At 50.4% G+C, this 123,789-nt stretch overlaps 6 protein-coding genes and 1 long non-coding RNA gene across 21 annotated transcripts; 1 reads left to right on the forward strand and 6 right to left on the reverse strand.

The window, feature by feature from the left end:
• Positions 1–220: 220 nt before the first annotated feature.
• VPS33B (VPS33B late endosome and lysosome associated) lies at positions 221–18,225 on the reverse strand. Its single transcript, XM_017645208.3, has 23 exons — positions 17,777–18,225; positions 14,640–14,720; positions 14,220–14,281; positions 12,732–12,781; positions 12,488–12,555; positions 8,299–8,344; positions 7,173–7,267; positions 6,790–6,894; positions 6,242–6,338; positions 5,984–6,061; positions 5,654–5,727; positions 5,308–5,394; positions 5,031–5,121; positions 4,761–4,835; positions 4,457–4,521; positions 4,316–4,370; positions 3,308–3,354; positions 2,613–2,745; positions 1,982–2,055; positions 1,403–1,504; positions 1,142–1,217; positions 914–1,030; positions 221–606 (listed from the first exon to the last, which is right to left on the reverse strand). The coding sequence occupies exons 1-23, from the start codon at positions 17,870–17,872 to the stop codon at positions 527–529; spliced, it is 1,854 nt and encodes a 617-aa protein (XP_017500697.1). The 5' UTR covers positions 17,873–18,225; the 3' UTR covers positions 221–526.
• A 2,242-nt stretch (positions 18,226–20,467) lies between these two features.
• On the reverse strand, positions 20,468–25,021 carry NGRN (neugrin, neurite outgrowth associated). The gene is made up of 3 exons (XM_017645207.3): positions 24,804–25,021; positions 24,300–24,410; positions 20,468–21,547 (listed from the first exon to the last, which is right to left on the reverse strand). Exons 1-3 carry the CDS (start codon positions 24,965–24,967, stop codon positions 20,944–20,946), a joined length of 879 nt encoding a protein of 292 aa, XP_017500696.2. The 5' UTR covers positions 24,968–25,021; the 3' UTR covers positions 20,468–20,943.
• Positions 25,022–25,433: 412 nt separating this feature from the next.
• On the reverse strand, positions 25,434–36,140 carry TTLL13 (tubulin tyrosine ligase like 13). Its single transcript, XM_073226987.1, is given in 15 exon segments — positions 25,434–25,971; positions 26,325–26,448; positions 27,214–27,393; positions 27,680–27,860; positions 28,158–28,343; positions 29,505–29,698; positions 30,162–30,393; positions 30,706–30,791; positions 31,087–31,230; positions 31,578–31,734; positions 31,944–32,074; positions 33,388–33,506; positions 34,226–34,266; positions 34,599–34,869; positions 35,301–36,140. Coding segments are annotated over 14 exon segments (2,283 nt in total). The 5' UTR covers positions 34,859–34,869; positions 35,301–36,140; the 3' UTR covers positions 25,434–25,723.
• Positions 36,141–37,614: 1,474 nt separating this feature from the next.
• GDPGP1 (GDP-D-glucose phosphorylase 1) lies at positions 37,615–45,067 on the reverse strand. Of its 13 annotated transcripts, none has more exons than XM_073227213.1 (5): positions 44,662–45,022; positions 44,328–44,446; positions 43,856–43,913; positions 42,527–42,670; positions 37,615–38,968 (listed from the first exon to the last, which is right to left on the reverse strand). In XM_073227213.1, exons 4-5 carry the CDS (start codon positions 42,542–42,544, stop codon positions 37,802–37,804), a joined length of 1,185 nt encoding a protein of 394 aa, XP_073083314.1. In that variant the 5' UTR covers positions 42,545–42,670; positions 43,856–43,913; positions 44,328–44,446; positions 44,662–45,022; the 3' UTR covers positions 37,615–37,801. The 13 variants fall into 13 exon arrangements, with proteins under 13 accessions (XP_073083314.1, XP_073083311.1, XP_073083310.1 ...); XM_073227210.1 differs by having other exon boundaries at positions 43,803–43,913; XM_073227209.1 differs by having other exon boundaries at positions 42,805–43,913.
• Positions 45,068–45,111: 44 nt separating this feature from the next.
• Positions 45,112–48,374, forward strand: CIB1 (calcium and integrin binding 1). The gene is made up of 7 exons (XM_017645206.3): positions 45,112–45,411; positions 45,542–45,576; positions 46,619–46,727; positions 47,318–47,468; positions 47,581–47,699; positions 47,785–47,873; positions 48,119–48,374. The coding sequence occupies exons 1-7, from the start codon at positions 45,361–45,363 to the stop codon at positions 48,138–48,140; spliced, it is 576 nt and encodes a 191-aa protein (XP_017500695.1). The 5' UTR covers positions 45,112–45,360; the 3' UTR covers positions 48,141–48,374.
• A 493-nt stretch (positions 48,375–48,867) lies between these two features.
• Positions 48,868–82,703, reverse strand: SEMA4B (semaphorin 4B). 2 transcript variants are annotated; one of them, XM_073227205.1, is made up of 16 exons: positions 82,279–82,432; positions 71,275–71,841; positions 70,866–71,131; positions 57,162–57,325; positions 56,945–57,007; positions 55,293–55,391; positions 54,548–54,659; positions 54,183–54,296; positions 53,918–54,069; positions 53,573–53,754; positions 53,290–53,440; positions 52,560–52,770; positions 52,345–52,460; positions 52,000–52,166; positions 50,812–50,897; positions 48,868–50,570 (listed from the first exon to the last, which is right to left on the reverse strand). In XM_073227205.1, the coding sequence occupies exons 3-16, from the start codon at positions 70,996–70,998 to the stop codon at positions 49,834–49,836; spliced, it is 2,487 nt and encodes an 828-aa protein (XP_073083306.1). In that variant the 5' UTR covers positions 70,999–71,131; positions 71,275–71,841; positions 82,279–82,432; the 3' UTR covers positions 48,868–49,833. The 2 variants fall into 2 exon arrangements, with proteins under 2 accessions (XP_073083306.1, XP_036856357.1); XM_037000462.2 differs by lacking the exon at positions 71,275–71,841 and having other exon boundaries at positions 82,279–82,703.
• Positions 82,704–90,590: 7,887 nt separating this feature from the next.
• Positions 90,591–109,105, reverse strand: LOC108389102 (uncharacterized). 2 transcript variants are annotated; one of them, XR_012127173.1, is made up of 4 exons: positions 108,828–109,105; positions 103,565–103,891; positions 102,933–103,183; positions 90,591–91,257 (listed from the first exon to the last, which is right to left on the reverse strand). It is a non-coding gene; the product is annotated as an uncharacterized lncRNA (long non-coding RNA). The 2 variants fall into 2 exon arrangements; XR_001851195.3 differs by lacking the exon at positions 90,591–91,257 and having other exon boundaries at positions 101,309–103,183.
• Between the last annotated feature and the right edge of the window lie 14,684 nt (positions 109,106–123,789).

The raw sequence follows: 123,789 nt of genomic DNA on the forward strand, positions 1-123,789 counted from the left end.
TCTAAAGTGTAATCAATCACAGAATTTTCAAATTGGCAAGGTGCTTACTGATCATCTATCTAATCCATCCCCCTCCTTGTATGGTTGAGGAAACTCCAGTTCAGGACAAGTTTCAAGGAAGAACCAGACCAGGCCCAGAGCGACTAGCGTCCAGGCCAGGAGCACATGATGCCCCTGTGTAAAGCCCCTCTGTGCTTCACTAATAAAGAAGAGCTACATGTCCAGAATTAAACATACTGAGAGTATGGCTTTATTTATAATGATACACAGACAGGATTTAGCAAAACATACCTCTTCCTCGTTATCTTATCAACCTGGGCTGTACTTTGTAAACAAAAAAGAGAGTATCACCAGGGCAGAGGTGAACTCTTTCCTCAGATATGCTCTCTAAATCCCAGATAAGTTCTGTGCTCCGCAGCTCTTGGTAGAGAAGTTGGTGGACACTTTGTTAGCAGCTGGGAGTCAAAACTCCTGCATGCCCCTGGGGAACGTGTCCTGGAAAGACTCCACACTGGCAGGGAAGACATCAGGCTTTTACCTCACTCATGGCCTCCAAAAGGCGCGCACTGTTTGTGACGGCTGTTGTCAGAAAAATGAACCTGTACCCTAAGGATCAAAAGCACCAGCACACAGGAGTAAGAGCAGATCACAGGCCCCCAGTACTAGCCACATGGAGCCCTCCAGTTCCACAGCCCTGGCTGGACCAGAGCACAGTTTACAGACATAGATGCATCAGGGGCATGCTCATGGGCTTATACCTCTGTGACAGCTTGTCCCACTAAGCGGAACAGGGCTTCCTGCCATTCAGCCCACAGCAAGACTACAGCAAGTGGGACCCAGGGGCCTTCCTGAGTACTGCCCTTGTCCCCCAGATCCCATGGAGACCTATTCTCACCTTTCTGTTCTCTCTTACCTTTCTCTCTGCCCAGGAACCGGAGGGCTGAGATCTCAGAAAACGTGCAGCCACCCAAGAACACCACCAAGATGAGGCGCAGGGACTCACTGGAAGCCTTGTCATCCTTGGTCATATCTACAAAGATCAGACCGGACCCAGCTCCTCACTGGCCTGCTAGGTAGTACTGGGTGATGCATCCAGCCCTCCTCTTGTTCCACCGTGCCACCGCCTGCCCACACCACGCACCTGTGAATGCCAGCTCACTGCAGTTGAGCAGCCGCAGCACTTCATCCAGGCCCTGCCAGCTTCGCCGCTCCAGCACCTGGGAGGGCATAAGCGCTAGTCTCAAGTGTGAGACAGTATTAGGCTTGGAGACGGAAGGCTGCAAAAACCAGACTGTCACATTTCTTACGAGTTACTAGAGTAGTAAAAGCTGGGACAGGCCAGGGACCAAGAGAAAGCAGCGAGAGTGAAAGAAGAATGTGAGCAGGAGCCATGTGTCCGCACCTGCTCCATGATTCGGCAGCTCAGGGGCACGTAAGCACCACTGAAGACATACGCCATGTCCCGTGGCACTTTCAGATCATACTCGCCATCCACACGTGGGATCTAGAGGACAAAGGGGACACATGAGGCAAGTGACGACTCATCTCTCCAGTCCTTTAGAGGGTCAGAGAAAAGTGGCATAGTCCAAAGAAGAATTCTTATTTCAACGGAAGGAAAACCAACATTAGCCCTGGAAAGAATCTGTAACCAAAGGTTGAAGCTTCTCCTCAGTACCCACCGATTCTCTTCAGTTCCCCCGCGCTCCCCGTGAAGGGCTGCAGGGCAGGATGCCCCTTTGCTGACCCCTCAGTGACCCTGAGGTGGCACTTAGCCTATTCTCTGGCACTGGTAGGTGCTTATTACACGTTTATTAAACGAATCAATCTTTGTGTCTTGTCTCATTAAATTAAGCTCTTGCTATAAAACTAACAAATAATGGATCTCTATAAAAACAAAACAAAAAGGTTTTGTGGGTTCCAAGTGCCCCACAAAGGCATGAACCACCGACGCCCCGCCCCGAACCAGCCCGCTTCTACATACCAAATGCAGCTTCTTGCTGATGGCACGGAAATTGTTCCTCCTGGCCAGGGAACTAAAGGCATCCGTGATCTTTCCTGAGGAAGAAATCTGTGCTAGGATTTGTCTAAGGTCTTTGGGTTCACGGCACTGCCACAGGGATGCCATTCCGGAAGCGGCAGGCCCGCCTCTTCTCAAGTAGGGGCCTGTCACATCTGAAGGTCCCCCTCAAAGCAGTTTCCCTGCAACTCCCTGGAACTGATCAAGACATTCACACCCTTCTCCCCACCGTCTTCCTCTCCCTTCTCCTCCTCAGCTGCCCCAAGTGCCATCTACAGGGTGACCCAAGTTTACTGGTTAAGTGTGTGGGCTACCTGGGCTCAAATCTGATTTACTAACTGAGGGACACTGAACAAGTCACTTCACGTCTCTAAGCTTCAACTTCCTCATCTGTAAAATAGAGATAATAAACTTTGCTTTGTGATGAGTTAATGAGAAACCATATCTAAAGGGCTTAGCACATAGCAAGTGTTCAACTGGTAAGTGCTGCTACTGACTGAAGGCCAAGGAGCCACGCTGTCCCCGGCCGCCCACCGCACCCCCCGGGCGCTCTGCCCGTGGAGAGAAGGGGGAGCCAGCTGTGCTCCCTGCTCACCTGCAGCCTTGTCTGTCACCAGCTTGCTCACTTTGCTCTCCACGGCTGTGAGGGTGTCCCCCGGGGCCTGCTCTGTTAGGAGCCCAGCTCTCCGCAGATTGGAGAAGGTTAGCAGGTGCTCGGGGCCATAGCTCTGAAGAAAATGGGACTCTGCTGTTCACGGAGCGTCCCCCCGGCCCAGCACCGTGAGGCGATGAGGACATGAGGGAGTGGCTTATGCAGTCTGCGCCCGGAGGAGCTCACACTTGTTTTTGTGAAAGATTTTCCCATCAGAAACAGTCAAAGAAAAATGAAAGCAGCAGGACTCTATTAACAGAGAAAGCTATTGATACGAGTTAGGGAAGCCTTCACAGATGAGGTGAGACTTGAAAAGGAGCAGGCAGGAAAGCTCTGTCAATGCCTCACGCGGCGCGAGTGAGGGAGAGTCCCAGGTGAGAACTCGTCACCCGGCCCATGAGCTGAGCTGTCCAGGTCCCCTCAGCACTGGCCAACCCCCACGACAGTGAGACCAGGGCAGTGGGGAGGCCTGTGCTGAAGGGTGACTATCGCTACAGCCTCTACAAGGGAGGCCAGAATGGGAACAGGGTGGGGATGGGGACAGAGAAGGGGCCATTTCTCTTTCTGCCTCTTTCAAAAATGTGCAGTACCCTCCCTCTGCCAAGTACCCCCAAGAGCATACACTCTCCTGGCCTTACCTGCAGATACTGTGTTTTCAGAGATCGATAGTCCTTGGGAATCAAACCTGAGGGCAGGGAAGGCTCATGAGGAAGAGCCAGCTCAGATGTCCTGAGATGCACAACCAGACCGACCCGCCAACCCTTTTCCCCAAGAAAGACCTAACCAGGAGGAAGAATTCAGTAAATGTCAACCTTGCATCTAATACAGCTGATTCTAAACTAACTCCTGAATTTAAACTTGCTCACGGAAAGATAAAGCCTGGATCTCAGACTTCCAGGGAAGAACCCTGAGTGTAGGTGCTGAGGAGAGGACACAGAAACAAATGCTAACTGCCGTGCCCACGGCAGCGGGATGCGGCGAGAGGGACAAGGGGCTGCCCCTGCATTTCTCCCCAGCACAGGCCGCTTCTACAAGGAACCGCGTTATGGCTGCTGAAGAAAAGGTAAAGTGTGCAAACGAGTTCCAAAGGGCAGTCTTAGACGATTTCCTCTAATGAGATAAGAAGAAACAGACTTCCAAATACAATAAAGGAGATTTAGAATAAGCAAACTATTTCTCTGGGTAGAAGGCAACCTTAAAAAATATTCACCAACTGGAAGACTTCAAAGGTAAAAACAAGTTGCCATAAAAGGCTGTAGAATCTGGGCTTTAGGAAATGTTTATGAAGTAGGCTGTCCCTTTGTCCTGGACTGTATGTCTATTACAGAACCTTGTTGAAGGTACGAGGCCAGATGGAATGAAGAAAGAAATGCCACTCTGCCCTACGCCTGTGAAGTCTTAAGTCATGACAGGCCTTATTCTGGAGAGGCCTGGATGTGTTCCTACTTAGGGTCTTGACAATACATTGCCCTATGACCTGGAGATGTTTCACTTAAAAGAAAAATGGCTTTATTTTACCCGGGGAAGAATCCATAAAATTACAGGGAAACACTGGCTGCTAGGATGTTTGTTTCTCTTCCAAAATGCTTTCTTCTCTCCCTGAGTTATAGTTTTTCTATCTGGCATCCTTGGTCCCCAAGGCTCACCGTTCTCAGTGATGGACAAAAGGCACATGAGGCGAAGGCTTTCTATGGGTGACACCTGCACAGGAAGACAGAGCAGAGTTCAAGTTCATAGCACACGACCTCCTCTCCCCAAGAAACGGCACCCAGGCTCCACCTGCTCACCTGCCGGTCTATGTGCTCCTCAATGTAGCTGGTGCTCTCCCGGATGTTGAAGCCCTCTAGCAGCGCTGCGAGGAGCCAGAGGGGAGCCTGTTATTGGGGGGCAGCTCTGCTGCTGCCATCTATGCTAACAAGCATGTCTCCCCAACTCTTTCTCCACCCTTGGGGTGGGTTAAGGGGCCCCTAGGACTCCTAGCAGAAACCAGCACTGCACACAGCCGGCATCAGCTGAGAAGAGCCCGACAGCATCTTTTTGGGGTGGGATGGGGAGGCCGCCGCCGCCGCCGGGCCCAGCTGCTGCAGTTACCGTGCTCAGTCTTGATGAGTTCCTGGAAGTCCTGCTTGGTTTTCTTCTTCATGATGGATTCACAGGCCCCAATATCTGCAGACAGGATGAAAGTCAGCTGACACAGTCCTGCTTCTAGGATATCTCTTTACTGTCCAAAAGAATAAACACCTCTCAGGAAACACGCAGAAGCACCTCTTCCCATTGCGGACCAAACACGCTCACTATCTGCCAGATGAACAGCTACCCCCTCTAGCACTCCCAGCTCCCTCCCCTCAGGCTGAGACCTACGAAGACTTAGCAGGCGGTGCTCCTGTTTCAGTCCCTTGAGCTCCTGGGACACGAAGTTCTTCATCTGCTTGATGTCCATGCCTCTCCGGCGCTGGGGTGAAGTCCCATAAGGTCAGCCTCTCCCTGCCCTCAGAGAAAGGACACCACTACCTCCCTTATTTCCCCCTGAACCAAGAGCAAAGGCGGGCCTGTCATAGTGTCAGAAGGGGAGCCGAAGGGCAGCAGCCTTGGGAAGCCACTGAGGAAACAAAATAGGACCCCTGGGCTGGAGCCTCACGTCATACTGGGCCTGCAAGTTCCGGGCCTTCTGGCTCAAAAAGCCAAAGACGTTGGAGAAGTGCTCGTTCCGAATCTCATTAAACACCTTGAGGAGAACAAGATGGAAACAATTTACTGTATCAGAAGCACGACTTGTCCCTTCCTACGTCACTAGTGTGATGACAGTGCAGGAGGGGTTCCAGCCGCTGCGGCTGAAGTCCAGGGAAAGCTGAGCTGGTTTCAGCGACTACACGTCAAGTAACTGCCGGGTGCTGTGAGGGGGCAGGGAGTCCCTCCCTCCCGTGCCCACAGCCTTGTGGGAGCAGAGACCCGGGGAAATCCACGGTCAGCACCCCCGCCCTCACCTTGTCCCCAGCATTGAGCAGCACCTTCAGGCTCCTGTCAGAGGATGTGACTTCTGGGCCAAAGTCGACACTCCCTTTGAGACAGACAGGACAGCTCTGAGGAGCTGGTGTGAGGTGATATCTCACGTGGCTTTAATTCGCTCCCAGCTTCACATCGGGGGAGGCCCACCATCTTCCTTCTCCTACCCTTTCCTGAACTGCCATGAAAGGTCCTCTGAACTACTTGGAGGACAGCCGTTCGCTCAGAGTCGCAGTCCCTCCCACCAGCCTGCCCCCAGAGGGAGGCCCCAGAGGCTGAGGGGCACCTCCATCTCCCAAGACCCCGCTCACCACACTTGATGCGGAAAGTGTCGTCCACCAGGCCCTCGTAAACAACCTGAGAGCAAAGTGCTGTCACAAAGTCCACATCTGAAACCGAGATCCCGGGCCGTGAGGGTCCTCCCCAAGGCAGCCTCTAGCCAGCTTGTCAGTGTCGGCTCAAGAGCCTTCCACGGGCCCGTCAAAGCTGGCATTCACTGCCCCAAGTGGAGGATCCCATATTCCCGTGTCTTCTAGGGCCCAATGAGAGGAGCGCTGAGCATGACTTACCTCTGTCCAGGAGGAAGATATGTCCAATTTCTGGCCTTCGGCTCTTGGTTTCGCCATCCTCCTCATCCTCCAGTTTCCTCCACAATTCACGTGACATCTGCCAGGGTCAAAGACGCTCTTAATCCTGTGTCCGGGTCCCTGCCGCGGCCCCACACCTACAGAAACCAACCCCTTTCCATGTGACACTTCTCCCTGAATTATCATTAACAATAATAATTGTTATTGAATAATTAAGTAATTGGGAGCTAATCATTGACAATATTACCTATCCACTCCCATCTGTTCCTGTCCCTGCCCACCCCTCCCATGTCAATGAAGGAGTATCTCCCACCCCCACCCAAGGTAACGACACCCTGGAATGCTACCCTGGAGGCCCTGGCCCTTGCTTTTCTGTTAGCGACACAAGTTCTCCTCTCTGAGGAGCTCTTCTGGAGCAACAGAAGCAAGGTGACAAGTACGCATCCTGTCACAGATGCTCACAGGCGGCCCTGGGTGGGCGAGAGGAGGAGGAGAGGGGCTCTCAGGACACGGGTACTGGCCGCGCTCACCCTGGCGCATCTGCCGATCCCATAGCAGTTAGGGAAGGGCCCATAGAGAGCGCCCAGGAGGTGCAGGGCCTGGGCCACGGCATTGATCCAACGCTGGTCTCCTTCCTGCAGGGACGCCATGGGCCACAAAGATACGGGTCAATGCGACAGACCCTCCGGGAAGTGGTTCGCCCTAGAAGCCCAGGAGCAGGAAGGCAGGGTTTGGGCACTGTTTGGAGGAGTTGATGCTCATGGCCCCAAAAGAAGTCCCACTGACACACCAGTAGCAACCAAGTTCCAACTCACTGTATGTGTTGGATGAAGGTTATGTCAGTATTTCTGGCCAGCGGATTCCCTGTTTGTCCCCACCCATCAATGCCGAAACCCAAGGGCCCTGCGTTTACCAGGAAGTAGTCCCTGAAAAATTCTGGTAGTTCCATGCTCAGCAGATCCACATCAAGAGGCAGCAAAGAGAAGGCCCATTCATCACAGCTCACGTCTGTGGGTACAGAGAGAGCATCAGCCCCCCTGCAGAAGGCTCCCAGCTTCATACCAGGGGGAGGCCCACCACAGACAGGCAGAGCATCTGAGCACCTGCCACACGCCCAGGACTGCACTAAGCACAGGATACTCTGTGCCCTGAAGGAGGTGCAATGTAGGAACAAAGGGAAACAGGTACACAACGGCCTGTAATACAGTGCAATAGGGCATTTTCATCAGCATGCCAACCACAGTGCCGAGGAAACATTCATCCACTACTCAACAAAAAGCCGCAGGTGCGCAGGCTCGAGGCCAGGCACGGGGGATTCAGTCGGAAGCAGAATGGACGCACTCCCAATCTTCTGGGGCGTTTGATCTAGTGGGAAGGATAACACTCCAGACAAACGTCAATACAGTTGTGCTCCAAAGAAGTGGCGATTCTGAGCACAGACTTTCCAGGGACCCCACCTCAACTAGGGGTACAGGAAAGCCTTCTCTAGAGAAGCGGCTTGAGGCTTAGAATTTGAATAACATTTGGGCAGGCAAAATGTGGTCAATGTGGAGATTACTCTAGGCAACAGGAAAAGCAGGTGCGAAGTTCCCATGGCTAGAGGATAGAAAGTCAGAAGGAATGGGCGGCACATGGGAAGGCGAAGGGTCAGGAAGGGGCCAGACTGAAGACTGTGTAGGAGGCCTTGGCAAGGCTTCGGAGCCGGACGTGGACCAGCTGCAGGATTTTCCCCAGGGACTACTGTGATCGGATCGTGTTACATGCAGGACAGGGTGAGGAACACAGAGGCGGGAAGCAGTCTTCCTTGCGGGAGTCTTGGAAGGTAAGAGTAGAGCAGCTGTGGCTTCTGACTCCAAGCCCTGGCAGCCCCTCACCCTGGAGTTCCGATTTGGGGCCCACTCCCATCTCCACTCTCAGGAAAGCTCTCTTCCCGCTGGGCCAACAGGAATGCGACAGGAAAGGAGGAGATGGGGTGGGGTCCAGCAATGACTTCGCTTCCTTCTTCCCTATGTTCTCTCCCTTTCCACTCACATTCTCACCTCCATAGATTCCCTCTTCCTCAAGCACCATCTCACATGCATAAAACTGGAAGAGAAAAGGATGCTGATTAGTCAACCACCTTCTACCCTGTTCTTTCCGTTCTCTGGGGTTCCTCTATGGTCACTGATGAGGACACCACTTGTCGAACCCAGTGAAAAAGACAAGAGAACCCAGACTCTCAGATCTAGAAAGGCCCCCTGGGGTCATCTAGCCCAACACTTTGTTTCCCTGTCATCCACCTTATTTATTTAAGTCAACTGCTTCTGTTTCCCTGAGAGACTGGTAAAGCTCTAGAGAGGAGAAAGTATTTCAGAGGTCACTGAAGGGTGTGTCCTGTAGGCCAAGATGAGAGCAAGGGCGTCCCGGTACCATAGAAACGGTGCAGGTGGGGCCGGAGGAGGTAAAGAGCAGGGGTGCAGAGAGCTGGTTCTGCTAGGGCAGGTCCCTGGGAAAAGAAAGGAACACAAGGGGAGAGGAGAGCTTAGGAGAGGACTCCGAAACATCAAAAGTGCACAAAGTGCAAGACTCGGCAGAGAGAGAATACGTAGCGAGGTGGAATAGGGGAAAACAGCACCTCTCAAGCCAGGGAAGGTCAAAGTTTCAAGGAAGAATGAGCATCTGGGTCAAATGCCAGAGACATACGGTAGGATGAGCAGGACTGGACCGGACCACAGAGACCCCAGGGTATGGACTTAAAGACGAAGATGGAGGTGGGGGCAGGGGCAGCAGATAATCCTTACAAGTTTAGCCACAAAAGAAGACAGTGTCCCTGCCAAGGAGAAGAGATGAAGGGGGACAATGGTTCAGAAGGGACAGACACAGCTGAGCACACATCAGAGTCTATGTGACGAAGCGAGAGAGTAGGAAGGAGAGCTGGGACAGGCCAGGAACATGGTGGGCCCGCTGATCCCAGCTGGGAAAGGCCAGCCAGCGTCTCTTCCCTCCTGTGAGATAAGTAGGGAAAAGATGAAATATTTGGAGGTAACGAGGAGAAAGGTGAGGACACTCCCACCTGAGAATGGTGGTGACAGGAAGAACAGTGGCTGTGCATTAGGCATTGCACATGTACCAGGCATCACTGTTAGCGTCGTGTGAGGCTTGTCTCCTTATTCCTCCTAACAGCTCTGGGGGCAGGTGTGGAAGACGGATGCCCCGTGCTCCCCTCACTTACACAGGCGGTCCTATTCATCCCTCACGCATTTCTGTGGGTAAGCTGACATCTGTAGGCCTGCTTTTAAAGCGAACTAGTGGAATTCCAGAGCCCAGTTTCAACACTGCCAATCTTCATAATCAACAAAGGGAGCGTCAGGAAGAGAGAGACATGCCCTCTTCTCTACAGCTACTGAGGCGGAGATCCTCCTGTGATACAGAATTAGGACAAAGGCAAAACTGGACAGCTACATGTCAGAGAAAGAAACTGGATTACTGTCTAACTCCACACACAGAAGTAAACTCAAAATGGATCAAAGACATGAATGTAAGTCATGAAACCATAAAACTCTCAGAAGAAAACATAGGCAAAAATCTCTTAAATATAAACATGAATATAAACATTTTTCCTGAACACATCTCCTCAGGCAAGGAAAACAAAAGCAAAAATGAACAAATGGCACTACATCAAACTAAAAAGCTCTGTACAGCAAAGCACACCATCTGCAGAACAAAAAGGCATGTTACGGTATGGGAGAATATATTTGTAAATGACATATATGATAAGGGGTTAACATCCAAAATATATAAAGAATTTAGACACCTTAACACCCAAAAAGCAAATAACCCGATTAAAAAATGGGTGGAGGATCTGAACAGATACTTCTCCAAAGAAGAAATTCAGATGGCTAACAGGCACATGAAAAGATGCTCCACATTGCTAATTATCAGGGAAATGCACATTAAAACCACAATGAGATATCACCTCACACCAGTTAGTATGGCCAACATCCAAAAGACAAGGAACAACAAATGCTGGTGAGGATGCGGAGAAAGTAGGACCCTCCTGTACTGTTGGTGGGAATGTAAATTAGTTCAACCATTGTGAAAAGCAATATGGAGGTTCCTCAAAAAACTAAAAACAGAAATACCATTTGACCCAGTCATTCCACTCCTAAGAATTTACTGAAAGAAAACAAGATCCCAGATTCAAAAAGACATATGCACCCCTATGTTCATCGCAGCACTATTTCCAATAGCCAAGATATGGAAGCAACCTAAGTGTCCATCAGTAGATGAATGGACAAAGAAGATGTGGTACATATACACAATGGAATACTATTCAGCCATAAGAAGAAAACAAATCCTACCATTTGCAACAACACGGAGGGAGCTAGAGGGTATTATGCTCAGTGAAATAAGCCAGGCAGAGAAAGACAAGTACCGAACGATTTCACTCATTTGTGGAGTATAACGAGGCAAAACTGAAGGAATAAGACAGCAGCAGAATCACAGACTCCAAGAAGGGGCTAGTGGTTATGAAAGGGGAGGGGTTGGGAAGGGTGGGTGCGGAGGGAGGGAGAAAGGGATTAAGGAGCATTATGATCAGCACACATAATATAGGGGGGGCACGGGGAAGGCAGTACTGCGCAGAGAAGACAAGTAGTGACTCTACAGCATCTTACTACGCTGATGGACAGTGACTGCAGCGGGGTGTGTGTGCGTGAACTTGATAATAAGGGCAAATGTGGTAACCACAATGTTGCTCATGTAAAACTTTTGTAAGATTGTATATCAATGATGCCTTAATAAAAAAAAAATTAGGCCAAAGAATTTGACTGGATAGGAGTGTTAGATGGAGAAAATTCATTAAGATATTGTTTTTCTGTTATAAAGAGGATCATTTTGTAAGATTATTTGAAACTTATCAATTTGTTATATTCCATTTAAGCAAATCTACCCTTAGAAGTATCATTTTGTAAGACTCCAAAAACTAGAAATTATTGGCATAGTTCCTTTAGTAACATTCGAAAGTAGCCTATCATTCAGATTGGTTATCTTACTCAACATTTCTTGCCCTGGTAATAATGTTATCCTAGACATTTATATTCCAAACAGGATAAATAGTTGTAAGATTGTGCTATCAATGATCTTCAATGCAAAACCATTGGCTTTTTCTGCTTATTCCTTTTACATGATAAGAAAACAATATAAGCCTATGAGGCTTTCACAGATTTAACAGAAACTGAAAGTCATCTCATGTATATTAAAAGCTAGTAAGTACTACTGTCAACCTCATTTTAAAGATGAGAAAACTAGACACAGAGCAGTTAAGTAACTTACCCAAGATCACACAGATATTAAGTGGTAAAGCAAGAAGGATTCAACCCCCAAACAGGGGGCTTCAACATCTTTAAGCTTAGCTACTGCTTCTATCTTCTCTAGAATTTTTTTAGAAAAACTGAAAAGGAATAAACCACTGTCCTTTCAACTTTAATTTCTACCTGTCCCTCGTGTGGCATGCACTACTTGGTACAGCTTTACAGGCCTACGGCGGGCAGTGTTGAGGCTCGTTCCTTCCAGTCTGGATGGAATCTGGATGGATATCTGAGGATGCACCCACAATGCACCTTGCTGATGTGGGATGAGAAGGGAGCTTGATGGAATCAAGAGATGGAGAAACCACAAGAAATCACCAAACACTGACTGCTGTTACTGAGATAAAGGTGGAAGAGAACTAACCCGGCTATGTCACTCATGGTGTAACCATGGGCTTCAGTTCCCTCAGCTCTCAAAGCTGGGGCGGAGCAAAATAAGCTTCCTTTCCTGTATAAGAAAAGGCTTTCCCTAAGTACACTGGGATGGTTCTAGTAACCCCGGGCAACCCAGCACAAGCCTCGGATGAGCACGGGGAGTGATGACTAGTGAACTGATCATTAAAGGAAAATAATATAAAGGAGAAAGTCACTGAGAAGCCCTAACATTGTACACAATTACTCTGCAGGAATTCGTGCTAGAAGAGATATAGAGCAGGCTCTACTTCAAAAGCGTCAATCTTCTCTTTGAAGCGAGGCTACCTCTCACAATTTCACAATCTGCATTTGGTGCAGTATGATGACAGACCCCACCAGTGAAAGGGCAGTGTCTGGCTCAGTCACCTGTAATGCGCTTTGAGGGAAATACAGCGGTTGGCCTCTTACCCCACCCCAGCTGTCCGTGCTGTTCTACCTTATCCCATACGCACCAGGGGCCACTCACCTTCTGAGGACTGAAGATCACTTTGTATTTCCGAGTCCGGCCAGCCAGTTTGTCGGCATTGACAAGATCTGCAGACGGAAGGGAGGCAACAGAGAGCCACGGACCATTTGTTAGACCAGAAGCAAAGAAGCGGAGACTCTCTACAAGGGGTGGGGCCGACTCAAACGACGATCTTCTAAAGGGTCCTTGGATCTTGGCCACCCTTCCCCAGGTCTCAGCCATGAGCAGCATGCGGGAGACTCACTGGCTATGTAGCGCATGTTCCTGATGCGTGGTCTCACCAAGAAGCACAGCCTACGGGAGAGAAGGGAGGGAAAAGGCCTCAGTGAAAAAAGAGCATGAAGGTGGAAAGAGCAGCTCATAAGAAACTGAGACACCACCAACTCTTTCACCATCTGCTCTTCCTGACAGGCTTACAGTTCCCATCCTAGCCAGAGCCGTGCCGGTTCTCTTGGCCCATATGCCAACCACATCACACTCTCCTCAACAGAGCAGGTTTACTATGGTGAGCTGGGGGCCTTTATCGGCCCTACAGTGGCTCCAGGAGTTCCTACTCTCAAATAATTTGCAATCTGTTACACAGCAAGATAAGATGCCTATATGTTTGGAGTATATTAGCAATCAAGTGTTAGAAACAATACAAAGAAGTATATAAAATAATCTTTTTTGAACTGGGCTTCCTGTATGTATTCTCCATATATCCAAGATAGTTTTTTCCTCTAAGGGAGGGTATACATTATTTAAGATTGGAAAATAGTAAAAATAAATACGAAAACCAGACAACAGGCATATGTGACTGTGTGCGAAGCAAAGAGGACAAGTACTAAGCACCACGGAAATCAAGAGGGGGTGAAATCACCGCAGCCTGGAATGGCCACAGAGCCACACGGAGTGTGGGGCTGCGCTCTGACAGCAGGGTATTCACAGGAGCAGTGGGGACAGGAGAGCCTTTCAGGCAGGGAGGGAGTGGCCAGGAGGGAAAAGGCACCCGCACACAGGTAGGAAGCACGTGTAAGCGCGTGTCAGGTAGCGGCCTAAGGGGACAGGTGAGAGACCAGGCTGCAAGGCGGTGTGAGGCCTCCCTGGACACGGCCTTGGGGCATCCCGTACTTCAGTCAGTGAGAAAGGGAAGCTTTGAAGCTTCTTAAGAAGAGCACAATGAACATATTTTTAATGGACTAACAGTTGCCAAAGGGAGAGGGACTGGCAGGGGGTGGGTGGGAGGGAGGGAGAAGGGGAATAAGGGGCACTACGATCAGCACACATAATGTCGGGGGGGGGCACGGGGAAGGCAGCAGAGCACAGAGAAGACAAGTAGTGACTCTACAGCATCTTACTATGCTGATGGACAGTGACTGTAATGGGGTATGGGGGGGACTTCATAATGGGGGGAATCTAGTAACCACAATGTTGCTCATGTAATTGTATATTAACGATACCAAAATAAAAAAAGAAGAAAGAAAATATTTTTGAAAGATTAATCAATGTGGTTAGAGATGGTGGATTGGATTAGAGAGAAAAGAGGACACAGGAGGGAGAAACTACAGACGCAGAGACCCATTTAAGAGGCTACGGCACAATGCAGGCTTGAAGATGTAGAAGTGCAGGGAGGTGAAACACGTCGCAAGCATCACGGTGCCAGACCTCAGCCAAGGACAGATCACAGGCAAACGTACGGGACCTCCTCCAGCTTGGGGCCCAGACCCACTCTCACTGTTCAGCAGATACTCACTGTTCACTGGAGCTGAGGGCTGGCTTGTTCTCCACCTTGTATAACTTGTCTACTTCATGTTGCTACAGAGAGAACCCAACAAGACAATGAACGTAAGAGTGCCTGGAAACCCCAAGCGTGATACGAAGTCAGGGACTGCGGTCAGGGCTCCTATTTATGCTAATTATAGGAAACAAACTGCCACCCTGACCGCCATCCCACTGCATCACTCTCAAACTGTCAACAGAAAACCCAAAAGTGAAACATTTCAAATGCAATACAAACGACAGCATCAAATCCCCCTTTGCCTGCCCAATTCAACTACCCTATGTTTACCTGATAAGGGGAGTTGCTCTTTAGTAATTTGTACTGTTCATCAAAAGAAAAACTGCTTAATGAGGAAAGAGGGGCCTGAGTCCCCCTAGGAAAAGAGGCAGGTACCTTCAGGATGGAGACGTTGGCAATTCGATCCAAAGGGCTCATGAGATCCGCCTCAATGAACAAGTCCTTTTTCCCTGGAAGCTGAGGGAGACGTGGTATCTGGGTCACTCACAGGTCACACAAGCTCCCTTGAGCCACCCATTTAATAGAGGTAGGGTCTCTGATTTGGAAGGGCGCTAGACATCATCTACCCCGGCACCTCATTTGCTGTCTGTGTCCACAGCTGACATTTCTCTACTTATTCACCTGGTTTGGCTTGTTCTATTTTTCTTTACCAGTGGAAAGATGCTTAACCTTCTTTCTAAGGTTAAGTCCTTGTCACTCAACCCTGCTACTCACCGTGACCTTGTTCTATGTCACTGCTCCTCTTCGCTGGCTCCTCCACTCCGCCCCCCAATTACCCCAACCACTGGCTAAGCAACACCAAACAAAAGCAAACCCCACCTCATAACCCCCAACCCCCCCAACTAACTGCCAAGTAGCTCATTACATGGCATTTTTTCTCTAATTACAAAAATGACTTATGCTCAATGCAGAAACCTAGCCTCGGACAGTCCTCCCTGGATCTCCGCTCTCCCACCGCATGTCCCGCTCCCTGACTCCGGCTTCATCGCTCCTGATGCTCCTCCATCCGCCCAGAGGAAGGAGAGGTCACACTGGGTGGCGGTGGGGAGGGTGGCGGAATGTCGTGGAATGTTTCCTCTCAATGAGGCCTCAACAAATGGGGAGGTGTTGGCAGTGATACATTAGGATGCCAACCCAGCAAAGGCCAGGAAAAGAGAACAGGCTGAATGGTACAGAATGAGCGGCTCAGTGTGGCAGATGCACAAGGTACATGTAGGGCACTGGTTCTCAACCAGGGATGAGCGTGACCTACAGAGGACATTCGGCAATGTTGGGAGACACTTCTGGCTGTCCGACTTGGAGCAGTGGATGCTGCCAGCATCGAGCGGGTGGAAGTTGGGGATGCTGTTCAACATTGTACAGTGTAGGACAGTCCTACAACAAAGATTAACCAGCCCAAAATGTCAACAGCACCAAGGCCAGCCATCTTGAAGTAGGGTAATGGTGGGAAATAAGACTGAAATAGTTGGCTAGAATTGGAGCGTGAGGGACCCCAAATGCCTGGTTAGGGAGTCTGGAGTTGACCCTCTAGGAAGCAAGGAAAAACAGAAAGCTTTTATGCACTGAAGCATCCCATCAACTCGGAATTTAGTTAGGTAGATCTGGGAACTATAGGTAAGAAGGACTGGCTGCCTGACATACTGAAGGCAAGGAGTCTCCTTACGGTGTTAGTGCAACAATCCGAGCCACCCAAGCACATGGAGATGAATGAGGACCTGATGTGGGCTGGTGGTGGTACAGATAAATAGGTTATTTAAGAGATACATGGAATGTGTAACAGAATTTTTCAAGTACTTGAAAGAAATTAACAGTGTGTGTATGTGATGGTAGGATTAGAAGTGATTTTTTCCTTATTACGTCCCATTATCTTCTGCATTTTCTATAATGTGTAAGTTATTTCATAAAAACTATTTTTAAAAATCAGATGTAAGGAAATGGCCTTAAGACTCAGCACTAGTTCAGTTAAGTCTGAGAGGTAAAGAGTCAAAGATGACTCAAAGGTTTCAAGCCTGAATAGTGGTGCCCATCAACACGAATTAAGTCAGAAGTTGGCTTGGAGAGGATGTTTTTGCATAAAAATCCACTTTGGCCACATTGGGTCACCCCTGTTACCTTGTTCCTCACCTACACTCCATTTACAAGTTTCTGTCCTTGTCCTTATTTACTCTTTCATGTGGATACCACCTGAACTGGCTTTAACTAACATCTCTTTTCAATCCCTCAGACATTTGCTGAGTGTCTTTTATATGCCAATCATTGCACTACAACCACAGGGCAATGTGGTTAAGTTAAGTCCCAGGTCCCCTTAGGTTCTGAGGTTCTCCAAAGCACCTACTTTCAACCCAGCTGCAGCTCTACAATTGAATTCCCCATATATTACATGCGTTACTTCCTACCAACATCTTTACTTCATCCTACCCAAACCCAAATCAATCAATTCCTCCCACCAAACCCAATCCTCTTTGTACTTTTTTTCATTTCCATTCCTTTGTTCATGTATCAGTCATTAAGCACATGCTATGTGCTTGACTTTAAGCTAGGTACTCACTGGATACACAGTGTTGAACGAAACAGACATATTTCCCGTCCTCAAGGACCTTCCAATGTAGTGAGGAACGTGGACATCACACAAATAACCATACATGTAATCCATTACAATTACAGTAACAGCATTATTTTCCTATTAACCCAAGTCAAAAACTCAAGCTCAGCCTTGCTTCTCTCAACCTTTACAACCAATCAATAAGTCTTTGAGTCTTCTTTCACCATGACTTAAAAATCCATCACTTCCCTTCATTCCCATGGCCACGAGTTTTGTCTGATACACCGTCTCCTAACTGGCCTTTCATTGCCCATTTACCCCACTCCACACAAGGGTATTAGAATCCTCTTCAAGTATTGCTTCATGCTTCAAACGGGGAAAAAAAAGTATTCAGTGGCTTTTAATGCCTATTGTGTAACTTCTGATCACTCTTTTCCCTGTACACGCTCTGTCCTTCCCTGGTTCCTCCATTTTGCTCCTACTAGTCAATCGGCCTGGAACATGTTCTCCCATCTCCAAAGAAAACACGCTTGTTCTTCACACTCCAGCTCCTTGAACCTTCTAGATCATTCTCCTAGAAATGACTGCTTATTCTGAATGCTTCAGGCACCCTAGTTATCACCCATTTACCTCACGATATCCCGCGTGTGGTAATTTGCGGCTCTTACTGCTCCTACTGGGGCGTAAGATCCCTATCGACAAACATGTCTTAACCATCTTTCAATCCCCAGTGATTCCCGGCACTAGTGGTGTGTCCCTGACCTGCATTAAAAAAAAAAAAGTGATTTCCATTAATTCTCTGGCCACGACCCAAGCAGCTCTTACTGCCCTCTGGTTTTCCTCCGAGTGCTTCATTCTAACCTGCCACAGAAGCTCCAAGACAATACCAAGGGCCAAGAACAATAAATATGCATCCGGTGAGTGCTAAACTGTTGATGCGGTAAAGGCTGCAGGCGTGGCGGGCACTGACCTGCTCCAGCAGGTAGATGAGCTGGTCTCGGGCCAGCCTCTTGAGCATGGAGAAGTCAGGCAGCTCTGGGGCGTCCGGCCGAAGGGGAAAAGCCATGGCAGAAGCCACCTGGGCGGCCGGGTGGGAGCAGGGGGGTCACCCTCCGCTCTGAGACGGCGGCAGCAGCAGGGCAGCTCTCCTTCAGGCCTGGGCACGGGCTTCGAAAGAGCCCCTGAAGGGGCCCTCGCTTCTCAGCTGCACTTCAGGGATGAATGGCCACCTCCGGCCGGGCAGCCGCAGGCTCCAGGGACCCTCGCCTCAGGCCTGCACCAGAGTCCCGACCCGGCCGCCTGCTCCACTCCGCTCGTCGGCAGGACTCTGGTCTACACCCGCCTAGAGGACGGCGAACCAAGAATACCCTGCCTCTTGCAGAGAGAAAAGCGACTTCCCAGATCTCCCGGAAGTCGCGTTTGCGCGACCAGCGTTTGGCGTGCGAGAAGGGGACGGTGTCCTAGGAGGGACATTTGAAAAAGGGACGCAACGCGTCAACGCTCCAGTCGCGCTCCTGGCCAGAGGCGAGTGTTCTATGAGAAAAGACTTATTCCTTAAACTAATTTTAAGGGCTCATCCAATTTTCCTAGCTCAGTCAAGCGAGGGTTGTGGGAGCTCTCTGGCTTCCAAGCTGTGGAAGGCGAGACAAGTAGAGATGGGGCATGGAGAGTGAACTGGAACACGTTAGGATCCGATCTAAGTCCACCAGGTGTGACTTTTGGGTACCGGAATTCTAACTCAATGCACTTCGTGGGAAAGTGGATAAACTGTAGCAGTCACACAATAAAAATAACTGGAGTAAATAAAAGAAGCCATACACAAGAGTGGCATCTGTATCATGCCACTGTGAAGACATTTAAGAAAAGTGATTGACTTTGGAGATGAAAATTTACTAGGAAGAGAAATTAGGGAATTTTAAGAAGTAATGGTAATCATCTATATGTATCTGTTTAAAAGAAATAAAAAAGCTTATGAGACATTATAGTGGATGGATTTGGCTGACAATACCTGAACTCACTAGTCAACCAACATCATGGTCATCTCCTGGTGAGATGCCTAGGAAGTGCATAGCATCACCCAGGGCAAAAAATTCAAACTGATCAAGCCTCGTAAGTTCATAATATAGAAGGTAGTAGAAACATGATAGGAAACATCATTAGCACAAAATCAGCCATATCCAAATACAGAAATTATATGGGTCAAATAACCTGTCAATGGCAAGGGGAATAAAGCAGAAGGGGAACCACTTTAGTGTCAAAGAGACTTCTGGAATATGTCAACACAATGCAATGTTTCAGTATGTGGACTGTGTGTGGATCCTAATTCGAAGAGACCAACCATAAAAGTCACTTATGAAACAATCAGATTATCAAATTAGACACTAAGGAATTACTAAAGTTGTTGAGGTATAGTAGTTTATGTCTATGTTAAAAAGGAGACCTTATCTCTTTAAGATGTATACTTAAGTACTTAAGATGAAATAAAATGAGGTCTAGGATTTGCTTTAAAATAAGCCAGGCAGGAGATGTGAGACAAGTATGCAGAATGAAAAAGGATTGGCCATTTGTTAAATGTTTAAGCTGAGTAATGCATACACAGGGATTCACTGCGTAGTTTTTTCCCTTTCATGTTTGACAAATTTTTTAAGCAAACAAACCTTTGTGCTCACACTGGGCTTCAAGAGCTCACTAGTGTTTTATACTGAGCTTTTTTTCCCCACATTCCACTCCCCTTAAGATCAAATCCCAGCTCAGAGAGAGGTGGAGGCTGCCCTGAATGGATGAGTGACATGCATACCCTTCAGAGCACACAGACTTAACGCTCCTTCTGTTGTAGTTTGCCAGCCTTGAGCTTGGCCCCGAGGTTGCCTGTGGTGCCCATTCCACCTGCAGCCACTCCCTCTTCAGTCTGAGCACAGCCTTATCATGTTGCCTCCTCCCAGGTGATGCATTTGTGCCCCAAAGTGCAGCTCCCCTTCATCTGTGGCGTGTCAGTCCCTCATGTCATGCAACAGGAGAGCCGGTTGCCCAGAGCACAGGCTGGGTGAGTTCTCTATCCCCCTTTCCAGCTTCCGGGCTTGGGCTGGGTTTGCTAGGGGGAGCAGTTTCCAGAAACACCAAAATGTCAGTGGGTCAGGCAAGACACACTAACAGGATAAGCAGGAACAGGTCAACCTAAGGGAAGCATAGGCCTTGTTGACGGAGGTCTGGATGGATAGGCCGGCAAAGGTGAAAGGCAGGACAGAAAGCCACTTCTGCCACTGTGGACTGCCTGATTGGTAGGAGGGTCCCCAACCATTTCGTCATTTACTCAAACAGTACTGAAATCTATGCTGGGAGCTGGAACTACAGCAATGAACAGAGACAGTTCTCCTGCCTTCATGGGGTCTATATTCTATGGGGAAAAGGTGGGTGAATGTGAACAACATAGTATTTCAAATACTGGGGAAGTGAAACAGTATGTGGAACATGAAAGGAACTGCTTTAGGTGATTAGGGAAGAAGGCCTAACGTCATTTTTAGCTGTCAAAATCCATCACTGAGTGGGGGAGCTGCATCTGTCTCCCAATATTTAATGACAAAGGACCCTCTGCCCCTTCCCTTCCCACATTCTCCAGGTTCACAGGTAAACCCTCCCACCCCCAAGAACACCAATCAACACAGAAAGCTATATTTGCTTTATTTTGCACATAATGAAAACAAGCAATTGACTAAGCAGTTCCACAACTGTTAGTGTTCATTAACCAAGAGTAAATGAGGTCAGAAGGCAAACCATTCACTTACTCCCAAACATATACTGCAAACATCACAGAAACTCCTAATAGCACATGCAACACAGGCTGGTTTCAACATACAGAGAGCAAGCAAGAAGGGGGAGTGCTGAAGATAACACATGGCTCAGCCCAGGAGGCTGGAATCTACCGTGCCTGTCATTCACCCTGCCCCAATACACATTTGCCACGTGAAGTTCACTGCCCTTTTGTCAGATTCAGATCCAAGCAGCTCTTTCCTCCCATATTCCAGGCTTATCATTTCCTCCTGTTCGAAGGTGGATAATCTGTAGACAGAAATTCAGGCAGCTCCAAATGCACTTGCCCACCTGTGTTTCACGTGGCATTTCCAGAAGACAGGATCCAGCTCAAATTCTGTACAGGAAGTTCCCGTTGCTGTCAAAGAACTCTCGCCCCCTCTGCACTACTTTGCTGCTGAAGTTCTGGTCACCCAGATCCTCTGCCTTCAACTCCTCCAGCTTGTTGTTACGTGGCCGTCCATCACTGACAGCTCCCCTCGTGCCCTCACAATCGCCAGAGTGCAGCGCTCTCTGATGACCTTGGGCTGCAGCACCAGGCACAAAGCTTTCTTCCTCGCGGACCTGGGTTCCTCTATTCCTCCCCTTCTGTCTCATCGGTGTGTTTGCACTGAGAGTGTTTGATTCTGTCACTTTCAAAGCTGTGCCGTGACGCTGGCCTTTGGAGGAGGCTTCATCCTTAGGCATCTGCAAAGGGCCGGATACCAAGTGGCCTACAGAAAGTGGCTTTAAGGCATCCCCAGAGCCTGGGAGCTGCTGGAGTGAGTGGGCAAGCCCAGCTTTCTTAAGGACTTTCTGATCCTGCTTCAGTTTCTGCTTCAGTGTGGGTACAAACTTGCTTTTTAAAACTCTCCGGATGACATCAGTGCTGACATCAAAACCTTCAGCCAATCTGGGAACTGACCAGGACTCTGCAAATTCCTTATGTAAATACCTATAGGAAAAAGGAAGTTTTCAAGTTGTGAAGAAGTTCCCTATAAGAATAACTAACTAGTAGTACTAGTTATAAATACGTGAAATGAAAAGGGTTTGGAAAAACTACAAATGTAATCTTTACCCTGTGCCACTTAAATAAATGGCTGTGTTCCATTCTGCATGCTGACAACACCCAACCACTCTTAGGCCACTTTATTTCACACCAACTGAACTCCTCTCGTTGCATACCAGCCCCAGTTAGATCCCGGGAATGCAGGAAGACTGTCCTTCCCTTCAAAGAACATACACTCTGGTGGTAGAGGCAGATGCACTAACACTTGACCACATGTGGCAAGTGTCACTGCAGATGACACTCTGAGAGCACCCAGGAGGGAGACTCAGAGACAGGCTATCAACATGTGCAGCACGGCCCAGGAAATGCTTGGGCACATCCATGCCAGAGGTGGTTTAAAAGGATGAAAAGAAGTAATAGGCTCACAGAGGGAGGAGAGGAAGGAGAGAATCAAAGGTCCCTGATGGTAGAGTGAGCCCCACATACAATGCTCATCACCTATGTTGGGAGTAGCTCAACTTGCCTGACAGTGAGGACAGAAGCAAGTTCATATCATGCTTAGGAGTCTGGAGTTGACCCAAAGAAATAGTGAACCAAGGAAGGATTTTAAGCAATGGATGCCAAAAGCCAGTTTTCATTTTGAAGCTGAACAGCTTTTCAGTGTAGTTTTCAGTGGCAAGAGGTTATCACAGTAATCCAGACAGTCTGAACTTGAGGCTGTGACAATGACAGCAGGGGAAAAAGATGAGAAATATTTTAGGAAGGCCAAAAGCAGAACTCCATAAGGGACTAAATACTAGGGAAGAAGCTGAGATTCAGGATTTTAGCTAGGATGGATTGGTGGGACCAATCAGGGTTATTGTGGAAAAAGGAGTTACGACTACATTGTCAAAACCAGCGAAAAATTCTATGTTGGACGTGTTGCATATGAGGAATCTGTATGACATCCAAACAGATATCTAGTGCACAGTTAATTATACAAAGTTCAGAAGAAAAACACGGATTGCAGATGATCAATTTACAACTCCTAGCCCATCGCAAAGGTGGTTACAACCATGTGAGTGGATGGCATTAAGCAGGGAAATACTCAAGAGTGGTAAAATAACCAAGGACACAACACTAGAAAAAACAGCAGATTTTAAGATACAGGCGGAAGTAGCAAATCCCAGGAAAGAAACTGAAAAAAGCACCCTTAGGAACAGAACTGAGTGGTACCCTGGCTATCTAGGGAGAAGAATTCAAGAAAGCTGACAAGGGCAGATGCTCCAGAAATGTTAGGGAGGCTAAAGACGAGGGTGTCAGGTTTGCCAAGCACTGAAGAAGTCACCAACAGATCTGTGGAGAACAGTTTCACTGTAGTGATGAAACAAAATAAAGGGTAGGCAGCCAGGGAGCCAGTTGGGAACTAAAGGATGAGGGGGAACCCGAAGTGTACAGATGTAGGTCCCTGAGGAGAAGACAGGGACAAGACTAAAACACACAGAGGGTTCGTCACAGACAAGTGAGGGGTACCACGTCCCCTGAGATGTAAATAGAGGACAGGATTGAGACTGGAAAGTAAGGAGGAAGACCAAGAAGCTTTAAAGGGTTCTTACCTAATGGCCTGTTTGTACTTTGAAGTAAAAGGACATTTACTGACCACAAAAGTGGGGGTAATGGGCAGGAAGATTTGAAAAAGCTGCTGTTCAAAACAGGAGCAGCTGCCATGAGAGGTGCCAAGGCTACCAAAATCTGGATCGCTCTACAGAATCCCCTTTACTGTCAGTATCTACTCCAAAGTCATCCTGATGGAATGGAAAAAGGCACATAACTTCTGGAGGGCTATTCAGCAATATATATATCAAAATGCAAATCCATTTGCCATCGGATCCAGCTACTCTACTTCCAGGAATGTATACAACAAACACACCTGGCACATATGTGGCATGATGTGCATACAAAGTTACTGGCTAAAAGCACTATTTGTGACAGCAAGGGAGTGGAAACAACCCAAGCGCCCATCATAAAAGTCTGGTTAAACTACCATTTACAATGATTTCTATAAAAAAGAATGAAGAGCTTTCTCTTCTGAGGTGGGAAGATCTGTATCAAGACTACATTAGATGAAAATAGAAAAGTATACAACAGTACTTCTTGTGTTCTACTGTCTGTGATTAAGGAAGTGAAAATAAAAATCTATATTCATACTTGCTTGTATTTGCATAAGGAAATCTGGGAAAAGACACACAAAACTATTAAAAATAGTACCCATAGGAGACTGGGATTAAAACTTCCTCACGTGTATACCACAACATACTGTTCCAATTCTGAGCCACACAGAACACAGTGTATATTCAAAACAGAAGACATTAAATTTAAAAAAGGATCTTTTAAGATTTCTAAAATATGGATCCTCTCTTCAGAAAAACATGCGTAATCATGTTAAGTCCCCGATTCTGAATCTTAGGTTAAGAACGTCACGCTCTATTACTTAGGAATTAAATGTTAAATCTGCAATTCACTATTTTTAAATTTCGGTAAAAACGAACTGTCGTAATGTTAAAAACTATTCAATCCAGATGACGGGCTTAACGGAAATTCGTTGTATCATTCTGCTTCTTTTAAAAATCTTAAAATAATAAAAAGCGAAAAAAAAAAAAAAAAGAACAGTATTCTAGGCTTCACAATCCCTTACGTCCCGATCTGCTGTGAGTCTTACCGGATCTGCTCCATGGCTTCCCACGTCAAGGACCTGGGCGGGGCACCCGGCGCCTCCATTTGCCTCCGAATTTTCTGGAACCGGATGGCTTTTTTCTGTCGTTTCAGGGTGCTGGGGGAGAGAACCAATAGCAGAAGCCATGCGTGCAAACAAAATGGGTGGCTTAAGAGCCTCGGGTTAAGTTACGGAGCTCCCTGCCCTCTTCTCCGTTTGCAAGGGCGACCAAGCCGGGTCGGCGGGCTTAGACCCGCTGTGCCCCGGCCAGAAATCTACCACCAGAACAGCCCTTGCGCACGCCGAACTCAACGGGGGGCGAAACGTCACCGGTAATCGAACCCGCAGGTCCGAGGGAGCTGAACACCTTCCTCTGCGCCCCTGACAAGGGGAAGAAACAGCGGCCGCGGCAGATGCGGCGGCCGAACGCCCGGCGCCAAGGGGGCGCGGCCTGGAGCGCCGGGGAGCGAGGCCCTGCTTCAGGCTGAGGGCCCCGGGAGGAGCCGGTACCTCTCCACCTCCTGCAGCTCCCGCTCCTCCGGCTCCCAGTCGGAATCAGGGTCCGGCTCGCGACCGACAGAGCCGGGGCCCGCCACCCCTCGGGTCGCGAACCCACAGCGAGCGACGGCAGCACGAACACGCCCGCCCAACAAAAGGCTCAGGGTAGCCGCCATGACGGAAAAAATCAGCCTCAAGCGTTCGCAAGGAGGCAAGGCCGGAAGCCGGGGGCGGTCCCGGAAGTGGGTGGGGCGAGCGGGGCTCAGCGCAGCACCGCCTTCTCGCTTCCGGCTGTGGGCGTGTAACCGGGCTGCGGCCTCCGCGCGGTGCTCCCTTCCGACTGTGATTGTGGGGGGGCTGGGGGGGGGGTGCCCGTGCCCGTGCCCGTGCCCCGTGCGCCCCTGAAATGTGAGGCCCGCAGTGAGGTAGAGGATGCGCCTGCAAAATGGCATAAACTTTAATAAAAAGAGGATTCAGTCGCCCCGCCGCCCTCCGGCTGCGAGGCCGGCCTGTGTCCTCCCCGCGGCGGAATCGGGGTCCCCTTGGCGGAGCTCTGAGGGTGACTGCCCGGGCACTGGTTCCTCGGGAGAGGTTTCTCCTTGCCGGGAGGATCTCCAGCCTCGGCCCGCACCCAAGGTGCAGACCCATCACCCAGCGATGTGTTCAGACTGAGGTTTGAAGGGCGGAGATGAGGACATGGCTGGCCGTGGCTCTTCATTTTTAGTCTTTACCCATCTGAAAATAATCTTGAATATTGAGATATTCTTTGGTGTCTTTGCGTTTTGCCTTCTGCAAACAAGGTCCTTGGCCAGGGCTTTTCAAACTGAGGTTTTGTGGCAGTTTAATTTAGCAAAGATTGAAGGCCCTTTGCCCCTTTGGAAACTTGAGCGGGTTCTCCGAGGGAGGCCGAGAGCTGGGCCCCGTCCCCGCGTTCACCCGTGGCGGCTGGCATTGAGGGCCGCAGTGGGACACTGCAGCAGGGGTCCAGCGGAGGCAGGACGGAGGGTGAGATCCCGGACTCCGGCTGCTCGGTGTTCAGAGCCTACCACAGGCGGCAAGGTGCATTCAGTCCATGAGCCACTTGCCATTCTTTCCGGGTGCAGAAAATAGCGCTGCTTTGGAGTTAAACAGGGTGGCAGTGATCCTGCCGGGGCTCCGTTTATGGCTTCTGGCCTTCTGCAGTAGAAACATGAGTTCCCCTGAGTTGGTATTCACAGAAAGGTTTGCTCACCGCTTTCCCAACTGTTCACCGATCACCAACACACAGGAGTGGCATAGCATACCATGCCTCCCTCCAGCCTTTACCACACTATGTTGTAATTTATGTGTTTACTTGTCCATATCCCTGTTAGGTTTGTTGAGTGCCTGCCCTTTGTATCATCAGGGACTAGCACACAGGAGGAGGTAAATAAATGGGTCCACCACCTGCCCCACACCCACACTGCTGGAAGTGCCATATAATATTTTAGGAGTATCCCGACTGTTATATTTGCTAGTGGGAATTTATACAAATCAGAGTGACCAAAGCTAGTTTTGCATACTTATGGCTAGTGAGCCTGATTCTGGTGCTGGAAAAATGGCGCCTTCCAGATTTCTTCATTGACAATGAACAGGGGCTGAGAGCTGCTGAATCTCCTACCCAACTGAAGTTCTTGGGCTGTAGATGGCACGAGGAGTGATGTGGAATTGTAGTATTCATGCTTGGCAGTGGCCCTAAGATCCTGGGGCTCAATTTGTGGGGCCGAACTGGATGCAGGAAATGAGGTCCCTGCTCTTTGGCAGCTCCTCTCAGGAGGACCAGTGGGACCAGACTCACAGATTGCGGTTCTTGACTGCCCAGCCCATCTTTGTGAAATCTAGACTAGAGGAGAAAGCAGCCCTTTACCACATTTCCTGTGAGGCTGCATTGAGTGGTAGAAGAAAACAGGTAACTGAAAAGTCTCTTCTAGGCTGTAGCCACTATTTAACCAGTTACTCCTTTGAGGTTCAACAGAAACAGAGGACCCAACAGGTTTGCTGCTACTAGCCCGGGGAATAGTGAATGCGGCAGCTGCTTTGGTGGCCCAAGACTGTTTACTTAGCTCCCGTTAGAGCCATGGCACTGGCAGTGCTAGGGAGAGATTTACACAGAAGCCACTGAGGGTAGCAGCTTTGTTGTTTGTCGGTCATGAGTTTGGGGTTATTGCTGACAGAAATACAGAGAACAAGTCTCCTGTGAGACGGTTGGGAGCTGCACTTTGCTGGATGTCATTACTAAGAACAAGGGAGCTTGGGAATGGATGCAAAAGGAGCCGACAGACCCCAGCTTCCCAGGCTCCACTGCCAGATGGCATCACATTAGCTTTCTGTGCCGTGGCCACCACCATGTGCCACTACAGCCCTCGTGCCCTTGTTCTGTGAGAGGCTGTGTAGGGACCCTCACCCGATACTCATGAAGGTTTTCCTGGCCCTGGTGGCTGGGGCGCAGCATGCGGGTGAGCTGCTCTGCAACACCCAGGCTTCAGATGACATTCTCCCTCTGTAGCAGGGCCTTCATCCGCTCCCGCTCCTCCTCCTCCACAATTTCTTGAGGCTGCATGGTGTCCAGGGGAACTGGTAGCCGCTACAAAGTACATGAGAGCTGAATGCAGGCTCTCCAAGGATGAGTCCCCGGCCATCAATAAGGATGGATCAGACCTGCTGCCCACTCTCTCTCCACCTCTTCCCCGATCCTAGTGGCAGGTCCCCTTTGCTATCCAGTTTCTCTCCTGTTCCAAAAGGTCAGATTCCGTGTATTCATTAGGAACTCATTTCTCCTGTAGAGGAGGAGGAGACAGCAGAGAGTCCCTTCTCTAGCAGTACCAACCCATTTTCCTGCAGAAAGACGGGAGCAGCAAAACCCTGGACACCTCTCTCCCCCGGTTCCGGCTCCTGTGGGCCAAGTGGGTGGACAGGCCCCGGAGCCTGGCGCTGGGTCGGCTCTTCTCCCCAGCTGATTCGCCCTGGTTCTGGTCCCTGGTTTCTTTTCGCCTCTTATTGCCTGAGGTCTCCTGCTGTTCCTGCTTAAGACAGATCTTTTCCAGTTGCTGCCTGACAAGACACGGCAGCTTCAAACACTTGAGAAATTGCGTTGGGGTGAAGAGGGATGAGGAAAAACGGAGATGGGGAAAAAGTAGGAAATTGTGATCTGTTTGGGGGACTGGTGGGAGAAGAATAAGGGGGTAGATGGGAAACCTGCTAAGCTGAGTCATTAAGAGGCTGATAGAGTTCATCTCTCCGTGCCTCTGTGTTCAAGTGTCTGGCTTCCTTTCCACCCTGCTGGGGAGCAGTTCAGCTTCTGGATTTGCCCCCCGCCAAGTGGACAGAGGAGCATTCAAGGCAAAGTACCCAGCACAGTCCTCTCTGGCCTTGAAAGCAGCAGTCTTCTGGAAGAGTGAGCCGTCGTGCTTGAAGAAGGGTGCGTACTTCTCTGTGTCAGGCCCTGGGTAGATCCGCCGGTATCCCTCAAGATGGCAATCCTCGTAATGTTCCTGGTCCAGCATTGCTGCGTGTGACAACTCGATTTGTTCTCGCCTGTGGAAACCAAGCTCATGGGGAGTCGGAAGGACTGAGAATGTTCAGTAGGGAGAGGAAGGCTGGCTAAGGCTTTGAGAACCTCCTGATAGCTTCATGGCCGTTTGGTCCCCTGCCCATGTGGTGAAAGCTGCCAAGCCCATCTGTGGCCAGTCCCACCTGTATGTAGGCATAAAAACAGGCTTGACTTCTGGAAATCTGGTTTTCATCTTAATTGAAAAGGTGTCCACTCCTAAACTAGCACTCCAAGTTACCACAGTCTTTTAGGTTTCTGATTATAGAGTAATTGTTAATTATGTTATGTATATGTTAATTACAGAACGTTTAGAAAAGCAAAAAGAAGATTAAAAACCTCCCATAACCTTACTGTGCGGTTGGCTTATCGGTTATGAGCATGGACCGGGGCAGGATCTCCTGAATTTGGATCCTGATGTAGCCACTCACCACCTTGCTTTTTCTTTATCCCGTCCTTTTTTGTTGTAGAGAAATACGGGGTTGCACATTTTTAAATGGCTGCCTAGTATTCTACTGATTTTATTAAGTCCAGTGGTTTCCAACCTTCTCTCCACGTTGAAAGACTTGATTCCTAACAGGCACACACACAGCCTCATCGCATCAGAACACCCATGGCGTTCACAGTTAAACTTCACCTCCATTCACACAAACGTGTGAGGGCCTTCTGTGTGCCAGGCCCCCGGGATATCACACACACTGGCCCTGCATGTTATGATTCAAGTCAGGAAGAACAATGTTATATGAATAATCCTAAATCTACTCCAATTTATTTTTATGTATTAACTAAACAGGGTACAAAGAGTTTGAAAATTATGCTACTGTCTGGTTAGATAGAGGGAAAAAAACAAGGAGTAAAATACATGTACATAAGTGCATTAAATGTTGGTGAAAGTCTACACATGATTCTGGCAACATTGATTGGCTCCAGGGGGGAATCTGAGTAGCTGAAAAAGAAGGGCAGGAGAGGCTATTTACTATATCTTTTGAATTTTGAACGTGTATTCTATAAAATGTGGTATGTTATCTATGCAAAAAGATTTGATTTTTCATAGCTTTTCAGCCTCAGGCTGCCTTCTGCATCTAGAGAAGCACTTTTACCCTCAGGAAAGTAATAGCAAAGAAGCTACGTGAATGAGTACAGGACACCTGGAGCATCTGGCTTCTCGTGGCTGTTGGTGGCACTGGACAAGCCGCTCCTTGACTCGCCACTTGTCCTCCTCCATCACCTTCCTTTTGTCACAGCCCCGCAGGTTGACTAGGGTCATGGTGTCACAGAGAAGTGCATCCTTCACTTCCTGATCAAGGCGGGAGTCTGTGGTGAAGCTTGGAGAGTGGTTTACCTGCCAGGAGGAGCCATTATCCATCTGCTTCTAGAGTCCCTGAGCTTCACGCAGGCCCACCTGGGGGGTCTGGGAGAGTCACCCCTCTCCAGAGGCCCCAGCCCAGGAAGGTGGGTGTTCTGACTTCCAAGGCCACAGGACCCTGCCACAGAGACCCCTCCAGTACACAGGCTGGTGAAAGCAAATCAGACAGCCTGACTATGGGTATAGTGTCCTTAAAGACAAGGCTTACACGAGGAATACTGGGATCCAAAACCTGGATTCCGAGAGTGGGGGCCAGAGGCCACCAAGATCTTCACTCGGCAAGTGGAAAGCGTCAAGGCTGTATGTATGGCTGTACCCTCCCCTGTGCGGCCGTGCCCCCTGTTCTGTGTTCCACCACCTGAGTGGACGCCTATCCCCAGCGTCCTGTCAGGGAGGCCTCTGGACCTTGGTTTTACAAAGCCCAGGAGATAATCCTCACCTCCAGCAGCCAGGGCTTCAGCTTGTGGTCTAGCAAGATGTCAAAACCAAGGATCTCAAAACAGGCACATGTACCTCCACTCAGATACTGGGGAAAACAGGTTCGGTAGTTGTGGCGAAGAACGGAATGAGCCGAAATGACGGTTTTGATGATAATGTCCTCGATGTTCCGCCACAGCTCTCGGGGGTCATAGGTGTGTTCTTGCAGCCAGGCATTGAGCATCGACAGCTTCCTGTGAGGCCCAGTCCCCAGAGGAAGACCAGCTTCTATGCCAGTGGGGCTGGGCTGCAGGCAGGAGGCTCCCTAACACTAGCCCTGACTCATGCCTAGGTGCCTTGGGCTTACAGGGCTGCTTCCAGCTCAGAGCACAGCCTAGTAACCAGGTAGGGTTTGGGGCTGCACTTGGAGGTCAAACACAGGACAGGGCTCCATAAAGGTTGAGTTTTCCAAAAAGTCAGCCTGCCAAGAGCCAGCTCAGCTCCCAGGGCTGCCAAGACTGTGGGGCTCTGGGGACAGAGGAAGAGGAGGAAACAGCAGGGAGTACCTCTTACTGCCCATAGCATCGTCCTGGACAAAATTCTCATTGTGTTTGTTGATAGAGTAGTTGGTCAGGTGCATGCAGATGTCGTCCTGGGAAGAGAGCAGCTCTGGGGCTCAGACTGCCTCTGTGCAGCTCTCCTCTCCAGCCCTTCCTTGCTTTTCCTTACCCACCCCTTCCCAGGCTCCTCTGGTCCCTCTGCACCAAGCACTGTTGGGTGGGCTCTTAGGGAAAAGGGTGAGCAGGTTCCCACTGGCTACCTTCCTTGTTCATGGGCGGCCATGACAAGCCTCTCTACCCGGTCCCTCCATACCAGCTCAGCACTCAGGGCAGTGGAAGAGCAGAGGGCACCGCCCTGGCCCCCAGGGCTGCCAGCCTGTCCCTTACCAGGTTGCTATGGCTGGGCTCCGTGTAGGGCAGAGTGGCAAAGCGGGCCAGGCCCTCCTCATACATGAAGATCCGAACAGGGTCGCAGGATGTGATCAGGACGTAGATTCGCATATCAAACTTGAAGCCATCAATGAGGAAGGGCTGAGAGCACGCAAACCGCAAACCCATCAGGGACGCAGAAGACTACCTTTGACAGGCTTACCATGTACCACGCTGTGGTAAGTGCTTCAAATACATAGTAACTCGTTGTTATTCCCATTTAACAAATGAAACTGAGGCATAGAGAGGATAAGAAGTTTGCCCAAGGTCACATATCTCGGAAATGGAAAAGCGGAGACTCAAACCCAGGCAGGCAGGCTCTGAACCATGGCTCCATAGTGCCCCCAAGATAACAGCAGGAGGGCAGGGGCCTAAACGTGGCTTCCTCCCTGGCTCTGGGAGACATGGGAGCTGCTGGGGAGGGCCTGGCAGTCTGGAGGTACATTCACCTTGGAGATGTATCGCTGGCAGATCATATGTTCTCCTGGCTTGATCTCCCGGGGATTTCGGGTGATGACGATACCACGTCCCTGACAGCGGCTGTCTGGCTTGCAGATGTAGGTGCGGGTTTTTCGCTGATGGCCATAGGACTGGAAGTTCCCATAGCTACGTGTGGAGAGGGGCTGGTCAGAGGTTTCTGTGAATCGTGGCTGCCCCAGGGCCTAGGGAGCGCTTCGTGCTGTCCAGTCCACGCCCTTCCTGGAACACTCATCCCACTTCCATCCCCAAAAGGCCAGAGCCTGGAGGGAGCTGAGGTGGTGAACCCTTTCCTGCCCCGGTATCTCTGCCTGGGGAGCCGAGCCGGCCGCACTCACTCTGCCGGGAGGCACCAGGTGCGGGGGAAGATGTTGTACTCAGTAGGATAGAGTTTCTGCATGCGGTTGAGGTTCCGAGCTAGCAAGTCTTTGCGGCAGATTTCTGTCATGCCAGGAAAGTGGTTGATTTTCTGAAATAGGGCCAACTGGTTACACTAACCCTGAGAGTAAGTGGCCGTTCTGGGGCCAGGGCATCCCAGGAAGCAGTGGAGAAGGACTGGGAAGTTCAGGGTAGAAGTTGCGGTGGAGGTGAACTCTGTACTTAGTACCCCAAAGGAGAAAAGGGAGGTTCTCCAAGGCAAGTGAGAAACCCCTCCCTGGCCTCTCCCCAAAACACACACACAGCTGAGGTTAGGAAATGAGGAGCAGTGAAAGGGCAGGCAGGACCTTTGGGCCTCTGGCCACCTTAAAGGTGCCTCAGACCACGACAGACAAGTCCTGTAACAGTAACTGGTATGTGCCAGCACAGAGCCAATGAGGGAACGTCCCCCAAAGAGAAAACGAAGCTAAACCACCCCAGGTGATGCAGTGCCTGCATGTCCAGAGGGCACGGCATTGCCAAGGTGGCCTGCCAGACCCCCCATCCCCGCCAGTGCCTTCCCACGGTGCTGGGAGGCAGCATCTGCCCACACTCCCGCAGTGGCTTTCTGCTCGCCAGCTGCCTGAATTAAGTATTTCTGAGCCTGGGTGTCCTCTTCCTAACGAAAGGGAATCTGCCACGAAGAATGTACAAGCACTGAACAGTGTCTGATGCATGGTAAGGCCTCCACACATGCTCTCAGTTATTGTTCCTCTCACAACTGCTCCCCTGGGGCCCCTTCTCTGGGGCTTCTTGAGCGCTCAGAGCTCACTCGCTCGCCCGCTCTCTCAGGCTCTACTCCCACAACTTGCTGTAGGACAGGTTACAGTCTCCTCAACTCCCTTCCTGGATTCTGAAAATAAGCCTGCACACCCTTTTAAATTAGCTCATTGCTACCCATCACAAAGACCCAATTCATGGGTAACAAACATACCATGAAGTTCTATTCTTGTGTCTCATCTTTCCTACTTTCTTGCTGCCGCGCAGTCTGCCACACGGACTTGCAATGGGTGTGGGATGCTAGGCTAAGCAGCTCTGAAGGCTGGATCCTTCAGTGGCTCTGCTGATAGCTCTGAAGCAGTCTCCCAGGCTTCCCCCTAAGATGGACTCACCTGCGCTAGAGGGGGCTGGCTGGACATAGAAGCCTCCAGGCAAACAGTGGCCAGCAGACATTTCTGTCAGGTAATAAAAGTTCCAGAGACCCGAGAGGACAACATTTACATTGGAGCAGAAGCCCCGGCTCTGGCCTTCCCTGCACAGGGGTATAGCCACAGAGAGGAGCAGCCTTAGGTGCCTGGGCAGACGGGCAGGACTGGTCACTCTGGGGCCACAACCCCTTTAGAGTCTTGGGTCAGAAGACTGTACCTGAAACCTCTTCATGTCCATGACTCGTTCCAGTGAGACAGAGCAGTCCGTCCAGTACACGGTCCATTCTTTGTCATCCCCCACCTCCTTCAGGCCACACGTTTGTGCTGCCCGACGCACTGTGGTGAGACAGAGGTCAGCAGGGCCGGCCTGCCACTGGTAATGAGCCTTGGGACTAGGCTGGGTCTGGTAAGGAACAGACCTGCCCAGCGAGTGGCTTGAAGAGGGAGGCAGTTCTTAGCTCTGTGGGTTAGGTACCATGTGACAATTCCTAGGTCATGGGGTTGCCAAGGCCCTTCCAAAAATCTGTGACAGAGAAAACTAGCTCCTAGCTCTCTGCTTCTGTCAGTCTTCTCTCTCCCTGAGGATGGTTTCTGGCCTACAGAGCCGACCCTCGGGAAGGGTCACACTGGCACCTCACACTCTGGGTGGCCCCTTGCACAGGTGCCACTAGGGATAAGAGGTGGGGAAGAGATGGCAGGCCTAGCTGCTGATTTTTTTTTTTAATTGCTGAAACCCCTTAAAAGCATCCTTAAAAAATCTGTTACCTGGTCTCCTCTTGTTTATGGTAAAACCTGGAAAGGATGGGGCAATGGTGACTTGCAGCCTTTTTTTTTCATTAGCCAACTGTGGAGATTCCCGCCCTACCGCTGAGACTAACTGGGACAGTGGTGTCTCAGCTGCCAGCAGCTGAGCCAGGGGACTCAGTACAGTTTACAGGCCAACCTGACAAGATCCAGGGGCAGGGAGCCTGTAAGGGGGACCATCCCAGAGCAAAAGCGACAGCTGTAGGTGACCTCTTAGGCACAGTGATATGAGTGACAACCCCAGTGCTTACCACTCTCATACTTGCAGCTGGTCAGGTTGATGGCCAGGGGTCTGGAATGGAGGAACAGCATGAATCAGCCAGGGTGGAAAAGAAGGCTCTGGGCTGCCAGGCACCCATATGAAGGGACACTCAACAAATTCACAATGTAGTTCATATTCTCTAGAAGCTACTGAAAGGAAAAACTAGGGTATGTAAATGTGCCAGCCCATGTGGTGCTGAGTTTTGTTTGTTTTTGTTGTGCCCAAATTCTGGTACTCCCTGTCCTCTTTTACAGATCAAAGGGAAGGCCTTGGATCTCCGCACCCCCAGCTGCTGAAGGGAAGCGGGGAGGGGGGGGAGGGGTGTCTCTGGAGCTGGGCAGGTGAGTCCAGGGAACAGCTACCTGCGTTTCCGCCTTCTCTTTCTCCTCCCAAGTTCCAAGTCATCGGAATCAGCGGGGGCTATGATTTTCTTTGGAATTTTCTTGGCTACAATGGATAAGGGAACTCCAGTCCCCAAAGCCTTATAGTCGGACTTTGAGGGTGCCTGCTGAGAAGGGTTAGCAGGGATGGTAGCTTCCCCTTTAACACCCTCCTCCTGGGATTCCTTCTCCTCAGCATCGTCTTCCTCTGATTCCCTGGCCTTGCAGGTATTTGGCTCCATCCTCTTAGATCCTGCGGGGCGAGAGGTGGGAATGAAATATGTATCAGAGCACCCTCTTGGCCCAGGAAGGCCTGCAGGAGTCCACCCACAGAAAATCATGGTGTTACAAGGCAGTGTTGCTGCCCCTTCAGAACAAAACAATCCCACTGCAGAATGGATGTTTCCGAGAAGGTAACGGGAGCCCTGGGATGCCTATGAAGTGCTGGATTTGCTGACAAGCCCCAATCATCCAAGGTCACTTCATACAACATGCTGGGCTGGACAGACCTGGCAGGGACCACGACCAGGGCTTTTTGTTCGTGAATGGGAAGGGGGATGGCTGGCTCCTTCCCTGTTCCGTGACTCAGTTTCCCCACGTGTACACACTGGGGCCAGACACTGGATGGCTAAGACCGCTTGGGCTCTGATGTCGGAGAGGAAGCCCCAGGCGGACAGTGCGCACCAGAGGGTCGGGAGGGAGCGGAATGGCTCTGGGTCGGCCCCTAACGGCCCGGGGCGGGCCTCCTTTGGTCGCTCATGTCTGCCCTTTCCCCGGTTCCTGCTCCTTCCCGGGCGTTGCTGGGCCTCTGGGGCCGCCTCCTTGTCCTACAGGACTGGCTCTCCCCGCCGCCGCGAGGGGGAGCCAGCGCCCCAACCGGGTTCGCTCCCGGCGGCGGCGTTGGCACCTCGGGAAGCGAGCCGGAAGTCGCCGTCGCCATGGACACGAGGGCGGCCCCCTTTGGAGGAACGTTCTGGGGGCGCGGCCTCCTGAGAGCCACGCCCACTCGGGCACGGGCCGAGGCCGTCTTGGGCGGAGCCGGAATGTCGCGGGGGGCGCCGCGCCCGGGAGCCTGCCTCCTCCTCGGGTGGGTGAAGGCGGCAGCTCTGGGGCGCCGGGGATGGGTATCCTTCCGCCTTCACGCCAGTTCGCACAAGTCCGACCGCCACCCTTTCTTGAACGCACGGGCCACGCCCGGAGTTCGGCCAGCTCTGTGATCGGGACAAGTACCCGCCGGCCACTCCTCAGTCATTTCAGGAACCACGTCTGGTGCAGTGTCTGCCCTCGGGAGGGCCAGCGTTTCGCACCCGTGCCTTCGCGCTCGCCCTGCTGAGCTGAGCAGCTCCATTCGCTAAAGGCCTTCGGAATACGCCTTCACTGGCGCCTCCCCGTCGCCACATCCATCAAACTCAGCCCGAGCTGTCACTTCAAGATTACTCCGTGTGCCTAAATCTAGAGGGCACTTCAAAAAATGTCCCTCTTTTAAAAAGACATGGGCATTTTCTTATTCACAGACTTACTGACCTTTCTTCAGCATACTCTATTACCCGCCTCCTTGAAATGCTTGGCTTCTGGGGTGATGATTTTTTTCTCTTTCAACAAATATTGTTCCAGGCACTGTTCTAGGACATGACCTATACTTTTCTGCCTGAATTGCCACCATTGTGGAACCTCTTAATTAGACGGCCTGATTCTGTTCTTCCCTCCTTAATCCATTCATTGCAGTTCAAGTATTCTTCCTAAAATGCAAACTTGTTACTCTCTAATTAAAAACTCTTTTAAGGTTTCCTATTAGATCAAATCCAAAACCAAATAGTACATAAGGTCCTCCATCAAAAAGCAAGCAAAGAGGTGAAGCCCTGGGCTGAGCCATCCCTTCCCACCGTGCTCAAAGAGAGTCCCAACTCCTAAGTACCACCATAAAGAAAACCTATTTGACTTTTTTCCCTTTATGGAAAAACTTATTTGGGCCAGAGAAGGCTTTCCTCTGAACAGCAAGTCCTAGAGAAAAACTGGGAAAATCCTGCTATTTGGGCTCATCACCTCCAACACAAAAGTCATTTTGCTATAATGGTCATCTCCACTCTCCTCAGAGTGAGCAAAATGAAGTGAGGTTATTGAAACCTGTACATGCAAATGCTTCCAGAGAGAAGCATTAAATGAAAATTACTAATGTGCCAAAAACATGATGGTGACCAAAACTTTTTTATAGGAATTTGAATGTTCCCCATACAAATTGTTAAACCATTTTTCTTATGAAACAGATTGTAGTGCAAATTCTGCCTCATTGCAATCAGACCTCTAAAATTCTACAGAAAGGCTTCACAGAAGACCGAAGCAGAGAAACTCAACTGCCTGAGCAAATGAGCCTTAGCTCAGGGCCCGCCAACTAAGGACAGCACCACAGCCGCTGCCTGGAGAGGCTGTCACAAGGGCACAGTTTTTGGGGCTGCCTGTGCGGCAGCCCTGACTGCACTACACATAGGATTACTTGGACAAATTGTTCAGCACCATCAGCCTCCAACTCTTCATCTGCTAAATGGCAGTACTAAAAAGACCTGCACTTTTAAATTTGTGAGGACACCTCATTCTCACATGAGATGATGTTTGTGGAGAATACGCAGCTCAGCAAAGCCCCAGCTCCATTCGCTGCCTCCAGGCAGAGCAGAGGGCAGAGTCAAAGCGAGTGTTGGGGGGCTGGAGGAAAATTCAAGGTAGCAAGGTAGCAAATGTGTTGTAAGTAGGGCATGTGGAGGAAGCAGGGGAAGAATGTAAGGGAAGGAAGAAGAAATAAGAAATCTGTGGTGGGCAAAGAGAACAAGAAGGTGAGAACAGAAGAGATGGGGGCACAATGTCAGAGGCACACAAATGATCATCTTCCCCAGACTTCATATGAAAAGACAAGTCCACGTATAAAGTCAGGAGTAGGTAATCCTTGCACACACTCCCGTAACAACAGACCTGACAGGCTTGTCCAAGACAAAAAGCAGCAGATAAATTCACGAGGGCCATTCATTTGCTTTATTCTGCGGTTGCTCCTCTTTAAAGAGCTCACTCACTTCTCTATCCCTCCCCTTGGGCTGAGTCAGGTGAGAAGGCAGTCACGGAAGGGCCCAGACGGCCAGTATGGACGGCTCTCCGGGAAGGGACTTGGATCGGTCGGAAAGAAAATGCTTCCGGAGGGATTACTGCTGCTCCTGGGCTGTCAAGGCCACCAGTGCGGCCTGCACCTCTCCTGCCTCTGCTGGCGGCAGCAGACAGTCCTGAATGAGGGCCAGCGCGGCCGCCTCTGTCAGGCTGCTGAAGTCCTGGGATGTTTTGACGGGGAGGTGCCCAGCCAGCTCACACAGGGCAACATTAAAAGCCTCACCTTCCTTTATCCCAAAGCTGGACTTCCGGGCCCACAGAATTACTCGGACCCCCATGAGAGCTGCAGAAGGCGATGTCTTTCCAGGTGGGGCCCCCCGGGTCACAAACAAATTATGTGCAATCTCGTGATCACTCAGATAGTCAGTGGCCCGACATACCCTGCCTATCAAGGCTTCCAAGTCAGGTCCTGGCCTGCTAGCGTAGAAGAGGAAGCCGGGAGCTGGGAGGCCCTGGAGCAGATGCAAATGGCCTTCAGGGTCCAGGGCCTCGCTTGGTGCCCCCTCCACAGGCAGTCTGTGGGACAAGTAATATCCATGCAGGTGGAGGTGGTTCACGGAGGCCAAGCCTCCCAGGCTGTTGAAGCCGATGCGGAAGCCTGGGTGTGAGCTCAGCAGCACGGCCTCAACCCCAGCCCGCAGCGCACTTGGCAGCAGGCGCTGGGGGAGTCCTAGGGAGGGCTCAGGCACCAGCAGCATGTGGCCCCACTCCAGGGGGCTGACATTGATCATCACAAGGACGTCCTCTTGCGGGAGGGCACCTGGGAGATCAGGCTCCCGGCGCAAACGGAAGAGGACTTCTCCTGGCCGTATCTTGTTGAAGTTAAACTGTTTGGGGTCAAATGCCTGCTTCACGCTCCCGATGTTCTGCGGGAGCCTCCTCTGCACGCCTCGCTCCACATTCAGCTGAGCCACAAAGCCCACAGCACCTGGGAGGGTTTGGGTTTGCAGCTCCCCCAGGCGGTAGCGGAACAGCCCCAGCTCCATTCGCTGCCTCCAGGCAGAACGGAGGGCAGAGTCAAAGCGAGACAGTGGCAGCCCATCTGGGAGGCTGGGTGCAATCCTCGGCCACTGAATCCCCTGCAGCACAAGATCCTTCTGCCCATAGACAAAGTCAGGAATGCCATGCCCTTCCCAGTCCTCACTGTTCGAAGGTAGCAAATAGGAAGTTTCATTTGAATCATGCGGAATAGCCATGGGGTTGACCTGAAACAATCGTAAGAGATGATATGATTCATGCATGGTGCTATCCATTTCCAGAGATTTTATTTTAAAATAAGCTTTATGTTGTGTTCTGACTACAAAAGTAATATATGCCTTTGGTAAAATATTTTGAAAATGTAGAAATCACTCATAATTCCATTACCTGAAGATGAGCACACATTTTTAAATTAAAAATACATTATCAAATATTTTTCTTCCTAAAAATACATAAGTTGAGGAAACTTTCTTAATGGAGGGAAAAAACAAGATAAAATACAACTCTTATACCAATGACCAGGGAGAGTCACAATGTACATTTAGTCTCATTTTCACTTCTATCTTTAGCCCATTTTAACCAATCTTTAACTGCTGTATATATAGCTTGTTGCCAGTTTTATACTATTATCCACAATGTTGTCAACATCCTGCTTCCAGATGTTTTTATTTTCTTTTAAAATAAAATCCCACTGACCCAGTAGATCTCTAGGTCAGAGTAGGCTCATGGCTCAGGGTTTTGATTCACTCTATCAGACTGCCCTCCAGAAACTAGCGTTCCTGTGCATGAGAATGGCCAGGGTTTCAACGCTGGCCACTCCTTTTATGGGAACAGATTTCCCACTGGTCCACAGTGATTCTAAATGGCCCATGTGTCCGTAAGTGCTGCCGGGGCCGACCCTTCACGGGGGATGCTGGCGCCTGTCTTCATCTCCTCCTGGTCTGTGGACCCAGGAGTGCCCTGAAGAGGGCTTGCTGGAGGCGTACCTCAGTAAAGCCGCTCCAGGCTAAGTCTGGGTCGCTCAGCTGGGCTGCTCTACAAACTTCACATTAATAAAACAGAAGGGAAATGAAAAATCGTATGAAATGACACATCAAAAGTCAAGCTAAGTTTAATGGGTAGTAAGATGAAAAAGTTCTAGAGATTGATTGCACAATAATGTGAATGTATTTAATACTGTTGAACCATACACTTAGAAAGTTAAAATGGTAAATCCTAAGTGTTTTTTTACCATAAAAATTTTTTTCAAAAACCATGCTAAGTATAATTTTGACAATAAAATGTGAAGTCTTAAATCACTCTATGGAAACTGAGCCTCACACATTCTCTATACAGATATACAAATGGTCAATAAAAAAGAGGCTCAACATCACAAACCATCAGGTAAATCAAACCACAGTGAGATACACCTCACACCCATTAGAATGATTACTTTAAAAAAAAAGTGTTGGTGAGGACACAGAGAACCTGGAATCCTATGTGTTATTGGTTGGAATATAAAATGATGCAGCCCCTATGGAAAACAGTATGGCACTTCCTCAAAAAATTAAAAATAGAATTACTATATGACCCAGCAATTCCACTTTTGGGTATATACCCAAAAGAATTGAAAGTAGGTTCTCAAAGAGGTATTTGTACACCCATGTTCACAGCAGCATTAATCCCAATAGCCAAAAGGTGGAGGCAACCCAAGTGTCCATTGATAGATGAAGAGATAAACAAAATGTGGTATGTTCACACAATGGAGTATTACTCAGCCTTAAAAAGGAAATGCTGACACAGCGCAACACTGAGGACATTATACTAAGTAAAATAAGCCAGACACAAAAGGACAAACACCCTGTGACTCCACCTGTACGAGGCCCCTAGAGTCGTCAAATTCATAGAGACAAGAGTGGTGGTTTCCAGGGGCTGGGGGTAAGGGGAAGGAGAAGCTGTTTGCTGTTTAATGGGTGAAGAGTTTCTGTTTTGCAAGATGAAATTGTTCTGGAGACTGACAGCTCAACCCTGCTGAGCAGTACAACTACACAGTTAAGCTGGTACATTTTGTTATGTGTTTTTGACCAAAATAAAAAAGGTCAAGATGGTAAATTTTATATTATGTATTATTTGCCACAATTAAAAATTTTTTAAATGAGTCTCAATTTGCTATTTACTTGAGTTAAGTAAGACACTATTCACTTACCTTCATTCATTCATTCATTTATTCACTCATTCATTCATCCAGGTCAATGCCCAGCTCACACCCATTCCTGATGTCCGGGTACCTCTTCAGTGCATCCTGCTCCATGCTCAGCAGGGCCATAGAACCAAAGTGTTTATGAAGTAACTGCTGCGTGTGAGGCAATGAGGACACAGCAGCAAGAGAAGCGAACAAGGTACCTGTCCTTGTGGAACTTACAGACACTACGCAAAACGAACATGTTCACTACCCTGGAGTGATAGCATTTGGTAGGAAATAAGTGACAACAATAGAGGGTAACTAAGAGGGGGGATCAGCGCATCCTATTTCAGCAAGAGGACACGCAGGGTCCTCTGAGATGACAGCTAAGACATGAGGATGAGAAGCTTGCAGTGAAGAGCAGAGGACAGTGTGTTCCAGGCAAAGGAAATTCCAAGTCCAAGACTCTCCGTCAGGCAGGTGCTCGGGCTGTTGAAGGAACAGAAAGGAAGCCAGTGTTCCTAGAGCACAGCCAACATGGGGGCGAGGGCCCCAGATGAGGCTGGAGAGAAACGCAGGGCCCAGATCAGCAGCAGGACCTTAGGCATCACTGTCAGGAGCTTGGATTTTATTCTAAATGGAGTAAGAAACCATTAGCAAGTTCTAAGCAGGACCATCTAATATTTTATAAACCTTTTTCTAACTGCTGTGTGGAAAATGGACTGTAGAGGACCAAAGGGAAAGCAGAGAGACCATTTAGGAGGACGCAGTGAGGGCGACTGGACAGCCGGGATGGCAACAGAGAGGAGCGGGTGACTCCAGTCAGGTTCTGGAGGCCAAGCCAGCAGGGCCTTGGTGGCACAGTGGCCACGGGGACTGAAGCAAAGGGGAGAACTGGGAGTGACTCAGCTTTAGAAATTTTACACAACATGGTGGCATTTACAGAGATGGAGAAACTGGGTGCATGGGGTGGGGGTGGGAACAGGTTGACTAGAGGAAGGGGGGAATTAAGAGTTCAGTGTCCATTACTGACTTCAAGATGCAGCCTGGGCATCCAAGAACAGAAGTGGTGTAGGAGTTGGAAAGCCAAGCCTGGAGGTGCAGAGGAAGGTCTGGGCTACAAACAAAATTCAGAGTAATATTTAAAGCCAGGGACTAGGAGCAAGGACCTAAGACCAAGATGACACCCAAAGGCTAAAAATATGAGCAAAGACCTATCAATCAGCAGGATCAATAAAAATGGGTCCTGTTTACATGAGAGTGAACAGGCAAAGGCATGACCTAGGAACAAAAAGGAACGCTTCAGAGTGACAAATCAAGAGTGCACGTGACAGGACGGAACACTAGTTGCATGCCCGTCTTGTGCCAGGCATGGGCTGGGGCTTCCCGAGTCCACTCAGTGACCTCCAACAAGTAAGTCTGTGAGGTAGGTGTCATCCCAGGAGAAAGGTGGGGGAGGTGGTTTTGGGTGTCTGAATTCTGGCTCTGCCATTCAGTAGTGATGGGACCCTGAGCCCCTAGAATGGAGTCCACTTCCTCACCCTGGCCTCTGGGCTCTCAAGAGCTGCCCACCCCCCTCAACTCCTCTCATACCACTCTTTCCGTTGCCTACTCCGCTTCTTACCTTTCCAAAGTTGTTCATGCCCAGGGTCTTGGTGCTGTCTGCTCTCTGGGCCTAAATACCCTTTCCCCAGATTTTCTGCACACAGCTGGCTCCTTCAGGTCTCAGAGAAAATGTTATCACCTCAGAAAAACCTGTGTGGCCATCCTATCGGTTGGCCGAGGGAAACAGGAAGAAAGAAATAGTATTACAAGCAGGGAAACAATGTCAGGAGAAAAGAAAAGTAGAAGTCACAAACCTAAGAGTTGGCACTTTGACAAAAATATGATCAATGAACAAACCTTTGAAAGATCCAACAGACAGTTTTACAAGTACAGCACTAGAAGCTATTTTTAAACGTGTATCAGCAACTCAGTTTTATCACCATATGGGAGTTGATCAGGCACAGGAAGGGTAGTGTGCTGACCAGCCTCGCCACGAACTGTTGCATGACTCAGAATGCCTATTTAATAATTTATAACGAGAAACGTGCCAAACAGCACAAAATGTTCTTATTGGCTGATAGGTAGGATCCCGCCTCTGTACACAAATCTACCAGGAACCAAAATTATAATCAGCAGGCCATTCAATGAAGAAGGGTTGAGAGCCACATGAGGCGGCTGGGAGAGCCGGATCCCAGATGGCCACTGTGGCCCAGGGCTGATTCCCACACTGCCACCTGAAGGATACAGTCTCACCACAAAGGCCAAGGATTTGCCTTGGCTGACCAGTGCTCCCTCCCCTCAGTCTAGCCCAGGAGGCACTGGAGCAGCTTCTTGCTCTCTGCCTACCCTTTTACTAACTGAAGACCAACCCTTCCTTGGACAGAAAGAGCCCACCGTCAAGAGAAAAAATGATCAGGTTGGGACAGGATACTATTCTCCGGTGATGCTTGGACTGTGTGCTCCCATCGCTCTGAAGCCCCACTTCTTGGAGTGGAGTACTTTTTTTTTGGTGACACAAACAAACTATTTAACATTTCATGACATGGGCAGTCTCCATTCTCAAGAGTCCAGAGAACTGTGAGGAGGAGAGAAAGTGGCATGTTTTTATAGGAAATAGACAAAGAAGAGAAAATAAAAAATGAACAAGGGACAAGGAAAACATTTGTGTTACGTGGTGATCAAGGATTGGGCCCTGGATGGCAAGGGGCTTCTGGGAAGATGGAATTCTTACAAGAACATGAAACTTTAAACGTTAGGTTTGGGTTTGTGCTATAACTGGAGTGAAGAATTTCCACAGTGGTATGATTCACATGTTGATAGAGTGAGTCTTACTAAAGTCACTCTCAGATGATCACCTTATTAGTGGGTGCTGGGAAAACTATGGTCACTCAGCAAACATTTACTCAACTGCCACATATCAGGTCCTGGAAATCATGATTCTCATAGCTTCTCACGGGGCATTGAGTCTAGTAGGAGAAACAGACATTATTAACCCTACTGTCACCCAAGTAAATATAAGTTGCAAACATGATATATGCTGTCAAGGAGAAGCACTAGGTACTTTGCAGATGAAAGTCAGATTCCTAATCTAGTCTAGGGAATCAGGAAACACTTCCCTGAGGAAGAGATGGAGGAGGAACTGAGAACCGATAATGGCTGAAACACAGAAATCCAACAGGAGAGGCAGAGAGAAGCTGAAGTCAGAGGGCTGGTACTTGAGTTTTAACCATTCAATGTTTTGTTTTAAACTGAGACTGACATGCTCAGATTTAGACTTCACAGAGCTCAACAAGTAGAATAAATCAGAACCAAGAATGAATCCCTACAATCTCATTTGTCAATTATGCTTCAATAAAGCTGAAAACAAAAAGGAATCTCACCTTCAGCTCCTCCTCTCAGCAGCTTGGAATCCTCCCCTTTTGGAACAGTGCTAGTTTCATTCATTCACCCATGCATCCGATAAGTATTTACTGAGGGCCAACTACGTGCCAAGCATCGTCTTAGGGGTTGAGAGGGGACAAGAGCAAACAGGTCAGAGCCTCAGTCCTTGCCGCCTCGGGACACGTGGTCTGGGCGCGGGGTGGGCAGAGGAGGGCATGCCTGCCTGAATGAGGAGAGCGACGGGAAGCCTTGAGAAGAGGCTTGGACCGAAGTGACCTCTTTCTAAATGCCCGAGCCTGAACAAGTCCCTGAACCTTTCTGGACCTCACCTACCTTGCAGGACCGTTAAGAAACGAAGATAACATGCATACAACGCCTGGCACTCGGCAGGCCCTCAGTAGACAGCTTTCAGTGGGCAGCAAGGTTATGGTTATTTCTGCAGAGGCGGCGCGGGGGCTGCGTCACGTGCGACCAGTGCCCGGGGTACCGTCTGGATGAAGTCCCCGCTAGGCAGAGGGGCAGCCGACCGCCTCCAGCCACCCAGCAAGTCTCAAGGTCTCCCGTATGCCGTGGCTCCGGACACTTCTCCGAATCCCCTTACCTGACCTCGCCCGGAGCCACCACTGCTACCACCTACTACAGCTGAGGTCGAGGGACCGCGCGACTTCCTCGCGGCGACCAGCAGGACCATGGCGGGGCCTTGGCGGCTTTGACGCATGCGCAGCCCGCACGCGAGCACGCGGCTGGTCCGCCCCGCCCACCCGGAGGCGGGGCCGTGAGGCCTGGGCTCCTGGCCGGAGCGTCCGGCCCCGCCCCGGGCCCCGCCTCCAGCTCGCCCGGGACCTCTCGGAGCCCGGAGCCACCGGGCGGAACCGAGCCGGGATCTCCTGGGAGCTCGAAGCAGGGGACGGGCCCGGGGGCGGTGGCCCCAGGAGCGGTTGCCGCGGGGACGGGACGGTGACGCCGCTCGAGGGCGGAAGTGAGAAAGTTGCCGGCGTCCCGGGACGAGTTGGCGGAGCTGTGCTCACGGCGATGGGGGGCTCGGGCAGTCGCCTGTCCAAGGATCTGCTGGCCGAGTACCAGGTGCGCGGGACCCGGGTCCCAGAGAGCTTGCGTGCGGGCGGGCGCTCGGGAGCGGGGTCCCGCAGCAGGCGGCAGGGCGGGCGCGGCCTCCGGGAGGCCCCGCTGAACCCCTTCTCGTTTTGCCTTCCAGGACCTGACGTTCCTCACCAAGCAGGAGATCCTCCTGTGAGTGCCGTCCCGTCCCCCCTGGAGACGGCTTCGGGGGAGGGCTGTGTCTTGCAGAGGGCAAACTGAGGCCCCCCGGAGGGAGGGTCGGGGCCTGCCCGAGGTCAGCAGCCGAGCCGGAACTGGGTTCAGGGCCCCGAGCCGCGACTGCCTTTCTTGGGCACGTCTCCCGCCCGCGCCGGGGCCCCGCTGGTGCACAGCGGAGCCACCTAGCAGCCGCCGGCCAAAGCTGGGCGCCCTTTGACCCTGCGCTGCCCTGGCTTCTACACACCCGAACTTCCTGCCCCAACCCGGCAGGGGCTGATGGTGGCGCTAGGCTGACTTTGCCTATTAACAAAGCCAGAGGTCTGGGAGGGCCTGGTCCTTCTCCCAACTTTATCTTAAAAAAACTAACCGTTAACGCTTAGTGGGCACTCACCATGCGCCAGGATCTGTGCTAAGTGATCGCCTACATTACCTAATTTAATCCTCATGAAGGAGGTAAGGGGACAGTGAAACAGGTCAGAGTTTGGTAACTTGCCTAAGACTAAGCTTCAAATAAGAGTACTTGAACTGGGGCTGGAACCCCTTTCTAGCCGTGTGCCAGCTTTATGTGGCCAGGGCATTTAAGTGGAGATTCCTGTGCCTCCCTTGCAAAAATTAACCCCAGTGGGAAGGAAGTGGGGGCTGAGGAGGAGAGAGTTTAGGGCAGCTGCTAAACAGAAGGAGGCTTACAGGAGCAGGAGATCCCTGAGATTTCAATTTGACTCTTCCTGCTCGTCAACGCCAATGTCTGGCTGCTTTTCGAACCTCTCTGCCCCTCGTGGAGCTCTAGCATCAGTGCCCAACATAGTGCCTGCAACAATGGGCCCTTAGTAAACACCCACTGCAAGAGTGGACTCGCAGCTTGTACTGTCTTGTGACATATTCCCTTTGGCTTATCACGCCTTGATGCCTCAAAAGTTGTGTGTGTGTGTGTGGCTTAGCTCCTCTCCTGGCTCATAATGGGCAGCAAGGTAGGAGTGGGGATGTGAAACACACAGGTCTCCCCTCCTTCTGCCAGAGCCCACAGGCGGTTCTGTGAGCTGCTTCCCCAAGGTCACCGGAGTGTGGAGGAGTCACTGCAGGCACGAGTGTCTTTGGAGCAGATCCTCGGCCTTCCAGAACTCAAGGTGCCAGCCCCCACCCGCCCTCTGCTGTGTATCTTGATTGAGATCATGTGGTCACTGGTCACCATTCTGGTCTTTTCTGTTTAACCCTGGTTTCCCAGGGGAAACCAAAATCACCCAGTGAAATTATCTAGTATGGTGTTTTTCAAGCTGGGATTCCCAGACATATTCTCGGAGATTCAGAGTTTTGTCCTTTAAGAGGAGTTGAGTTACCTATTCCAGAGGCTACTGCCTCTCCCCTGGGCTGCGGTGAAAATTTCTGTGCCAAGGGCCTGGCCTAGTGCCTATTTACCCAGAAAGTGTTCAAGTACCTGTATTTTACAATAAGCAGCCCATCTTGTTCTCTTTGCTTAAGATGCCTTCCTCCTCCTTCTTTGCCCCCAGGCCCGCCCTTGGCTTAAACTGACTCCCAGGAAAGCATCCCTGTCCCTTCCCCAGCTGAGTTAGTTGGTTCTGCTACCCTACAGTGGCCCCCAAGCTCTGAGCTCATGGTGTGGGTGCTGTGACATGCTCCCTCCAGTCCCCAGTACGGGGTGATGAGCTTGCAGCTGGGGCTGCGTCCTGTGGCGCTCACGGAAAGCTCTCTTGCCTAGGCCAACCCCTTCAGGGAGAGAATCGGCAGGGTCTTCTCTACATCCCCAGCCAGAGACAGCCTGAGCTTCGAGGACTTCCTGGACCTCCTCAGTGTGTTCAGTGACACAGCAACCCCAGACGTCAAGTCCCACTACGCCTTCCGCATCTTCGGTAAGGACCACCACCCCCTCCCACAATGTCTGGAGAGCTGAGGTCATTGTGCACGGAGCCTTGGGGCTCATCCTGACCACATCTTTCTTGGCTTCCTGAACCTGCTCTCCAGATTTTGATGATGATGGGACCTTGAACAGAGAAGACCTGAGCCAGCTTGTGAACTGCCTCACGGGGGAGGGCGAGGACACGCGGCTCAGTGCTTCGGAGATGAAGCAGCTCATTGACAACGTGAGCAGCTGCGATGGGCCAGGCCAGGGAGAGGGAGGCAGGCTTGGGGCCTTGGCTGACGCTACTGACGCTTCCCCTTCTCTAGATCCTGGAGGAGTCCGACATTGATAGGGATGGGACCATCAACCTCTCAGAGTTCCAGCATGTCATCTCTCGCTCACCAGACTTTGCCAGGTATGGCGGTGGTCCCCCTGCATTCTGGCCCCCATCTGCTGCTGCTGGGTGTGGGATGTTATGGGAGGTGGTCCCCTGGGTGAGAGGAAGCCCCCTGCTTCCTGTGTCTCCGGGGAGCTCTTCCGAAGGAGACTGGCAGACGGGACACGACCTATCCACGGGGGCTCGGGGGAGAGGGCAAGTTCGGGTTCGGTCCCCACCCCTCTCCTCTAGCAGCAAACCCCACCTACTCTTCTCCTGCTCAGCTCCTTCAAGATTGTCCTGTGATGGGCCACAGCTGTCCCAGCAGCCTGTCGAAGAACCAAGCCACTGCTGAGCTGTGGCAAAGGTCACGCACACCTGTTGCCTGGGCCGAGCTGGCCCGCCTGGAGCTGGCACCGTGCAGTTCTGCCCCAGGCAGGAGAGGGCCCTGCACCTTCAGGGCCATCCCCTGCTCGCTGTCACTGTCATCGCTCAGTGTTTCTACCAACGAGTAATAAACGTTGAGAGGTTTTTACCCTATTTGTGATGCAAGGAACACTGGTATGAGGAAGGACTGGACCGTCAAGAGCTGTGGTCTCGCTGAGAATGGGGAGGACCTAGAGGCCAGCAGAGTCAAACTGCGGCCTGCATGAAGGGGCAGCATAGGGCCAGGCCTTGTTCTCTCCTGATGGTGCTGGTGGTAGTTACGTGAATTTATGTGTTAATATGTGTAGAACCATGTACTTGAAGAACAGTCAATTTTCCTGTATGATCATTTTAAAAATAAGACTTTCAGAAGTTATAAAAACCTTTCCTGCACCCCTGAACTGAACTGGGGGTGCAGAGTAAAGGGCCTGAGGCAGAGCAAATGAATCCCCGCCCGTCAGCGCATTAAACTCCCCACCTCAGGAGGCAAACGCATCTGGGAGAGGTCGTTGCCGGGACAGGCTGGGAAGAGGGGGCTCAGAGCCCCGGAACTTGGGAGGACTGGGCCATTCTCTAGAAGTCGGTCATTTAAGAGGAAGGACTGTGATTCATTTCTAATTCTTTAGATTTTATTTAAAAAAAAAAAAAGTAAAGTGCATCTTATTAAAAAAATATATAAAACCCATATAAACCCAGGGTCCCTGTGCTGGGCAGTGTCAACATCCCTTCGAGTGGAGGCAGGCAGGGGTGAGGGTGAATGGAGAGAGGGCTCCCAGATGAAGCTGCGGAGGATGTGGGGAAGGGGGCACCGGGCTCCTTCAGGCCACGATGGGGGCAGGTGGGCACAGCCTCCTCCGCGAACTCTGAGGGAAAGGCAGACATGGCCGAAACTAGCTCCTGGGCCCCACTGCCTGTCTTTACATGGCCACAGCCTGATACAGGCTGGACAGGTCCCAAAGGTGAGTCTGAGCTCAGGGTCTGTGAAGGCTGCACTGCCAGCACTGCCCTCCCGTCCCCAAGGTGACAGGATAGTGGCTGCAACAGCTTGGCCAGCTGGCAGGGCAGGACGCAGAGCGTGAGCGGGGCCCTGGCTCTGCAGTGAGGCAGGCGGCCTGCAGCAGCAGGGTGGGGCAGAAGGCCGACGAGGGCGGCCTGTGAGGGATCTCCGGCTCGGCCTCACCTACTCCAATGCGTCGTCGTTGCCCTGCCGAGGCCACGGCCACCTGAGTCCTCGTGTCCTGCCCTGGCCCTCGGGGGTGGCATTCTGGGTGTCTCACCCCTCACTCGTTTCACATTTTCAACAGTTTTTTAAACAAAGGGCTCAGTTTACATAAGGGGCACTGTTCTGCCCACCAAGGCAGGCCGCCCCGGGCGTGCAGGGCAGGCCCCCATCTTCTGCTGGGCCTCAGGCCACGGCTGCCCTGGTGGGCGTGGGCCTCGCTACTCATCCGAAGAGCAGCAGGCCAGCTGGCTCCGCGGCTCCCGAGGGCGGAGCCCCACAGCCGTGTCCCACGAGGAGCCAGGGTCCAGGCGACGCCCTCGGAGCCCTCCATCCCTAGGGCCAGAAGCCTGCTCACACCACAGAGTCCCGGATCTCGGAGCCCAGACGGACCCGGGGCCGGGGGCACACTGGGGACACCTCCACGAAGCTGTCCTGGACGCTGAGGGGCCTCTTCTCTGACTCCGTGAAGACCCGGGGTCCTGGGGAGCTATCTGACAGGGCCTGGTAGCCTCGGTGGTCAAGCGGGGTGCTAGGGGGGCCCACGCCATTGAGCGGCCGGGTCTCAGGTGGCAACGCAGGGCGGGTCTTGGGGTGCACACTGGCACACTCCCCCTGCTTCAGGAAGATTTTCATGCCACCCCGGTGCCGGTAGAGGAAGAATAAAATGAGGAGTACCACGGCAAACACAAACAGCGCACACATCACCAGGAACTCGGTCCAGTAGGACTTGTCTGCACCCCAGCCGGCCTTGCCACCAACAGGCGCGCTCACTCGTGAGGTGCTGACGACAGGCACACTGCCCCTCCGGTCGGACTGGTCTGCTGTTGCATCCTCTACCACCTTTGGGCAGTAACTGGCCACCAGCTGTCGAAAGCCCTCCTCCAGGGACCAGCACTCGATCACCCCCAGCTCCTGCTGGCTGCCCACCAGCAGCAGGTCCCCAGTGGGCAACACCCGGCAAGAGGCTGAGGCATTGAGAGGGGCCCCGTTGTGCAGCCAAAGCCGGGTTGCCAGGTTGGAGAGGAGGGGACAGGCCAAGGTATTCACTGTGTTGGGCTGGAACTGGACTTGCTCACATGGCTTCGCACCTACGGGCATTAAAGGCACAGGGTGAAACGGGGCTGGCATCTGCCCACCTCCCTCTGGGCTATGCTCTCAAACCATGACAGGCAACTCCAGGGATGTTGGGAACTGAGTCTCGCTTCCCAGAGCCCTGCTTGCAGGGCGGGAGGGATGAGGGTGTGAGGAAGGGCATTTATGCCCCCCAGTGCCTGCAGGAGCCTTCTAAGCGTGGCCCCACCTCTCCCTCACCCGGAAGGAGCCCCTTACCTGCTGGTACAGAAGACCGGGGCTTGGCCGAGGAAACGTTGCAGAGGTTCTTGGCATTAGCCCCTTCAATGTCCTGGAACCAGGGCCTGAGAGCCAGAGAGTCTGGGGTAGGCCAGGAACCCCCACCAGCATGCATCACCCCTCAAGGCAGCAAAGGCCTGGGCAAGGGCCCAAGGCAGGGGTAAAAGGTAGGTGGCTTCTCCAGGCCGATTCCCTACCCACAGAGGGTCTGACTCAGCACCTCCTGTGTCTACACAGGTTTTATTTCAAATAGAAGTTACTATACTACCCTGAATTACAAAAGCAGTATGAGCCTTTAGAAAAAGTCTAGAAGGACAGCTGGATCTATATGCATCTATCTGTCTCTTGAAGCACAGCACACGTATTGACTTATTTAATAAAACATAATAAAGAAAAAAAGTAATTTTTGATGCACTCAGAAAACCTGAAGAACTCACCTAAGCAAAAAGGCTAAAAACACTACAAAAATCCCACACAATCCACCATCCGGTGATCACGACAGCATTTTTAGTATATCCCTCTAGGTATACATGTGTGTATTCATATGTGGTTCTCTGGAATAAAACACTAGCACCAGTTACCCCTGTGTGAAACAAGGACATTCCAAGTGGGACAGATCCTATTTTGACTAAAAATACGAGTATTTTTATTTTACACATATGCAGAAAAATCTTAGAGGATACACATCAAAGTCTTACTGTGACTCCAGGTGGTGGCATTAGAGGCAGTTTTCATTTTATTTGCACTTCTCTCTATTTTCTAAGTTTTCCACAGGAACATTTTACAATCCAAATAAGTTATCTTGAAAATAATTTTTCGTGGCTTTGTTAATGGACTGTGCATAGCCTTTACTTGTTGTTACCTGAACACACCCACGTGCCGATCCTGACTCTCCATGGTGATGACATTTCATACGTTCCCATATCACACCCCCACTTTGCCAGTTACTGCCCAAAGGCAGTAGAGGACACTGCCTACTGTGGTTTATACAGAAGGCAAACACTACTGTGTAAACCACACACTTTGGAGAGTAGTAAGGGGAGCTAGTTAATAATCATACTGAGACACTGGATGCATATGAGGCTGTGCGGTGATACTACAGAGGCCTGGGGAGTTCTGAGGCCACGTGCACAGGGCCAAGGGTCAGGGCCCTTCGGGGGCTCTCACCTGGAGGCCACCTCGGCTTGGGAGAGGTGGATGCGCCTGCAGTGGGAGCCGCTCCACGCGCAGTAGGGGTCGCGGGCAAGGACGCAGTCCCCACAGCTCCGGTACACGCTGCAGTTGGCCACGGGCACCTGGACCACCCCCGAGTGCGAGGCAGCATACAGCAGTCCCTGCACAGACACGGAGTGAGAGCCAGGGCCACCACCCACAGGTACATTTGGCTCGCACGCCCACCACAGCCACTCCCCAAGGGCCTCCCCTCATGCTCCAGGGCACCCCACTTCCTGACAGCTCACGCCTGAGCTGAGTGCCAGAGGGGCACCCCAAGCACGCTGCCAACACACTCACTCTGTCCGTATCCAGGAGCAGGTTCTGCACAGGCTCTCCTGGTGAGAAGATCTGGAGCTCCTCAATGAGGTGCACCTGGGGGCCCACACCCACCGCCTTGTGCAGTCGGCCGTCACCTGCAACAGGGACAGCACTCAGGCCCTGGGCCAAGCCGCTGCCGCGTCCCAGGAGCCAAGCCCCCTTGACCCCGAGCCCGCCCTGCCGCAGGTGCTCACTGGTGCCCAGGAAGAGGACATCGTAGGTGTGGTGCAGGCCAGGCACCCGGTGGACGGCCACACGCTGGTAGCGGGCCTGGGGCTGTAGCAGCAGGAGGCTGCTGCGGACCTGGCCGTCCATCAGGAAGTGGTCCTTGAGAAAGTTGAGCACGCGGTCTGGGAGCTGCAGGGAAGAGGTGATCTTCCTCTCCCGGGCACTGCTGGTGATACACTGAAGGGGAAGGTGGCGATGAGGTGAGCACTGCTTCGGGCAGCAGGCAGGCCTGGCCCTACCTCCTCAGTGGACAGCAGGGGTGCCTGTGCCGCCCTCAGAAGCCACGCATATCTCATGCAGTTCTGCAGGGAGCCAATATCCTGACCTGGAAGTCTAGGGGCAAGGCCCAGGATGTGGGGCACCGCACGGCCTGGCTGCCAGGGTTTCCGACCCCACCCATGACCCCCCTCTTCACACAGGCTTCAGGAAGCCTGGCCACACGTCCTGCTCCTTTAGCATCCTTCCCACCATTCTCAGGGAGCCCTGGCTGACCAAGGGGCATGATGGTGCCTGCAGTTGGCTCCCACACTTGTCCGCGGACACCCTTTGCCTGCCAGTGTTCTCTGGGGAAACCCAGGGGCCCAAAGCTGCAGCGGCTCATGGACACCCCCTTTGTCGTCTCTGCCCCCTCCTCTCACTTCCGTAGTCCCTCAGGCTGCCTCCCAGCACCCATGCTCTACAGGAAGCAGCACCTACCGCTCCTGGCCGCGGCGTGGGCACCGGGTGCGTCACGGTGTACCACTGCTGTGTCTCACGGTTCACCTCCTTGTAGAGGCCGTTGAAGGCCTTCTGCACGTCCTTCATGGTGAAGACACAGATGGCAGAGCCCTCTGTGGTCCCCCCGTGCCTACAAAGGAAATGGTTGGATTAAGCTGGGAGCTTCACAGCTCAGGATAAGGCTGGCTGGACCCAAGGCTTGCTCCTGAGCCCCACTCCCGGCCCCAACCCCGCCATCCAAGCCAGGTCCGCAGGGCCCTACCACTGGGACGTGAAGACCCCATAGAAGAGGGTATCACGCCAGTCCTGGGGACTGGGGCTCAGTGTGAAGACGTCCTGCAGCACATTGAAAGGGAAGCCGTCATCAGGCCGCGAGCACAGCAGCTGGGCCTTCAGGAAAGACGTCCAGCGCTGCTGCAGGACCCGCTCGCCACCCTCGTCGCCCTGGTGCAGGGGGAGAGAGGCTGGGCTGAGGCAGGCAGGTGACCCTGCCAGCCCCTCCTGCGCAGCAGCTGAGCTGGACGCCAGAAGGACAGGCAAGCCTCCAGCCCCCTGGCGTGCTCCTGGCCTTGCCCCGCGGAGCCTCTGGGGCGGCCCAGCCCCTCACCTTGCAGATGCGGGCGATGCGGGACACAATGGTGTTCTCGAAGAACTCAAACTCCTGGCCAGTCTCGCTGAAGAAGAAGTAGATCTTGTCGTCATCCCCTTGCAAGCTCCCCAGGCTCTCGGGAATGTAGGCTGAGGCCACAAAGGCTGGGTCTGTGGGGCCGGCGGGGCACGCAGTCAGCTCAGGATCCCACAGGCCCTGCCGGGGAGAGCGCCCCGCCCCAGGGCTCTGGGCACTGCCCTCGGCGGTGGGGGGACGGCTTCACCTTGCAGCCAGTTGAGGGAGCTCTCGGTCTTGGTGGGGCGGGGGCTCTGGCTCCGGGAGATGGCCGGGTCATTCCCCTGGAAGCTGCTGACTGTTCCTGTGTAGAGCTCACCATCTGCCAAGAGACATTCCCATGGGGGCGGCCCCTTCTCACTCAGGGCCCAGAGGGACCCCACGCTGCACGTCGCTGGTGGAGAGAGAAGGGAGCAGGAACCGGGGAAAGCCCAACCCGAGGGCAGTCCAGGGTCGCTGTGCACCTCCGGGGAACAGCTCCGCGGAGACCCACGAGCTCAGGCCTGGGGCCTGCCTGCCGCCCCCACGTGGGGCCTCAGTGAACGCGTCCTGCCGCTCTGCCCCGACACTCACCAACCACCAGAGCTGTGGACTTGAAATTAGGGTCAAAGGGACAACGGCCTTTGCCATCTTCCAGGAGGATGTGCCCCGCCTTGTCCTGGGCCAGAGTGAAGTTCTCCACATTCTGCAACGAAGCAGATGGGTGAGCACAGGGAGGGGTGGGCTCAGTGGGCAAGGCGGCAGGTGCCCAAGAGGGCAACTCCAGGAGTGAGGCATCAGGCAGCCCTCCTCCTCACCATGGGACCCAGGGCACGCTGCCCTCACTGCCTGGCAGTGACCCTCTGGGATGGGCACTCCTAGTCCCTGCTGGCAGAGGGGAGACAAGGCTTTGAAAAGTGACCTGAGCCAGGAAGCGGTAGCAATGTGACTCAAAGCCAGGCATGTCTGACTCTAACGCTGGTGCTCCAACCCACAGCCTCAAGATGCCACCCTCTGCCAAGGTGTGTATAGGGTAGAAAAGCAAGGATGTGCATGCTGCAGAGGGGTGCACAAGGTGGGCTGCCAAGAATCCAGTGAGGGCTGGGGAGAGAGCTGGAGGAAGCAGGAGAGGTGTGAGTCAGGGCTGGGACAGGGCAGCGCAGCTGTCAGGCCTGGGGCTGGGCCTCAGGGCCCTTGGTGCCCATGGCTACCTAGAAGCATCCCCTGGGCCCTGCCCTTCACCAGGGGTTGGTGCAGGAGAACAGCTCTCTGGGGCAGAAAGAGGGGCACGTCCCAGGCCAGCTGCAGGCCAGCGAGTGGGGTCAGAAGGGGCACTCACAATGTAGGTGCAGATGGGGCTGAAGGCTGCTGTGCCGCAGGCGAACAGGTGGCTGCTGTTGAGTGGCAGGAGGATTTTGATGTAGTTTTGACAGTCCCGCTGGGGAGAGGCAGGAAGATGTCAGGCCCAAGCTGGCCACCAGGGGGCACTCCCGAGTCCTCCCCACCAAACCCAAGGCCAGTCCTGGGGTGAGGCCTCTGCACCTGCCCCACCCCACCCCTGATGTGGGGAACTACAGTCCTGGAATACATGAGAACTGGGGAGCCTCCTGGGGGAAGAGAAAGCTGAGGACCACAGAATGTGGATTATGGACAGGGATCTTGGGGCTCAGCTAGGTCTGGGGTTGGAAAACTCTTCCTCAGATTGGAGGTGAAAGCACAGAATCCCTCCCTCCTGGGCTTTCCTGGTCCCCTGTGAGTCCTCTTCAGAACCTCAGTGAAAGCCACTGGTCCCCCCAGGCCACCTGGTGAGGAAGCCATAGCACAGAACAGGAGGGTGCACTTGGTCGTGAGCCCTGGACCCCAGGGTTGTGGCTCCCTCCTCAAGGTGTCTAAAAGGCTCTCCGACTGAGCTCCTGGTCTTCCCCAAACACTTTCTCCTCCAAGACTGCTCCCCTTTCATTAACAGTAGCTCCATCTTCTCGGGTGCTCAGGCTCCAACCCCGCTGGCAGCCTGGATTCCTGTCTCCCCCATTTCCCACCTGGAAATCCCGGTGGCCCCATCTCACAGTACACCTGGAATCTGGCCATTTCTCCCTGGTGCCACCCTGGTCTGGGCCACCACCACCACTCTCTACTATGACAGCCAGGGAGACCCTTTTAAAACAACACGCCAGACCTGCCACTCCTCTGCTCATCCCTCCAGGGTTCCCCAAGTCCCTCCGAGCAAGATCCGCAATCCTGCTCCTTCTCGGTGTGTCCTGTGGTCAGCAGCCCCACCTCCTTCTAATCCTGGCTCACATGTCACTTCTTTAATGAGGTGTAACCTGACCATCTATTAAACCACTTTCTGCCTATTGTTCTTCCTTTTCACAATTATATTTCCAGAGTCTCAAAATATCAGGGCACAGAGCAAGTGCTTAATAAATGTCTGTTGAATAGAAGACCTGAACCTGTGCCCTCACCCCAAGTCTGATGCTCTTTGGCCTTTACCTTTGCTGCCCCCTGCTCACTCAGGACACGGAAGCCTCTGGGAATGGAGGGGAGTCCTCCAGGGGAACCTCGGCTGGGCCAGCCCCCACCCAGCAGTCTGGCCAAACCAAACCAGAATCCATCAGACCTGCTCCCTCAGCTTATCGGCAGAAGGATACGACTGCCACCCCCACCCAACCACCGCTCATGCTGGAAGCTGGCATCTATCGGGCACTTATGTGCCAGGTACTTTGTACCTACTAGCTCGCTGAATCCTTAGAGTAAGTCCAGTGAGACAGACATCATTATTCCCACTTTACAGGTGGGACACTAAGGCTCCAGAGCAAACCTACCCACCCAAAGTCACACAGAGAGAAGGATAAGGCCATCCCCAGGCCTGCCCACCTCAGAAGCCTACACCCTCTCCCCCACAGCTGCTCCCACCCTCTGCCTCGGCCCTGGGCCCAGGTCTATCACCCACCATCCCTCCTCCAGGCCAGGCTGCCTGCAGGCCTGGCTCACCTGCGGGTCTTTGCCCTTGAAGCTGCACTGCTGTTTCCTGTCCGCATCTGCACTCCACAGCAGCTGAGGAACGAGAAAAGGGGGGAAGGTGAACGTGTAAGTGGACATGAAGGAGATGCTGAGTCTCCTCTCCTCGGACCCAGAAGGTCAATCTTCCTGCCCATCCTCCCCTCTGCCATCCCCTGCCCACTGCAGCCAGTGCTGGGCAGCATCTCACCTCCTGGTACCCCCCGTCTGGCAGGAAGCTGACACTGCTATTCAGTGCAAAGAGGGCCTCTCGGGCGCCCACATACAGAGTCTTGCCATCCCTGCTCAGCAGAAGGGCTGTGTAGTTGGAGATGTTTTCAGCTTCAAATCTGAGAAATGGCCGCTCTTCAGAGCCTGGGGAGAGGAGGATGGGCATTATTACCTGGGGGCCAATGCCTCCTGCAGAATCCTCTTACACCCGCCTCTAGAATGGGCCAATCTGAAAGCAGGGGAGCAAGGCAGTGGGTAGCCAGGTGTGGGAGCAGGGGGATCGGGTGTAAACATGAACAGTATTCCCCAGTCCTCAAACATGATGTGAGAAACAAGCAGGGATGAATGTGAGAGAATATTAATTATAGCACCGTTATATCATGGTGGTGAAAAATTTGAAACAACGTGAATGTCCAACCACAGGGTACTGTTGACAATCAATCATAATACTCCACTCTCTGGAATACCGTGTAGCTGGTAAAAATGATGCTATATTAGAATCCCTAAAGAAACAAGCAAAGGCATATAAAGCATGTACAATACATATGAAGCGAACCAAAATATAAAGTGATGGATTTTGAGCACATTAAAGAATTTAACACTCCTCTTTGAGTGGCATTAGACCCAAAGAGAAGGACCTGTAAACACAGCCGTCCTCGGCCCTGCAGTGGACATGACTTACCCTGGCAGAGGGCTGCAAACACGGGGTACTGGTCTTAACCCTTAGTACCACCTCACAGTCATTCATGGAAGATTTGTGGTTGTTCAGCAGAATGTAGATGCCACCACCCCTGACCTCAGAAATGAATGCACGACAGGCTCATGTTGGGATGCTGGGAGTGAGGGGAGTTAAAGAAAGGGAGATCTCTGTATCTTCCTCTGAGAGTGACAATAGGGAAGAGTCCATGGCTAAATTGGGGGCTATTGCAAAGGTAACCAAAGACCAGAGTGGCAGAAAATGTTCGGAGGTGGTAGGGATGAAGATATAAGCCACGGAGAACATTATTTTTCTCAGCAGCAAATCAGTAAGAGAGATAAGCCAAGAAATAGTGGTGTAAGTGTTTTGCCTAAATATACAGAGGAAACCACTGTAAAACAAAAAGTCTAGATGATTAAAAGTCACCCCTTTTAACCAGGCCTGGGGCTGGGGATGACTGAGGCATCTGTTGCTTTTCACAAGTCCTATCCTTAAAAATAAATAAATAAAAGGTACATGTTGCCTTGATATAAATTTTAAATATCTTTCATTGCTGTAAATATGTTATAACAAAGAAAAATTCTAATTATCTACCACTAAGTGAAAATAAAGGTTATGAAATTGTGTGCATAGTTAGATTCTACTTTTTTGGTGGGAAAAGTACAAACAGAAAAAAAAATCCAGAGGGATGAATCACGATATGCTGCCGAGTGGCGTAGTACCTGGTAGGATTATAGGTAATTATTGTCCCTTTTCACACATGATTGCTTTTGGATTCTACAAGAAGCACAGTATACTCGAGTGATGCAACATAAATAAATTAGAAGAAAAGAAGGAAAAGAGACGCAAGCACCTGTCCACCAGGGTACCATTTGTGCTCTGAGTGATTAATGGGCTTGATGAGAAATTATTTTAAAAATTCTAAGCAGCTGATAAGAAAAGAAAAACAAGCCCAGAGCAGCACCCTCCAACCTCAGGTACGCCCTGCCCGCCTGTGCGTCACGGCCACGCAAACAAACACAGTCTAATGAAGCTGAGGAAGCAAAAGGTGCAACCTGCCAACAGAGCAGCTGTGAAGGCAGCTTCATGTGTTTTTATATGGGGAGCGTTTTTACATACCCCCAGCCTGGTTCCACAAAGGGCAGGAAGTCAGAAAGAGAAGGTAGTGAAATATAAACACTACAATCAAGGGCAGAGAATAAAAACAAATCAGAAGAAAACATCTAAAGCAGAAAGTATGGTATGGGCAGATTAACTTCAACAGGTCATGGGGTCCTCACACAGCTACTAGAGATGGGCTGCACGGTTAGCGTTGAGCCTCCCAGTGGACAAAGAGAAAAGGGAAACGAAGTTACCTTGTCCTTGCTGCCCACGAGGAAGAATATATACCAGCCTTTCTGGGGAAGCTAAGCTTTTTACCTAGCCACTAATGCTGAAGGGAGGGAGCCCTCAGGTGACTTCCTAGCAAACCTGCTGGGCCTGCGGATTGGTAGGATCCCATCAACAAACAGGATGATGGAATTTCCAAGGCTGCTCTGCACAATGTCTGCTGATGAGGGAAGGTGATGCACAAGGTGACCAGCACAGGAGTCTACGGCAGAATGTGTGTGGCTCTGCCACTGGAGTCTTGTCACACTCCGGAAGCAGAGTTAGAACTGGGGCTGAGTGACGAACTCACATGGGGAGGTCCCACCTAATGTCTAGAGCCTGGACTCTGCTACTGAAAACTATACAGGGCAGCTGTGGTCTGGAGACGTTAAGGCCTCTCTCTGAGCTATCAAGGCCAGAATCACTTTAGACTCTCAATCTTTTACCTCGAATTTCCAACTCCTACCACTTCCCACCAGCACTCCACATGCTAGGAAGTTTACAGCATGAATCCCTCACTTCCCCCAACTACAAAATTTCTGATCACGATGAAGCCCAATTAAAAGTTGCTTAGACTTCTACCGATGAGCCTTCTGGAACAAAAAGCCTGATTTCTTTGTGCTCTGCTCCCAGGAAGAACCACCATCCTGAAGAGACCCCTCCTGTTGTCCACCACAGGGCCACTCCCAGGAGGTGCTATGATGAACAGGCTGTAGACACCACCTGCCGGCATGGCCATGATAACCCTGTGACATAGGGACTGTTGTTATCCCGGTTTATACAAGAAACAAAAGCTTAGAGGTGAAGCTACTTACACAAAGCCCCACAGCAAAAAAGCAGCTTTGGTGAGGCCAGCTCAGGAGGTCTCCTTCCCGAATCCACGGTCTGCAAACTGCATCATACAGCAAAATCACCCCAAGACTCAAACTCCAGGGCCTGGCCCTAGAGATTCTGATGCTCTGGGTGGGGGTGGGGCCTGAGAACGTGCCGTGTTACAGGCTCCCCGATGACTCTGAACTAAGCGGCCCAAGGAGCACACTGTGAGAAGCACCATGTAGGTCCTTTGCAGGGCAGTGTAGTCATCTCAGTGAGCTTTTCTCATATGTATTACAGGGATAATGAAGAACAATGCCTGGCAGTCTCAGGAGGAGTCGGTGAGACTAGGACAAATAGCCCCTGCCATCCTGCCTTATCTTTTGCATCCCTCCGCTTCTCTGAAAAAGGGTTGGTTCAACTCTGCCAATGCTTATCTGCCTGCAGAGAAGGGGCATTTCCACCCGGGTGGGTCCTATAGGTCTGACTGGGCAGGAGGCTGTTCCTGGAATCTGTCCAGATACAGAAATGCCAAAGGTCAGAGATAAGCTGAAGTCCGGGTGGCAGCCCAGCCCCACTCAGGCTTGGGAGGCAGTAGAAACCTGCCAAGGAGCATGCAGAACACAGCCAAGCTGGAGGGGCAGCCAGGGCACCAGCTGCCCAGCCCTGGTCCACCCAGCTCTCCAAACAAGCCAGCTGCTGAAGAACCTCCCCATCTACCTCCTCCAGTCATAATGGGAGCAGTCAGTGAAGTGGCAAAGCGACAGAAAAGCGCCTCAAAGAAGTAGGCTAGGGGCCCCTTACACCATGCGCCCCACTCTGCAGATGCTCCTCCTTCGCCTGTCTGCCCCGAGCCTCTCAGACTCAAACGAGGACAAGCGATTTGAACCTAGGTTAGTACCTGGCCACACAAGAGTCTGGTGTCCTAAAGGCCTTGCCCCACAGCTGCTGCTGCCTGGTGGAAGTCACCAGGGCTCGTCAGTGGAGATGAGATAATGGCTCTCCAACTGGGACTCTCCATGAGACAGAGATACCTCTAGATTCAGAGGCCTGGGTCAAACCCTGCCTGTCGCTTACCACCCACCAGGACAAGCCACTTAACATCGTGCAGCCTCACTTTCCTTATCTGTAAAATGGGGATAACAGCACCTCACTGCATAGGGTTGTTATGAGAAGAAATGAGACAAAGAATGTAGATAATAATGTACATAATAGCCCACATTTACTGAGAGCTTTGGTCAGAACAACTCTGCACACGTTATCTCAGGGCTGGCGTGGTGTCTGGCACACGACCAGCACTTGAGAGGATCAGAAACAAAACCCACAGCCCTGCAGGAAAATCCAGCCCAGCAAGTGCTGCCAGAGGAGAGGGCAGCTTGGAGGGCCGGGCCTCCCGTGTCCTCCTGGGTAAAAATCTCATCCTAGGCGATCTGAACCTAGGTTAGTACCTGACCACACAAGAGTCTTGGGGCCAATCCGAACACTGGCTCCGAAACGGGATGGGCGCACAGGCACATGCCCTTGACAGCTGGCCTCTGCCGGCAATGCTCAGAGCAGTGCTCCTGCCTGCGCCGCCTCCAGTCACTGCAAAGATGTCTGCGTGGGACCCGCGTGAGCATGCCTGCCTGCGTGTGTGTGTGTGTGTGTGTGTGTACACCCTACTGCAGGGCTTGTCCATGCTTGTGTGTTCGTTCCAGGGTGCTATGTGTGCAGAGGTGCCCAGGAGGGGGCGTTTGTATACTCCACTCCCGGTGAGTGCTGACACACCTCAGGGTCAGTCTCGGCCTCCACACTCTCCCCGTGGGGCAGAGAGAGTGCCTCACGCAGTCATGTGGGCATCTGGGCTGCGGCACTGCTCCGACATCACATACATCTCCTACCCAGAGGGCTGGTTAGGTCCGGGATGGAGAGAGCCTGGCTGCCTGAGGCTGTGGCTGGTGTTTCCAAGTGGAAGAAACCTTTCCATCCACCCTGGGCAGGCCTGAGCCGGTGGCTCCCCAAGGCCCTGAGAAGGCAGCACGGGGACTGGCCTGGGGCTGCCTGGCACGAAGCCTCCTCGGGGAGGGCGCGTTGGGTTGGGCACATCAGGACCCCCTCTGCCATCGCTGGGCCTGGGGCTCTCAGCAGGAAGTGATACAGGAACAACTCAGCCCCCAGCCTCACCTAGGGTTTCTCCTCTTTCCTGTGACTCAGCCGGAAGCTTGGTGCTCTCTGGGGTGAGACGGGAATTGGGCTCAGCACCATCCCCACCCCAGGCGGTCCCCACCCAGGCCAGCCAGGGAGCTGCAGCAGGGCCATGACTCAGGGCCCCACCCCGCCTTTCTCTGTACTGTGGCTCCAGGCACCACAGCTGACGCTGACCTGACCCTAAGGTTCCGCCCTCCACAGGCCCCAGCAGGATTAGGTCGGAAAACTCCAGCTTCCCTGTGAAGTCAAGGTACCACCAGCAGAGGGGACGCAGCAGACTGCCCACTGGTTGACTCACAAAGTCCCCAGCCAGGGATCTGGACGGGAAACAAGCCCCTGAGAAGCTCCCAGAGGTCCTGTTGGCGCACCCTGTCCACAGGGAGTTGCATCGGACCCTTGGACTCATTTGTCCCGGCAGGAGCACCACCTCCAGGCAGGGGTGCTGACTCAGCAGCAGACCAGGCGAGGCAGCGACATGCACATCCTCCCTGCGTGCCTCCCAGGTGTGGGGCAGGGCCGCCTGTCGCACCGGAAGCCGAGGCCCCAACTCTGCCACCACAGGCCAGGCAGAGTCCCTGACCAGGGAAGGGACACTCCTGGCGGGGGAAGTGAGACAGTGTGCTGGAGGTCCTCTCCATGACTGAGATAACCAAGAAAGAGGCCAGGAGGCAAAGGAACCCAGCCCAGAAGCATCCTCTGTCCCTGGGGCAGGCACACACAAGAGAGCCCACTGCCCGACTGGCCAAGAGCTCCTGCCAGCATCACTGGGTGGCCTCCAGCCCCTCAGAGGCTCCCTCGTGCCCGGCTGGCCAGCAGAGCCCTAAGCCAGAGCCTGTCCAAGCGGCTGCCACCTTGGGAGCTTGACCTCTGCCCACCCACCCAAGTCAGCTACTCAGCCCTCTGCTCAGGGGCTGGCTGTCCCCCAACGACCCTTCTCTCTTGGGGCCTCTACCCAAGGACCACCTTCCTCCCCAAGGACGGCTCTCCTTTTCCGAGGAAACGGGCCATGGGGCATAAACAACCTCAACATCCTGACATCCCCAGAGACAGTCCTGCATCAGCCCCCGCCTCTCAGCAGTTTTCTTCACTGTTCATCCTAGAAATCAGTGCCTCCCTCCCCTCCTTCTCGACCAGAGGAAGCCCCCAGGGCTGTCGGCACGCACCTCCCATTCACCCAGACTGGGAGGCAGGCCTCAACCAGCCCCACACCTGCCAGGGCCCAGGCATTGCCTCACTGCCAAGCCCCGGATGCCAGGGGGCACGGCCTTGCACACGGCCAGTGGACAGCCTGTCCCCTAGGTGTCTGCATACGGGCCTCAAGGGTCCCCTGCCGTCTCCCTCCCACTTCCCTGGGGCCTCCAGCCCACCACCGCACTGTACACTTACTAAGCACTTTAAATGCACTAATGCAGCTATTCCTGTAAGACTGTGGCAGGGCAGGCATTACCACCTGCGATTTTCAGCTGAGAGACCCCGAGACACAAGGCACGTAACTTGCCAGCAGCCAGAGCCAGGGAGAGGTGTGGGGTGAGACCTGAACCCGGGCTGCTGGCTCCAGGGTCTGTGTTACTAGTCACCCTCGGCCTCTCCAGGACCTGAGCTTGTGCGCTCTAGTCCCCTGAGGTCAGCCCTCGGCCCCTCGTCACACACCCATGCCCATCACTTGGGGGATGCTGGCGACCCTCGAATCTCGTCATCTGGGGCAGAGCGTCCTCTAACGCGCCAGGCCCCGGCGTGGGGGACCCTCCACAGGCACCTCCCGCACTGCCCTGTCGCAGACCCACTCACCGACCTGGAACCTTATGTCTCTGTGTAGCGCCACCGATCCCATGGAAACTGGATGCCACCCTGTCCCCTCCCTCACCCAGGACTCCCAGTGCTGGTCCTCCTCAGTGTCTTTCACATCTGCTCTACCTGCCGCCTCTGCTCCACAGTCGCGACCTGGGCCGCCACCCTCCCTCAGCTGGGCCTCCGCAGCAGCCTCCCAGCTTGCCCCTGCCCCAGCCCAGGTGCTGTGCTGCACCCACAGCGCTCTCTGGGCACCGTCAGTGTTCTGTGTGAGACCCTCAACTGTGTCCCGCTGTCACAGCCCCCTCCTGTTTCAGCCAAGTGACACCAAACTGCCACTCACAGTCCTACTTCTCCTCTAGTCGTTGCTCAGGCAGTCCCTGCCTGGAATGCTCTGCCCTTGGACTGACTCCTGCGCATCCTCACCTCCTCCAGGAGGCCTTCCTGAATCCCCAGATGGGCAAGAGCTACTTCTGTGTGTGCCCATCATTTCCTGTTCACACCTCTCGAAGGGCACTGGCCATACAGTTGATGATGGTGGATTTTCTGTGCCTGTCTGTCTGTTCCACCACACTGAGTGCACCTTGAGGGTAAGACTGTTGTCTTATTCATGTCTGTACCCCGTACTTGTGTCGGGTGCTCTGGTCCAGGGAGGGGCCCCAGATTTAAAGGGGCCAGTCTAGAGTCTGGAGGCCTCATGCCAGCCCCCAACCGGAGCATGCAGCCCTGCGATCTCTGCCTGGCAGTGCTGCAGGGAGACAGGGGGCCACAGGGCCTGCAAAGGGGAGTCGCAGGTTCCTGCGTGAGTCCTAACTTTTATCACTGACCAGCTGTGCAGTCCTGAAGAGGCACCTGCCGACACAGAGGGGGAGCCCTCGCAGGGTTGCTGGGAAGACCAAATAAATGCACTCTGTAGAAATGCCAGGACACCCCAGGCTGGGAGGCCACCAGCAACTGGGATGGGCCCTACCCATGCCCCCACCTCCACTCCTGCCTTCCTCCCTCCCCCACCTCTGCTCTGAGTAAACACTCAGTACCCTGGCCACCTCAGAAACTCATGCAGGGACAGGGTGGGGGGACAAGGGCACGTGGGGTGCAACCCCTTGGGGGCAGGAGCCCCTCTAAAGCACTGGCTACCTCTCTGCCCCAAACACTTGCTGCTGGATGGAATGAGGCCCAGCTTTGCCAGACCTTCAGAAGAGCTGGAAATCTGGATTTTCATGTAAAATTTCCAGGGTTTTAAATATCAGCAACTAATTAAAATTTTTCTAAAACACTTGGAGGCCAAACAAAATACATTTCCAGGCTGGCTCTGGCCCACTGCCTCCCAGTTTGCAAGCCTCTGAGCCATTTGCTCCCAGTTTCCCATGTACCACATTCCTGCCAAGTCGGCTGGTTCTGCCGTATTTCCAGCCCGAGGCTGGGCCATCAGGGCCCCAGCTGGACCCCTTGTCCCATCCAGGGAGTGACCTCAATAGATTTCTTTACCAGATGGAAATACATAACCCACCAGTTACGCGAGGGCCGAGCTGGGTCCTTCTGCGGCTTTCATACGTTTCACAGCTGAGGAAGGAGGCAGCTGTTCTAGTGGAAAGGAGGTTCTTGAGCTGAAGAGCTGGGCCCAAGGCTTGGCCCCCACCTTCCTAGCTGCAGGACCCTAACCCCGTGAGCTGGCTTCTCTGAGCTTCAGTCCCCTCGTCTGTGTGAGGACGACAACACCACCCCCTGCCCCTGAGCAGCTCCCGGCACACAGCGGGCACTCCATCCCGGGCGCTCTTCTCCCCAACTTGTCTGCACCCCTCACAGGGGAGAGGCAGGGGGAGGCCAAGAGGAGGCAAGCCGGCTCACCTGTTCCCTATTTAAGAGCTATGACAAAAATGAGAGGCTTCTGCCTACTGTTCCCCTGGAACCCCCTCACCACAGGCCCCCACTTCCCTGAATCCCACTAAGCTGTCAGGATGGGCTTCCTGACAGACCTGTGAGTAGAGACCAGACGGTTCCCACGGAGAGCAGGTCAGGTCACAGGCTTGGGAGGCAGACAAAATACCTCACCTCTCTGAACCTCAGCTATCTTACCTGCCCAATGGGGTGATTCCACCTACCATGTAGACGGAGACAAGAGAACTAAAAGCCTGGTGCCCACAGTAGCTCCATGTTACCTCACCTTCCACCTTCTTCTAGGCACTGATGCGGGAACACAAACAGGAGGACAGCTGTGACCCCTAAGCGCTGGCTCCCGCCTTGCAGTGGAGGTGGTCACAAGGAGTGGTGGCTAAGGACTGACCAGGGAGACCACACAGGGCCAGGAGCAGAAAGGCCTGTGCCTTGAGAACGGCAGGAGATGGATCGGAGCCCTTAGGGGCCGTTGGCTGTCTGTGTGAGCCACTCTCCATCCGGGACACAGGAGAGCTCGCCAGGACAGGAAGGCCAGAATGCAAGGAAGAGGGGCAGGGAAAGCCAGCTGGGGAAAAGCAGCCAGCCTGGACAGTGGGGGTCTCGTGTGTCACTGTTCCTCCCCCTCCCCCCTCAGCCCCCAGGGAGGACCATACCACAGCCCCGAAGAAGAGGACAGAAGAGGAGTGACTGACTGCATGACCGGAGCCCGCCTTCCTCCTGACTCCGCGCCATGGGCTCCAGCTCCCTTGTCTGGAGGGTGAACATGCAGGTGTACCCAGATGTGCCCCCAAAGTTGTGCAAGCTTAGAGCTTTGCTGGGCTGCCACACGGGCATTGCAGCACCCAGTTGAAATGGGTGTGTGTGGGTGTGCATATATACATATGCTCTCACACATATGTATTTTTTTTCCAGCGTGGGTTACACAGGGGACAAAGTGGAACCAGTGGGTGCGGTGGGGGCAGGAAAGAGGAAGAGGTGTGGTCCACCGCAAGCAGGAAGGGTTCTGGGGGCAAAGGAGGGTTTTGGAAGAGCCGAAGTAGGACAGCTTGAAAAGTAGACTCAGTTACGCAGGACCCCTGGGGATGGCCTCCAATCGGCCCTGGGGGACTTGCTTCGTCTCCTACCCCAAGGTAGGGGGTGGGGACTGCATCACTCCCTCCCTGGCCTGGCAGTCCTGGCACCTAACACAGAGCCTGCATATGGCCAGTGCTCAGACAGTGTCTACCAAACTGATGCAAATAACCTCACTGAGCAAGGCTGGAAGGGAATTTCCACCAGAGAACAGAAGCTGCTACCTTTTACTGGGGATGTAGCACGTGCCAGGCACCATGCCAAACACTTTACATACATTATTTCAGGTAATCCTCTCAGAATCCAGTGAGATGGGTCCTGTTCTGCTATTATTTCTATCTACCAATGTGGAACAGGCTGGGAGGAGGCAGGGTGTGCATTAGTAAGGGAGGCATGCCAGCCTTCAAAGCCAGGCTACTAGCACCCACAGTTACAGCTCTGAAGGGTCATGAAGATGCCAGCCCACAAGGCAGAACTGAAGACAAACGCTCATGTTGAGCGGAGGCCACATGACGGAGGGAGGCCAGTGGCCAGCCAGCTAAAGGCTTTGAAAGCAGCCTGCCCTGGGGGCTTCTCAGGGCAGCCATGGCCCTAGGCGCCTGCTCTGGGGTCAGAGGACAGGCGGCTTATTCGTGCCAATGCCCTACCCTCCCAGTTCAATCAACAGGGTTTTGTCGACTGCAGTTTGCAGGCCCAAGAATTTGTTTCCAATCTGGTTTGGAAACATGCGTCCAGAGCCCTTCAGCCAGGCGCTTCTGGGGCAGGGGAAGTTGGTAACTCCTTCCAGTTACCCGAATAAGAGGACCCAGTAGGGCTTTCCTGAGCCAGACCAGCAGCTTTGTTTTGTTTCTCCCCACATGGCTCGGAGGCACTGGCCTGACAACTCACCCCTGGGGCTACTAGTTCCATTTCACATTTCTCCTGCTTCTGACTCCTGCACAGCTTTCTGTCCTGGAGGCTTAGACCCTGGTTTCCAATGCAGACCTCCTTGAAGTATTTCTTTCATAGAGACAAGCAACTTCCTCTTAAGGCCTCTGCTTGTCCAGAGAGGCCCCAGCCCTCCTACCCTCCTGGCCACTGGGCGAGACCGCAAGTGGTGGGACCTCTCCTGATGGTCCCAGAAACCTGCTGCTAAGCCACAGTAACAAGAGTTTCCGTAGGAAGGATCCCAAACACAAACTGATCCTCCACTTTCAAGGATTCTGTTTTAAACCCCAGACAGAGTCCTTGTCTCTAGGCATCTGGCCCTGGGGGAGCTTGGGTGAGAAGTCAGCAGGGGAGGGCAGGTGGCAAGAAAGGGGCCTCTGGTCTCTAGTTCTGGCCTCTCCCTACTCAGGGAAGGAGGGGCCCTGGGGCCTTGTGCCCAGCATCCCTGGACACCACAGGCCTGCCTGGGTAGGCACATTGCCAGGAACATGTAATGAGCCCCCAGGGGTGAGGCAGGAAACCGCCTCAGGCCACGCTCGGAGGGCGAGCCTGTTCAATCACTAGGGCATTCCCCCCTGGGGCTCCTACCTCCACCACCACCACCACCACCACCACCCCCACACCGCCTGTCCAGCCCCGCCCTCCCCTAGGGCATTCCCCCCTGGGGGTCCTACCCCCGGCCCTGCCCAGCCCCCCCACCCCCCCAGGACCTGCATGGAGATGGAAGTGGGGCTGCAGCACCCAGGGCCTGGAGGAAGACCCGGGAGGTCAGTGAGGTGAACATCCGGGGTGTGGTGCAGCTCTTCTGTGTGGCTACGTTCTCCCAAATTCAAGTGTTTGGGTGCTACTGAACTATCCCAGGGTCTTGGGGAGCAGAAAAAGAGGTCCCTTCTAGGGGGCAGACCCAGCTACAAAAACACAGCAGAAGGTCTTTTTCTCTGAGATCCACAGCTTGGAAAGCAGAGTGTGGACTGCATTTCAGGACCCCTCAAGCCCTTGGCTGGGCACCCCTGTGCAGTGCACAAAATGTGTGCCATCAGTGGTAGTCTTAACAGGTGAACCGAAGCGTCAGTCCTTTGAGAGTTAAGATTTTAACACAGTAATCTGGGAAGGTCACAGACGTCTAGACCATAGCACCAAGTGACCTGTGCAGAGATGGGGTGCTCATGTTTGGGAAGTGGGCAGGGTCTTGGAGCTGCATGGTAATAACCAAGTGTTCTGGCTGCTTGCAGGAAAGCTGGGCCTCTTGGTTCCTCTTCACAGCTCCCCAATTCTGCCTTTTATGGTCACCCTAGGAGGGCTCCCCCTCCAGCTCGCTCTGGACACAACCTGCTCCTGATGTGGCCCCATGAGCTGGCCCCGCTTTCCCAGTCATGAGTGGAGTCCACTGGAGCATCTATCCCCACTTCATCTCATCGTCTCCCAGGACTGGGAGGATCTAAGGGCAAAGGGGCTGTGGCCACAACAGAAAAACAGCAAGACTGGGTCCAGATACACCTGCTCATCTTCACTTAACATGACGGAGCACCCAGAGGGCTGCAGGCAGATGAGCACACCACACCGCCCCCACCCCAAGCAGTCACCCCAGCTCTGCACCGGATGGGCAGAAATGCAGCCTCGGCTCCATATACCACAATGATATTGAACGCTTACTGAGCAGTTTCTACGGACCAAGCCCTGTCCTAAGAACTTTTCAAACATAAACTAATTTAATCCTCACAACCTTGAGGTAAATGCTATTATCCCTATTTTACAGGTGAGGAAATCAAGGTCTGGAGAGGTTACCTAGCCTTCTTGAGGTCACACGGTCACCCAGGCCATCCTCTATCTTGCAATATTTCAGATAGGGTTGCTCAGGGCCACAATTTAAGTGCTGAAGCTACAATTTTTTTCTTTTTGTAAATAGAATGTTTTCAGGGGTGGGGATACCATCAAGAGAAGGAAGTCTGGCAGGGTTGCAGTCTGTAACCTTTAATTTACACACCCTTTATTCTAATTCATACAGTGTGACAACCAAGTTCAAAAGCTTAGAGAAACAACCTCTACTGGGCTCCTACGTACTTTGTGGCCAGGTACACACCTACTTTCATGAAGGCTCCAAGATGGCCTTGCAAGGTACCTACGACTGTGTCCATTTTGCAGACAAGCAAACTGAGGCTCAGGGAGAAAGGATTGTCCAGTAGGTAGAAATGGGCTTGGAATCCAGTTCCCTCTGATTTCAAAGTACAGTCAGAGAAGCAACCAGATGAAAGGGGGTGTGGAGGGGAAGAGCAGAGGGCTGGGAAGGGAGGAGGCCACGGAAGCAGATGTGCGCACCAGATGAGGGACAAGGCCTCTGAGGACGGTACTCCCGGCTCCCTCCGAGTCGTCGCCCCAGGCAGCGCCCGGGAGTCTCAGCGACCAGAGCTGCCCCCATCCCTCCCATGGTCGCTCCCAGGCTCCGGGGGATCACGCAGGCTGCCCGGGTGAGGGGCGGGGAGGGAGGACGGACGGGAGCGCCCGGGTCCTGCTGCGACTTGCTGGAATACCAGAGCCCCAGCGCTTACGGGCCGGCCAGCACGGCCCCTCACCGTGTGCGCCCTCGGGGGCGGCCCCTAGGCGGGCTCTGGTCAGCATCAAAGACGAGCAGATGGGCAGGCGGGCCGGCGGGTGGCCAGCACCCAGGCAAGGGGGCCCGCCACCGCCGCAAGGGCCCTGACAAGGGGCGCACGGGGGCGACAAGGCAGGCGTGGGACCCCCTCCCCGCTCACTGAAAGAATGGAAGAAAGGGGCCCGCGGCCCCACCGCTCCACTCTCCCTCCCGCCGCCCCGCAGCACTCGCACCGGGCGGAGGGGTCCTAGCGGACCCCAGGCCCCCGACACACTCCCCCTCCTTTGTCACGCCGCCTCCCCTCCCCCAGGCCCAGCCCGTGCCCCGCGGGGCGCCCCGGCACTCACCCAGCGGCAGGCTGATCCTCGGGGTGAGAGCCCGGGTCGGCGGCGGCGGCGCCAGAAGCAGCAGCGACAGCGACAGAGACAGCAGCGGCGGGGCCCGGGGCGGCAGCGCGCGCGGACGGCTCCCTCGGCTCATCGCGGCGCGCGGGGCTCGGCGGTGACGGCGTCCTCCGCGCTCGGGCTCAGGTGGCTGGGCTCGACCCGCTGGCGGCGGCTCCGCCCCCCGAGGTCCGGCCCCGAAGTCGTTCGCTGGGTCCCCGCCTCCCGACCTGCGGGGGTGGGGTGGTGTCACGTGGGGGTTGGCCCCGCCCGCGCGGGAGGAGAGGGAGGGGCCAGAGGAGGGGAGGGGCAGGGCGCCCCGCCCCGTCCCCTTCCGCCTTCCCGGGAGCCGGAGGGGCGAGCGTGGACTCACCCGCCGCGGAGGCCGCCGCACTCCTGGGCTTTCGCCCCGACTTCTCAGACCCTCCCACCGCCGATCGCGCCCCTCCGGCGCCCCGAGGACCCTCTGTGCGCGCGGCTTTGGGAAGGCACGTGGGGGCTCCTCGCTTTACGCCAGTCAAGGGTCGAGCCTTGGTCTTCTCCATTTATTACTCCAACACCAACCACCAGCGGCCAATGTTCCTGGCATCCGCTTATCCGTCCCCAAATGAACTCGGCTGAGCCCGCGTCGATGCTGGAGCTAGTTGCCTCAGAGTCAATCCACCTTAGGTCTTGGCTGGGCATTCCTACAGGCCCAACACTTAGTCTAGGTACCTGCCGGGTGGTCCACGCTTAGAATTCTGTCCACAGGAAGCCGAACCTCCGTGGCGGGGGCAGGGGAGGGGGTGCGAGGCAAGATTAGCTTAAGTGGGATGATAGGATTTAATGCACTGCCTAGGCTGTGAGACATCCCCATGGGTGGAGCTCAGTTCTGCTGAAACCAGGGGTTTCAAACTAGACTAGACCTCTTAGTGGGTCCTGAATTCAACTTCGTGGGTCCCTATCAGCAATAAAAAAAAAAAGAAAAAGAAAATATCAAAGTGCAATCAATGATCATAGAAAAGAATAAGCTTTGGGAAACCTGTTTCAACTTTGCCTAAGTGTACACAGACTCACAGTAAAATGTAATTTTTCCTCTAGTTTCAGTCAGAAGGAGTTTGAAAGTCTCTGCTTGTCATTTATGTGGCATTGAGGACAATTTCTCCAAGAATTAGCTGCAATCACTTGAAGTTCGTTTGCTTCCCCAGCCAAAATTAGCCTCCACCAAGTCACCGTCTTGTGTTCTCACCCCACCCCGAGGGGCTGACACAGCCTCCTACAGGGTGGCTGTCAGGTGGGGGAAGTGCTCGCATGGTCCCAGATCTCCTCTCTTGCAGCCAAGCTTCCTCATGCTCCGTGATTTCTGCGGCTCAACCATCCTGATACCCTTCAGTCAGCAAAGTCCAGGCTAGCAGCACCCCTTTTAAAAGAGCTCCTGGCACTGATACAGAATTCCACATGGGATATGGGCAGCACCAAGCATGTATAGTTGTAGCACTGCCCAGACCTCAGACTCTTTACCTATAAATAATGGTGTCAATCCATCTTTACCCAACTATCCCAAGCTTCTATCTGCCGCCAGGAGCTCTACCCTGATCTCCAAATGGCCTCAACATTTCTACTTCAGTGTGTCATCTAACAGGCACCTCAAATTCAACATATCCAAACTAAGCTCCTGATTTCTCTCTACTCCCTCCCAAAAAAATGTGCTCCATCTATATGAGCCTTCCCATCTCATTTCATGGCAGGTCCATCTTTAAGTTGCTCAGGTTCAAAACCTTAAGTGCTTTCTTTTCTCACTCCTCACATCCAATCCACTAGCAAATCCATAATCTGACCCTTACCACCTCCCAGGGTTAGTCACCACCCTCCTTCTCCCTGTTACTGAAGGGCCTCTGAGCTGATCTCTCTGCTTCCACCCTTATTCCCCTGCAATGTTCTCAACTCAGCAGCCAGAGCGAGTTTTTCAAAACCAAATCCAGGTCATGGCACTGCTCTGCTCAAAACCCTCCAGTGGTTCCCTGTCTCGCTCAGATTAGATGCCTACTGAGGCTGTAGCAGTGAAGTGTCATCATGTCTGAAACTCACTTTCAAATGATTCAACAAAAACAAATGTGTGTGCACAGAAATCTGTTGCATTCCTATATACTAACAATGAACTAGCAGAAAGAAAAATCAGGAAAACAATTCATTTACAATTGCATCAGAGAGAATAAAATACCTAGGAATAAACCTAACCAAGGAGATGAAAGAACTATACGCTGAAAACTACAAGACACTCATGAGAGAAACTAAAGAAGACATCAATAAATGGAAATACATCTGTGCTCATGGATAGGAAGAATTAATATTGTCAAAATGGCCATCCTGCCTAAAGCAATGTACAGATTCAATGCAATGCCTATCAAAATACCAACAGCATTCTTCAACAAACTAGAACAAATAGTTCTAAAATTCATATGGAACCACAAAATACCCCGAATAGCCAAAGCAATCCTGAGAAGGAAGAACAAAGCTGGGGGGATTATGCCCCCCAACTTCAAGTTCTACTACAAAGCCACAGTAATCAGGACAATTTGGTACTGGCACAAGAACAGACCCACAGATCAATGGAACAGAACAGACTAGAGTCCAGATATAAACCCACACATATATGGCCAATTAATATATGATAAAGAAGCCATGGATATATAATGGGAAAATAACAGCCTCAACAACTGATGTTGGCATAACTGTACAGCTACATGTAAGAGAATGAAACTGGATTACTGTCTAAATCCATACACAAAAGTAAACTTGAAATGGATCAAAGACCTGAATTTAAGTCAGGAAACCATAAAACTCTTAGAAGAAAACACAGGCAAAAATCTCTTGAATATAAACATGACCAACTTTTTCCTGTACACATCTCCTTGGGCAGGGGAAACAAAAGCAAAAATGAACAAATGGGACTACATCAAACTAACTTCTGTACAGCAAAGGACACCATCAGTAGAACAAAAAGGCATCCTACAGTATGGGAAAATATATTCATAAACGACATATATGATAAGGAGTTAACGTCCAAAATTATAGAACTCACACACCTCAACACCCAAAAAGCAAATAACCCCATTAAAAAATGGGCAGAGGATCTAAACAGAGACTTCTCCAAAGAAGAAATTCAGATGGCCAACAGGCATAAGAAAAGATGCTCCACATCACTAATCATCAGGGAAATGCAAATTAAAACCACAATGAGGTATCACCTCACACCAGTTAGGATGGCCAACATCCAAAAGACAAGGAACAACAAATGCTGGCGAGGATGCAGAGAAAGGGGAACCCTCCTACACTGTTGGTGGGAATGTAAATTAGTCCAACCATCATGGAAAGCAATATGGAGGTTCCTCAAAAAACTAAAAACAGAAATACCATTTGATCCAGGAATTCCACTCCTAGGAATTTACCCGAAGAAAACAAGATCCCAGATTCAAAAAGACATATGCATCCCTATGTTCACTGCAGCACTATTTCTAATAGCCAAGATATGGAAGCAACCTAAGTGTCCATCAGTAAACGAATGGATAAAGAAGATGTGGTACATATACACAATGGAATAGTATTCAGCCATAAGAAGAAAACAAATCCTACCATCTGCAACATGGATGGAGCTAGAGGGTATTATGCTCAGTGAAATAAGCCAGGCAGAGAAAGACAAGTACCAAACAATTTCACTCATTTGTGGAGTATAACAACAAAGCAAAGCTGAAGGAACACAACAGCAGCAGACTCACAGACTCCAAGAAGGGACTAGTGGTTTACCAAAGAGAAGTGGGTGGGGAGGGTGGGAGAAGGGGATTAAGGGGCATTGAGTAGCACACAAAATGGAGAGGGGTCATGAGGAAGGCAGTGCAGCACAGAGAAGATTAAGTAGTGACTCTATAGCTTCTTACTACACTGATGGACAGTGACTGCAATGGGGTGTGCGGGGGAGGGCGAACACTTGATAAGATGGTGAATGTAGCTTCACCATCAATGTTGCTTATGTGAAACCTTCATAAGATTGTATATCAATGATACCTTCACAAAAAATAAGAAAACCAAAACAAAAAATAAAAAAATGTGTGTGAGGGGAAGGGAAGTGTACGTGTGTATTAGAAAGAGTGAGTGCAACCCACTACGGCAAAGTTTTAGCATTTGGTTAACATGGAAAGTTATGGGTGTTTTGGTGTGGCTATTTTGTAAATTTGGAGGGGGAGGGAGGATTGAGTGAGACAGGGCCAAAAGCGGAACCCAGTGCCACCAGAGACCACCACGAGGGTTGCATCTGATCAACATCCTTTGTAGATTGAACAACTAGCTATATGTCCTCCTAACTGCACTATTCAACCCACATTTCTCCATATTATCCGTAATAATATTATGGAAAGAATTCTAAGAGATCTTGGTGAAATCACAGTGCTGCCTACAGTCTATATCCTTCTATCTCCTGCTGACTGTTCTTACGTGGCACAGGGCTTGATGAGAGGCATGGACTCAATCAGTATTTGCTGAGTGCGAGTGCCGAGTGCCCGAGTGCCCGAGTCTCCGCATCAGGCAGAGGCTCCTCAAACAGCGCGAGGCAGGTTTGCGCTCACGTCAGCAGCGCACGGGCTGTCTGACGGCTGTGCTCTTCCCTGAGGAGAGGAGGCAGGGCCATGCAGCCTCGCTTGGCCGTTAATTATATCCTGCTCACAGCTGCTCAAATGCTCCAAGCATGTCATGTGCCAAATGAGTGGCAAGCCCCTTGAGGACAGTGACAGGTCTCGCCTCGCTGCCTAGCACGGCATTCAGAGGGCTGACAAAACGAGGGGCCCAACTGTGGGCCTGGAGAAGAGCCCTTCTACCAGTGTCCACCATGGTGTCTCCCGCCCTTGGGGGCTCTGCTACCTTCTGTTAGAATGCTAATCAGTTCTCCCCAGACTGGAAAAAACAGGACAACTGACAGAGAAAAACCTCATTTGAGCTGACTTCCTGTGGGCCAACGAGTGGTTCCCAAGCCACACTGCATCTCCTGCTCCCCTTTGCCAGTCTTGGATGTAGGCAAGTTTTTCTCAGCCAGACCGTTGACGTTTATAAAGAGCTCAGGAGGCGGCTTGGAAAGAGTATAAAAAGAGACAGAGAAAAGCAGTGCTTCCTCCGAGCCCCCAGCCAGCAAACTGAAGTCACCATCAAGATGGATGCCTTCCTCCGTCCACACCCACAGCCCGGGCCCTGGTGCCCTCCTCGCCCTCCTTCCTTCTCCCTTCTCTCTTTCAGGCATCCCTTTGTTCACACACAGGAGGACAAAAACGTAAGCCTGGGAGGTAAAATGTGCATAGGGATGCAAACAAAACTTCTCCTTGGTGACACATCAGCCTAGGGGACACATGCCTCACAGGCAGACAAGGAAACTGAGGGACGAAGAGAGTATTTTGTATCTTAATCTGGATGTTGGCTTCTCAAGTGTATACACACACCAAAATGTTTAGAGCTGTACACTTATGATCTGTGCAATTTTCCTGTATGTAAATTTATACCTTATACCTGTTATCATGGGGGTAAAAAAAAAAACAAGGAAAAATGCCGAAATATAAAAAAAACTCACTTGCAGGATCAGGTGAAAGCAGGACAAAAATGAGAGCTCTAGAGGAGGGATCGAATGAAGAGAAGTAAAAAAGGCTATGGGAGAAAGAGAAAATAAAGGGCCGCCTGGCTGAAAATATACAGCAAGTGAACACAGGCGCCCACTGCCTCGTTAACCTGCTCAGCACAACAGCGCTGAGCATAGCCAGGGCAGGTGCTGGCAGTGAAATAGTCAATCTAGGCCACAGCCTCACAAGCAGTGATACTCATTTATCATCTATAGGTGCAGGGCCTGCCCACCGTGGCTCCTGCTAGTGGCCGCTGGTGTCAGGCCTGCCAGTGCTTATTCCCACAGGGGAGCCTGGCTCTCTGGCTCCCACAGTTCTCCTCAAGGAGTCACTGCTTTGTTTGCGGGCCAGCGGGGAGGGGCCTCCTGCCAAGCCCAGTGGAGCTTGAACCCAGAGGTCCTACCGCCCCGCGTGGAGGGTGCTCCAGCTCCTCCCCATTCCTGTTCCCGGGCTCTGGCTGGCAGGCTGCCCAGCAGGCCTCACAGCCACGCACTGGCTTTGGCACAGCTCCCGGGCCCTGGCCCGCCGCCACCGGCCCCTCGGAGCGCTGAGCCCTGCTCTGGAGCCGACCTGCAGCTGCGGCTCCCCACCCTGCCCTGGCTGCTGGTGCCTCTTCCCCAGGGGCTGGGAAGCAGCTCAGCGCAGCACCGATGCATTTTGATGTGAAAGCAACACAAGCTGGCACACCCTGTGTGTGCTTTTAAATCAGCCAATGACTTCCAGATGCTGGGGACTGGGAGCTCCCCTGCTCCCCAGGAGCAGAGGGCACTCACAGGGCGGTATTAACGCAGCCATTGAATCACCCAGGCAGCTCTTATCCAGGGTCTGGTAGTAAAGGTGCACATTCTCATTGCTGCTCCCAAACCCTGTTCCCCTCCTCAGGGAAATGGTGGAGGCCAGCGATTGAGCACGCCAGTTCTGTCAGGAGCAGCTCAGCACCATCCCGTATCTTGTGGACCATGAGCAGGCCACACGGTCTCCTGGAACCTCAGCTTCCTCGTCTGTGAGGTGGGCACCCCGCAGAACTCTGCAGGCTGTTGGGCAAGCCAGTGAGACAGCCCATGAGGCACAGGGCAGAGCCATGCTTATTATGCCCATCCTCAACCATCTGAAAGGTGCCATGACCTCCATAACCTTTAGCCATTGTAGATGCCCAACCTGAGGACCCCCCACGGCCACCCCAGGATCTCCCCTCAGGTTCGCTGCCTCCTGCAAGCCCATTGCTGAGGCTGCAACTCTGAGAGAGAAAGGAAACAGGCTTGCCCAGCCAGGGCCCGGGTGCGCCTCTGGTGAAAAGCCCGCCACCTCCCTGGGGCCTGTCGGGACCTGAGCGGGCCACTCCCTGGGAGGGGATACCCCTGCCCCACAGGGCTGTGGTGCAACCCGCAGGGCTCAACATGGTGGAACACGAAATTGCCACCCTCACTGCCGTGCCGCCAACACAAGCTGAGGAGGGGCTGTCTGCCTGTGTCCACAGGCCTGCTCACCTAGAGAGGGACTTAGAGAGCCTGAGCAAGTGGCCTGGCTGATGCCTGCAACCTGTCACCTCCGAGGAGCACAACGACTGCTCAGTGACTCGCTTTCCTCCGAGACCACTGCAGCTGCTCACGGGTGGGAGGGGATGTTCTAGGCCAGGTGAGGGTGGGCAGCAAGAAGTGGAAGGGTCTAGGAGAGTTTCGGTTTCCAGTTTGGCCCATCAGGCCTGAGGCCCCTCCATTCCCAAGATCCCAAGAAACTGGGAATCTAGCTCCCCATTTACCACCAAGTTCTTTCTCCTTAAGTCCTACTCCAAGCCCCAGAACCCCTGGCCCTTTCCCCATGACGGGAAAGAAGGCCTAGGCCAGAGCCCTTCTTCTACCCAGGGAACGACTTTCCTTTCTGAGGCTCAAGGTTCTCCCCTCCCAAAGAGGGGCTCTCTGACCCCTGCAGTTTTCCAGTCAACTCAGGTCACCTGGTGGCTCCACTCTTTCTCCCAGAGGGCCTTGCTCCTGCTTCCAGGGCTGCCTGCAGAGAGTGGGTCAAGACAGGAACCCGTCAGGGTGGAGGTGGATGGAGAGGTGGACTCCACTGAAGGCTGCACTCACCCTGCTTTGCGGGGTGCAGGGAGGAATGCACTGCCCGTGGCAGAGTGCAAAGCCGGGTGTGAGGGCAGCACAAAGACCCATGATTGACAGGCCACCTGGGCTCAGGATTCCTGTGGCTCCTGACAACACCGTTTATGTGCCATGAAGCTCCAGGTGGGCCCAGCCTGGCCTCGCAGAGCAGGGGCTCCGAGGAGCCTGAACCTGGGGCCTGACCCACCCAGCCACCTAAGGCTGACCTCCAGCTTCTCCACCTTGTGGTTTCCACAGACACTCCACCAAGCCCCTGAAGGGCTTCCTCTAGTACTGCCGCCTGACTTTTGTCATTACAGCCTGTGCGTAGCAGGCAAAGCAGGGAGCCCCAAAGGTGGGCTTCAGAGAGCTGTGACCCACAAGAATGATAGGCCAGTTCTGACGAGAGGCATCAGAGCTTTCGTTTGGTTTCAAAAAGACCATTAATCCCCATTCCCCACATAAAAGGTGAAGAACCATTTTATTTGAGATGCTCTAATCTGCAGACATGTGGACCTTTCAAAATTAGCCTTTATCAGGAAAAAAGAAATTATACCTCATTTTGGAGTAGTTATATGACCTTGACACAAATTATTTGGCAAACGATTCCACCTAAAGCAAAGTCGGCATTTATAAGGCTAATATGTATGGGGCACTTACTACACGTGAGGCACTGTGCTGAGCTTTTTATATTCAATTAACTTATTTAATTCTCACAACACAGCAAGATAGGAATTATTATATTCCTACTTCATAGAAGAGAAACTGGGGCACAGAGAGGTTCAGGGATTTGCTAAGGTCAGACAAGTAAGTCGGGGCTAGGACCAGAACCCCATCTGACTCTAGAACTCACATTAAATCCTCTACCTATAGTTAGAATTTCAACCAAGTTTTGTCTCAAGTTAGAGACATTATCCTCTTGTTAATATTAGTTGCTGTCCCTTTCCATTCTTCCTCCCTCCCTTCCTTCCTTCCCTCAACATGTTTCTCATGCACCTGCTGCCTTATAAGCACCATGGAAGGTGAAGGAAACTGACATGGTTGCTGACTTTACAGAGGTTACAGTTCACCAGGATCCCTTCACCTTTTCTTTCCAGAGAATATTCATTCTCATCCACATTTCCCTAGACACTGGCTCCTCATTCCTTTGTCTCCAACAAAGGCAGTGGCCAGGGCCGACCTGGCAGAGCTCCAGGAGGGCTCCCAGGATGCAGGCTTGAATCATGCTGTTTTCCACAGATTTCCGGAGTTGCTCCCCCTGTGCTCTTCTCAGAGGCCCTCATTATGCCACAGTGAAGTGCTCATTTATACACCGCATCCTTCTCTTCCCATCCCGTCCACAAGCTTCTTAAGGGCAGGGACCAGGCCTGCCTAACTCAAATGTTTATTCCCAGCCCCAGCGCAGAACCAGGAAACATCAAGTACCCAGCACAAGTTCACGAAATGAATAAATGAGTTTTCTGCTCTAGCTGTCTTAAATCACTTCCAATGCTCCTTCCTAGATCTCTTTCCTTACCTTCCTCTGATCCTTTTCAAAGGAAAATGCACCTCACTGATGTGGAAAGTCTCACTTCCCTGCTTTAGGGCAGCCAAAGGGCTTCTTGCTCAGATAGTCTCAGTAAGTTTGTTGGCTTCGGCAAAGATAGTATTTTGGACAGCTGCTGAATGCTTGGCTCCTGGGGATTTATTTAGGACAACCTGTCAGATACTACATTAAAGCCAGAACCCCAAAGCATAGGGAATAGGGGCTCCTTCAGCTTTCCCCAAGGCTCTAGTCTCCATTCCTCCATCTTCGGTTCACAGTGGCCAATGTCCCATCTTTAGATCTCCTGTCACCAAAAGTTTGAGCCCTGGGTTGCAGGTAGACACATCCCAGATTTCCCCAAGATTCAGTAAGAATAATCACCAAAGGAAACAGCTTTCAGCCTGGAATTCAGGAAGACTGGGTTCAAATCCGGACCTTCCCAACTTGTCACCTTGGGAAGTCATTTCACTTTTCTGGGTCCAGTTTCTTATGAACATGAAGGGGTGGGACCAGGTAGATTTCTTTTCTTTTCCTTTTTTCCTGATTTATTAGGATATAAGTGACATGAAACACTGCATAGATATATAAGGTGTACAATGTAGTGGTTTAAAATGTGTACCTATTGCATGATGATTACAAACTAATGTTAACACATGCATCATCTCATATAGTTAATATTTTTTTATGTGTGGTGAGAACTTTTAAAATCTCTTAACAACTTTCAAGTATACAATACAGTATCATTAACTATGGTATTCAGCATGTTGAACATGATCTTCCCAGAACTTATTGATCTTACGACTGGATGTTTATACCTTTTGACCACCTTACCCAGTTTTCCCACCTGTCCTATTCCTCAATCCCTACCCCTAGCTACCACCAATCTCTTTGTCTATGAGTGTTTTTTTTAGATTCCACATATATGTGAGATCATACAGAATTTGTCCTTCTGTCTTGAGCTATTTCACGTAGAATGCCTTCAAGGTCCATTTCCTTCTTTTTATGGCTACGAGATATTCCATTGTGTGTATATATATATGCCACATTTTCTTCATCCATTCATCTGTTGAAGGGCAATTAGTTGTTTCTATGTCTCAGCTATTGTAAAGCTGCAGTGAACATGGGGGTGCAGATGTCTCTGTGAGACAGTGACTTCATTTCTTTCAGATGTGTACCCAGAAGTGGAATTGTTGGATCATATGGTAGTTCTACATTGACATGCAAAAGAATGAGACTGGACGCGTCTTAGACCACGTACAAATAGGGGAACAGTCCCTCAACATTGGTGTTGGCAGGGATTTTATGGATATTACACCCAAAGCACAAGCAACATAAGCAAAAATAAACAACTGGGAGCACATCAAACTAAAAAGCTTCTGCACAACAAAAGAAACAAGCAATAGAATGAAGATGCAACCTATAGAACGGGAGGAAATATTTGGAACCAGGCAGATTTCTAATCTCTCTTGTACTTCTAAAGCATCTATGGAAAAAAAATTGGTAATTATCCACTTCCCTGTCCTTGTGGCATTTGATCCTTACAAGAATCCCGTGATTCATTATAGGTTAGGAAATGTGAGCAGAGGCTGATGACCTTCCCAGGTGACCCAAGGCTCCTGAGACATTTTCCCAGACCAGAGAAGCTCCTGAGAAGCCACTAGAGCAGCGTCAATTCCCGGATCCCAAGGTCCTTTCCCTTCAAAGCCCCACATCGACCTGTCACTCAGAGGGAAGAAGCCATTACAAAGAGCCTAACTCAAAGGTCATACCCCGACCTTTCTGAGGAACGGCCCAGGCTGGTCCTGAATTCCTCAGGATTTCCCTCCAGGGCCAGGATTGCGGCCTCTCACTCCGAGGTTTGGGAGTCCGGGATGGGCTGAGAGCCGCCAAAGGGGTTGGGCGCAGAGCCTCGGGTGGCCATGGGAACGTGGGCCCAGCCTCCGGCGCTGCCATGACAACGGGCTCCCCCAGTGGCGGGCGCGGGTGCCCGTCAGGGCGCGCAGGTGGCGGCCGGCTGGAGAGGGCCGGCTGGAGAGGGCCGGCGGGCGGGGACGGCGGGCTAGCGGCCCGGCCCTCGGCGCCCCCTCCCGCCTGCGGCCCCCGCGCGCCCGGCCCGCCGCGCCTACCTTGGAGAGTCTCGGCCGCGCGCCGTCACCGCCCACGCCGGGGCCGCCGCGCCCCCGGGAGAGTCCTGGAGCTCGTCGCGGCTGCCAGGCCGGCCCGGCGCTCTCCCTGGAGACCCGGAGGCTCCCTGCGAAAGTCCCGGCCCGGCGCTGCGTCCCCGGAAACGCGGGGCCGCGGCCAAGCCCCGCCCCGCCCCGCCCGCGTGGCTGGGAATTGTCCGGAGGCGCCTCCGGGGCTCGCCTGCGGCCCCGCACACCCCGCGCTCCCTCCCTGCGGGCGCGGACAGCCCCTCCCTCCCCGAGTCGGCACCTGGCCCCGCCGCAGCCCTGCAGCCCCAGGAGGCCGGGGGGCTCTGCGGCCTGCGCGCTCCCTGCCCTGCGCCCCCGCTGGAGACAGTCTCACTAGCTGGAATCTGGAGCTGGGGCTGGAATCCTAGATCTACTATCGCCTAAGTGGCTGTGTTACCTAGGGCGACTTCCTTAACCTCTCTGAGCCTCGAGTTCTTCAAATGCAAAGTGGGCATCCGAACAGTAGGGACCTCACAGGGCTGTGGTGAGAAACGCAATTAGGCACACACCTGGCACGTGGTCAGCGCTCGATAATGGTGACATTGTTTACAGTAAGAAGCAAGTGAGAGCGGAGTGCAGAGCAACCCGCCACGAAACCACCCACGTCTCCGCCCGGAGAAAACGCTGCGCACCGTGTCCCTTAACCTGGAATGGGCCGGGCTCGAAGAGTGAAACCAAACGCGGAGAAATGGGGAGGGCTGAGAGAGAACGTTATAAATATCTAGCATTTATCAAGTGTCCTTGGCTCGTCCCTCTGCTATCTTCCAGGAAAGCAACAGCGAGGCGCTCAGGGTGGTTCCTGAAACAACCAGTTCTGGGCGTGTGAGCGGGTGATCCAGCCGGACCTGGCTGGTCAAGGGGATGCAGAAACGGAAGGCCAAGTGTCAGCCTCTTCCCGGGCCAGGCTAGGCTTATGTGCCCCGGTTCCTCTGCCGACACCCCATCTAGGCGGAGCTGAGTGAGAGACTGCCAGACTCCTCCAGATAGTGCTCCCCCATAAAGACAAAACTGATTGTTTTGTTGTCTGTGTACAAAAGTGAACGCATATGGACTACCAAAAAAGGGGGAAAACAGAAAACCACAATAAAAAACATCACTCATAATTTTGCCCTAGCCAGTTAATAATTTCTAAATATTTAATATTTTTAATATTTTCTAAAACTGTTCCTTGAGATACAGTTTACATGTAATAAAGTGTGCAAATTTTAACTCACCTGGTGAATATTTTGGGGAATCTTTTTCTGTGCAGTTAATACGTTTAGAAAAAGGATTATGCAGTGCAGACTTCCGTAACACCTAGGATAGCAACGGATTACAGACATTGTTCTGTGACATTAAACGTTCTCACACACCTTCATTTTATTATTCTGTCCTGCACATGTAACTTACATTTTTAACCAGGTCTTTACTATTGGACATTGAACTTGTTTTTAGTTGCTCAGCATCGTGTCATGTCCAGAGGAGCATCCTTATCATTAAGCCTCTCCGTGCTTCCTCAATCTCTCCTTTCATTCCTTGTATCGTTCCTTCCTCCTCACAGTGTTCAATTAGTAGGAAGACATCCTGCATTTATTGCTAACGTAGCGCACTTCGGCTGTGCAAGCGGCTTTAAAGAGTGTCCGGTGCCTTCACTGGCTCTGCCTTCCAGACAACGCTGGCAGGTGGAGAGCAGAAGCATATGCTAAAATCCAGCACCTCCGAGTTCCCGGTACTCAGAGCACAGTGCGTCTGCTGAGCTCCAGCTGTTCAGAGGAGCTCCTGGAAATCTGGGCTCCCCCACAGGGGCCTCAGAGCTCCAGGGGCTCAGGCAGCCGTGACCCGTCAGTCCCCAGGGCAGCCCTGAGCCCTCAGGGAAAGAATGCCTGCCCACGGCCTCCCCTCCCTCCCTTCTCTCCCTCAGCATCCCTTCTTCCTCTCCCTGCTCCCTTTTCCTGCCCCTCCGCTCCCTCCAACCTTCTTCTCTTCCTCCAAACCTATTGGAAAAAGGGAAAAATCTTTAAAGTGCTGAAAAAAGGCTTTAGTTTGAACATTATTGATCTCCGCCCCGCGCCCGCCTCCTGGCTGCGGGACCTCAGGTGCAGGGAAGCTTGAGTTAATCACCGTGGCGGAAGCGCTTTCTCCAGCGGTTGGTCCAGGGGCGCTTGATTAAGGCGGGTGGCTGTCATTCTTTGCATCCCTTCCGCTCCTCCCACTCCCTCCCCCTAGAGTCTCAACCAGGTTAAGATGCTTAACGTGCATGCTTTTGTTCATATGCTTCTCGCAAAATGTAGAATTGTACACATGTACTTCTCGTTAAACTTTCTTATTTTTAAATAATTGTGGACCCATAGAGTTTCAAAAATAGTACATAGTGTCCCATGAACCCTTCACCTAGCTTTCCCAATGATGACATCACGTAACTGTAGCACAACAGCAAAACCAAGAAGCTGACATTGGTATAGTCCTGTAAACTGGATTACAGATCTTATCATTCCGTTTTCACATGAGCCTGTGTGTGTGTGTGTGCATGATGTGTGTGGGTATGTGTATAGTTCTAGATTTGGTCCCATGAGTACACTTCTGTAACCACAACTGGGATACAGAACTGTCCCTTCACTACAGTGGTCTCTGTCATGGTACCTTTTATGGTCACTCCCCCCTACTCCAGTCCCTGTGCCCTCTTCTCTATCACTATAGTTTTATGACTTTGAGAATGCTATATCAATGGAACCTTTTGAGATTGGCTCTTCTCACTCACCATCATGCCCTTGTTGTCTTGTGGATGGGTGGCTCTCTTCTTTTTATGGCTGAGTAGTATTCCATGGTATGGCTATACCAGATTTTAATTATTTTACCCATTGAAAGATATTTGGGTTATTTCCAGTTTTATGGCTATTACAAATAAAGCTGATATGAACATTCATGACAGGTTTTTGTATGAACATAAGTTTCATTTTTTTAGGTGGGATATAGGCCCTAAGGGTGCCATTGCTAGGTCTTGTGATAAGTATGTGATCAGTTATAGACAAAATTGCCATACTAATTTCCAGAGTGCTTGTATCATTTTACATTCCCATCAAGAATGTATAAAATATCCAGTTTCTCTATATCCTTACCAGCATTTGATGTTATCACTGTTTCATATTTGAGCCATTCTAATAGGTGTTTAGTGGTATCTCACTGCGGTTTTAATTTGCATTTCTCAAATGACTGAGGTTGTTGAACATCTTCTCATGTGCTTATTGGCCACTCATAGCTCCTCTGGTAGAAGATCTGTTCATGTCTTTGGCCCATTTTCTAATTGGATTGTTTTGCAGTTTTTATTTACATAAATGACATTTTGTTCTATAACCCATTCTGTTTCCTAGTTTTTTTTCTGTAGACTCATCCATGCTGCTTTGGGTACATTTGCTTCTGGCTGCTGCAAGGTATTCAAGGTGTGCATCCCCACATTTTATCCATCTACTCCCCCAGGAACGGACACCCAAATTGTCAACTATTCATCACCCCCATAAATAGCTCTACAGTAAACGTCTCCTTGTATCTCTACTTTATGGGCCATATGAGAGTTTCTTTGAGGTTATTTGCAGGATTTGGCTTGCTCTGGGATCACAGACCCCACCCCCACCCACATGCCCAGCAGTTGGGGATTTCTGCACCCTCCCAATTCCTGACATTATCCTGTTGACTAATTTTTCCAATCTAAATGATATAAAGTTATAACATCTTTTTTAATCAACTTTACCAGGGCATAATTTATATACAATCATATGAACACATCTTACCAGCACATTTGGATGTGTTTTGACAAATGAGTACACCTGTAAAATTATCCCAACTAACCCCAAAAAGTTCCCTATGCCCTTTGCCTTCAATCTCCCCTCCCTGCCCACCCCCAGCCACGGATCTGACTTCTGTCACTATAAATTAGTTTTCCCTCTACTAGAACTACACAGTATGTTCTCTTTGTGTCTGGCTACTTTCACTAAGCATAATGTTCTTGAGAATTGTATCAATAGTTCATTCTTTTTTATCACGAAGTAGTATTTACTGAATGAATATCAACTTGTTTCACCTATTAATGAACATTTAGGAAGTTTGGAGATACTGTAACTAAAACTGCTGACTATTGTTTTAATTTGATTCTCTTATTTCTAATATATCTTAACATTTCCTCCTGTGTTTATGAGCTTTTAAATTTCTCCTTCTGTAAATTACCTATTGATATCTTTACCTGTTTTTTTTTCCCATTTGAGTCCCGTCTCTCTTGTATGGCCTTGCAGAAGTCCCCAGTATATTCTGAATCTAGATGTTAGTCCCTTGTCAGCTTAGGTATCACAGATATATTCTCCCAATCTTGTCACCTGTTAACCTTGTCAACGTATCCATCCTTGGACAAAAATCTTTAACTCCGATTAACCAAACTGATTGATTTTGTTGCCCGACAGTGTGTGCTTTTGAAATTTTGTTTAAGAGGATTATTCCTGTTCCAAGGTCACAAAGACATTCTTTGACTTTTTACATTACTATCTAATATATGTATTACATTATTAACTTCATAGTTTTCTGGACACATTTAGGTTTTTAATTTATATGGAGTAACTTCTTCATGTTCTAAATTTGGGATTCAGTTTTTTTTGTCATAAAGTGAACCATTCTTCCCAATAACATTATTTTACTTATATATTCTCTGACACGTAACATATTTCCCAATAAAATTCCTAATAACCATGGGTCTCAAACTTGAGCATCTATCAAAATCACCAAATAGCTGGTAAAAGCAGATATCGAAGCCCCACCCAACTGATTCAGTAGGTCTGGGGTGGGACCAGACAATCTGTATATCCAGTAAGTTTGCAGGTGATGATAGGACACCACAGATGCAGGTGGAGAAAGCATACTTGGAGAACAATTACCATAAACTGAAAACCTTTAACCTCATTGATTTTCTTTCTCTTCCTCATTGGCATCTCGGAAATAGCCTGTACTTCCCAGCTTGTCCCCACTGCACCCTGCCCCTCCCCTCCCATGTCTCCCAGTACCTGGGCTCCATCCACACATTTTATGACCACATCCCCATGCCCTTCCTGAACGCATTCCTCAATGTCTGGTTAGAGCCCCGAGGCCCCTCTCACACCTCCTGGCCACTCCCCTGCGGTAGTCACTAAGGCTTGGCACAGGAACCCCATCCTTTTCCACCTAAAACCCTGTTGTTGCCTTGCTGACTTCAGCATGAATGGACGATACGTCATGCCTCCGGTTTTCTCAGGTCTGCAAGGACTCCACCTCAGCCACCACTCCCATTTCACCACCAGCAACGCTCGCTCACCAGGGTCCCAAATTCAGGCATCCTTCTTCCTGGCTGCGATTTCTCTTCCTTCCAGCCCGCTGGTTCAATGCGCTCCCTCGGGCCCTCCTTGGGCCGCAGCAGCATCTCCATCTTCCCTGGATCCATTAATCTTTCCCTCTCTTCATTCCCTTCTCACTCGGCTTAGGTGCCATGATTCGCCTTTCCAGCAACCTTCCCTAAATTCCCCTGCTGCTATATTTTCGCTCTCTGGCAAAAGCTTGAGATGAGCCACCTTCTCAGTACTTCTCCCTAAGCAGTGGTGGGGGAGCTCCGCTCAGGGAGCAAGGATCCACTCAAATCCAGAAACTTGGTGCCGCCTGGCCGCCCTTCCCATTTCTCTGGTCACCTCTCTGTACGGCCATCTGCAGCATCCCCCTCTATCTTCTCCCGTCTTCCTAAGCTTCCAACGCCCTCTCTTTATGTCACATACAAAATAGAAGTCATCAGATGGCATCTCCCTTATCTTTTTCCGATTTACCTGGAGAGAGACCCAGGCCTCTTTCATGAAAATGGTGGTGGTGGCATAGACAGAGAGCACGCTGCGTAAGCACCACAAACTAGTGCTTGTTAACACACCACACAAATGCAATGTCTATGGATGCAAATACATTCAGCAATAACCACCGAAGTCTAAGTGCGAGGCCCTCCCTGAACATGATCCACTGCTAAAAGGGCCCTCTGGGGCCCGCTTCCAAACCAGCGCCCTTCCCCTCCTAGCCTTTTTTTCCACTGCAGCTGTGGTTCGCCACCCTGGTTGCAAGTTGGAATCAGCTGGGGTTGCTGGCTGCACCTCCAGATCATATAAATATGAGTCTCTGGAGGTAAGGCCAGCCATCAATACGTTTTTTAAGCTCTCCAGGTGATTCCAGCCTGAGAAGCTACCCTAGAACGGGGCTCCTCCCATCCATCCCTCCTCTGTGATCTGCCTCCCTCTCCAATGGTTTATTCCTTAAAAGCTTTTAAACATGCGCAAGTCTCTTCCGCTTAAAAGCAAAAGAAAGATTACACATACCCACACAAATATTCCTTGACTTCCAAACCAGGCTGCAAGCTCCTTCCCACCCCAGGGTGCTTACCTGGAGGGTTTGCTCCAGTTGCACACTGTACCTAGACCGGTAACTCCTAGTTCAACCTTTAACACCAATTCTCAGACTTCATAAGTCTACAGATCACAGTGGGGGTCTTGTAAAAGGGCAGATTTAGATACTGCTAGTCTGGGGTGAGATCCTGCATTTGATAAGCTTCCACATGATGCAGATGTTGCACTCAATCTTGTAGCAGCAAAGCCCTGCATCCCTGCTCAGACATCTCTGGAAAACCTCCCCTGACTTTCTTCAATTAAATTCCCCCGGCAGGCCCTCTCAGCATGCTTGGCCTCCCTCCCCAGCACTTAACTCTACTGCATTTGACATTTGGGGGTGTGATTACATGCTCACGGTCTTCGCGCCCATGAAATGAGTGTTCCATGAAGGCATGGGACACATTTATCTGGGCTTGCTCGCTATTCTGTTGCCAGCGCCTCACACAGTACCTGGAGTGTCGTAGGTGGCCTATAACATGTGTAGGATAAATGAAGGAATATATGGCTCCGTCAAAGGACTGGCTGGCTGAGCTGCCTCCATCGTTTGCCTCTCAGCCGGTCCCCTCCCGCTAGGCCCTCTGTCCTGTTGCCCAGGCCTCCTGTCCCCGGAGACCGAGACTGGGAGCTGTGACAATGACACAGGAGGTCTCTGGGCTACAAGTCTTCTCTGCATCCAGGAGCAGTCCACCTCCCCAGACAATCTGCAGGAAAACAGGCACAACGAATCATCCTAGTTCCTTGGAAGCTGATCTCTTTTTGTTGCTGATGTCAAGGGCTGTGTGGGAAGGGTTAAAGCATTTACAGAAATTGAGGGACCTCCCTCCGGCCCTCCCTGACAACTCTTGAGATGCTCTGCAAAAGGTCAGATGTTTCCAGAATCTCAACAGCCAGCCTGTGTCAGTTTAAAGGGAAAGACAACCAATTCTCAGCCCTGAGCCAGCCCTCATGGGCAGTCCTTGACTAGTTCTGCAAGCACCCAGCCAGATGCCTGGCCAAAGAGCGTCCCAGCTCCAAATGGCCACTGGCAGGCCAGAGTTCTCCAAACCCCAGCCAGGAGTCCCGTCAGCCTCAGGAAGGCTGGCATCTGACTAGCAGGGCACGTGCACCGACTGCTTAAGGCCTGCACTGCACCACAGAAGACGGGGCGGGGAGGCAACTTCCTGTAGACATTGAATATTTTCAGTTGAAAGGACTGTATTCTGACTGTCATCTTAGAGATGAGGCTCAGAGCGGGTGGCTGGGTAATGCAGTATAGAAAATCCTAGACCCAGAATCAGTAAACCTGTGTTCAAACTCCAGCTCTGGCCCCATGAGCTGTGGGATCCTGGGCACAGTGTTGTCCTTTCTGGGCATCTGTGTCTACCTGAGAAAAGCAGGTACAAACACCTCCCACCCAGGTAGCTTGCCCAAGGTAACACACAGCACGAACCAAGGTCTCCTGACATGGGCCCAGTCCTTCCTAAGGGTGAGCAGATTACCTTGAACATTGATAGTTAATAAAAAATAGCTGAACACATTTTAAATAACCTTTTTCTTTTATTACTTAATCACGTTCTTTGTAGAAAAATCAGAAAATTCTCATAAAGCACAAAGAACTCCTTATTCCCTGGAGTTAATAACTGCTAATATTCTGGCATTTATCCTTTCATATTTTCAAAGCATATAGAAAGTATACATTTATGTACTTTTTCAACAGCGAGATCATAGGATATATATATATATATATATATATATATATATATATATATATTTTGCTCTTTCCTATATGACATCTCAATGGACAATTTATATCCTTTCACATCTAAATACAGTTAGGTAAATGAAGCATTCTCTGGTTTGCTTAATCCCTATGGTTAGACATTTAGGTTATTTTCAGTTTTTTTCTTATGAGCAATAAAAATTCATCTTTATTTGCTTGTTCTATTATTTTCTTAGGATAAATTCTTCTCTATAGATCAAAGGGTCTGTACATGTTTAAGGCTCCTGATACATGCTGCCTGATTGTCCTCTAGAAATATTATAATGGTCATTATTTCTTAAAACAACATATTTATATGAGCAGACTGGTCCTCCTTTAACTAGAAAGTTATTCTCCTCAGCTTTGGGAAGAAAAGGGTAAAAGGAGTGCAGCCCAGATGGGCTGCAGGGTGCTGGAGGACACAGGGCAGCTGCTTTGCACCTGACCCCTGCTCTGTCTCACCAGGCAGCTTCTGCCTGGCCATAAAGATGCCTCTCTCTCCCAGCTACACCATAACCAGGTTGCGACTACAAAATCGTCTTATATTTTTAAAGTACTGGGAAGCCACTATGTATACCAATGTAAATGGGCAAAGTTGATTTGGGTGGGTAGTAAGACATACCAGGGTTCACCGATATGTCTAGCTCTCTTCTCTTTCTGGATGCACAGGAAGATTACCCTTTCACTTTCTGGAAGTTAGGTATAGTCATGTGACTCACCTTGGCCAGTGAAATGCGAGTGTCCCTCCTGGGCATCTGTGTCTACCTGAGAAAAGCAGGTACAAACATTGGAGGCATTGGAGAACCATTGTGTGGTCCTCACACTTTCTTCCCTCGTAGCGGTGACCCCTGGAGCTCCGTGTTGGGATGGTGGTGTCATACAATGACAGTGCTGGGATAAGCCTTTGCAAGCTCATCATTGTGAAGCATGGGCAAGAAATACATCTTTGTTGTTTTAAGCTACTGAGATGTTGAGAGATGTTCGTTACTACAGCATAACCTAGCCTGTCCTGACTAATGCATGTCGTGATGTGGGAGTTTCACATCTTAGTCTAAATTTTCCAGGAGTGTTTATTCTTTTACAATGAGAAGATCTCCATTTATAATTTGAAAAATAAGAGTCATAATACACATTCACACAAATGGAATCATGATGTACACAGTGTTAAGCAACTTCCCTCTTACTCTTAAAGCTATTTTCTATATCATTTTACATAGATCTACTTCTTCTTTATAACAGCTGCATAGTATTCTATTTTCTGGATATACAATATTATATTATGATACAGTATAACAGATCACTACTGACAGACACGTGGGTTGTTTCTGGTTATTCACAAAAGACACGCTCTAAGCTACAGCTAGACTGTTGCAACTTTTACAGAGGAGGAAATAACTAATATTTACTTTTCCCTTTTTTGGTCCCTATCTGGCAGCTTACAGCCTGGGCTCAGCACTCAAGGACAGATTAGTAAGATGAGTGTGCCTGCACCCTCCCCAGGATACACGGATGAGGAGGCTGCTGCGTGCCCATGTGTGTGCATGTGTACAGGCCGGGGGCGCCACCAGAAGAGCAGGGCGGGAGCACACACACAACTCGGCCTGGATGACCCTGACTCATAGGTTCAGGCAGGTAAGTTAACGGCCTGGAAACTCCAGCACTCTGAGTGATTCTGACTCACTGACAATCACCCATAAACAAGTCATTTCACTTCTCAGTTCTCTTCCAGCGCCACGGCACAGTCTTTGGGAAGAGCTTGTGACATTAATCATTAGGGTCTGAGAAAGATGAGAGCTGTTCAAAGAGAGTGCCAAGAAGATTATAACTGTTAGCCTCATTCACAGGAAGAAGTTAAATTAGTCCTTATTCCATTAATAGCTCAAATGCCCCAAGTAAACGGTCCGTTGGTGGCTGACACAGACTCTACCTGCATTACATTCCCAGAGTGACTTGACTGAGAATATTGGTCACACACATGTCAAAGCCTTTTCCTATTCCTATATTTCTATTCAATGGCTTTCTTCAATTCCTTTTCAAGATGAAAATGGAGCTTTTTTCCCCTGATTACAAAGGAAATGCTTGCTCATTGTAAAAATATAAATTCAGACAATACCAAAAACCATAAAGAAGAGAGTGAAATCACCCAAAATGCCATTACCAGACATGCCACCATTGGCATTTTGAAGTACATCCTTCCGGACTGTCTCTCTGCAGGCCCACACACCCACACAGACACATGTTCATAAAGGCACCAGTAAGTGTGGATTTCTGCTCTCCCTTGGAGGAGCAGCTGTGTATTGCATCCCCTCTCTTGCTGCCAGATCGAGCAGGAGGTCATGGCAAGACTTAATAAGCCCTTCATGAGCTTAACGAAGGCATCCAAAGATGCCGTTATGATGGTAACAATTTATGCCATGAAGAACTTCACCTTCCATGCAACTGGAAGTGAGTCCACATGGGATAAACGCCCTCCCTGGAGCCAGGCCAGCTGGTTCTACAGCTAAGTATATGTGAAAATGGGTGTGATGTATGATGAGTAGAGTCCTCTGTCCTCTGTGTTATTTGGAGGCACAGCTATAATTCCACAGACGAAGAACAGGGAAGAAACTGGGGTTTCTCAGCCACTCAAGAAGGCAAGAATTCTAGAGTTTCCCTGGATGAGACTTACAAGTAACACATACATCAGAGTTGTAGAAAAATTCCAAGCAGAAAAGAACCTCAGAGGTCAGAGTACTACCCCCTCATGCAGTAATTCTGAATATCTGCACATCTGCGATGTGGCCTAATGGAAAAATGGCTTTGAAATGTGGATTTTCTCTTTAAGGCATTCCCACGTCTGGGTTAGAGTCCTGGAGAGAGCTGGCTAAGACTTGCATCCTAGCCCTGCTTCTGCTCCTTATGACTCATATGACCTTTGGCAAGTTCCTTAAGCCTCCGGGCACCTCAATTTTCTCGCCTATAAAATGGGCTTTCTGATCTTGGCCTGCCTGTCTTACAAGGAGGTGTGACATGAGGGGCAAATGAGGCACCATAGGTGAAAACGTTTTGGAAAGCCAAGGTATTTTCACACCTGCACACCTGCCTGTGAAGCAGCCCTTAGGAGAGCTTGACGGGAGCAGACGCGGAGGCCCCTGTTCCATGATGGGTCTTGCAGCCTGGAGACCTACCGAGAACCCCACACGCCTCACCTCCTGTCAGGCCCAGCTCTCGGGCTGGCGAGACAGTGGAAGGACGGACAGACGAGGCCCTTTCCTCAGGAGCTAAGATTCCAGTGGAGAGGCAGACAAGAACAAGGGAAACAGAAAGATACCTTCAGAGAGAGGCGAGTGCTCTGAATGAAATGAAATGGGAGGGGGCTGATGGCGAGGAACAAGGCAGGAGCTATGTTAAGGGCGACCACAGAAGGCTTCTCTGCGGAGGCAGCACCTAAGTACTAAGACCTGAGTGACAGGGACAGCCACACAAACACCTGGAGCGCAGTGTGTTCCAGTGTGAGGGGACAGCAAGTGCAAGAGCCCTGAGGAAGTAAAAGACTCCTGTTCGGGGAACCCAGAGCCTCTAGTGGCTCAGAGCTGCAGCTGGAGAGGGTCGGGCGGGGGAGTGGGCCAGGGCCTGCGGGGGTGGGGGGTGGGGTTCGAAGGAGGGGCAGGACATGATCTAGAAGTTTGTGTGGCACTACGATCACCCTCCTTTGGGTTGAAGTTCCACCTCCTGCAGGCAGTGTTGGGGGCCCCAGGGAATTGTTAGGACTTGCAAGGGTTTTATTCATGACCAGCCTCACCTCCTGAACATACATAACAGGAAAAGGAGACACAGAGAGAAAGGTGGCTTGCCTAGGGGTACCCTGCTGCTCCATTCCTGGGCTGGCATTCAAGTCCAGGTCTCTGATCCTGGCCCCGGGACCCCCAAGGTTATCCCACCAGAGGAGAATGGGAGGGGTTCACTGAGGCCGCAGAGCTTATAGGAAGGGCCTAGCACCCCAAGGCATCCTTCTTCAACCAGTGAGACCTCAGAGCTGGACTCCAGAAAGCACGTGTGCTGCCCAGCTGGGCCCTGTTCTGTGTCACTAGGCCCGGCCCTCAGCTGCCAGGGGGCAGGGGCAGGGGAGAGGGGTCAGCTCCCGGAGCCCAGCCAGCCAAGAGCAACCTGATCCAGCAGGAAATGGGCCTGCAGCCAGACAAAGCATCAACGGAGCACCTGGGGCCTTTGTTCCCTTTATTCCTGGTACAGACTTTCCCAGGCGCCCGCAGCCAGGCCTCTGGAGCACCTGGGTCAGGGCGCAGCTCCCACGGGATCTGGTTCTCCCGCAAGAGGGAGTGGCTGGCCTCGTGACCCTGAGGGAGGTCTAGTGGTGTCAGACAGCAACATTAGGGAGCCCTTAACAATGCCCAGGTGTCGGTGTCATTTTGTTGAATCCTCACAACAAACCCTTGAGGCCTGTGCTATTACCATCCCCATTTTACAGATTAGGAAATGGAGGCACACAGGTGGAGCGACCTGGACACACAGTCTAAGGAAGGGAACTAGGATAGGCTTTGGAATCAGCAAATCCAGCTCTACTTTCCTCTCTGTCCTTGGGAAAGTAGAATTTAAATTGTACTCAGGCTGTCATCTGATTCTGCCCCTAGAAGACTGCCGTGATGTAAACTTTTGAGGTATGCAAAGCCCTAAGCACAGTCCTCCCCACTTCTCACAACTCTGGGACCTTGGGCACATTGCTGGGCCTCAGTTTCCTCATCAAAGAAATAGGTACAATAATATTACTTAGTAAGGCTGTCGAAAGCCGGAAGCTCTTCCGAGAGGAACACCTCCTCTTTTGAAATGGCCACACTCCTGGGACAGTCCAAGAAAGATGCCATTCCACAAAACTGTGCTCTTCGCTTTTTCCCAAAACAGACATAGGAACAAATAGAAAAACCAGTCTTAGAGCCATTCCCCATTTGAGACAAAAAGCCAATGTTATTCACACTGCTGGGCTCAGATTTTCTCAGAAGGAAAACCAGAAGTGACAGCTCAAGTCATAACATGGCTCAGGACTTGCTCCAGTTCCGCACCCTGAGACAAACAACCCCACCCACAGCTGCAGCAACGAGGTGGATGGCCGTAGGCTCATGCAGATTGCAGGGAAGATTCACAGGGATTTCAGCTCCCCCCCCTACACACACCTCCTTTTCCTATAAATCAGCCAATATTTATCATGTTCTGGTTATCCACAAAGGCGCTATGTGCATGTATGGTCCTTGTCCCCAGTACAAGGTCTACACTGCCAATGCAGCTACACATCAGGGCGGTGGCCCTGGCTTTTCTCTGTTGCCACGTCTGTTCCTCTCATCCATATTTTGGGGAGCAGCTGCCCCTTCTCTTATCTGACTCTGTCATTCAAGTAGGGGCTGCCAATCAGCCTACACACTGCTCCTGGCCACAGTGATGAGGTCCAAGAGAGGGGTATGTGAGCCAGAAAAATCAAGCTTAACAGAACTTTTACCAGGACTTTAAAATTGGAGCTGGAGAAGAAAATCCTATTCCTCTTGGATAGATGGGCTCAAAGGATGTGAATCTGGACCAGCTGACAGCAGTGGATGAAGGCATCAAAGAGAGAAGCCGTGATGGGCAGCAGAGCGGCCTGACATTATTATCTGAGGTGTCTGCTACCCCGAAGGCAAGCTCAGCCCTTCCTACCATACCCTGACGGTGCGGTTCAGTGAGCCAATAAATTCCTTTCTGCCCTTTGTAACTCCAGAGCCCTGCCTAACCCAACCACCAGGCATGGAGTGGTGATAAACACAACAGTTCTGTAGGAGAGTCGTCACAGGACTTGATTTTCCAAGTGAAAGTTTTAGGCAATCTGGACCATAAAGCTGGAGACAGACAAGATCACCTCATTCACTCAAGTCAACAAATATTTATCGAACCCCTGCTCATGCCAGGTATTAGGCACTCCGGAAGACATGGTATCCAGGACAGCCTGAGGTCCTTTTCCTCACTTCAGAGTAATCAGAAGGGATTTCCTGGAGCTGGAGAGGCTTGAGAAGGTCATTCAGGGGAAGGTAAACGCTGGCCAGGCAAAGAAGGGTGGGGAGCAAAGCATGAATCATGTTCTGGATGCCTCGGAACTGGGTTCATGGGCAGCACAATGTCTTGTGTCTCCACAGCGCCGGCTACAGTGGGCACCCAATAGGAGTACTTATCAAGAGGTGAATGAACAAATGAATGGAGTCAAGCACAAGTCATTGCGAGAAAAACAGTTCATTCAGCTTGGCTGGAGAAGAGCTACCGTTCTGGAGACGGTGATACTGAAGACGGGAGACTGAAGCCAGGCCGCAGAGGACCTCGCTGAGAAGTGTGCACGTTGCTTGGGCCACGCCACACAGCCCCAAGTCTGGCAGGGCCGGAGTTGCTGGCCAGGCCACAGAGTGGATCCCGCAGGGCCTGTGTGGTCTGTCTCTGTTGTGGTTGCCACACCCACGCGCCACTGGTCCCGCCAGTCAGGCTCCGCCTAGCACCCTGTCCAGCACCACTCCACCCGAGGTCATGCCCCAGACACCACCGCCCTCCTGGCTCCCGGATCAAGCTGCCAGCTCAGCACTGCTGCCCCGTCTGTAATTGAAACACGGGCTCTCCCAGCCCAGCCGCTCACAGCCTTCTGCACCCCGGACATAGCCATTGCTGGAGCTGCTCAAACGGAGGGGCGGTCTGGTGTCCACCTGACCCTCGGGACCTGGGCTGCAGGTTGGGGACTAGTCTCTGCGAGGCTGGGGCGGGGCACAGTGGGAGCGCCTGTCGTGGGCTCTCTGGCCCAGGGCTGGGGAGACCACGCCCCCTCGTGGCCAGACGTACCCCCCACACCTTGGACTTGAGACCGTGACAATTTGCACCTTTCCTTTTTTTTTTTTTTTAAAGGAAATACATTTCTGAAAAGCTGAGAACACACATAAATCATTTGCGTTAGGTTGCTATCTCAAGGAATCTCATAGTGAACAGTTTTGGAAAAAGCTGTCTTAGATTTTCTGAAGCCAAAGCAAATTTTTCTGACTCTAATTTCTTGTACATTTACCTGCTAAGGCAGGAGGATGTGAGGTCTGAAAACTGTTGTTTTAGTGATTTGCCAGCTCAGGGAAGAGTCTTCCCACGTCGATACATTCCGGGAGGTTATGGGAGCTACAGAACACAACTCCCACTCCTTTTGTGATTGTGACAGTCGTCTCAGGGCAAATAGGTGCCAAGTCTGTTGTGCGAACTATAAAAGTAAAAGCTCTCGACACATTCCTCAGCTCTGAAAACTCAGCATTTCAGTTATCTAGTGCTTCTTTCCAGCGGGGGCCGACCTCTGCCTGCTGGGATATGAACTTCTTTACAAGCGTTTTTGTCTATCTGATGTAATGCCCTGTATTAGGCACTGGCTGTTACTGGTGGTGTTTGGGAGGAGGATGGCAATTCAAAAAATACCTAGCAGACACATCCTGATCTCAGGGACCTATCTCCACCTTAGACATAATGTACACAGATGACACAATTTGCAAACAATCACAAAATATAAACTAAACGCGCATGAGCTAAGAGCAGTAGTCAGAGTGGGTATAAGGCTGTTGGCCAGACACTTGCTGGAAACATGGTTTGAAGGGGTCTGGAAGATTGCCAAGCCCACAGACTGAGGCCTGTATGTCGGAGGAGGCCAGCATATCCATACCTTTGGAGACATCGCCATTATGTCCCCAAGGCACAGTGGCCCACTGGCACCTCCTCTCACTGTTTTGCCCTTGCTTAAGGACCCCACACTCTTCCTACCCTCTGGCTCCTGCTACTGGGCTGCCACATGATCAAACATGAGCCACCATCAGAGCTACCTGGCCCCTTGTACCCCTCTTACTGCCCCTAGCAGGCCTAAAGCTGTACCTGGGGGCTTCGGAGTACTCACCCCCGCAGTACCACCTCAGGGAGGCTCTGCTGGCTTTACGTTTCTCCCGGCCCGCTCTCCATCTCAGAAGGGAGATGCAGGCCTCTGGATCCCCACAGCCATGAAGGCTCCCAACCCCAGAAGCCAGGTCTTCCCACTCTCATGGGTCATGAACTGCAGTACATGAGGCGGGGTAGCTTGAGTGGAAGGTCATCATTGAGGAATGCTGAGTGGGGGGACTGAGGGATTCCACCAGTGGACGCACTTAGAGTGGGGGTACGCAGTTTGGAAACACGCAGAAACCAGAAAGATGCTCAGTCAGTAAGAAATTTAACCAAGGATAATGAAATGAACCAAATACTGAAATGCCTCAGGACATCAGGTCAAGGAAGACCAGGTAGTGTCTTACCACCCCAGGGTCTCGCTCCTTAGAATCATTTTACATTTCGATCCCACTAGGACTTCTCACCAGCCGGGGGGCACCTTGCCTCAGGACCACAAGGGCTGAATGTGACCCCAGTCTGTTTTTGAACTTCTGTTTTGGATTTGGCTGGTCACTGGATGACTGACTCAGTTGGACTCCCACAGTCTGGCTTCTGGACCCATCAACTTTGCCCCTGGGCCTGGGGGGTGCGCAGGGGCATCATGTGGTATAGTTTTGGCTCTTGGTACTAGAAACCCTCCTCAAACTGACTTGATCAGTGAGGACATTTCTGTGCCATGTCATAGGCTTTTCCACGGAGGGTGGCCCCCAGGGCATCTCAGTGAGGACCCAAAGCCCACAATTCATGGTTTCCTTTGGTGGCTCTTTCCCCACCACTGGAGACTGCGTTGCTGTCCTTCATGTACCAGTGCTTGACCCCCTGTGGCCTTGACAAGAGAATGTATTGTTAAGCAATTGGCTTTTTGCCAGTTTGACGGGTGAAATGTGCTATGGCAGTGTTATTTCCATTTTAACTGCTCTTATTAGGAGTGGAGTTAAGCTATTTTTTCATAGGCTTAAGGGCTGCTTATTTCCCTTTGCTGTGAACTTTGTCTTCACCTACTTTGCTCTTTTAATTGGGATACTGGTCTTGGATGCAGCTCTTTTCATCTCTCTGCTCTGGCCTTTCGGCCCTTGTTCCTGCTCAGGCTGGAACTAAGACGACAGCAGCAGGACCAGGCAGTGAGATGTGCAGAAACTGGGGGTGTCACCCCTGTTGGCAGCTAACCTAGTTCCCATTCCCAGCCGCCTTGTCCCTCTCCTGGTTCTTCTAGGAAAGAAACACCAAAAACTCACGTTCCCAGTCGGCCTTGAACTATAGGCATGGCCACGAGACACAGTTCAGCCCAATGATAGGGAAGTGGCGGAGTGCCAGGGACGTTCTGGGAAAGCTTTGGGCAGAAAAGGGGCAGGTGTCGCGGGCATAGTCCCTTTCTTCCGGCCCTAACGTGGACAGAATGGCTGGAGCAGCAACCTTCTTAGCACCACAAATGAAAGACAGAGAATCACAGAGACAGTGCCAGGAAGCATGTAGCTCTGGACTTTGTACTGAACTCACTAAGTATCTGTGCTCTTAAAGCCGCTGTTGGTCAGGGTGTGGGTCGGGCGGAGGGACTCTGTTGCTGGGTGATAAAAACATTTCAAACTGATGGACTGTGGCCTCTCTCAGGAGGGAGAAAACGTCCCAGAAGTCACCCTCCCCTCACCCTGGACTTCTCTGGATATTGTCCGATTGGGTCCCATGCCCTTTCCTGAACCAGTCACCCTCAAGCAGAATAGGATTCCCCTTAGGCCAAGGGGGTGACTCCTGGGTGTGGGGTCCATTTCCCTGAGGCATGTGGATGCAGGAAGAAAGGGGACACCCCGGGGTAGGTGGGGGTGGGGGTCGTGGCATTTTCTGAAAGGATGGCTGCTGGATGGGTGACCAGTGGGCTTTCCTGCACTGAATGGCAGCATTGTGGCTTCCCAGGTATGGGCCTGGGGGGATGATTTGTGTTTCACCTGCATGGATGGACCAATTGCCTAATTGTGCTGCTCCAGGGCACCGCTGGACTCCACCTGTGCGCAGAGGTTTGCAACATCCCTTACCTGTGAGGCATCAGTGCCATCCAAACCACCAATGGGCAGCTAGGTGCTGAGGCTACTCTCTCGGGAAGGTCAAAGAAATTGTTGTATTTCCTTCTTCAATAAGTAAATAGATTACGCTGATTTATGAACCCCATAAGGGCAAGGGCATATCAGTCCTGTTTTCCACTAGATCCCTAATCCCTAGCAATTGCTAAGAAACACTGAATGGACCTAGAGACCTGTCTTCACCTTGACATCACCCCACTGACTGGGGGCTGTGATAATTCGACCTGCTACCGTCAGACCTCACTGGGTAAGTGCCTGCTCCGTATCTCCCATCCCGACTGCAAGACTCTAGCAAGTCTGCTGGGGGACCTGCTGAACCCAGGACATCTGTGCCTAGTGTCAAGAGCCGAAGCTGGTCTGGAGCTGGGGCTGATGAACCCGTTCTGGTTCCCAGGAACCATCACTTCCTTTTCTAGAGCTTTCCAGATCACCCCTTTAATCTTGCTCAGCCCCCAGTCCAATGTTTGAAGTCTCTACCCTCTTCCCGAAACAGGAACGGCCTTTTGACCCAGGCCAACCTTCCAGCCCACTTTCACTGTAATTTTTCGAGACCGCGGGCAGTGACTCAGCATCCCATTTCTCAGTAGCCAGGATATAATTAGTCCAGGCCAAAGGGCCTTATTTCAAGTAGCCAGGAGCTCATTTACAAACTCTTGTGCTCCTCTCGGACTAGCTAAGTGCAAGCTCTTTCCTGGCAACCCTCACTCGCACGCACTGTTCTCTGCCAGGGCTGAAAGGCAAAGGCCCCATCGCCCGATGCACCCCCACCTTCCTAGGAGCCTCCCCCCACCCCCCTCTGTCCGCTCTTTCTTTTATCTCCTTGCTCTGCACAGAACTCACAGTTCCTTTTAATTGTCCTCCCTGGCAATATTCTGTTACAGCTGTTTATTTCCCACATTATAAGAAGTAACATAAGCCCATTAAAGAAAAAGCAGAAAATCCTGCTACGTAGGAAGATGAAGGAAGGAAAAACAGCCGACTGCCTCAGTGCCTAAACTCAAGCGCAGCAAACATCTCAGTGCCTCCCAGAAGCTATTCTGATGGGTCTCATTTATCTTTACGTGCCTTCTTTTTCAAATTTCCTTTTAAATCTGAGATCTGGTGTTTAACGTGTTGCATACCCTTCAAACAAGACAATTCTAGAATCACTGTGACCGTCCCCTAAGATTTGATCCACAGCAGCCCCAGCACAATCTCCAGGATGTCAGCACCACCAGGCAGAGCGACAGGGACAGGGACGGTCCTGGGAGCGGCCCGTGCAGACACAGCAAAAGTTTGCAAGGACACGACCCTCGTTATTACAGAACATTCCTACAGGCCTTCTTTGGGGAGGAGGCGTGAAGGTGGAGACAGAGAGGTGTGCTTTCCCTTTACTTTGTACACTTAAGAAAAATGGTTTTTGCAGCAATTCTTAACTTAGTTTCTTTAGTTCTGAAGTTTCCAAATTTTCCATGGGGAGCAGGTGTTGCTTCTGTGGTCACAAAAATGTAATGGATATGTCATGGGCTGAATTGGGTCATGTTCAGGTGGCTGAACAGTCACCTCGGAAGGTGACTGTGTTTGCAGGTAGGGCCTTTGAAGAGGTTGTCACATTAGAGTGAAGTCGGTAGGGTGGGCCCTAACCTGATATGACAGGCGTCCTTATAAGAGGAGATGATCAGTGATCAGGACACAGACGTGCAGAGGAAAGGCCGTGTGGGAAGCCAAGGAGGGAGGCCTCAGAAGGAACCAGCCCCTGCCCGACAACTTGATCTTGGACATGTAGCCTCCTTGGATTTCTAACCGTAAGAAAACAAATTTCTGCTGCTTAAGCCACCCCATCTGTGGTACTTTGTTGTGGCAGCTCTGTGTAATTAAAGAGAGAGAAGATTGGCAATACAACAAGCTCTTGGTATTTCAAGTTTTTACACTGAAAGATTTTCCTGGTCACGAGAAACCAAGGATCAGCTCAGGAAGTAATTTGTAACTTTTTTTTTTTCCAGCTAGAATTCGAGCCTCAGCCTGTGGGGCAGCAGAGCAAAGGCCAGGTGTCCCCACTACAAGCCACCACCAGCCATCAACAGGAAGTGACGGTTCTTGGCCAGAAAAGCCTTCAAAAAAGCAGCCAGTGTTCTGTCTAATCTGGTGGCCGCTCAGGCCCACCACAGACTCCAGGCGTGGTTGCAACTCTTTCCCAGACCCCTTTGGAAATCGAATGACTATAAGCAACCTCTCCCTAGAAATATTCACACACATAGGATCGGCACAGTCATTCAGGGGGTTTGAGTTGTCACCCCTCCCACATCCGTGTACCCTAATTAAAACCTCTGCTCTAGTTACAAACATAAAAAGGCAATTTACAGAACTATTTCAGTTGGCCTCCTGCCTGCCCAAAGTTGCCCATCGGGTAAGAGAGAGGAGTAGCCTGAAAGGTAAAAGGGCAGACGTCACCTGGGAGGGAGCCAGGAAGCTGCACAAACATTTCCAAAGCAGGAGGGTGAAAGCTGCGCGGGGCTCCCTGGAGGACTTTCCCGAGACCAGCAGCCGAAGGCAGGGCCTGGAGAAGCATCGCTTTGCATCTGCCACCAGGAGAGGCAACCCTGACCAACCTTGTAGTCCTAGAAACTTCTCTTCTTGAGCTGAAGCTCAGCAGAGAGCAGAAGGCTTGGTGGAACCAAGTGTTGGATGAAGATGAAATTGGCCTAAATGACAAGAAAATGAAATTATGAACATAAAGCACCAGAGCGTTAAGTGGCCAAGTTCAGGGGCTTTTCTTTTCTATGCAGCCCCAATATGTCAGGCTTAGGGACTTTGCTGGGCGCTCCCCTACACTCAGCCAGTGATGGAGTGGAGAATAAATCATCGTGGGGAAAAATAATTTACAAGAATGGTCATTGTAGGGCTGTTTATATTAGTGAAAAATTGCCGCCAAATAGGGATTGCTGAAATAAACTATGGTGCCATCGCTGGATGGGCCAGCAGCCAAGTAAAATGATGGTGTAGAAAATGGGGCCAACACTTTTCCCCTCCCACTTCAAGCCACGGGGCCACTCTTCCTTTGAACTTTTCAAAGTGGACTTCACCTTAGGGGTGCAGGGGGCCACACCCAGCCTCTCCATCCCAGCACCGACTGAAGTACAAGATGATGTCTCCAAGTTTCACTCCATATAGGTTCAAACCCAGCAGGACCACCGAAAGGACAAGACCCTGTAGCTTGTTTCATCCTCTGTTCTTCTTTGTAAAACAGGCCATCACAGCAGGCAGCCTTTTTCTTTCAGGCCTACAGGAAGTGAGCCAGGTAATGGTGGAAGCACATTGGTTATGAGAGCAGATTCTGGACCCACACTTGGCTGGGCTTGGTGGTTCGATCCCAGCTCTGCCATTTTCTTTCTGTGTTTAACTTTTCTCATCTGTAAAATGAGGATAACAAAGCAGGGTTATGAGGGCTAAATGAACTAATATATCTGAAGTGCTTACATTTAGAATTAACATATCTAAACTACTCCGTCCAGCCGAGTAACCATCACCCACATGTACTTGGAATGAGCATTTGGGATGTGCCTTGTCCAAACCAAAATGTGCTGTGTGAATTCACATCGGATTCTGAAGACCTAATATGGAAAGAGGATGTAAATCTCACTAATTTCTTGATTAACATGTTGAATTGATAATATTTTGCACCTATTGGGTTAAACAAAACACTTTTATAATTAATTTCACTTTTGATTTTTTTGAACTTTTTAAAATGCAGAGGACTCCCTCACTTTTCCCTGGGTATCTGCCATGGATACACAAGGTATACATGCTAATAAATGTCTTGATTTTTAAAAAAATAAAAAAATTGAGTGCAGCTACAGAATATTTAAAATGACCTATGTAGCTTGCATTGTGTTTTTTGGACAGTGCTGGCCTAGAACAACGCCTGGCATGTAGCAAGAGTAATTATAGCTGCTATCAGTGTTTAGTGCCTGGCGCATGGTAAGCAATTATCAAGGGACAGTTTTTGTTCTGAAGACCTCTCCTGGGGTCCCCTCTTGGATATGCTTTGGAGTCCGGCCTGGAAGGGTGCTGCCGACTGATTCCCCACCTGGTTTGTCATATTCCTTCACAGTAAGAGCTCCTGGTCTGCCCCACGCACATGCACACATGGCTCAGGATCTGTGCAGGTGGAGGCTTTCCCCAGGTCCAGTCCTCCGTCACCTCACCCCGTCTCCCCAGCAGCCTTGGATCCTGAGCACCTCTGCCTTCCAGGCCGAGTTCACCCCACCTCGGCTTGGTGATCGCTCCCTGCTATCGTCATGCTGTTTGTTTTCTCCCCAGGCCCTGCATGTCTGAGGCTTGATCTGGGATGCTCGGATGGAATGCTGCCAGAAGGGGCTGTTGGCAGGCTGCCAAGAGGCTGCCCACAGTGGCCTTTACCCTGAGAAATTCACTCCTGGATCCCCAGGCCTACCCTCAGCCTGGCAGCTGGCGGAGAGAAGACCCGAGTCTCAGCTGTGGGCTTGGACAACTCGATTTCTCAGGAGACCAATGTATACACCAGATGGCAGGTTTTCAATGCATTTAGCAGGGTGAGAACAGTTTGTTTAGGAAAATATCTCCATCAGCCGCTTTGGCTGAGAAAGGAGAGGTGCCAGGGCACTGCTGAAGGGAGACATTAAACACACAAGATGCCAAACAGCTTCACAGGGGTCGTTAACAGGAACCTGGAGGAAAGGACCCCAAAAGAGAGAAGACAGGAGAGAAGGTCAGAGAAATGACGGGGGTGCAGAGGGCAGAACAAAATGGCAGGAGCCACAGCCTGGGAGAAATTCCCAGTGGCAGGGACACCAAAGGGCTTTTTAGAACAATTGTGGTAAAATATACATAAAATTGACCATTTTAACATTTTCAGATGAAATGTGCAATTTTTGTGCAATTACCACCACCCATCTCCAGAGTTTTTTCCATCTTCCAAACTGAAACTCCATACCCATCAAATACTAACTCCCCATTTCCCCCAGTCCCTGGCAACCACTGTCCTACTTCCTATGAATTCGACTATCCTAGGGACCTCAGACAGGTGCAATCACACAGTACTCGCCCTTTGGTGTCTGGTTTATTTCGCTTAGCATATAATATCTTGAAGGTGCTTCTATGTTGTAGCATGTGACAGAATTTCCTTCCTTTTTAAGGCTGAATAATATTCCATTGTCTATCCATCATCCATTGGTAGACAGTTGGGTTGCTTCCACCTTTTGGTTATCGTGAGTTAGGCTGCCATGAACATGTGTGTGCAAATAGCTCTTTGAAACCCTGTCTTCAATTATTTTACGTATCTACCCACAAGTGGAATTGCTGGATCACATGATAACTCTGCTTTTAATTTTTGAGGAACTGCCATCCTGTTTTCCACAGTGGAAGTACTATTTTCCATTCTCAGCAACAGTGCACAAAAGTTCCTATTTCTCCACATCTCTCCAGCTTTTGCGATTTTCTGGTTTGTCTTATTTTTAATAGTAGCCATCCTAATGTGTGTGGAGAGGTATCTCAGTTGGTTTTGACTTGCATTTTGTGAGCTATTAGTTATGTTTACCAACGTTTTAGGGGCTTATTGTCCATTTTATATCATCTTTGGAGAAATGTCTGTTTCAGTCCTTTGCCCATTTTCTAGTGGGTTGGTTGTTCTGCTGCTGAGTTGTAGGATTATTTATATTCTTTGGTTACCAGCCCCCACATTAGATCTGTGATTTCTGTTTTCTCCCATTCTGCGGTTGCTTTTTTATTCTGTTGTTTCCTTTAATGCACAGAAGTTTTAAATTTTGATGAAGTACAATCTATCTTTTTTCTTTCATTGCCTCTCTTATCCAAAAAATCATTACCAAATCCAATGTCATGAAGCTTTCCCCTATGTTTTATGTTTTATTCTAAGAGTTTTCTAGTTTTGCCTCTTATGTTTAGGTCTTTGATCTGTTTTGGGTTAATTTTGTATATAGGTGTTAGGTAAGAGCCCAACTTCATTCCTTTGCATGTGGAGATCTAGTTTCCCGGCACCATTTGTGGACAAGACTGTCCTTCCCCCATTGAACGGTCTTGGCACCCCTGTTGGAGATCATTTGACCATATACAGGAGGATTTATTTCTGGTTCTTCTATTCCATTGGCCTATGTCTCTGTCTTTATGCAAGTAACACATTATTTTGATTACTGGAGCTTTATACTGAGTTCTGAAATCGGGAAGTGTGAAACCTCCAACTTTGTTCTTCTTCAAGATTGTTTTGGCTACTCGGGGTCTTTGGAGAACCCATATGAATTTTAGGGTGGCTCTTTCTGTTTCTGCAAAAACATCGTTGGGATTTTTATACCATAAGACTTTTAAGACCGGGATCTGTAATACTTACTGCATTTTAAATTGTTTGTTTTTTCCTCATAGGTATACCTCTCTGTTGCCCTAAATTGTATCTTGTGTGAGGAGAAATTGCAGGTAAGAGTAACTCTGAGTCTAGGGTGGGCACAGCAGAGGGAAGAGAAGGGATGGGGAAGTGAGAGGCAAGGCCCTCGGGCGCAGGCAGTGCAAGACTGCAGCCATCAGGACTGGGAACAAGCCCTCTTGAACCCTGGAAGCAGTGAGGAGGATTCTGGGAGTCCACCGCCTTTGGGGTGGGAGTGGGAGGAGCTTCTGCTGGATCTCAAAGGCCCGGCCGCCCTGGGGTGAGCGACACCCCCTCTGCGGGCCCTGCGGAAGCCCCTCCCTGGGTAGACACTGCCACCTTCTGGCCCTTGGTCCACAGACCGCCCTGCCCGACTCCGGGAAGAGCCTTCCCCGGGCTTGGACGCTGGAGAGCGGAGCAGGGTCCCTTTACCTGTTTGCGATCCTGTCCTCCTGGGGCCACACCCGGTCCCCAGGCTGATCCCAAGCTTTGCGATCTTTCCGTTTCCTCGCACTGGTGGTTTAACACCACCGTCACTGTTTTACGTCTCCAAAGATAGCTTTGTTTGCCTTGATTTTCAGTGGCTGGGGGCAGGGCTCACTGTGGGTTGCCGCTATCACTGGTGTGAAGGCACCTGGGCCACAGGCCACCATTTCTTTCCTCCCCTTGTCCATTGTTTCTTCGTTTGAAAGTTGGTGGTCGTTGGCCGGGACCCCCATCACCTCTCCAGCACCTGCTCCCTCTCACGCAGGCCCACACGAGCCCTGTAACCAGTTAACCAGTTTCTCCAGTTTACCAAGGTGGTGTTTTCCTCTCTCCGCTTCTACCGGTGGTTACTTCTCTCTCATTACCTGAGCTGTGGGCACTTGCCTTCTGCCCGGAGAACCCCTCTGACCTGCCAGAAGTCCTTTGTTTTGGCGTCTCAGGCTCAGGCTCAGGGCAGGAAACCAAATCTCCTCCACCAGCAGGCCCTCCCAGCGCTTCACCTCCGACCACCCCGGGAAACTCCGGCCGCCCCGTGGGTCGGTCTCTTGCCTTACACTTGAGCCCAGGGGCTGAGGCGATGTTGCCCTGGCCTTGCTGGGGGAGGCCCTTCGCCCCCAAGGACTCTGCAGGGGCTGGGCCTGGAAGCCTGGCCCTAGGCCACGTTGCACCCACACCCGCTGCTCATCCCCCATGGCCACCCCCCTCTCCCGGGCCGCAGACCCTCTACACCACCCCCATTTCCTCCCTGCTCCCCGCAGGGCACATCTGCGCCTCTGGCAGTACAGGCCCTCCTTGTGCCACACCCCTGCCAGCGGAGGCTGGAGCTCCCGAGACAGAGGTTCCCACCGAGGTCAGGCCCCCTCGGAGGCCCCGGACTGGACTGCGCAGCCCCAGGAGGGAGTGTGGCCACCGCGGCCCCATCCGGAAACAAGGGCATGCCCTCCCGGGGTCCCTGGGGCTGCTAAGGGCACCCTGAGTTGTCTCTACCCGTAGGTTTGACCCGGGACTTTGAAAGCTGTCCGGACTCATAAGGTCCAGTGACACAGATACGGGTTAGCCTTTTTGCTCCCAAATTGTTCCACGGGGTGAATGTGGTACCAGGGGAGGCTTATCCGAGGGGCCCTCTGTAGGAAGTGGGAGGAAGTACCCCTCGGTACTGCTGGTTGTCCCCCTGGCTTACAGACCTGGAAAGACTAGGTCCTGCGGACGCACCCCTGCCTCCCCGTGCTGCCTTCCAATTGCAGCTTCACGCAAACCATTCTCCACATTTCACGGTAGCGCTCTTTTCATATTTAGTTCACTTAAAAGCCTTCCAATGGCTTCCCACAGCTCCTGAAATAACGGTGTCCTTACCTGCCTCCCAGAACCCACATAACCCGGACCCTGACCATTCCCTGAACTCACTACCTGTCCCTCTCCCCTCTGGCTCGGCACACTCCAGGGACACTGACCTGCTCCCAGTTTGGCATCTCAAGCCTGTGTCAGCCTCAGGGCCTTTGCACTTGCTGTTCCTTATGCTCAGAATGCTCTTCCCACAGATCACACATGGCTGGCTCCTTGGCATTTGGTCTGCAGCTCTAAGTCCTCCTTCCCTGACCACTCCGATCTAGAGTGGCCTCTCCTTTCCTTGGTGATTCACACGTATCCCTTTCTGAAGCTTAGGCTTCAGGGCCCCTCACTTGCCTAAGCCCCTTTCAAGAGTCAGCACATGATTTTATATTCTTTTCTAAAAAAGGAGCCCCCTGCCCTGCCCACCCAACTGTGTGAGCTTCAGGCACTGCTAAATCCATTTGTACCTAGAGCACGGGGCCAGGCTGCCTTTGGTACACCCTGTGCCTGCCTCTGGCAGAAAGACAAACTCAGCATTCTTCCTGCCAAGCTATTTTGACAGGCCCTTGGCCTCCCAGCTCTCAGGTCTGGGTGCCAAGAGGCAGCCTTGCCCAGAAATCTTGGTAACTGTCCTGCTTACTGTGTCCTGGATTCAGCAGGGGGTGGGAGGCATCCAAACTCCAGGAGCTGCTGTTTGTTCTTCTCCCTCTGGCTCCCCCCTGCTTCGCCTCCCCCAGGTGGACATAAACACTCTCAGCCAGCAGCCATCCTGCTCTAAACTACTCAGCAGGGAGACCGCAGAAACAAGGCTTGTGCAGAATCTTTGACCTCTTCCCTTCCAAGCTTTTCTGCAAAGCTTATCCTTGTCTGTCCCCTACCTCACCTCTCACCAGCTTGGGCAAACATTTAGCACCCAGGGTTAACCCTCCCACTGCTTTGCCCTTGGCAGGCCTGGCTAATCTATCACAGAACTCTTTCTGGGGGGGCTCCTGTGTAACCACTCCTCAGATCAGAGAGGACCCCTCCTATATTTACCTCCTAATGAAACTCAGGTCTAAATTATTGAAGAGCTGAATCCAGTTCAAAGGAAAAGCACTAGTGCTTGCGATGAGTTCTGACATCTAGGCTGCGTCTGGGGAGGCCAATTCCAAGGACATGTTTTCTGTTTGATCAAGTAAGGGGAGACCATGGCAGCTTGCAGTACATCCCATGACGCAGTGGGAAAATCACTGACCTACAGCCGCCGGTCCAGCTCTGTTCTGGGCAAAACCACTAACATCCTCTTTCTGCACACGGAATTGTACGCGTGCTGTGTGTGCCAACTTGGGCCGCTATAACAAATTACTGTAGACTGGGTGGCTTAAGCAACACTTATTTATCATAGTTCTGCAGTCTGGGAAGCCTGAGATAAGGGTGCTGGCCAATTCTGCCAGGTGAGAGCCCTTTTCCAGGTTGCAGACAGCCAACTTCTCCTTGTAAAGTTACAAGGTGGGAAGAAATCCAGAGACGCCCTCCTGCAGTTCTCACTGGGGGGCCATAGCACCCTTAGAACCTGGAGAGAGTGTCACCTGCTGGTGGCGAAAGCAGTAAGAAAGGAGATGATGCGCTTATGGGCTCAATGGCTGTAGACACAGCCAGCCCCGACAGAGGTCCCAACATATGGCTGCTGGGACAATGACACCTGCAGGGATGGCCCCACTGCACACCTGTCACTTCCCGCTTCAGCTACGTCTCCTGGCAACCTCCTTGTACCTTTCTCCCAAATTTGTTGTTACAAACTCCACCCCTCTCCTCAGTGCCCCCAACCAGTCGCCCCCCTCACCTCTGCCTCTTTGTTTTCAGAGGAAATAGAGGCAGGCAGCAACCATCACATGCTCTCCTTGAGCAAAATGTTCAGACCCATGGCTTCTGCTTCTGTCTCTATGCTAGGACACTTAGTAGTAAGCAACATGTTAAAGAACACAAAATAATTGTGTATGAGCTGAAGGTACCACATGAGGGAAGACGGTGGAGGGAGAAAGGGGAAATCCCGGGTCCTTACCCTAGGAGTGTGGGCAGGTTGGCGCAGCACTCTAGTGAAGTCTTGGACTTCTCACCCACAGACCTGGGATAAGAATAGTGCCTACTTCACAGGACTGTGATGAGGTTCAGACAGTTATAAAGCTAGAGCGGGCACCGGGGGCACGTCGTCATTGTTTATATAACAGTCCCTGCTATTTGCAAGGGTATTCCTAACCCAGGCCCCGGGGCTGAGGGCCCGGAGCAGCCGGCTCCTCCCAAGGCTGCTCCTCTCCCCCTGGTCATCTGCATAACCTTGGGAGCACCTGACAGGGGTTCAGCCGTGGCTGGCCACGAAGCCGTACGTGCACTCCCAGGCCTTCCCGAGGCAGTCTGTCCTGAAGTGGGGGGAGGTGCTGATGCATAGGAATGACAAACAGCCTAGAGCCAAGGGAGGAAAAGGTCACCTGGGCCGAAACCTGTGGGGGGAGATGCAGTTACCAGGGGAATGAGCACCCGTCCTCCAGGAGGACACCGAGCCTGTTCTTAGAACTGTCCAGTTGTCGTGTCTTGAACTAAACACAAATGCTAATTGTCTGTGATTACAGGCTCGAAACACAGACCCGCGGACGACTAATTCAGAGGCGGCTGGAGCCAGTTTATACAGGCTCATGAGAGCCAAGTATTGAATTTTCAGGGATGCTGCAAGCCAGTTGTTAAACACAGTCATTATTAAAAATTAAGTTACGTGAATGTTCAATGACATAAATTATATTAAAAGGCTCAAACTCCTTCCTGTTAATTTTACCAGTACCTGTTCCCTTGAGGATATTTACATCTATTGTATCTGTGCGGTGGAAATACGACATAAATTTGGTCAGGGATGTTATGGTCATAGTTTGGCCCTGGTGGAAGTATTTATATCGGGATATAATTGCACACACGTACACACACAACCCTCCATAGAGCTGCCTATTAGAAACATTTACCATCACCGGACAAACAGGAATTGTCAGGAACTGTGTCTTTAGCTATTTCTCATGAGTTTCAGTTTTCCCCGTCTGCTCCCAAAACAGGGCCAGAGTCCCACTCTAGTCTTTGGGTTTCCCCACTCGAATTTTGGAGTGAGCTGCCCCTTACATGCAAATCTCACTAGTCTATAGTGTGTGAATAATCGTGGTGTGAATAATCGTGGCCATCACACTTGCCACAACCTCCCTCCGCTAAGTACTCATTTAACTTTCACAATGTCACTGTGAGGTCGGTATTGAACTTTGACTCTACCCATTTTGCAGATGATAAAGTGAGCCACAGAAGAGTTAAGCAACTCTCTCCCAAGCCAATCAGCCAAAACAGGTTAGATCCTCTCATAACCTTTAGCTCCACAGATAAAGAATAATCGGAAAATCTGAAAGGGAAGGTGATAAGGCCCAACTGTCATTTGTCAAGCTGCCAACTGGGCTTTAATTTTCAACCACCACAGGGCATTCATTCTGATCTAGTTTTATTGTTCTTAGTCACAGCCAATAAAACTATGGACTCAAAAAAAAATGTGACTATCCCAGGTCTTTAGGAGACTTTAATGAGCAAGTAAGACTGTTCTAGAGTCTTTTTCTTTTAATTGAAGTATCATTGATATTCAGTTGTGTTGGATTCAAGTATAGAACATTGTGGTTCAACAGTTACCTATGTTATTAAATCCTCAGTCCCACTAGTGTGGTTACTATCTGTCAGCATAAAAGATGTTACAGAATCATTGGTTATGTTCTCCATGCTGTACTGCCATCCCTGTGACCGACTTACATTATGATTGAGAATTTTTTTGCCTCTTTAGGGTCTTGTTTCAGATTCACTGTTCTAGATCCACTATTTATCAATCATTAATCAGGAATTGAGATCCAGCTATGCTACCTGGGCACCTTCCATGACAGCTAAGGCTTAAAATCACTTGTTGAAAGGTACACAGCTTGTAAGAGATGAGGACAGGCCACTAACCAGGCACGTCTATTTCCAGAGCCCCTGCTCCAGAGAAAGGCATGCCTATGAGGCAGCTATTAAAAAAAAAACAGCTTGTAGAAGAATAAATGGCAGGAAAAAAAATGCACGTAAAGTATTAAGTAAAAAATGGAGGTTAAAAAAAATAACTGTATTTTATCAATTCTTAGATACATACTATTTTTCACATTTGAACATATCTGAAATAGGGTGCATCAAAAAATCAATTCTGGGTGAATTACACATATCATAGGTATCAATGTGAAAGGTAAAGCTATAAAGCTTCTAGAAGATACAATAGGAAAATATCTTAATAATCTAGGGGTTGGAAAAGCTTTATCAAGCAGGAAATGAAACATAAACAGAAGAGATCAATAAACTGGACTAAATTAAAATCAAGAACTTTTGTGCATCAGAAGACACCTTAAGAGAATGAGAAAGCAAGGCACGGAGTGGAAGGAAACTTCTGCAGTAGATGTACCCAAAAATGGGACCCATAGCAGAATCTCCCACAAATCACAAATGGGCGGACAGTGGCAAAACAAGCAAAGACTTGAACAGGCACTTTACAAAAGAGAACAGTCACATGATCACCAGCATATGAAAGGAGCTGACTCTCACTCACCTCTCCAGGGAAATGCAACTTAAGACCTCCAGGAGGTAGCAGGCACGCCCAGGACAATGACGAAAACTGAAAAGAACTGACAATGCCAAGTGTTGGTGAAGGCGTAGAGAAACTGAAACTCTCATATGCTGTTGGTAGAGTATTAATTATAATCACTTGGGAAGTTATTTGGCAGGGGCTGCTGAAGCTGGACGCTTACGTATGTAGCCTATGACACGGTAAGTCATTCCTAAATAGCAGCCCATGGAATGTCATAGGTATGCACAGCAAAAGACAAGAAGGTTCATTGACAGTAGCCCCCGGCCGATGCAATGAGATAAACGGCATCTGCAGACTCAGAAGTGGGCCCTCACCAGACATGGCACCTTGATCCTGAACTTCTCAGCCCCAGAACTGTGAGAAATAAATTTCTGTTGTTTAAGCCGAAACAAAACAAAACAATAGCCCCCAACTGGAAACAACCCAAATGTCCATCAATAGTAGAATAGACACATAAATTGGGGCAGATGCATAAAGTGGAATTGGAGAAAGCAACAGAATTAATAAATTATAGCTACATGCAAAAACGTGGATGAATTTCACAAATGTAATGCTGAGAAGTAAGACACAACAGAGTACATACTGTAGGACTCCATTTATATTTAAAAAATAGGCAAAACCGGTCCTTTTTGCAGAAGTTAAGAGAGTGGTTCCTTTGGGGAAGCTGGGAAAGTTAGTGCCTAGGAGGTGGTTTGAGGGATGGGGGTGCTGGTTGTGGTGTATTTCCTGATCTGGCAGTGATGAGTGAACATTCATAAGTTGTATACTAATATTTGTGTGCTTTTTTGTATATGTGTATGTATATATTATGCATCAGTTAAAAAAAAAGAGTGATAACAGAACCCAAGAATGGACTAATAGTTACCAAAGGGAAAGGGACTGGGGAGGATGGGTGGGAAGGGAGGGATAAGGGTGGGGGGAAAAGAAAGGGGGCATTACGATTAGCATGTATAGTGCGTGGGGGGCACTGGGAGGGCTGTGCAACACAGAGAAGACAAGTAGTGATTTTACAGCATCTTACTACACAGATGGACAGTGACTGTGAAGGGCTATGTAGGGGGGACTTGGTGAAGGGGGGAACCTAGAAAACATAATGTTCTTTCTGTAAGTGTAGATTAATGATACCAAAAAAAAAAAAGAGTGATAAAACTGAACAATTTGAAACAGAGAAAGTTAATTACTCACAGACATGTTGGAAGACCTGTTGAATGCTGCCCTTCAGTTGTTAGGAAACAGAACCCAGGAGGTAGGAGCCGGATGTAAGACACAGTGCTGAGCTAAGAAACTGACAAACATGTTGATAAATCTATTTGAAAACAGTGAAGGGGCTCAGAAAACCCAGTGGAGCTGGAATACAAAATAGCATAAAACATGGAAGACAGGAGAGGAGAAGCTGGAAAGAAATCATTGAAATGTCTCATATTTCTAAGAAGGATAAGGAAAATGGTGAGTTTAAAACTTTATGAAGTCAAGAATTTAATCCCGAAACCAATAGAAGTAGAATATGTAATTTCTAAACTAGCAAAGGAGGTGGGAGAGAATTAAAAAAATCTTGAGTCCATTTCCAATGGAAAACTAGGAAGGATATTTAAAAAGGGATAGGAAATGCTTGACAAATAGAAAATGCAAAATAAAGTGACAAAAATATGTAAAAAATGTTCAGTAATCCCTATAACTGTGAACAATAAATGTGCCTCTTAAAAGTCACCGGCTTTTAAAATATGTTACAAAAACAAAATGTAGCTACATGTGAGTATATATAAAACTTGGTGACAGAAAAGAGGGACATAAAAGGCATGGAAAAAAATGTATCAGGCAAATACCCACCAAAATAAAGTTGGTGTCGCAATACAAAGCAAAAAGCAGTATCAGGTATAAGGATGATTGTTATTTTATGATAAAAGGCATAATGCACTGGAAAAATGTAAGACAGGAACCTACACTTAACACATAAACACATAGTTTCAAAATATATACAGCACAAGTGGATGGCAGTAGAAAGAAAAATGAACACCTCCACAACCACATTGGGAGATCTGAACGCCTCTCTCAGGAACTATTAGCTTAAGCTTACAAAAATGTGTAAAAATACAGTTTTGAAGAATGCAATTTGACAAACATGCTGTGGCATGCGGTCCTTGATGAGATTCTGAACCCGGACCCCACCCCAGACTTAAAGGAACTATTGGGACATCTTGGGACGATTTAACATGGACTGTATATTATCTAGTATTATTGAATAAATGTTAAATTTTTCTCGTGTGATAATGTGGCCCCCATTTTTATTGAGCTGCTGGTACCTTCCTTTAGGGTTTTTCTCAAACTTCATGTTCTTAGGAACCCTTTATACTGAGAAGTTGTTGAGGATTCCATGGAGCGTTTGTTTATATAGGTCATACAAAACCACATTTACTAATTAAAAGTTAAAACAGAAAGTAACAAAAGGCTTATTTATTCATTTAAAAATAACTATGTTTTCCAAAATAAAAAACTTAGAAGAGTTACTTTGTTTACATTTTTGTGAATCTTTCTACATCTGACTTACAGGAAAGAGGGGGAATTTCCTTTCTGCTTCTGTGCTCAGTCTGTTGCGCTATGTTGTTTTGGTTGAGGTATTTGAAGAAAATCCAGCCCCACACAGACATGTTGTTGCAAAAGGAGAGGGAGGAGTATTTTAATAGCTTTTTCAGATCCTGAGGATATCCTCTTTTTTGCCCATTATAAAAGACCATTGCGTTTTTAAAGATCAACAATACCAAAAGCATAAAGTAAAGAAAATCGTTTTTGCATAAGCAAGATTTCACAAAAGCTGTTCGCCACTATTTTCTCCCACCGGGGTTGAGCATGAAATCAAAAAGAATAAGAGACAGAGAAAGACAAATACCATATGATTTCACTTATAGGTGGAATCTTAAAACAAACAAAACAGAAACAGACTCATAGACACAGAGAACCAACCAGTGGTTACCAGAGAGGAAGGGGGGGGCGGCGGGATGGGTAAAACAGGTGCCAGAGGAAAAATTAGTGAGAATGTTTGACACCTTGATCTGGCGAATGGCTACATGAACGTGTACACGTCAATATGCATCGAGCTGTGCATGAAGATATGTGCATTTTATTGAATGTACCTCAATTAAAAAAAAAAGAAGAAAAAGAAGAGCTGAGGAAAAGCAGCACACGGGTGAGAGGAGCCGGCACACAGTCTGTGGGAAGCAGGTTTCACTGCAAGGGGAAGGGGACCAGACAAGGGCGGCCCTCTTTTTATCTATTTTTTTTTTTGAGTGGGCATCTCTCATATTTATTGATCAAATGGTTGTGAACAACAATAAAATTCCGTATAGGGGGGTCAACGCTCAATGCACAATCATTAATCCATCTCAAGGCTAATTCTCGTCAGTCTCCAATCTTCTGAAGCATAACGAACAAGTTCTTACACGGTGAACGAATTCTTACATAGTGAATAAGTTCTTACATGGTGAACAGTGCAAGGGCAGTCATCACAGAAACTTTCGGTTTTGATCACGCATTATGAACTATAAACAATCAGGTCAAATATGAATATTCGTTTGATTTTTATACTTGATTTATATGTGGATCCCACATTTCTCCCTTTATTATTATTATTATTTTTATTTTTAATAAAATGCTGAAGTGGTGGGTAGATGCAAGATAAAGGTAGAAAACATAGTTTAGTGTTGTAAGAGAGCAATTGTAGATGATCAGGTGTGTGCCTGTAGACTATGTGCTAATCCGAGCTAGACAAGGGCAATAAAACATCCACGGATGCAGAAGCTTTCTCTCAAAACAGGGGCGGGGGTGAGGTTCTAAGCCTCACCACTGTTGTTCCCCGATTTCTCACCTGATGGCCCCCCTGCGACTGTGCCTGTCTTAGGTTGTTCCTCCCTTGAGGAATCTTACCCGTCTCTGGCTAACCAGTCATCTTCCGGGGCCATACAGGGAAATGTAAAGTTGATAAGTGAGAGAGAAGCCATATTGTTTGAAATTTTTATCTATTTTTTAAATTTAGGCAGTTACTTTTTTTTTGAACAATAAACTGGCAAGTGGCATAAGGAACTGAGCGTGTGCCCCTAACATGAAAGCTCTTCCCCCTCACTGCTCCACACTCCGAAGGATAATTTTGGGACAAAAAAGTGTCCTCTCTCTAGTTATGTTATCTATTATTGCACCTTTCCGGTTTGTTTTCCCACACCAAGCAATTCTCCAGTTCTCAGCAGGACTGAATGTCTTACAGTTGAACTCATTTCTGAGCCCTTTTACCTGGAGGTAGTATCAGACCCCATGGTTAAGGGCTCAGTCCCAAGAGACTGACGCCAGTCGCAAATCCGGGACGCTCATTCTTCTAACCCACCAGCTATAAATTGGGGATTCCCAGGACCTCCTCCTCGAGTCCCATAATTTGCTAGGACAGCTCATAAAACTCAAGGAAACAGTGATGGAAACAGTGATGTACATTTACCCACTTATTGTAAAGGATACAGATGAACAACCAGATGAAGAGGTACAGAGAGGAAGGTCTGGGGGTCCCCGGGGCACTGCGATGCTCCACAGGGCCTGCTTATAAACAGCAGCGGAGTTACAGGAGCTCTGCGCCAGAACTGGGGACCAAGACCAAATGTACTTCCACACCACACCCTTCTTCTAAGGCAGGCATGCTATTGGCTGATCCCTGGCTTAGAGTGTAAGAATCTTGTCCAGATAGAGCATTTAACCAGTGCTCTTTCAGGAGAAAAGACTCCCATTTGGGTTAAAGTTGTATGCATGTCTGAACCACTGATTTTGGTTGGATTAGAGAAAATGATTGTGCTTTGTGTACATTTCCAAAGTTGTTTCCATGTAAAGATCAGCTTTATAGCTTCTTTCATTAAAAAAATTCTGATCAAATAATCTTGTAAAGGACAGACAGCTTCAAGTCGACAATATACAGGCAAAGAGAAAATGGCTGATTTTCTGCTCAGTTACCATGTTTACGACCTTTACAAAGGGTGTGTGAGCTCCCAGGGCTCACAGCGAGGCTGTCTGTGCTGGAAATTTTATCTGCAGTCCTCAAGCATGGAAATGGTCATTTGGCTGGTTATAGGCATGCAGTCCACACTGGTTATCCAATCACCACACGACTGTAACATGGTTCTTTTTATCCAATGCCGAGCAGTGGTAAATTCCTGCAGGGAGAGTAATCAGGTCTCCTTTCTCCATGAAAATCAGACCCACTAGTCCTCTTTATTTCTTACACCAAAGTACCCATTGCCACCTACTGTAGCAAATCTTCCATCCAAGTGTAAATGCTCCTCACAAAATGTCTGAATCTTTTCCTCAGAATTTGGCAGTTTGTGTTTGCATACGGTCATTCTGTCCATCCAGGAGTAGTTTCTGGGTTTTTGGATCTTTTCTAATTCTGGATCATTCTCTTATTTGTCAGCTTCCATAAAAGAACTCTAAGCTGACCAACTGCTTTAGGGAAACTCCACCACTGGCATTTAGGCTGTGGGGCCACCTTGGGTCACCCTGGGGCTTGTCCATGTATCAGGCCTGCACCACAGCCTGGGCCCCTGGGGGTGCCTCTGGGTGTGGTAGGCATTGCATATACCAGGTGTACCCCAACCTGCGTGGGCCCATCTGGACCCCGGTGGCCTTGTCTTCTGGGCATCTGGACATCTCTAACTGTTACCTCCCCACCTGTTTCCTGGTGGAGGAGATTGAATGAGGCCCTCCCCAGACTATTCTTTAACTCTAACAAAATGTGCAAGTGATGGTTTCTCAAAGGTGAACTGCGGTGTGGAATGCAAGCAACTTCAATGTGCCTTTCCTACTGTCACATTCAACTCCACTCCTGCATAGAGCTTTGACCCATGCATAACTTTCTAACATCACACATAGGCCATTTGGAAAACATTGGATTCCCTGAGTTATGCAGATCTTCCAAAAATTGACACATTGTATTATACACTATGAAAAAAATCACATTAGGTAATACCATCAATCTCATCAGAAACAGCTTTAAGAACTGAGACACTCTCAAGCACAAGTTTTCCAAATATACAATATTCCAAATATATACGAGTTTTCCAAAATTTTAGTTTTCCCTTGAAAGCTCCAATTTTATCATTGGCAGTAAATGCGGTCAGTTATTTCCTTGAATTGACTGGCTCGTTTCATTCATTCTGGATAAAATATCTGCCAAATATGCAGGCCTGAATAACTATGGTGTAAGTCCAGGGAGAGGAAATCTCAGGGCAAAATACCTTTAAAATGGAGATCGGTCAAAGGGAGAAATAAAGCTTAAAACCCGGTTTTTGCTTACAAACTGCAGTCAGGGACCGTCTCTCTTTCCTCTACTCTGGCAGAAGCAAACCCAGCAGCACTCCCCTCACCTCTCAGGTGTTGCCCAGGTAATTACCCATTGATATGGACCATTCTCCACCCCTGAGGAACGCCTGTTGATACGCATATGCACTAAAGCCAGGCGAGATATTCTGAAAATACTACGATTTTACCCACACTATGGTTTCTCCATCAGTTCTTCTTTCCAGTTAAAATGGTAATGTGTGAAAAGAGCAGCTGCTTTGGCACAAATCAGACAAACTTCACTGCTTTTCTAGGAGACAACCACCTCCTGCGGGTCTGCAGCATGAGTGCTTTGTATGTACTTTCCATTTTTATTATGTAGGAAATCAGAAAGATTAAGACTGAAGATTTAATAAAACAATCCCTGTTTACTGCCTTATTCAGGATTCCTACTGACAGACTTTTTTTAAAGACAGAGAGGGCATGCTTGGTGAGCAGTAAAATCACCCCTGTAGTTCGGTGCTTCTGGGATGGTTCACGGTAAGGTGCCAGCAGCTTTCACCACCTCTGCCTCTGCAGCACTTGTGCTAATGCTACCCCACTGAGAAGGGCCAGCGGCTTCTTAGTATTATCATGGAAATAGTTTGGACCTAGTGGACACTTCCTAGCCTCCTCCAGGGTCTGCTGACCTCACTTTGAAAACCGTTGCTCTAGGTCAGATGGCAACATTGTGTCCTCATCTCCACCTCACTTGGTGTATTACATTGTCTTTCATCCTCTTATGTCGTCCCCAGGAGCAGTCCAGTGGCCTCCACAGGAGCAGCTGGGGTGCAGCAGCCCAGGGCCCTTTGCAGCCTGGGCATGCCAGGGGCCCTCAACCCCTGTGGGTAAAACTGTAATATTTCCAGAATCTCTCCCCTGGCCTTAGTGCATCTCCATATCAATAGGTGTTTGCAAGGGGTGGAGAGAAGTAGGCCATCTCCATATCAATAGGTAATTACCAGGGGGAGCAGGGCATATCTGGATGGGAGAGGTTGAGTCGGGTCCCTTTTTGCAGCCGGGTGGGGAGTGACAGACACAGGCAGGCAGGCAAGCAGAAGTGGATGACAGCTTGTAAGCAATAAACAGGTTTCCTCCACTTTATTTCTCCCTTTGACTGATTTTGGTTTCAAAGGTATTTTGCCCTGGGCTAGGAAAATATCCCCCCTACCCTTAGTTACACCCCCTTACCTCACTTTGCCTCTCTCCCAGCCCCTTGAACCCTTCCCTTCCCCCAGGATGGAAGGAATACTGACTGAAAAGCCTCAGTTTGAAGGAAGCTGCCAGAGTGAGCTGTGCTGGGACACGGGACACTCCGTATAGCATATATTACGGTGGCGATTTGGTTTAAAAATTAAAAAGACATAAATATTATTCTTTTTCTGGTTACAAATGTAATAGATGCTTATTAGGTAATATTCAGACTCTGCAGAAATGTATAAAGTAAAAATTGAGAGTCTGTCATAATCCCACTCTTTGGTTTATGTACCTTCAATTTTGTGTGTGCATATATATTTATTTATAGTTACCTATAAATACATAAAGATATATAGTTAATAGATAAAAAGATGGGCTATTTCTTTGAAACTTTGTTTTCACTTACTATTATCACAATATATTTTTCTATCAGGAAATATAAATCTACCTCATTCTCAATACAACTTACAATGGACATTTTGGTCATTCCTCATTTTTCCCTATTACAAAAAGAATGTGGCTGTGAATACCTTGCCCTTATGTCTCTGTACAATTTGGTGAGTATTTCTATGGTATAATCCCTCAACATAGAATTGCTGGATGAAAAGGTATGTGCACTTTATAATAGGATGGGAGGCTAATAAATTGCCCTCCAAGGAGATTGTCCTAACCAACAGGCCCTCCAGCCACAGCCACTGTATTTTCAAATGGCTTGTTTGCACATCCATCTCCCTGACACCCCTAGTGAACTGAAGTCCTCTCAGGAGTGGAATGTGTCCTCTTATCCATCCCTGGGTCACACCTGTCATGTCAGAGTGTTGTCAGGAAATCCAATCTGGGGAGGTCTCCCTGCTGCTGGGTGACACCTCAGCCCCTGGAGAGGGTTCTTGACTCGGTTGAGAAAGAATTCAAGAGCAGGTCTAGAGAGCAGCCCTGTGAGCTGGGTCTCCTATAAGGGATTGTAAGTCCAGGGGGGAGGAAATCCCGGGGCAAAATATCTCTAAAACCGAAATCAGTCAAAGGGAGAAATAAAGTTTAAAACCCGTTTTTTGCTTACAAACTGCAGTCCGGGGGCGTCTCTCTCTCCTCTACTCAGACAGAAGCAAACCAGCCCTCCCCTCACCTCTCAGGTTCAGATAAGCCCTCCATACCCATTGATATGGAGATAACTCTCCACCCCTGAGGAATGCCTGTTGATATGCAGTTTTACTAAAGCCAGGGGAGATATTCTGGAAATATTAGTTTTACCCACAGGGTACAGATGGAGTCCCCTCGGAATCTTCATGGATGCAGGGGTGTGTAATTTGCTTAATGGGCTGGGTTGTGAATGCCTAGTGAGGGAAAGAAAAGGTCTCCTCTTAAGAGGAAATTGACTTAGTAGGCAGACCATTAAGAGTTTATTTTTGTATGTTCAGGTCTTCAAGCATCCTGTTGTTTTCTACCTGTTATTTGGAACCTTGAACATCCTGCCACTTTGTACTTTGTAAACATCCCGTTATCCCATACCTTCTGATTTAAACCCTGAGTCCCTCTGTCCCTTCTAGCCTGCCTCAACAGGAGCTCAGTAGATGGGATGGAGTAGATGTGAATGAACAGGGAATATTAACACCACCACTGTTAAAAGTGAGACAATAGGCTCAAAATGGAGTGACTTGGGATAAGCCCCAAGTAAGAAAACTAAGATTTACTACCTAACCTAATGCAGTCTTGGCCTCTCCTAGGAATAGGACCTGTAACAGTCAATCTGGAATTACCTAGTCAGCATGAGTGAAGTAATCTGCCCGCTAACCCCCTTTCACTCCTCATAGGAAGCTGAACCTTGCCTGAAATTATTTTTTCTAGAAAGTTCCTTTTCCCTCCTTCTTCTGCCTATAAAAGCTCTTCATTTTGTACAGCTCTTCATAACTCCTTTCTACCCACTGATGAGATGCTGCCCAATTCATGAATTGTTGAATAATGCCTATTCATATTGTTAATAAGAACTTTAAATTTTACTCAACTGAATTTTTAAAAAAAAGCAGGTTTCTTCTATCCATCAGTGCCAGTCACCATGCTAAACATTTTATCTGCATGAATTTATTTAATCTGAATAACTACTATGAGTAAGTACTGCTATTATTCCCATTTGCAGATGAAGAAACTGAGGCTCAGAGAGAAGTTAAGTGACTTGCCCGGGCAATGAGACAATTATAACAAATGACTTAGGCAAACAAGGAGAAACCTTTATGTTCTGGGAATCTGCTGCCAACAGGGTAATAAGGCTGCCCTCTGGTTCTTTTTAATGCCTTTAAATCATTTCCTCTTGCTCCAGCTTCAGAGCTCTCCTTTTTTTAGGAATTTTTGTATTAATTTAAGCAACCTGAGAGAAAATTACATAAAATGAAATAGTATTTTAAAACCTTCCGAGTTTGTTTCTGGACCTCCCCTGTTATTGTCCATAGATTTATTTTATGAAGTCAAAGTCAGAGTAGTGTATGTTCTCCTTCTTAAGAAGAGGGCATGGGGGGCGTTGTTGTTTACCTGGCATGATGACTCGGGTGCAAATGAGTGTTACGTCACCCCCTTCCCTCCTCCCACCCGGTGTGGGCTTGAGAAGCGAGCTTGGATTTGGCCACCAAGAATGAGCTGGCTCTGGCCACTGGGAGAGGAAAGGCTCCACTTGATGGAAGGAAGGGCCAGTGCAAAAGCTCAGTCAGGGGCTATTCAGGGAAACGGCTAAATTTCGGGTTCTTGGGGAGAGTCAATAGTAGAAGAGAAAGGGTGGTGAGGGAGGTAAAGGCCATGAATGCTCTAAGCTATTCAGATGTTATTGCATCGGGCAGCTGGTCACCACGCACATAGTTGAGCTGTGGGTAATTGCTTCGGGCTGCCCTTCAGGGTGAAGGTGC

This window comes from Manis javanica, chromosome 18 (genome assembly GCF_040802235.1).
Source record: "Manis javanica isolate MJ-LG chromosome 18, MJ_LKY, whole genome shotgun sequence".
Taxonomy (NCBI): domain Eukaryota; kingdom Metazoa; phylum Chordata; class Mammalia; order Pholidota; family Manidae; genus Manis; species Manis javanica.

Coding starts and splice junctions, on each gene's coding strand:
- VPS33B (XM_017645208.3), bottom strand. CDS start 17,872: ATGGCTTTTCCCCTTCGGCCGGACGCCCCAGAGCTGCCTGACTTCTCC. Junction 1,218..1,402: donor GCTGCCGAATCATGGAGCAG/GTGCGGACACAT, acceptor ATGCCCTCCCAG/GTGCTGGAGCGGCGAAGCTG. Junction 607..913: donor GTTCCTGGGCAGAGAGAAAG/GTAAGAGAGAAC, acceptor TTTGATCCTTAG/GGTACAGGTTCATTTTTCTG.
- NGRN (XM_017645207.3), bottom strand. CDS start 24,967: ATGGCGGCTACCCTGAGCCTTTTGTTGGGCGGGCGTGTTCGTGCTGCC. Junction 24,411..24,803: donor GAGCTGCAGGAGGTGGAGAG/GTACCGGCTCCT, acceptor TCTCTCCCCCAG/CACCCTGAAACGACAGAAAA. Junction 21,548..24,299: donor GAAGCCATGGAGCAGATCCG/GTAAGACTCACA, acceptor TTTTTCCTATAG/GTATTTACATAAGGAATTTG.
- CIB1 (XM_017645206.3), top strand. CDS start 45,361: ATGGGGGGCTCGGGCAGTCGCCTGTCCAAGGATCTGCTGGCCGAGTAC. Junction 45,577..46,618: donor ACCAAGCAGGAGATCCTCCT/GTGAGTGCCGTC, acceptor TCCTTCTGCCAG/AGCCCACAGGCGGTTCTGTG. Junction 46,728..47,317: donor TCGGCCTTCCAGAACTCAAG/GTGCCAGCCCCC, acceptor TCTCTTGCCTAG/GCCAACCCCTTCAGGGAGAG.
- SEMA4B (XM_037000462.2), bottom strand. CDS start 70,998: ATGAGCCGAGGGAGCCGTCCGCGCGCGCTGCCGCCCCGGGCCCCGCCG. Junction 54,070..54,182: donor CTCCCTCAACTGGCTGCAAG/GTGAAGCCGTCC, acceptor CCGGCCCCACAG/ACCCAGCCTTTGTGGCCTCA. Junction 53,441..53,572: donor GGGGTCTTCACGTCCCAGTG/GTAGGGCCCTGC, acceptor TTTCCTTTGTAG/GCACGGGGGGACCACAGAGG.